Source organism: Dromiciops gliroides, chromosome 1, assembly GCF_019393635.1.
Source record: "Dromiciops gliroides isolate mDroGli1 chromosome 1, mDroGli1.pri, whole genome shotgun sequence".
NCBI classification, from domain to species: Eukaryota; Metazoa; Chordata; class Mammalia; order Microbiotheria; family Microbiotheriidae; genus Dromiciops; species Dromiciops gliroides.
In genome coordinates, this window is record NC_057861.1 from 2398252 (window position 1) to 2539541 (window position 141290).

The window sequence follows — 141290 nt, forward strand, 5'->3', positions numbered from 1 at the left end:
TCGAGGAAGCTCAGGATCCACGCCCCCCCCCCCCCGGGCCCTTCTGTCAGAATTGATTCACAGTACCCTTTTTTCTTTTCTTTTCTTTTCTTTTCTTTTCTTTTTTTTTTTTTGTGGGGCAATGAGGGTTAAGTGACTTGCCCAGCTAGTAAGTGTCAAGTGTCTGAGGCTGGCTTTGAAATCAGGTCCTACTGAATCCAAGGCCAGTGCTTTTACCCACTGCGCCACCTAGCTGCCCCTAAAGAACTGTGGATTCTTTTTTTTTTCCCCCCCAAAGTACACTTTTAAACCACTGACTCCCACCCACATCTTCTCTGCTTGGTCTGACCACAACGTCCCTCATCCTGCGTTTGTGTGCCGTTGATTTCCTGCACCCAAATGCAGGACTTTTGCATTTCTGCCTGTCACATGTAATCCGATCCCACCTGACCCACTGCTCCAGAGTCTGGCCAAGATCTTTTTGGATCTGGATTCTGTCCCCGGCAAAGAACAAAAGCAGAGTTCGGCAGAAACAAACCTGTTCATCGGAGAGAGGAGGGAAAGGACCAAAGACTCTGGGCATGTACGTGACTGGAACGGATGACCTGTTGGAAGTGGTTGCGGCACGTGGCGATCGGGACAAGATGCTGCCCCCTGTGGAAGGGGGGTGTTCTCGTCTATAGGTCCCCCTCTTCCTTCTCTTCTGCCTTGCGTCTGTGACAGACAACCACTTGAGTGAGCATTTGGTGGCCTGAAAGAGGGGCCCAGAGCTGATCTTCAGCCCTGGGACCCCCGAGCCTTATAGATCCCCCCGAGTCTCAGGGTTGGAAGGGAACTCTACCTGAAGACTTCCTGCACCCAAGACAAGCCATTCCAAACTCGGAATCGCTGCTGCTGTGAGAGTTCATCCTTACGCTGTGTCGATTTCGCCTTAGAAACGTCTGCCCTGAGAGCAAAGCCCTCCCCCATTATTCACCATGTCCCCCAGGTGCCCCGAAGGACCACAGACTCTCAGCTTGGAAGGGACCTTGCAGGTTCCGGTCTGGCCTGGCCTTCACCAGGTGCTGGGCCTCTGCTCTTGCCTGGGAATCCACAACCGCCTAAGAAGAGCCTTTTCCTTTGGGGGCAGCCCGGAGAGGTTTTCCCTTTCATCAAGGACTGATTCATCTGCTTTGCTATGGCTTTTGCCCACTGCCCTTAGTTTTTGTCACAAGGATTCATCTCTGGGAGCAGCTAGGTGGCACAGTGGATAGAGCACCAGCCCTGGATTCAGGAGGACCCGAGTTCAAATCCGGCCTCAGACACTTAACACTTACTAGCTGTGTGACCCTGGGCAAGTCACTTAACCCCAGGATTGCCTCACCAAAAAAACAAAAACAAAAACAAACAATGATTCATCTCTTTTCCACCTGACAGCCCTTCAAATATCTGAAGGGAGGGGGCAACTAGGTGGTACAGTAGATAAAGCACCAGCCCTGGATTCAGGAGGATCTGAGTTCAAATCCAGACTCAGATACTTGACACTTACTAGCTGTGTGACCCTGGGCAAGTCACTTAACCCTCATTGCCCTGCAAAACAAAACAAAACAAAACAAAACAAAACAAAACAAAACAAAACAAAACCAACAAATATCTGAAGGGGCATTTCATCCTCTGGGAGAAACTTGTGGTCTTTGGCACTCTGCAGAGCACTTGTCTAAATGATGTTTAGACAGGTCCTGCATTCAAGAGACTTGGGTTCAAATCTTGAAAGCCTCAGCTTGCTTACCTGGAACTCAAGACAACATGCTACCTGTGCAAGGGTTTTGATGAAACGCTTTTGAAAATCTCAAAGAGTGGCAGAAAAGTGAATTAGGCTGAACAGATGCTGAGGGAGGATCATCAATTTTATAACCCCGGGACTATGGAATAATGATTGAATAAAATGGGACTGCTTTTTCCAGGAGTTTGCCAATTTGGGATCAGGTTCTTCATCCCACCCATTCACCTGCATCATCAGTAATCAGCCGCTAAGCATCACCTCCTGCAGAGCCAGTGTACATTCCAGGTAGCAAGGTCTGCACCGGCCTCTGTTCCAGCCAGTATCCTTGCCCTGGCTCAGTGGTTATCTCTGGGGCAATCCTGCATGTTCTGACCCAACTCTCATCTTCCTCGTCACAGCTACGACTCCAAGCTGGGGCAGCTTTAAAAATTGTCCAGAGCAAGAATCCTAATTATGGCTCAAGGTGCTGCCTCTCAAAGAGCTATCCTTGTGATTTGTACAGGTCAGCACTCAGGTGCATGGCGTGTGTATGTGTGTGTGTGTTTTTACTCCAGAGTCAGGGCCCAATCAATCCAGAAGCATTACTATACACCAAGAATTGCACTAAATGCTGGGGAAACTACTCAATACATTCCAAGGCTCTAAATCACCTCCAGGAGCAGATACAAAATCCTGTTTATCAGTCCAAGTGCTTCAGAACCTGCCTTCTTCCTCCACCTCTCCAGTCTTCTCATCCCTAACACCCTACAACACAGTCTGCAAGTCAGTGACACCAGCCTCCTGACTGTTCCTTGACGACATACCCCATAACCTGACTCCATCAGCTGTCCTCCATCCCTGGCATGCTCTCCCGCATCATCTCCACCTCTTCTGTTCAGTCCCAGCTAAAACCCCGCCCTCTATGGGAAGCCTGTTTCAGTCACCCTTCATTACGTGGCCTTCCTTCCGTTTGTTATTTCTAATTCATCTTGTTTATGGTTTGTACCATTTTTCAAGTCGTCTCCCATTAGGCTGTGAACTCCTTCAGAGGTGGGACCGTCCTTTGCTCTTCTTTCTATCTCCATTACTAAAAACATGGCCTGACACACAGTAGGCACTTAATAAATGTTTATTGGTTGATAAGAAATAAGTTTTTGCTCTCAAGAAGCCCACATTCTGATGATGGAGATAGGTATGTTAATAGGTACATACAAGACTGATACAAAATGAATGGAAGACAACTGCAGGAGTCACTAGCAGCTGTTGGGGGTGGCAGGGATAGACTTCTTCATAGAATGATTTGAGCAGATCTGCGAGGAAACATGGGGTTCTAAGAGGCCAAGGTGAGGAGGGAGAGCGCTGTCGGGACAAAGGCCTGGAGACGGGAGACAGAGTATCCTCTGGAAGGAACAAGGATGGCTGGAGCACAGAGTGACGACTGGGAGCCAGGGTTTCCCATTCAGACTGGGAGGTGCTCCACAACTGATTCTTATGGGTTTGCTCAACTTCTACCAACAATCCAGACTTCTCGAAAGCCAGATGCAAAGTGAGTTCCTTTCATCCTGCTCTCCCACGTCCCAGCTCCAGCCTTCACTCTAGTGCCACGGGTCCTCCCTGGAACCACTCAGATGTAGAAAGTGTAGAAACACGGCAGCCCGCAGCATGGTTTGGGAAGCACTGACTGAGACAAGGACACAGAGGAGGAGAGGAACGCGACGTGGAGGGAAGGAGAACTCCGCATCTCTTACTCCCATATATGTGGGTGCCCCCTAAAGCAGAGGGTGTATGATTTTCAAAATAACAATCTGATGTGTGAAGGGTGAAATCCCTTCTCCAAGAGCACCTATACTGCAGGTGAGAGCTTCAACATGGGCTCTCTTCCCTGGGGATGAAGGTCTTGGCCCATCCTGTGGCAGCTATGGAGAGTCAGTGCACAGGGCACCGGGGACTTTGTGGAGTACAGATGGCCCGAGTTCAAATTTGACCTCACGTTGATTGAGTGACCCTGGATAAGTCACTTCTCTGCCTGCCTCAGCACCTGCCTTGCCAGGGCTGTTGTCATAAAGCACTTAGCACAGGGCTTCCAAACCCCACAGACTCAATAAATGCGGGTTGCTTTCTTGTCTACATCCTCCCATAAGCTCTCCCTCGGGAGTCTGCCCTCCTTGCTAAGAGGCTTCCTTCAGGGTCTCTGGCTTGACCAGGGTGGCCATGCGGTACACGGGACAAACACTAGCCTGATTATTCCTCCATCTTCCCAAGTGATGGGCCGAGCTTCTTTTGAGCTGCTTCTTGAGCACTGGGGGTCTCCGCTGGGGCCACCAGACATCTCTCCATCACCCTTGGGGGTGGGGGTGAGAAGGAAATTCACAATCTTCTTTCTTCAGACTGTGGTGCTCTGAGTCCCAGGACCAGGGCATCCCCAGAAGGAATCGGCATTAGATAGTTAGGGTTGGGATTTTTGGAGAATCAGGATCAGAGGCAACTGAAGTCCAAACCGTGATTTTTAAGACCAGTGTCCTCACCCACTTTCATTCCATTACATAGATTATTTCTTTGTTGAAATGTGTTACTGACACTTTTGCTGCATCACTGTCTCTTCCCAGCGATAGCCCTGGCCCCACAGGGCCTTCCTTTGTGACAGAGTAAACAAGAGTGACTAGAGTTTGATACAACAAAAAATGATGCAACACACATGCATATCCTCACACACACAACACACAAGCACACATACGTGCACACACACAACATACACCCAGCCCTCCCTGGTCTCGTCACACTGAGAAGGCTTCACTCCGGACCTGCCTCTCTTTCAAGAGAGCCCACTCTCACCATTGGTCCCCATGGGAGTCACAAGAGGCCACCATATTGCTCTCATTTCTAACGTCATTCAAGGTTTTCCTTTACGTTACTGTAGCCGTTGTTCTCCTGGGTTTGCTTTCTTCAAACAAGTATTCCCAGGTTCCACTGCACGCTTAAGAGTCATCATTTCTTATAGTGTGATCGTCTTCCACCACAATCGGTTCAGCCATCCCCCAACCAATGAGTGCCCACTGTTTTCAAGAGTTGGCTTCCACAAGAAGTGGCCAAACCCATATTTCTGTGTACGTGGAATCTTTCCTCTGTCTTGGACTTCCTTGGGGCCATACACCTAGTACCAGTACCTCTGATTCAGAGGGTATTTATGGTCTAGTAAATTTTCGAATATAGTTCTGAATTGTTTCCACAAGGGTTCAAACAATTCACAGCTCCACCTGGGGTCCATTAGCTATTTGTCCTACATTCTCAAAGGGGACCATGACAATAGGGTGATGTCATGACTTTCAGGGAACTGGATTTAAGTGAGGCAGGGCAGTGCAAGGTCACCAACCTCACTCTCTCGTCCAGAGCCATCTAGGTCCAGTGACAAGATATAGATCAGGACAACCAGAGATGGCCCTGGCTATTTTTAAGGCAATTGGAGTTAAGTGACTTGCCCAGGATCACACAGCTAGTAAGTGTCTGGTGAGATTTGAACTCAGGTCCTCCTGACTCCAGGGCCAGCGCTCTCTCCACTGCACCATCTACCATTAGCTACTGTGATGGGTAAAACTACATATAGTGTTACTAGCTTTGTGACCCTGGGCAAGTCACTTAACCCCCATTGCCCTGCAGAAAAAACAAAACAAAACAAAACAAAACAAACAAACAAACAACAAAAAAAACTACGTATAGGGTCTATGTTCTCTGATGTTCTACAGCCCCCGACAGGGAATCCTTGGAGTGACTTTTAGCCTCTGAAAAAGATCTCTGTTCTAGATTATATTTAATTCTTCTCATGATCTTTCACTAGTTTGGGTCCAGGATTTCAAATATAACCTGCTCAGAGATACACTATCAGACTCATTCTTGGAAAATCAATCAAACTAACAGTCCAGATTTATACAGCACCATGTGGCTTTCAAGGTATTTTCTATTGACAGGCATGGAATCACTAAGGGGATCCAGGAAGGGTCACAGTCCAACCTGTACCTCAACAGTAATCCATCCTCTTCTATAGCACCCTTAGCTTGCCCGGGATCACAACAAGTACTGAAGTCAGGATAAACACCCAGGTTTGCTGAGTCTGGACCCACTTTTTCCAGCACCCCAGACTTACAGTCTGAGGTATCCCTAGCTTAACGAAGTCATCAGTTTCCTTCTCTGTAAAAGGAAGGATTGGGATAGATGAGCTGGCTTCTTTCTCAGCTCTCCAGTTTATAATCCTGTGACCCTTATTCAGCAATCCAAGTCATCCATACAGAGTGAGTCGTAGGTTCACCAAAGTTGTGGGCCATTGCCACATTCCTATTCAAAGGCGACATAATGCTGACTGCTTCAAATTCTAGGGCACAGCCAAGTCCCTTCAATGAGACTGGCCAAACTCAGAAGTGTGGTTTAACAATCCAGACAGGACAAAAACAAAACCCAAGTGTCTGGAGAATATCTGGAGAGCTAATAGTCTTTTTTGATGCATTGAGAGAGGCTGCATAAAATCCCAAAGACAAGAGAATTCTGGGAGGGCTGTTTTGTCTAGAAGAGGCTAGCCACAACAATGAGGGGCTCTGAAATTATAACAGTAACTGACATCAATAAAAACCCTTTAGGGGCAGCTAGGTAGTGCAGTGGATAAAGCACCGGCCCTGGAGTCAGGAGGAGCTGAGTTCAAATCCAGTCTCAGACACTTAACACTTACTAGCTGTGTGACCCTGGGCAAGTCACTTAACCCCCATTGCCTCACCAAAAATTAAAAAAATAAAAAAAAAAAACCCTTTAAAGTTTGCAGAGCTCTTCAGGCTGATTAACTATCTCATCTAAACCATATAAGGGTTCTAATGATGCCACCTGAGGCACAGGTGAAGGAAATGAGGCTATTTAGTGGGGAGACAGGGGAGGGGTCTTGGAGGCATGAAAACTCTGTTTAAGTGTCTGAAGGGCTGTCACCAGATTAACCTTGTTCTGCTTGGCCCCAGTGTGGGGAAGTTGTACAGGGACAGAGCAACCACATGATGTAAGGCTCACGGACTAACAATGAGGGCATCCCAAAGGGATTCCTGTCTAGGAAGGGGGCGTGGGGGGATAAGATGTCAAAGTGAGTCGCCATCACTAGCAGTATTTCAGGAAGGCTAGAGAATAGTCCTTGGGGTTAGTGCTGGGGCAAGGGTCTTTCAGGTCCTTTCCAAACGTGAGATTCTACACTTGCAGGTAATTGCTAGGGACTCCTCTGTCCCATGACTAGCTGCAAGGAGCCCCACTGGGTCCCATCCCCCTAGAGCATCACGCGGGGGAGGGGCAGGGGGAGCCTGCAGTCAAGTTCCCCCACTCCTTCCCCATTCGGGGACCGGGTGCCATCACCTTGGGCGTAGATGTTTAATTTTTGCATCCTCTTCTTCAGATGGTCCAGCCTCTGCTGAAGCTCCAAGGTCCCCATGCTATTGTAGTAGTTGAGGTCTCCCTGGAGGGCTCGGAAGAACCTGCCCTGGGCCAGCATGGAGGAGAGGAAGGGATGAGCAGAGCACCAGCGCCCCCCTGCGGCAGGACCAGGAGCCGCCACCTGCCCGTCACCCGGGGAGACCTGGCCCAGGGAGGGGGCGGGTTCGGGGCTAATGATGGGGGTCGGGGAGCAGGGACCCCAGGGCCCCGACTCCCAGTCCTTGGGGCGCTGGGGGCGGGGAGGGCCGCCACCCCCCTTCTACCCCTTCCCCCGCCCCCTCGCGCCCACCGTGAGGAAGGAGATGAGACCGCGACCCTCGCGCTCCTCCTGCTTCCACTTGCGCACCACGCGCTCCCCCAGCGTCGGGTTTCGGTCCATGCTGCGGAAGAGGCGGCGCAGGGAGCGCTCGGTGTACGACACGGCCTGCCGCTCGAAGGCTTCCTCCGAGATGAGCTCGCAGAACGTGAAGTTCAGGGGGTGCTCCCAGTCGAACTCGTCCAAGACCTCCATCCCCGCCCTGCAGCGACACGCATGCGCGCCGCGGCCCGGGGCTCAGGGACGGGGCGGGGCCGAGGGGCGGGGCCGGCGCCCGGGCGCGGGGCGGGGCCGAGGGGCGGGGCCGGCGGCCAGGGACGGGGCGGAGGAAGAGGGCGCGGGGCGGACCCGGGGGGCGGGGGGTGGAGGGAGCAGGGGCGGGGCGGGTCCGAAGACCGGGGGCGGGGGCAGCAGGGGCAGGGCCGATCCCAGGGGAGGGGGCAGCAGCGAGAAAGGGCGGGGCAAGGGCGAGGGGGCGGTGGGCGCCGGGGGCGCGCCCAGGGGCGGGGGCAGCATGGAGAAGGGGCGGGACCGGCACGGGGTCACGGGCCGGAGCGGCACCGAGGGCCGGGGCGAGGGAGGCGGGGACGAGGTCGAGGAGGAGGTGGAGGGCGGCGGCGGCGGCGGCGGCGGCGGCTGCAGCAGCAGCGAGGCCGAGGACAGCGGGGCGGAGCGGGCCGGGGGCGGGGCCAGCAGGGCCGAGGAGGCGCGCAGCGAGTGCGGGAAGAAGGCCAGCAGCCCCGGGGACAGCGCCGAGGACGGCGAGGACGGCCGCAGCAGGGCCGGCGACGGGGCCCGGCGGCAGCGCGGGGACGGCGGGGGCGAGGGCAGCAGGGGCGGGGCCGCCATGAAGGGCGGGGGCAGCAGGGCCGAGGGGCGGCCGAACAGGCCCGAGGAGGAGAAGGCCGACGACAGGGCCAGCGAGGAGGGGGGCGAGCGGGGCGGGGCCGGCGAGGGGGGGCGGGGGCCGGGCGGGGCCGGGCCGAAGGACAGCGAGGAGGGGGACAGAGAGGCGGGGGCGAAAGTCACGGAGGAGGGGGACAGCGAGGAGGGGGCGAAGGTCACCGAGGAGGAGGACGGGCTGGCGGTGGTGGAGTCTGGGGCCGGCACCACGATCGTGGGGACCAAGGTCTGCGCGGAGGAACAGGACGAGAGGGGGGCGGGGCGCAGGGAGGGCGGGGGCGGGGCCGAGGTGAAGGGGGCCGGGGTGAAGGTCAGCGAGGAGGGGGACAGGGCGGCTGGGGCGAAGGACAGGGAGGAGGGGGACAGGGAGGCCGGGGCGAAGGTCAGCGTGGAGGGGGACAGGGCGGCTGGGGCGAAGGACAGGGAGGAGGGGGACAGCGAGGCTGGGGCGAAGGTCAGCGTGGAGGGGGACAGAGCGGCCGGAGAGAAGGTCAGCGTGGAGGGGGACAGGGTGGCCCGCGTGAAGGTCAGGGCCCGGGAGGACGAGTGCCGGGGGGCCGTGGAGGAGGGCACGAAAGCCAGGGTGGAGGGGGAAAAGGTGGCTGGGGTGAAGACTGGGGGGGGAGAGGGGGGGGGAGAGGGGGGACGAGGAGAAGCGAGAGAACCCCGGGGAGAGGGGGGAGGAGAGGGAGGGGGAAGGGAGCCCCTGCGGGGGGGGAGGAGGGAGGGAAGGGGAGGAAGGGCGGGGCCACCATGAGGAGGGACGGGAGGGGAGGAGGGGGCGGGGCTCTCTCCTCGCGGAGAGATCTGGAGGGAGGGGAAGGGGCGGGGCTTCTGGAGGGCGCTTCCTTCGTGGAGGGGGAGGGAGGAAGGGCGGGGTGGGTGTGAGGGGAGAGAGCTCGAGGGAGGACAGAGAAGGGGCGGGGCCTCTCCCCGGGAGGGGCGGGGCTCTTATGGAAGGGAGAGGGGCGGGGCCTTTCGAGAGGGAATGAGAGCGCAAGAGAACAGAGGAAGGGCGGGGCTTCTGGAGAGGGGCGGGGCCTCTCGAGGGGGGAGGGGCCTTTCTTATTCAAGGTTGGAGAGGAAAGGAGGGACGGGAGGGGGAGGAAGAAGCGAGGAGGAGGGAGGGACAGGGGGCGGGGCCCTTTCTCTCAAGCCCACACGCACCGGCTCAGGTGCTCAGAGCAGCCTGGGAGGCCTGTGTTTCCACGGAGACTGTCACGGCCTGAATCTCCACCTGGTCGGGACCCCAGAAGTGACCCTTGAGGCTCCGGCCAATCCGGCTCGAGTCCCTGCCCACGTGGTGGCGCGGACCCAATCAGAGCGCGGGGCGGGCACGAGACAATGCCTCCAGATCCGAGTCCGAGTTCTCTCCCCGCCCCTCCAAGGGGGGTCTGGGGGCGGGGCCTCGCCGCCAGGATCTTAGGAAGAGGAGGGGCGGGGCTCCCTGGGAGACTTGCAATTTAGGTCAATTCCATCCTCGGCCCTGTAGATATACGACCAAGCAGCTCCTGTGGGCGCACGGGGAAAGCCCGAGAGGGTGCTGGGGTCACGCCCTTATGGTGCTTACAGCTCATAGAGCCTAGATTGAGCTGGGAGTGACCCAAGCTGTCATTGTCAAATGAGCCAATGAGGGCTCACGGTACAGATGAAGAAACAGGTCCAGAGAAGGGAAGGGAGCTCAGGGTCACACACGTAATCAGTGGCAAAGCGGGGCCCACTCCGGGCCCCTTTCCTCATCTCTTCTGGTCTTCTGCTCCGGGGCCAGCCATGGATCCCTTCTCCCCGAGGCTGTGCCCACAATCATCCCTCCTCGGTCCCTCGCTCGCCACTGAGCCCTCTCTGATGCCAACAAATCAACCCAGTCTCTACCATCCTGGAAAAATCCATCTCCGCTGGCTCCCTGAAGCGCCTTCCCGCTGAGCTCACCTTCCAGCAGGGTGTATGGACGCCGTTGTCTTCTTGTGGTTAGATTGGGGGCTCCCCTTGCACAACCAAATTCCTCCATTTCTCTCACACTCACTTCTCAACATCTTGAAATGATTGTTCTGAAACTGCTCTGTCCAAAGTGACCAGTGGTCTCCCAACTGCCAAATCTAATGGGCTTTTCTCATTCCTCAGAAGTCTTGACCTCTCTACAGTCTTCTGTGGATCCCTCCCTGCATACACCGTGGATCCCTCTCTCCTCCATCCTCTTTTCTCGCTAGGCTTTTGTGACACCACGGTCTCCTGATTCTCTTCCTACCTGTCTGTGACCACTCCTTTCTATCCACCTGAAGGCTCCTAGTCTGGCCATTCAGCAGAGTTATATCCACCAACCATGCAGTGGGAGACGGGGCTCCATCTTGGGCTCTCTCCTCTGTCCCTTAGTGGCCCATGGCTTCAAAATCAATAGGCATGCAACATTTCTTAAGAGCCTACTTTGTGCAGAGCACTGCGTGTAAATCCTCTCTACCCTGATGATGCACAGATCTATGGTTAGCTTCTCTCCTGAGCTCTCTTACCTAATCACCAACAGCCTCTTGGATAGTTTGGACTGAAAACCTATAGGTATCTCCCTCTCTCTTCATCCAAAAGAGAGCTAATCAGATTCTCCCCCCCCCCATGTCCACTTTTCTTCAGAACTTCGATTTTCTGCCCATCATCTTTTCAGCCATATAGGTCACTCACTATTACCAAGTCTAAATGACTTTATCTACACTTTTTGCACATTCCTCTCCCTTTCAGTTACACAGGAAGGCCTAGTGAGTTTGAAGAGTGTGAGAAAGGGGAGCCTGGCATGCTCTGATTAGAGGTCAGGCTCCTAGTATCTTCCTTCTCTTCATTTCCAGTTTATGCTGTGATGTAGCTGTTTGTTGTCTCCCCTTTAGACTGGGGAGCTCCTCCAGAGCAAAGATTACCTTGAGCTTTTCTTTGTATTCTTTATCTAGTGGAGTGCCTGGCACATAGTAGGTCCCTGATATTTATTGACTAACTGACTTGACTGCCTGCCTGGGTATGGAGCTGAGAGTGATTTTATTGGATAAGGGACTCCCACCAATGGTTATGGACCCCAAATAAACAATAATGACCACATGGTCACCCAAAAAACTATAAGAGACTTAAGCATCTGAGGCATGCCTCCTGCTTGGCGGTGGACCAAAGTTGCAAAATGAGCTATTCCTTTTCAGTCATAGCCAGCATGTGATTTCTTTTGTTTGACTAAACTTATTGATCACAAGGGAACATTTGGGCGAGGGGAGAGGTGGTCACTAGCAGAGTGATTAGAGATGAAAAAAAAAAGACTTAACGAAATATTTTAAAACACCCAGAAACAAAATCAGAAGTCAACTCCCATGCTAAATTTAAGATATGGGTGTTGTAGACAATAGAGATTTCACAGTTCTGTTATGGGAATTTTCTATTTCCTTTTATTCTTCCTGCATTTTAGGGGGGTTAATATTCATCTCACCAGTCCCATGGGATATAAAACTTTACTTAGAGTGTTAGGCATTCTTTAGATAAAAAGCCAGAAGAATCTCAACTGTCCCCGACTCTTTGGAGACATTTAAATCCTCTTCAATCAGTTATTTGTGAAATCTCTAAATGTAGTTTAACCTATAACGTGCCTCAGTCTCCCTATAGGCTTTGTTTGATGAGGCTTGTTTCCTTAGGGTATAGATGAGATTATGACTGCTTGACTAAGTTTGTTCAGCTATTATGACATTGGAGGAAGTATGGGATCATGGTTCTAGCTTCCCTTTAACTTGTATGACCTAAGAGGAACGGACGGACCAGACCGAAGACTGCACTGTGGAAAAGGATTATTTTGCTGTTGACTCTGACGGGATTTTCCCCAGAAGAGACCTCATCAGAGTGCTCAGGATTGTTTCCGATTTCTTGGAGACCTGAACCTGTGCTTGTGCACGATAATAAAATCTGGGTGATTTCTGCCAGTGGGGAATGCGCATCTGGCAGCCGATAGTTACCCTCCACATGAACTCAGAAAGGAGCTATTTCTCCCATCACAGTTTCATAGACAATCCTCTTCCTGTCTTCCTGTTGCATAGGGAAATGTTCATGTTTGTTAGTATCTTTAAAGTTTACAATAAGAAAAAGATAATTGGGAGAGGAAGGGAGGGAGTAGACTTGACCAGAGGCTCCCAAATGTTCTTGACTCATGGCACCCTTGGTGTCGAAGTAATTTTTTTCACTGACCCCTACGCTAGATGAAATACTTCTTGAGGATTTCAATATCCCTAGTTGCTCCTGGCCACAGCCAGAGGACCAGAAAGCTCAACGATCTCTAAAATCTAAAATCCTTTCTGGCTCTGTGGTTCCTGTGCTTCTGTGAGACTTCAGGGCCAGGAATGGGGGTGGGAGGATGTCCGGGTGGAGCCTGAGGGACACTGAGCCTGTTGAGGGGACACACAATTGTCCAGTTTCATTGGTGTATAGAGGCAGAACAGCAAATGTCAGCAGGTAGAGGGCCCTGAATGCCAAACAGAATTTTACTCAGGAGCCACTGAAGACCCCCAGAGCCACACAGGTACCCCATCCGAGGGCAGAGGGAAGTCCAGGGCACGCCCAGTCCCAACCAGCACAATTCCTATAGGGCCTATGCAAAGAGGTAATTTGCCAGTGGCTAACTTATTTGCTTAAGCAGTCTTGACATGCATCATGATCATGCTTTTTTCTCGGGCTGTTATTCTAGGTTTCACTTCCTAATTCTACCTTTAACTTCTCTGAACCCAGATAAAATGTTTTGGGATGTTCTGAAGTTGCCCTGAGAACAGCAGAAGCAAATCTAGCCAGACTCGAATCAAGTAGGTGCCTGTGTCCAGACAGATCTTTCAGTCGGATTCAGTCAGTTGCCACAAGCCTCCCCAGTACCTAGAATTCCCTCCCTCCCACGTCTCTCTCAAGGCTTGGCTCAGAAGCCACGCCCTCTGCGTAGCCATCTCCCATCCTCTACTGGGAAGTTCCTCTCCCTCCTCAATTTCCCTTGTGCTATGGTTTTTGGTGGATCAGTTGTAGTTAAGGCCCCCACACCGACATTGACTCCAAGCTCCTTAAAGGCAGCCAGGTGGTCTTACAGGAAGTGGGTTGCTAGGAACCCACAAAGAGCCTAAAGCCTTAAGGGAAATGCAGTCCTTTCCATCATAGGTGCCCCAATGACATCTATAGAAGTTCATGTACTGGACCACAAAGAAGATACAGGTAAAAACAGGTGAAGAGAGACTATTCTGTTACAGATTTGTGGATGATGAAGCAATAAAATGTGAAATAAATAATGATACAGTGAATCAAATGGTCTTAGAGAAAAGGCCCAAGTAGAAACTAAAAAAAAAAAAAGCTATTAAATAATCATATAAATGATCGAGTGACTTCCGTCAAAGAGACACCAGTGTTGCTCATATGATAGGACCTGGGGTTGGGGGAAGGGACTGGGTTTTCCCCTGAGGAATCCAAGTCAGGGCTCAGGCCCAGGTGAAGTCCTGGTCCCAGTGAATATCTAGAAAAGACAAGGTGTGGAGGAGGGAATTTCCAAAAGTGCCCAGATGTGCAGGACTCGACTGCCTGGGAATGAGGACCTAGCCTATGCCTGGGAATGAGCTCCAGGTCCTACAAGGGAAGGAGTATTTTCACTAATATTACTGCTAGGAGATGCATCAGAGCTTCCTTTCACTTCCTACTAAGCGACTGTGGTTTTAGATTTCAGGAAAACCCCTTAACCAAAAAGCGTCACAACAGTTTTCTTCAGGGCGACAAAGAGAAAGAAGTTCGGATTAAATTAGGCAATTTAGCTTGGAAAGGGCTCTGGATTTGGATGAGGATGAGGATGAGTAAATCACTTCATCTTTCTGGATCTCAGTTCCAGCATCTGCAAAAGCTGATTGATTCAAAATAGAAAAAGCAAACCAAGAGCAGAGAGGAGCTTAAGGAAGTTGAAATTTTTAAAAGGCGAGAGAAAGGACAATGATTGAAGCTGAGAGCTGGTTACTGAAAGGCTAACAACATTCATAAACAATGAGTAGTCTCATCAAGAAAAGAAGAGAACAAACCCCAATGACGAAACCTAGAAAAGATAAAAAAGAAATCACCATGGGGGAAGGGGGAGAGAAGAAAGGAAAATTATCAGAGATTACTAGCAACAGAGTAGAGAGCTAGAAAGCTGGTCATGGGTTCAAATCCTCTCAGCAATGCTTACTAGTTATGTGTGTCTGAAAATCTGGGTTAGGAAATCCCATTTCGAACATATACTGAGCATCAATGTGACCCCATTGGGTAAGTCATTAAATCTTCCTGAGCCTCAACTTCCTTTTCTCTAAAATCTGCCTCAAATATCTATATACCCCCCAAAAACTGAGAACTCAAAAGAAAGAATAAAAAAGCTACATTAACGGAATACCAAATAGATGTTGTAAATAATACCTTCTCGGGAGAGAAAATGAAATTAGCAAAAAAAGAATTACAAAAGGAAAAATCCTGTTTCAGATGTGCTTATAAAAGCATTTTTTCAAACTTGTAAAGAACAATACATAGACTATACAAATTAGGATCAAAAATTGAGAAAGAGCTGTTCAATACATAGCAGAAAACAAAAGAAAACCAACAAGGTATATATATATATTTTTTAAAAGGCTGGGCAGATTTGAAAATGATGTATAGTCAATGATCCAAAAAAATTCCAAAGGACTCAAGATGGAAAATGCTCTCCACACCCAGAAAAAAGAACTGTGGGATCTGAATGCAGATTGAGCTATATTGTTTCTACTTTTTTGTTGTTGTCTTTTTCTTTTTTTAGTTCCCTCCCCTTTTGTTCTGATTCTTTTTTCACAAAATAACTAGTGCAGAAATAGTTTAGCGTGATTCTATATATATATATATAAAACCTAGATCAGATTGTTTTCTGTCTTGGGGAGGGGGTAGGGGAGGGAGGGAGGGAGAAAAATATGGAACTCAAAATGTTATAAAAACAAATGTTGAATTATGTGTTGATCAACTGTGATAGACTTGATTCTTCTCAACAATACAATGGTACAAGATAGTTCCAAAGGACTCATGATGGAAAAGGCTCTCCAAATCGAGAAAGAAAAAAAAAGAACTGTGGAATATGGATGCAGATTGAACCATACTATTTTGTTTTTGGTGCTGTTTTTCTTTTTTGAGGTTTTTCCTTTTTGCTCTGATTCTTCTCTATATAACATGACTAATGCAGAAATATATTTAATGTTATTGTACATATATAACCTATATCAGATTACTTGCTGTCTTGGGGAGGGGGCAAGGGAGGGGAGGGAGGGAAATTTGAAACTAGAAATCTTATAAAAACAAATGTTGAAAACTATCTCTACATGTAACTGGAAAATAATAAGATACCTTTATAATTTAAAAAACATGTTGAAACTATCTTTACATGTAACTGGAAATAATAAAAGACTTAAAGTTAAAAATAAGAAAATAATGTATAGTATTTATTATATAGGTTTTCATGAAATGGAAATTTGTTGTTGATATTGAATCCTCTCCTATGTTCCGCTTTGTACATGGCAATGAGTTTTTTCCTTTTCTCATTTTGTATTTAAGGCTAAAATAAATTTTAAAATTTACAAAAACAAAAAATAAACGTTTACACTGTTTTTTAAAAAAAGGAAAGATTAATGACATTCACAGCTAAACATTTATTATAAATGTGTTAAGTGGAGCGGCTAGGTGGCAGAGTGGATAAATCACCAGCCCTGCATTCAGGAGGACCTGAATTCAAATCCAGCTTCAGACACTTGGCACTTCCTAGCTGTGTGACCCTGGGCAAGTCACTTAACCCTCATCCCCCCCCCCCCCAATGTTAAGCACTAGGGATGCAAAGAAAGGCAAAAGACAATCCCTGCCTTCAGGGATCTCCCAGTCTAACAGGGTAGGCAACAAGACATCTACCTGAAATAATCCACCAAGGGGAAGTCGCTAGCATCAAGAAAAATCAAGAAAGACTTTTTGTAGAAAGTGGAATTTTAGCTTGGATCTGAAGGAATTCCAAGAAGGCAAGAAATGAAATACCAATAGAGTTCCAGGGAGGGAGGACAACTGGTGAAAATTCAGAGTTCAAGGAGGCTGTTGTTACTGGATTATGTGAAGTTATCACTAATATATGTTACTAGGTTATGTGAAGGAGGGGAAAAAGTCTACTTATATCTGGGAAGATTAAAGAACAAAAGTATAAGAAGAAAAAGAAAACTACAAACTATGTCAGTTAAAAAACCTGAAATAAAATCCTGGCCAAAAAAAAAAAAGACTGAAGCAATTTATCCCCAAAATCATTCACTATGATCAGTTTGGAATTCTATTAGGATTCAAAATTAGGAAAACAATGAAATTAATCATAATGGAAATAAAAAACAAGGGGGCAGCTAGGTGGCACAGTGGATAAAGCACCAGCCCTTGATTCAGGAGAACCTGAGTTCAAATCCAGCCTCAGACACTTGACACTAGCTGTGTGACCCTGGGCAAGTCACTTAACCCCCATTGCCCCCGGGAAAAAAAAAAGAAATAAAAAACATCTCAAACAACAATTGCTGCAATCGAAAGAGGAAATGCCTTTGAGAGTACAAAATGAATTTATGATAAAAACCTTCAAGTATAGGCACAGAGGTATTTTTAATCTCTTTTAAAAATATCTCTCTAAAACCAAAATCCAGCATTCTATGCAATGGAGAAATACAACAAGCTTTTCTAATAAATACAGAAGTAAAGCAAGGAAGACTCCTTTCCCCACTATTATTTTATATGGTTCTAGAAGCGATAGAAATAGCAATAAAAGAAAGAAATTAAAGGCATAACAAGAGGCAAAAAGGAAACAAAAGTGTCCCTACTTATTGTTGACAGGATGGTTTGCTTACAAATTAAGCAATCCTAAATTAATCTGAATCCTGAGGAATTAGCAAAATCATAATAATAACCTCAGTGGAAGTTGCAGGTAACAAAATAAACTCACAAAAATCAACACTGTATCTGCATAATAATAACAAAACCCATGAGGCAATAATGGAAAAATAAAATAAAAATAACTACAAAATGTATAAAATTCGTGAGAGTCAATCTAGACACACTTAAAGTCGGCATGAAGGGAGGGGCGGGGACTGTCCAGTGAGGACCCCTGCCAGGGTTTGTCCTTCCTTATGAGTCATACACAGCACACACCACAGTCTCTGCCTGATTCCAACCCAACGCTTTGATGCTCGATGAGATAACTGGCCATGAATTACCGTGGAGGGGGTGAATCTGGGTGTGCTGTGAATTTCTGTTTGTGGAGTTGAAAAGATTGAGGATTCTGGGGCAGCTAGGTAGCGCAGTGGATAGAGCACCAGCCCTGGATTCAGGAGGACCTGAGTTCAAATCCAACCTCAGACACTTGACACCTACTAGCTGTGTGACCCTGGGCAAGTCACTTAACCCCAATTGCCTCAAAAACAACAAAAAATGAAATGAAATTTTGAAAAATTGAGGGTTCTGAAGGTGTGGAGGCAGAATTGAGTTCCCTCCTTTAGTCTTCTTGTATGTTTTCCTTTTCGGTGGCTAAAGTAGTGGTTGATGAGTCAGCATCAGTGTGGCAGGAGGTCTCCAGGACAGTGCCTCAGGGCTCTGCACTTGGAGCTTTTTTCTTTACCATTTTTATCAATACCTTGGACTAATGCAAAGATCACATGCTCATCAAAGATGACCCAGAGTGAGAGGGACAGCTAATGTGGGATATAAAGGAGTCAGCATCTAGAAGGATCTTGACAGGCTACAGCAGGGACCTGAATTTAGTAACACTATGGATAAAAATAACTAGCATTTACCTCTTCAAGGTTTCTTTTATTCTTTAAGGTTCAAAAAAAACCCTTTTTAGGTGTCATTTGATACAACAACCCTTTGAGGGAGGTGCTATTATCCCCATTTTTACAGATGAGTAAACTGAGGCTGAGAGAAATTAAGTGACTTGCCCAGGGTCATACAGCTGAGTAAGTGTCTAAGGCAGGATTTGAGCTAGGATCCAATATTCTAATCATAGCGTCCTCCAGGTGAAATTCAACAGGAAGAAATGTAAAGTCTTGTACTTGGGTACCCAAAAAAATCAACTTCATCAGTATAAGATGGGGGATTTATGGTTTAAAAGTTTTCTAGGCAAGGGCAGCTAGGTGGTGCAGTGGATAGAGCACCGGCCCTGGATTCAGGAGTACCTGAGTTCAAATCCCGCCTCAGACACTTGACACTTACTAGCTGTGTGAGCCTGGGCAAGTCACTTAACCCCAATTGCCTCACCCCAAAAAAAAAAAAAAGTTTTCTAGTCTTTCAGTGAACTTGTGTAGGCTCAATATAAGTCAGTAGAACAATTGAAAAATAAATAATAAAACAATGAGATCTCTAGCTCCATTAAGAAGATCCTAGATTCCAGGACCAGGGAGGAAACAATCTCACTGCTAGCTTCATCAGATCAGGAATGGAGATTTGTGTTTGGTTCTAGGCATCACCATTTAAAAAGACATTGATAAGCCTGGACATGTCAAGAGGAGAGCAACCAGGAAGCTGAAGGGCCCTGAGACCATGTTGTATGAGAATCGGTTATAGGACCTGGCCGAGTTTAGCTTAGAGAAGAGAAAATGGGAGGTGTGGACATGAGGGCTATCTTTCTTGAAACACTGTCATTTTGAAGTGACTTGTTTTGTTTAGCCCGGAGACATAAGCAGGAAGAATGGGGAGATAATGGCTAAGAGGCACATTCAGGTTCAAAGTCAGAAAAAAGCAATTGGAGCTACCCCAAAGGGGGGTGGCTAGATGGAGCCATAGTACACAGAGTGCTGGACTCATTTTCCTGAGTTCAAATCCAGCCTCTGACACCTACTAGCTGTTTGACCTTCGGCAAGTCATTTAACCCTGCCTGCCTCAGTTTCCTCATCTGTCAAATGAGCTGGAGAAGGAAATGGCAAACCCCTCCACTATCTTTTCCAAGAAAGCCCCAAATGGGGTCAATGGAGAGTCAGACACAACTGAAAATTGATTGAACAAAGGGAAATGAGTTGCCTTGAAAGGGTGGCTGGTTCCTCTTTTTTGGAAGTCTTCAAACAAAGGCTGAGAAATAATTTATCAGGTGTATTATGGACGAGATTCCTTTCATGCAGTTATTGGATGAGATGCTCCCCGAAGTAGCCTTCAGTTCTAAAATTTTGTGATTTTACACCATTGTTGTTGTTCAGTTGTTTCAGTTCTGTCTGACTCTTCATGACCCGATTTACAAACAGGGCGAAGTGACTTGCCCAGGGTCACACAGCTAGTAACTGTCTGAGGCCACATTTGAACTAAGGAAGATCTTCCCGATTCCAGGTTCTGTGCTCTATCCACTGCAGTGTCACCTAGCTGTCCATATTTGACAGTAAATTCAAAATGGATACATGACCTAAACGAAACAATGCATCTCAATAACCTAATTTTCAGTAACCCCCCAGACAAATTACTTTGGAAAGAATTCCCTTTTTAATAGAGACTGCTAGGGAAACTGAAAAGCAAACTGTTAAAAATTAAGCTAATATCAGCATCTTATACCATGTTCCATAAATAAAAAATGGATATATAACCTGAATATTAAAGATCATACCATCAAAAAATTAGAAGGGAAACAGATCAAACACCTTTCACTGCTATAGGTAGAAGATAAATTTTTAATCAAAAAAGGGATAAAAGCAACTACAAAAGATAAATAGATCATTTCAATTTCCAGATTAAAGGCATTATTTATCAAAAGCCCCAAACCCTAGAATTAGATAAAATTATAGTAAAAAGTCACGTAGAAAAGTGGGAAGACAAGAATGTCAAATAAAATGAATAAAGAAGATTGGCTGAAATAGCTGAGCACAATGACAACTATAATTATTTTTTAAAATAATATTTAAATTAAAATATTCTTAAATCAAATATACTTAATCATTTACAATGGTAATTGATTAGATGTAATTATATAAATATAATTTAATTACAATCATATACAATTCAATTAAAATTTTATATCATATTACATCATATTATGTCTTATATGTAATTAATTTTTAAAATAAGATTAAAATTAATTTTAAAAATACTTTTCTGTTGTGGAAAAAGAAAAGAGAAATCAACGAATGGAAAAGAAAACCCAGCAAGAGAACAAGATAATCAAACAAAGAATGTCTGTAAAATACTCTCATATTAATGTCAGTAACTGTTGTTAGGTAAAAATGTAGTGTCTGTTAAATTTGTGCTTAAAAAACACTGGGAAGTAGAATTCATAACTCAATATAACACTGATCTTGTAGATGGCTAATGAAATAATTTAGTGTTGATCCACACCTCACAATAAACTTGATTGGTCCAATTTAAATAGAAAACTCAAGAACTTTTCTATTTTTTAAACTAGACCAAAGAGTTCTGATGATTACTGCATTGTGGTATAGTTTGAGGAGGTGTCTTTCTGAAGTTAGCTAGGTGGTGCAGTGGATAAAGCACTGGCCCTGGATTCAGGAGGACCTGAGTTCAAATCTGACCTCAGACACTTGATACTTAATGGTTGTGTGACCCTGGGCAAGTCACTTAATCCTCATTGCCCCACAAAAAAAAAAGAGATTGTTTTTCTTCTCATTTATTTTCAGCATTTGCCTTGAGATCCATGATCATCTGTTCTGCTGGGTGAATGTTACCTTTTTCTAGCTTTATAAAATAATCCATTGGTTGTTTGATTGGTATGGCATTGAATAAGCAAATTAATTTAGTATTTAGTATTGTCATTTGTATTATATTTTCAAGGCTCAACTGCTTAGGTGGGTTTGTCTTTATTTCCATAAAGAACATTTTGTATTTGTGTTCATGTAATCTCTGTGTAAACATTGGCAAGTGAACTCAAATATTTGATATTTGATTCTATAGTTATTTTTAATGAAATTTCTCTTTCTATATCTTCTTGCTGTATTTGGTTGGTAGCATACAACAAGGCTGATGATTGATGTGGGTTTATATATATTCTGTGACTTTGCCGAAGCTATCAGTCACTTCAATTAATTTTTAACTGAAAGTCATATGATCAGCAAAAAGGGATAATTCTGTTTCCTCTTCACCTGTGCTTATTCTCTTGATTTCTTTCCCTGTGTCATTGCTCTCCTTGCATTTCTAGCACCATAGCAAATAATAGTGGCGATTCTTGACAGATAGACTCGAGGTCAGATGCAAACGAACATTTATGGATGTGGCCAGTGTGGGAATTTATTTTGCTTGACTGTGCAGATTTTTTACAAGGGGTTTGTTTTTCTTTCTATTTCAGTTGAGAGGGAGGAGGATAAGAGGTAGAGAAGAGTTAAGGACTATCCCCCGCCTCCCCGCCCCAGCAAGAAAGAAAAGAGTCATTGAAACATTACATTTAAATTCACAGAAGAGGATGACAGGCCAAAAACAGTCAGAGGCAAGTGGGACAACTTTAAAAAATCAAATGAGAGAATACTTATAAAGTGCTTTGCAAACTTTAAAGCACTATATGTTAGCTCATTACTATTATTATTTATAACAATTCTAAATGTATAACAAATATCATTATAAATTATTTTAAACACTATTGTAAAATATTTAGCTTTTATCAATTATATCATAGACTTTATTTTAAAATGCTATTTGATAAACGACGTATCAAAAACATAATTTATTCTAGGTATAAATTCTGACTGTATTATATATTTCAAAGGAAAGTAAGGTGTACATAAAAAATTCGTTATTTTATATACAATCCTATTTTTCTGTTCTTTTATGTTTATGGAGAGGCTCATATTTGTTAAGTTCAGAATAAAAATTAAATTAGAAAATGTGTAGTGGTGATAATGGACATACTTGTTTTATCTCCTGATCTTACTGGAAAATATCTAGTGATTTCTTTATCTACTTTGTCCCTTCCTTGTGTGTGTGTGTGTGTGGGGGGGGTTAAGACTGTATTTGTATCATAAAATGAATTTGGTAGAATTCCTTTTACCCCCTTATTTTTGAAAACAGTTTAGTAGTACAAATTCGTTGTAGTTTTGGAATGAACTGTTCTTTGGTAAACTTCATTGAAAATCCTACTGCTTCTATGATTTTTTTCCCCTTTAGGATTTCATTTATCATTTATTCAATTTCTTTTTCTTTTATTGTTACCAAAATTCTCTATTTCTTCTTCATTTAATCTGAGTATTTCATATCTTTGTAAATATTCATCCATTTAACTTAAATGATCAATCGTGTTGGCATAGACTTAGACAACATTTTTTTCTAATTGGGTCTTTTATTTCCCCTTCATTTATTGTTAATTCTCCTTTTTCATTTTTATATTGGTCATTTGTTGTTTTTAATTTTGTTTTGTTTTTTTTTAATCCTGAACGTAAATCCATAAACAATGAGCATTTCGATATACACGGCAGAAGACCAAAAGGTGATTACAAATAAAACCGTGTATCTCCATTTCATACTTCTTGTTTTATTTCTGAAGTACACAAGACATTCCACACATCACTTCCAACACTATCTTGCTTGTTTCTGTTTCCTCCTGGACTTCCTTCTCAAAACTCTTTTCTGGGCATTAAAAACAATCCCTTCCCCCCCCCCTCCCCCCATGGTCCTCTTTTTCGGTATCATCTTTGGAAACCGTCGCTCTCTTCCTAACACCTTCCCTCCTCCCCACCCCCCACCCCCAACACACTTTAAAAATGGAGGGGGGGGGATATAAAAATAAAAAACAAAGCCTGGGGACAAATGAACAGAGTTGAGCACAAGGAATCCACCCAAGTGGCCAGCCCAGAAATGTTTGTCTTTCTCCTTGAATCCGGGGTTGGGGCGGGGGTGGGGGGCCGGGGACTTGCTTCGTCATATGAACTCCGGAGTTAATGGCTGCTCGCTGCTTTGCTCACTGATCCTAAGGCTTTCAAAGTGGTTTTTCCTTTACGAGTGCATTGTCAGGATAGATTGTCCTCCTGGTTCTGCCGGCTTCCCTCGGCTTCCCTTTTCATCGGTTCATACTTCCCAGGAGTCTCTGAAATCGTCTCTTTTGTCATTTCTCAAGGCACAAACAATACTGCTCCTTTGAGTTGGGACGTCCCACTTTGTTCAGCCATTCCCCAGGGACAGGCACCCACCCTTAGATTCTAATTCTTTGGGTCAAAGCCCCCCCCCCCCAGTTTCTTTTAACTCTCACCTTCAAGATCAGTGAGTGTCTTTAGCTTTGGACTCGTCTCTACCTCTCAATTACCCCCTCCCTATTTAGGCTTCTTTTTCTTTTAAGTTTGTTTCGTTTTTGCATCAAACTCTTGGGGTCCTTATCTGCTCAACTGCTCTGGCAATTTCAGATAAGAAGGAGAGGTTCCTCCCAAGCCTGCTTCCCCTCCTCTCCTTACATGTCTGGACCCTTTCCTCCAATCATTTGACCCCCTTTCTTCCTCCTCTTCACCATTGTGTCTTTACCAGTCTTTTCCTTCTGTCTTTTAATGCCACGAAGAGAGTAAAAGCCATTTCCAGTTCCTCGGTTGATCCTATTTAATTTTCTCTGGGATTCTGCACCTTAGATTTTTAACGGGCCAATGGTCTCTCCTCCCCGTTAGGATGTCAATACTTGTTTAAAATTGTTCTTACATGTAATTAGGGAAAATAAAACACTAAATAAAATTTTAAAAGAAAAAGTATGTCAACACTCGAAGTATGCTTGTTTATTGTGAGAGTTTTGTTTTGGGGTTTTAAAACTTATTCTATGGGAGAAGGCAGTGTCTGTCAGGAAGCATTTATTAAGCACCTAGTACGCGTCAGGCACTGTGTTACGTATTGGGGATACAAAGAAAGGCAAAAGACAGTCCCTGCTGAGGAGTGACAATCCAGTGAGGGAGATAGCATACAAATAACTATGTAAGGACAGACAGGATATGAGCAGGAGCATCGGACATCATTGCTGTAGTCATTAGAATTCAGAAAGATTGGGAAAGGCTACTTGCAAAAGGTGAGACTTTAGTTGAGAACCCCCCACCCCCACCCCACTCAGTCCAGAGATGGAGTGTTTTGTGTAAAGAATAACAAAGGTCAGTGACTGGGAGGGAGAGGATGTTAGGGGGAGTCTGGCATGAGAAGACTGGCTTCTGAAGGGCTTTGAATGCCAAACAGAACCTTTTGTAGGTGCTTGTAGAGACAATATGGAGCCACTGGAGTTTACTGAGCAGGGGGTGACATAATTGTACCTACACTTTAGGAAAATCCCTTTGATGACTGAATGGAGAATGGATTTGAGGAGGGAGAGGCTCAAGTCAGGCAGACCCCCCAGGGTGAGGAGATGAGTGGCTGCACCAGGGTGGGGGCAGGATCAGAACAATGGAGGAGGCAAAAAGGGTAATCTATCAATAGTAGTTATCAATAGTACCTAAAAGGGGTTAACAGCCAAACCTAAGACCAGAGCTCTAATTTAGATCTGAGCTCCGAGAGGGGCTATAACGTACAGACCCCAGCTCAGAAAGGGATTCATGGATAACTTGAGCCTTCACTACAAGTCAGGGCGTAGGCTCTTGTTACCCACATTAATCACCACTCATAACAAGAACATAAAGAGGCAGGTCACCTTAACTATAACAAAAACACAGAGACAGGCAATAGAAATTCTACTTCATAAATGTTAAACTAGGCCTGAGAATGGGCACTCTGACCTTGGCAAATTAATCATGAGGCATCCCAAAAGAATTACAAGACTGGGTGACTCAGTTTCCCAAGTTTTATTGCAATACTATGAGTGACCACAGGGAGAACACTATGGAGGGGTCTCTCCAATAGGGAAAGGAAAGACAGTTATATTTATAGTATGGATAAATGGATTATCAGTCTCATTATAGTAATCTCCACCCTAGGGAGGTACAGGGGAGGGCTTCTCCTAATTTGGACTTCCTGGGGTCCTAAGCCAATCCCCAAGGTGGGCACCTTTTTCTGTGGAGGTGCGTTTTGGGATTTACATGTTACAAGGTGATCTGGGGACAAATTTGGCCCTTTCTGCTCATGTTACCTCAACTTGCCAAGGTCAGAGTGCCCATTCTCAGGCCTAGTTTAAGATTTATCAATTAGAATTTCTATCACCTGTCTCTATAGCCTGGCACCATATTGGATGTAGGGGGAGGGAGGAGAGATAGTGAAGGAAGCCGGATGCCTGCTAGGTTGGGAGTCTGGGGCACTCTGGACCCTTGAGGGCGGTGCTTTAGAAAAGAACATTTTAAAAACCTAAAAAGAAAGGGGGAGGGGAGAATAACAAATACATATAAAGAACATAAACATTTCCTTCCCGCTGGTCAAAAGGGTTTGCCTTTTCTAGTCCCTGTAGGTTTGGGGTAGACAAAGCAGAAGCACAATGAGCTGGTCCCCAGTTGAAAAGGAGGGGAAGGGATGGCTCTGGGGGGCAGAAAGCACCACCACGTGGTCCACAGAGCAAAGGCTTGTCTTTTCCATCTTTGTATTTTTCCCAGGTCCTGTGTATGGCAGGGAGATCCGGCCTGGCTCCCCAGGACTCAGAGATGAGCACCCATCCCACAAAGGCCCTGGTGTATGGGAGCAGACCAACAAGGAACTCTGAAGAAGATTGGGAGTCCAGGGTGTCCCTAAGGATATAGATTCCGGGAGGAGTTGCCTCTGTGGTGGAGGCTGAGGGTGGAAGGACAGTCAGTCTGGGGTTCTGCTGGTGTCCCCAAAATGGCCTGTTCTCCTGCAAGGCCCACTTCCTGTATGCAGATGTTGGAAGCCATGGAAAGGGTGCCCCTTGAACTGGGGGTGGAGGGAAACAGATTCTAAGGGGCAGAAATGAGAAGAGTAATTTCCAGTTGAAGCCCAAATAAAAAATGATTTTATTCTAATTAGACTGTGTGTGAGTTGTGATTCTTCACAGAGGAATACCTAAGGACCCCCCACCACTTATTTCCTCCAGACACAGGCATGAAGGAGAGCCCTGCAAAGAGCTAGAGCCAGAGATGGCCTGTTGGGTACCAGATTGGGGATGGGGCAGATTCAAGAATCTCCCAAGTCCCTTTTGGCTCTGAAGACAGAGTACTCTGGGTGTGTTCAGCCTGTTACCCAGAAAGAACCCAGACCTGTGGTCTTGGAGATGAACTAGGGCCCCTGAGACCTGGGGAGGGCCCAGGAAGGGGTGGGCAGGGAGGGCTTGCTCCTTGGATCAGCTAGAGCCAGGGAGTAAAGGAAGGAAATGGAGAGTTTGTGGCAAGAGCCCCTTCCCCAGAGAACAAAGTCTGGGTCGGCTCTGACCTTTCACTAACCCTCTCTAAACCTGGCACTTCCCTCCAATTTTCTAATTTGACCTGCCGAAGGCATGGGCAGAGGAGTGCCCCCCACCCAAGGGTCCAATTCCTGCAGGGGCCATTGAGAAGGGGCTGGACCTGAAGGTAGCTTCTTCCCCTTAGCCTGGAAGCAAGTAGTACAGAGAGAGAAGAGAGAATGGAACAAGAGACAGCCCGAGGTGCAGAGACGAAGAGGAGACTTATGGGGAACCCCGGGAGAGTACGGACTGGCTTCGGTCCTTCTTTGGATCCGGTGCCCAGCACACAGTAGGCGCTTAATAAATGCTAGCTGACTGACTAAAGAGAAGACACACATGCACGGAGAACCATACAGTGATACTGAGAGACAGAGATACACACAGCACAAGAGAGACAAAGACAAACAGAGGAAGAAAGAAGAAAGGGAGGGGGAGGGAGGGAGAGAGGGAGGGGAGAGGAGGAGGGAAGGAGAGAGAGAGAGGGAGAGGGAGAGGGAGAGGGAGGGGGGAGAGAGAGAGAGAGAGAGAGAGAGAGAGAGAGAGAGAGAGAGAGAGAGAGAGAGAGAGAGAGAGAGAGAGAGAGAGGACAAAAACAGACCCGAAGGAGAGACACTGGGGGAGGGGAAGGGCGGAAAGAGATTTATGGACCGGGAAAGTGCGTGGGTAGGTGGGTGTGGGGGAAGGGGCCGCCCCATCCCTTCCTCCGGCTCTCGCTTCCCCCCTCCTCCTCCCCCTTCCCTGCATTCCTGGGGCGGGGGGCTGACTCGGCCTCCCCCACGCCCCCTCCCCCCCCTCCGGCTGACACCTAATGCTTTCCTTTCGGCCCAGCGAGCGCCCCGCGGGGCCAGCCCGGGCCCGGAACAAAGCGATCGTTTCCGCCCCGAAGGCCAGGAATGTGACGGATTCCCCAGCTCCCGCCCTGCTGGCCCCCAGACTGGGGCAGCTGCGGTGGAGCGGAGTCTGGGGGCCGTGGGGTCCCACAGTTCCCCTGGACTTCTCTCCCATACACTCGCAGAAGTACCCGAAAGTCAGCCCTCCCCAAGCAGAACTATCCGCGTTCTGCCAGAAGGAGCGCCGCCCCCATCCCCTTCACCCTTCTTCCCATGGGCACACCCGCAGACGCACCCCAATCCTACGATGTTCAAGGCCCAAAGCTATTCACAGTCATTGTGCACACGCACTCCTGGGCCTCCGCCCGTGGCACCCACTGGGGGGGGGGTCTGTTGAAAATTTCCCAACACGGAACTTTCTCTGGGCAGGTCCCTGCCCTCCTCCCCCCTCCAAAGGGGCGCTCGTCAGGTTTGCTGGCCTCTCCTGGGTTCCTGGTTCTGGTGGTCCTGCCCGGAGTGAAGAAGGCCCCCATGAGCCCGCCTGCCAGGGCTTCACACCGGGGGGGGGGGTATTTCCTGGAGAAGAGCCCCCCCCAGTCCATTAATTTCGAAAACTTTTAAGTAAGTGTTGACTGTGTATTCAGGGATTACTGAGAAGGAAAAAGAAAAGACAGGAAGTCCCGTGATCTGGAACTGGAGGCCAGCTGGTCCGAGCATGGTATCTGCCTGGCCCAGGGTCCTCTTTATCCTTTCATCTTTTCTTGAAGATGACCAGTGAGGGAGGACCCCACTGCCTTCGTGGCCTTGGACAAGTCACTTCCACCCCCGGGTCTCAGTTCTCTGCCCCGTCATGTGAAGGGAGTGGACTTCATCCATTTGGCCCAGAGACATCTTCCAGCCCTGGGTCTGTGATCTCAGGAGCTAGCTCTCCAAGCAACCCCTTCTGCTGACTCCCACGGAGAAGCGAAGTGATCCTGGACTGGGCTGGTGAGAAATCTGAGCTCATGGTGGGGTGGGCTGGGGAGGGAGTTTGGCCCCAGAGCTGGGCATTGGCCCAGCGGGCATCAGGGGGCCCTAACTGGCCACCCCTCCAGCCTTGTGGCTTCCTTCCCAGCCCCAGCAGCCTCCCCATGCCCACATTCCTTCTCTCCAGGCAGCCTTGTCCCCTCATGCCTGGAAATGGCTCCTTTCTCATTCCCACCTGTCAAAAATCCTTCTTTTTCTCCGAGGCTCATCTAGGGGGCCCCCTCTCCTTCATTCCCGCTCCTTTCTGCCCCCACCCCCCCAAGCTAAAACTGAAACTGATCTCCCTCTGCTCAAACTTTTGGTGGGTCGTTTGTCTGGGAGGATTCTTCCTCTGCCCCACCCCCCTGCCATAGATTACACTTATCTGCGTGCATGGCACACTAACCCCCCACCCCCCACTCCAGGGCCAGCGAGGAGGACCAGGTCCGTCTTTTTTCAGCTTTGCACAGAGCCAGTTACGTGCAAATATTTCAAGGGATCTGTGCTCTCATAGATGCTCATTCCAGCGGCGCAGACCCACCCCCACGAAGCATTTCTCCTCTTGTGCTCTGCTGGTCCATCTGGGCCCATAAATCCTCCCCCCAAGGCACCCCAGGCCCTCTCCTTCAGGACTGTTGTGCCAATGGGCGCTTCCCCCCTGCTTGTTGCACTGAGTGACTACAACAGATGGAGATGGGGAAGGGAGGGGGTGCATTCCAGGTCTGGGAGTTCGGAGGACCCCAATCAGGGAGGGAAAATGGAGGAAAGAGGCCAGGACGATCTTGGCCGAAGTACAGAATCAGAGGGCTGGTCTCTGCGGTGGGAGTGCTAAGAAATAAGGCTGGCTTGGGAGTCTCGAGGACACATCTCATTTAGTCCAAATAATTTCATCCTATGTAGGAGAGAGTTGAGCCCAAATAGGGGAAGGAATTGACCCACAGTCCCCCAGTATGGCAAAATACACGGCAGAAGTCAGGATCTGGATTCAAATCCTGCCTATTTACTGCCACTCTTGTTTGAATTGGATTGAATTCCTCCTTCTGTCCCATGCCATAGAAACCTCACTCCGGACTTCTCTCCATAGAAGCACCCTCTGCACCCTCTCCCTCTGATTGGCCGGTTCTTCCCAGGACTTCCATTTCAGGATGCTCAGGTCAGCCTTGTCTCTTTCCTCCCCAGGCTGCACCATCGTGGCCGCTACCTTCCTCACCCTGAGCCCCTTTCAGATTTCTTCCCCAACTAATGAGCTCCATGAGGTCGGGAACCGTCTTTTGCCTTTTGTATTCCTAGTGTTTGGCACAGTGCCTGCCGCATCGCGGACGCTTAATAAATGCTTCTTGATTTGACTAGAATTGCTTCTGTGATGTGGGCCTCAGTTTCTTCATCTGTAAAAGCCACTCCCCCAGCGCAGAAACTCTCCTCCGATGGCCCCTAAGGCCCCATACAGCCCTAGGATCCTAAGCGGCCCAACAGGGTAGGGAACCAGGATTCGAACCCAGGGCTTTGGGCTGGGTGATCCGAAGGGAGAGCACGCCAAGAAGAAAAGGCGGGCAAAGTTTTTTAAAAATTGTGAATGGGAGGGCGGGGCTTGAGGAGTTCATTGTTAAAAGCGAGCGGCCCGTGACGCGCCGTTCGGGCCAGCCAATCAGAGCCGGGCTCCCGTTTTAAAATCTCCGGCCCCGCAGCCAGTGGCGAGGCGGGCGGCCGGGACTAGCGCAGGCGGCGGCCAATGGGTGCGCCGCTATGCTAACGAGGGCCGGGAGCGGGGCCAGCCGTCAAAGATGGAGCCCGCGCGGCGGCGGCGGTGGCGGCGGGAGCGGCGGCGAGAGCCACGGCGAGAGCCACGAGGTCGCGCGCGGCCTCTCCCACGCCCGGCCCGACCCACGCGCGGCTCCCGGAACCCGAGCCCGAGCCGCGCCCCCGGGGCGGGTCCCGCTCCGCTCCTGCGGCGGCGTGAGTAGCGTGGGAAGGAGGGGGGGGCGGGGATTTAAACGGGGCGGGGCGGGGGCGGCCCACGCGCGGCGGCCCCCGGGCTGGCCCCTCCCCGGCACGGGCACGGACGGGCGTGCCACGCGCAGAACCGAGATAGCCGTCCCGGCCCGAGGTTCCCCGACGTGCAGGTTCTGGGGGCCCCCTGGGGTTCGAGAGAGCTGGGGGGGGGCGTGGGGAGGGGGCCTTCGGGAGGGGGGACAGAACGTCCTGACCCAAAGTTGTAAGAAGAGGGAGGGGTGGGGTCGCAGAAAATGGGGGGTTCGAGGGGAGTGGAGAGCAGGGCCGGGGGCGGGGGGCTGCTCACTTCGGGGGAACTGTGGCCCGGAGCTGCTGGGGGGCAGTTGGGGAGGGGGAGGGGGCTGCGGTATGAAGGGACCCCTTGGGGCAGGAGGTGATAAACAGGTGGGGGGGGAGAGTGGGACGGGGGGAGGACTAAGTGGGGAGGATGAGTGGGAGGGGTCGGGGGACGGGACCGAGAGTGGAGCAGGGAGGAGCTGGGGGGGAAACCAAGAGTCTGGAGGAGTGGGGAGGGGGCACCAAGAGTAAGGAGGAGGGGGAGGACTAAAAAGGGGGGGCAGTGGTTTAAGAGAATGGGGGTGGAGAACAGGCTTGGCCCTGGACGACTGAGAAAGGTTGGGGCTGGGGGGGCTTGGGAATCCCGGGGTAGAAGTGGGCAGGGAGGCAGAGAGGAAGGCTGGGTAGCGGCCCATCTGATGGTTCTCAGGAGAAATGGGAGAGGGGGCCGAGGGCGGGGATGGGGGGGAGGTCCAAGAGTTTAGTTGGGAGGAGTAAGGAGAATGGGGTGGGGGGGTGAAGTCTGGGCCCCTGGGGGGCTGTAGGGGAGCTGAGCCAAAACCCAACTGTTGTGCCCACTAAGTCGTCTCCTTTCTCCCCCTGTGCAGGATGGGCCAGCCTGGCCTAGCTGTGGGAGAGGGGCCAACTCTCCTAGAACCGCTCCCCCAGGCAGAGCTGCCTGCCACCCTTGGGGCACAGGGGTCCCTGGGCAGGACGCCGCTGCTGGTGGCCAGGGCCCTTTTCTTGTTGCCCTGCTGAGCCAGTGAGGGAGCAGTGCAATGGTAAAAGGGCATTGGCCGCCAGGACAGGCCTCGAGAGACAGCTCGGCAGGCTGGCCCTGAGGCCGCAGGGCTGCAGGCTCCCCTGTTCTGCTGCTCCGTGCACCCTCACCCCCTTTGTGGTCTGCAGAGATTCTCCTCCAGGCCGGGCCCCCCAGAAAAAACCAAAAACAAAAGACACTTCTCCCTGGCTGGTTCTGCCCTGGTCATCCGGAGCTCAGACATTTTTCCCTATAGGGGCCCCTCATGCTGGGGCGTGGACCAGTCCAGCCCCCCCCCCCTGCCAGCTGGAACCTCTGACCTCCACTTAGGGCTCAGGATCGAAGCCCTGGGGCCCCAATGGACCTTAGAGGTCATCTACTCTGACCCCTTCCTTTCCCTGTCGGCCTGGATCTGCCCCGCCCCCTCCCAGTGTGGCCTAATGGGCCTGGGCTGCCCAGACTTGGGGGGGCTGGGCGCCACTGCCCAAGGGCCTGTCTCAATAGGGTCTCCTTCCCTGGGCCTCAGGTCACATCCTTCTTCAGCCTTGCCCCAGAGATCTAAGGTATCCTCACAGCAAGCCCCCTAAAGGAGGCAGCCCAAAGCCTCCTACTGGGTTCTGGGGGGGATCTTCATCGTGGGAGCTCCCGTTTTACAGATGAGGAGGGTGGAGGCCCAGAGAGGTAAGGCCCACTCCTGTCCCAAGCTTTGCTCCTCCAGACAAGTCCTGGCCCCCCCCCCATTTGGGGCCTGGCCCCCCCCCTGCCCTCTAGGGGTGTTGTTGCTCCTCTCTGGGTGACCTCAGTCTTCTCTTGAAAATGGGAATAATCTTGTAAACCGCCCCCCTCCTTCTCTGGGTCCTGCTGGAGTGCTGGATGGGAGGTGATTGTTATTGTTGATTCCTGAAAGACCCCTTGAGGCTCCACCCTGACCCCAACTTCACTGCCAGGCCTAAGCCGGCTGGGACTCTGGGCCCCCACGACCTACATCCGAGGAAACTGAGGCTGGGGAAGGAGCTGCCTGAGGTCATCCAGTCAGAGCCAGAGCCTTCCACCCAGCTCAACTTTATCTGTGTGTGCTGGGCCCCCAGACAGCTGGGGTGGGGGAAGGGCCGCTGCTGACATTCCCCAAATGCCTGGGGGCCCCTCCCGCTCCTGTCCCGGCCTGTGGAGCCAGCCTGGCCCTTCCCCCTGGCTCGGCCCCAGTCTGGGGCTGGGGGGGAGGGGCTGGCAGGGTCTGCCCGAAGCTCTTTCCCCTTTGCCCTGCTGTCTGCCATCTAGCAGTGCAATTGTGAAAGGGCATTGGTCAGGCCTCCCTTGGATCCGGAACAGTGTGATGGAGGGGGAACAGGGCCCAGGGCGCCCAGAGAAGGAAAGCCCCTGCTGTTGGAAGGGAGGAGTGGGGACGGGAACGTCATGTTCCAGCAGCCCCTGCTATGTGCCAGGCTCTCGGCTAATGACTGGGGGTGCACAGAGCGCTGGAAACCCCAAGTTCCAGTGCGGCCTTGGGCTCCTGGGCTGTATCATGGGAATTGGTTCAGGATACCTGTATGGTGCTTGCAGAGCCAGTGGGAATTTAATTCTCTTCCCCTAGAAAGGCTCTTTTTTTTTTTTTTTAAGTGAGGCAGTTGGGGTTAAGTGACTTGCCCAGGGTCACACAGCTATAAGTGTTAAGTGCCTGAGGCCTGATTTGAACTCAGGTACTCCTGAATCCAGGGCCGGTGCTCTATCCACTGTGCCACTTAGCTGCCCCCCTAGAAGGGCTCTTGATGGGAGGGAACTGGCAGAGTTTTAGAGGCTTGGTGACCAGATGGGGAAGAAATGAGGCAGGAAGAGGGGAGGAGCACAAGTGTGTCAGGCTGGGCTGCACCCCCGGGGGTGTTCTTCCGTAACCCTCTCTTCTGGAAGGACACCAGGCCCTCTGCTCTCCAGCCAGGTCTCCAGAGGATTGGCTCCTGCCTGCCCCAGCCTGCTAACAGCAGCAGCCGACCTCTCTGCCGGCATCTCCAGCATCTGGTAGGGCCTAATAAATGTCATGAAGGGTAAGAGCTTATCTAGCCTGGCCGATCTTATTTCTCTCTGGCCCGAGCAGGATCCCAGAATTCAGCTTGGGCCTGAACTGGGGCAGGGAGAAGTTCCTTGGTGGCCATCTGCCCTTGGTGCGCTACTGCACAAGCGGAGAGCCCCCTGCCCACACACCCAAGCTGGCTTTGACATCAGATGTACAATTGTGGGGAATGGGAACCTCCCCACAGCCTGGCACTACTGGTGACAGGTGTGAAGCTCCCCCTTCCAGGTAATTCCCACCCACTGAGGACCAAGCTGGACAAATGACCCCTCTGGGTCTGGGGAGACACCCCCTGGTGGACAAGCTCTTAGTGTTTGAGGTCTCATTTCTGTGTCCTCAGCAGGGCTGGGAGCCCCCCCAAGACAGGCAAGTCACTCTCCCCAAGCTGTGCAACCGTAGGCAAGCTCCTTGCCCCCTCTGAGCCCACTGAGGGAATTAAGTGTCTTGGCCAGGGTGAGGTCACTTAGTTACTAGAAGCATCTGAGGTTTGAACTTGGCTCTGCCTCCCCTGCACTGTCCACAGTATCTGGGGGGACTGGGACCAGAGGGGACCCTCCTGAGCCTGTTTCCCCACACAACCTCCCTTCCACCTGAAGGTTGGAGCTCTCTTCCAGGGCAGGAGATCCAGCCTGGGGGGGGGGGGGGCCTTGTTTGTGTGAGGCCCTCTCCCCACACACCCCTCAGGTGCTTAGTGCTGGCATCTCACATGCACTGCGGACATTTCTGTGCAGGGCCCAGGGTGGGGGAGCTGGGCAGGCAGAAGTTAAATGACTTACTCAGGATCACAGGACTGAGAAGAATCTGACTTGAAAATGCCCCCGTTAGCTTCCCTGTTATGTAGAGGTCACCCTGGATTTCTCTCTTACCACCCCCATATCCAATCTTGTCAGCTCATCTACATCTCCCCAATACTCCCCCTCCTCTCCTCTGACCCTGCCCCCGCCCCGTTGCATGGCCTCAGCCCCTCACTCCCAGACAACTGCAGTGGCCTCAAGTCTCTCCCTATTCTGGTCCCAAGCCCTAAAGGTCTGATGGGCTGTGGCAGCCCAGTGGCTCCCGGTGACCTGGGGGGGGGGGTGCGTGTGTGAGTGCGTGCTGCCGCTGGCAGTTCCTCCTCATTCCCACCTACCTTCCCTCACTTCCCCTTCTTGGGCCCCCCTTAATCTTAGTGCCCCTCCCCATAATCTTGCAGACACCCGGGCTGTGGGGACGCATCTCCCCCATCAGACTGGGGGCTCCTAGCAGGCAGGCCCTGTCTTGGCCTCAGCAGGCTCTTAACAAGTATTTCTTGCTGGTGGGGCCCTCCCCAAGCTGAGCCCGATCCGGGGCCTCCCCTGGCAGCCATCAGCAACCCTGGGCACCGTCAAACAAGCCTTTTATTCATCACCCATCACTGACAAGTCCACCTGGGGAGGGGCATCCGGAACCGCTCACAGCTCGTCGTGTAGGGAAGGCTCCGTGGGGCTGGGCTTGATGAAGACGCCCTCCATGGCTTTCCAGGAATTGTGTTGGTTGGGACTGGGCATGCCGTGGACCTCCCTCTGCCCTCGGATGGGGTGCCCATACTGCTCCCCCGTGACCGACAGGTAGACGTGGGTGCCTGCGTGCTGGAAGCGCACGGCTTCCTCCCGATGCCAGTAGGCCCCATTGCACTGCACCAGCCACACGTCCAGCTGGTCTCCCTCGCCACCATCTCCGAAGGCACTCACCTCCTGGGAGCAAAGGACAATGGGATTTGAGTCCTCCCCCCATTTCAGAGCTGCCAACGGAGGCAAGTGGAAAGCTTGCCCATTGTGGAAGAACTAAGATTCGACCCTATACCCTCTGAGACCAACCCTAGCAGTCAGTGGCACTCTGGTTCTTCCCACGCTTGTGGCTGAAGGGCTGGGCAGGAATGACCCCGTTCTCTGCCTAGGTAGACTGAGTCTCCCCGTGTCCGCCTGAGGCAGGAAGCGCTATTCCCAGTGCTGAGGAATGACTGAGTGGCACACACAGAGTTCCTGAAGACCCCCCCCCCCCAACCCAGCACTGCAGCCTGCCTCCAAAATAGCTGTGAATGGGCCTCCTTCATGCCAGATGGAGCTGGGCAGAGTGGGTGGCCCCTTCTAACCCAACGTGGGGATAGGAGTAAATGGGAGGGGGCGTCCAACTTTGCAGGGCCCTCCCCTGAGGGCCTCCTGGGGACCCGACCTGCCTCGGCTGCGTTTTGATGTGGGGGTGGCCACATTTGAGCCCCGCCTTGGACCCCTGTGCTGGGCCATCCTAATCGAACTCATAAAGATGCTCGTCGTCAAGGTGATCATCCGGGGTTCCCACCCCGGGTACCAGGGAGCTCACTAGAGCCCAGAGACCCCGAGGGCTGGGAAGCCCCGGGGGTTACCGCCGAGCCCCGCCCCCCCTACTCGCGGGTTCCGTTCCGGGTCCTCCCAGCCTGGAGGGGCTTGGGGGGGGGGCGCAGCCCGGCCTCACTCACCTGGTTGTTGGAGAGGGGGGAGGGGAAGTGGTGGGTGTGGAGGTTCTTGCCCGTGTTCACGTGGGTGAGCCGCACCGCCTGCCCACAGCGCACGGGCACCCCTCGAGGGCACTCGCCCTCCGCCCCACCTCGAACCCTCCAATAGCTGTTGGCATCCTCCGAGCCCTCGACCCCGGTCACCGACTGCTGCCCGCTCCCTGCAGGGCCAGGAAGGGGGGGGTCACTCTGGGCTAGGGGCGAGGCCGCCGCCGGGCACCCCCTTCTCCCCCCCTCCCCATCTCCTTTGGCCCCTGGTCTTCCCTCGGCCTCACTTCTCCAGCCCCACCCCTCCCCGTGCCATCCCACTGCCTCCTCCCTCCATCCCTCTGTCCCCTCCATCCTCCCCTCCACCCCTGCATCCCTTTGTCCCCTCCTGGCATCTCTGCCATGCCGCCCCCTCCTCCTCCCCGACCCCCCGTTCCTGCACCCCTCCCCCATCTGGCGCGCACCGGAGCCGTATTTGACGTCATGCGAGTGCAGCCGGACGCCGTGGCGCGTGTTGAGCAGCTTCAGCACCGACCCGCAGGTCACAGGCCCGGTCCCGAGCTCGCCCCCAGCTTCGACCCGGGCCGCCAGCAGCAGCAGCACCGGCAGCAACAGCGGCCGCGGCCCCGGCCTCCACATCCCCCCGACCCACTCCCGCCAGGCCCGGGGCCGCTTCCGCCTGGGAGCCGCCTCCAATCCCCCGCCGACAGCGCCGGCCCCCGCAGCCAATGATCGCTCCGCGTCGCTCGGCACCCGCCTCTTCATTGGTCGCTGCCCAGAGAGGACCCGCCCTCGTCGTCAAGGGCAGCGGCGCCCGGCTAGGGTCTGTGGAGCCGGGGCTGAAGACACGACGGAGGCTGCGATTGGGCCACGAGCTCAGACTCTTAGCCAATAGGCGTGAAGGAAGGCGTGAGCCGACCAATGAATATGAAGATGGTGGACCCGGCCTCGCCCGCGAATGGGGTGGGAAAAGCTGCGGAGAAATGAGGGGCAGCGGAGAGGGCGGGGCGCCGGGCTCGCGAGGTCACGTGATCATCCCATCCAGCTGTGCCTAATGTGGGCAGTTAGAGGATGTACCCAAGGTGGGCGCCAGGAGCAAGGGGTTCAAGTCCAGCTCCTTTGGTGACCCGGGGCTGATCTTGCTTCAGCTCCTCAACCCCCTGGGCAATCCTCCAAAATGGGGACTCTTGACTTGGGCCCCGTACACCTGTTGTTTTTATATCTATGTCTATATATCATCTATATCTATCATCCATCCATCCATCTATCTATCTATCCGTCTGTCTAGCAACTCCCTATTCATCTATCCATCCTTTTATATCTATATATCTATATATATCCATCTGTCTTCTATTTCTGTCTCCATCATCTGTCTGTCTGTCTGTCTGTCTGTCTCTCTACTGGTACTTTGGTACCAGATGGTTAATTGGTTCCAGAAGGCCTGAGTGGCAAAAACAAGAAGCACCAAATGATTTTTTCCCTATAAATTGAAAGAATCCATTTCTGAATCCCAGAAATTTCACATTTTACTTGGCAATTTATAAATTGATCGATTTTTTCCCTTTTTATTTTTAAAAAGTAACAAAAGTCAATTTTTTACTTTACTTTTTAAATCATAAAAGTATTTTATTATTTTCCAGTTACAGTAAAGAGAGTTTTCAACATTTGTTGTGTATGTATACACAATTATAAATAAAAGTTTGAACATTGCATTTCAGTGTAATTGGTGTCCTTTATCATCCTCTACATTTTATTTTACACATTGTAAAACATGATTCTGAGAAGGGGACCACAGGATCCACCTCAATGCTGGTGGTGAACCTCCCAGCATCCTAAAGGACTCTCTAAAGACAGGGAAAAATCAGTCTCTGCCTTCCACTGGGGAGACAGCATATAAGCTGATGACAAACTGGAGATAACCAGCCGAGGGCAGGCACCAGCATTGACATGAATGGGGAAAGGCTGTTCCCTGCAGTTGGGCTTTTAGCTGGGACTTGAAGAAAGGCAGAGAAGTTGAGAGCTTGGAGAATGATGAGGGAGAATTTCCAGGCCTGTGATTCAGCCACCACAAAGCCATGGTGTCTGGAGTATTGGGAGAAGTCCGTTCGGAGGAGCACCAAGGCTCTGACATGACCAACATTGGGATTTCCTGAGGCCTAACAAAAGGCCTTGAAGCAGCTCCTGGGAAGGCTGGTGGTGTCAAAGGGGAAAAAAGTAATACTAATATTGTACCTTGATATTTAGGCTTTTTAGTATAGCATTAATTTATATCGAAGTCGTTTCTCGTTTGGAGAAAGAGCTGTCCAATTAGCATAGTCCCCTCTACCCTCTGATATGAGTTCTGTGTCCTGAGATGATTTGAAGAAACATTTATAGGATTCATGAAAAAGGAAAAGATAATATGTTAAAATATAGTTTGGGGGTAACTTTCCAGAATAGTTAACACTCAGTTCCTTCTTAGATCACTCTTCAAAAAGACTGAAAAGTATTCCTTCTTGTGATCAATATCCTAAATTTTAATGCAAAAGAAAACACTGCTAGGTATGGTACCAGTGGCTTCGAGTGAAGAGTCAAAGATCTTATCTACACAAAAGTTAAGACCAGCGTTTACCATTATTCCATTTCCCTAAGGAAGGTCTTTACTACTGTTCTATTCATCTCTTTCAGTGGAAGAGTATGGGAAGGGTTTTATTCTGGAGAAATATGATTTCTTATATTTCTAGTGTAACCAGGGTCCAAAGCTGGTTTATATAAGATTCTCATCATTGACGGATATTGATTGATTGATGCTTCGTGCCTTAAAGAGGGTGACAAGAGAGATCTTTGGTCTTCTGTCTTACAGCTTTGAGAGAAAAGAATTCTAGAGGCTCTTCAGGTTGAGATCCTTGAAGTGAGAGAGACTTTGTGTACAAGTTGACCCATGGAGGAGCAGGGAGAAGGAGCTTACCACACTAGCTACTTGGGAGACTTTCTAGGACTTGATCTCCATTGAAATGAGACGTCTTGCTTCCCAATAGGAGAACTCATTCATTCTGTGAATTGTTTGGTAAAGTCTCATCTGTATAACATCTATGATGCTTGCTCTGCTTAGATAAATAGGTTTATTTGCTATTCACTATGTGTAGTCTTTATGGAACTGACATTTGATGGGAATTTCCTTGGATATATGTCTTGGGACGCTACTTTCCCATGAAAGAGATAGTTATCAGAGGTACAACTTGAACCCCCAAACATTCTTTCCTCCAAACTGACAACACTTAGCTGTGGAAGGTGGGGGTAGATAGGTAGAATTCTCTCTGAGGAGAGCAGAGTGGCCAGTTTTATGGCACCAAAATCCTATTTGCCTTCCTCTTTAGAATCAAAAGTCTCTCTTGGAGAGGGCTGGATAGTGGAGATTCTAGAGGTATCTATTCATATCTTCTTGTGAGTCACATCTAGACACACCCATGTGAATACACATAACTTTCATTGGCCACACACACACACACACACACACACACACCATATTCTATAGAAATTAATAAGGATGCTTCCACAATGTATTATTTGAGTACATTAGATCTTTACCCTCCCTGAGATATAAAGAAGGTAGGGCTTCCCCCTCCCCGGCCCCAGTATCCTCGATCTCCTTTCCAATAGCCAGGGACCTGTACTCTCCAGGAAGTTCTGGAAGGTAGAGGCAGGAAGGTGACCCCATGGCCTCTAGAGTTGAAGGAAAGGCAGAGCCCTCATGGCCTGGGCTAGGAGCCCATTTCTCCACAAACATCCAGGCAGGCGCTTGAATCTCCACTGGACAGAGAATCATTGATAGGGTCAAGCCAGGTAGAGGGGGCACGATCTGTGACAAAGGCCTTTGGTGGCAAGGGCTCCCTGTTCCTCCAAACCACTGAATAGTTGAGACAACTGAGAACCCAGTGTATGTGTTGGGGTGGGGGGATTGAGACACGGGGAGGGAGGCCAGGAAAAGAAGCAGCCTTCCTTACCCAAGTAAAATGACCTGCCTAAGGTCTCCAATGGATCTGTTGATCTTACTGATAAGGACTTTTCCCCCATTGGTGCTGATCTCAACCCATCCTCTGCTTTTCATGCTGTGCAACTTTTGTCTATGTCTTCCCATAATTTTTCCACAGGGGGTCCACCCCATTGGGTTCAAACCTTTTGCTGGATCATTTAATATGTGCAGACGAATGAAGTACTGTGTTGCTCCACATGTAAGCCTCTGTTCTGGCTACATGATTGTCTACCATTAATTTCCAATCACCATTTCCCAGGTGACATCTTTTGTGCACTTTTATTAGACAGAAAACCTCATTAGTAATCTTCTACAGCCTGTGTGCATTCACCCTTCATCTCTCCTACGTCCTTTGATTCTTGGGAGACTGTCACAGCAGTTTTTCCCACCTCTGTGTTAGCCCTCCTGGGAGAACATTGATAGTTTTTAGGTTTCCAAGAACAGTTTGGGATCTCCGGGAAGCCTGCGCTGCTTCCCACGTTCAATTCAATTCTCTGAGCTTGATAACTCCCAAGAAAATGTTAGCTTCCTGAAGGGAGGGGCCATAGTTTTTGCCTTTATTTTTAGCTGCAATACTTAGGACAGTCTGGCATGCAGCAGGTGCTTAATAAATGCTTGTTTTAGATCGAGCCCAATTCATTGTTCATCTGGTACCAAAAATACTTTTGCGTGGACTCCGTGGCCTGCTGATCAATCGATCGATCAGTAAGCATTTATCAAGCACTTACTATGTGCTAGGTGCCAGGGATAGTAAAAATACAATGAAGAAAACACTCCTCACAAGGAGCTGACATTTAAATTGAGAAGACGACTAGGATCTGTCTGTATCTCTGTGTTGTGTATATGTGTATGCACATATATACATATGTGATGCATACATAGCTATATGTTTATGTGGTTTGAAAGGGAAGGTGCTCAGAGCTGGAAAAGTTGACAGAAAGTGATGCTTAAGTTACGTCTTGAAGACTTTCAGCTCCTTGTGGGAAGCGACTGTCTTTTGTATTTGCATGCCCAGAACTTCGCCTGTCACCTGGCACATAGCAGACATTTAATAAGTGTTTATTGAAAGAATGGATGGATGGATGGATGACTGAGTGAATGAATGAAGACTCAAACAGTTGTCTTGTTGAGTCCAGGCTTCTGGAGGGGACCCAGATAGCAAAAATGATAGGTGACATTTCTATAGCCATCTAAAGTTTACAAAGCCTATGCCACGTCTTCTCACTTCATTCTCACAAGAGCCCTATGAGATGTACTTTCATCCCCATTTTGCAGAGGAAGAAACAGCTCACCAAGGTAAGTGACTTGCCCAGGGTCACACAGCATCTGAGACATCAATGAGCTTGGGTTTGCTCTCTTTCCACGTCACATCCATCACTGCTGACCTCACCCACTCCACCTGTCCTGAGCCCCCATCTTCAGGCAATGGCTGACATAGAATTCCTGCCAGGCCTTGTCCTCTAAGGGTGGGGTCAGAGCCAATCCACTTGGAAGGGCCTGGGCTCTAGGGAAGAAACTTGGAATTTGTGCAGATCAGAAGAGGGAGACTGAAGCTTGGAAGGGGAGTGGGGCACGTCTACCGTGTCCCATAGGTAGTAAGAGGCAGAGCTGGGATCCCAACCCCACAGAGAGTTGAGGAGAGTTTTTGTGTCCCCTCCAGAACCTTGCAGAGTACCTGGCACACGTAACCACCTTGAGGGCAAGGACCATTAAAAAAACTTATTCTATCCCAAGCCTAACGCAATACACATAGTAAGCACTTTGCACATGCTTGTCGATTGACTGACTGACTGACAAATCCGATACTCTTTCCAAGGTACCAGAGCTGAAGCAGAAGAAGGCAGTAAGGAGCAGGGCAGTAACCTAAAATAACTGATTTATTAGGCACAGCGGGGTGGGGCAGGGACAGCGCAGAAGGCCTTTCTTTCTGCAGGCAGGGATTCCTAGGACATTTCTTCCGCTTCCTCTTCAGAGGCCTCATCGGTTTCCTTGTACTCTGCACTGTCCTCCTGTTCGACATACTCAGTATCTTCTGTCACAGTGGGCTCAAACTCTTCATAGAACCCTATGGCCTCCTCCTTAATCTCAACTTTGTCCTCATGCCCATCCTTATCTCTAGTTTCCTCCTCTTCCTCCTCCTCCTCCTCCTCTTCCTCTTCCTCGTGCTCCTCCTCATCTTCTTCATCTTCTTCCTTCTCCTCCTCCTCCTCCTCCTCCTCATCTTCATCCTCCTCTTCCTCTTCATCCTCCTCCTCCTCCTCTTCCTCCTCGAAATCGGCCTCTGAGAGTCTAGAGGCTTTTGAAGATGTTTTCTTGGAATAGTCCAGAGAGAGGTCCTTGGACAAGTTGGTCTTGGACTCCCGGCTTTGGCTGTCTGAGGTAGGGAGGAAGGAGGACACGCTCGTGGTGGGAAAGGAGGCCCTGGGCGACCCGTCCGGCTGCATGGAAGGCTGAGAAGACCGGGCAGACGGCCTGTGCAAGGGCCAAGAGAAGTGACAGTGGAAGGGTTTGAGGGAAGACTTGGTGGATGTCCGAGGGGAGTGCCGGCTGGAGGAAGAAGAGGTGGTGGTGGTGGTGGGAGTGCCCGCTTTCTTCTGGAAGGGTGCCAAGAGGGACGCCTGCTCGGCCTTCTCCAGCTTGTCCAGCATGCAGGGCCAGTTGATCTGGGAGGCGAGGCAGATGTCCGGGCCCTTGATTTTCTTGTAGCCGAGGATGAGATCCATGAGGGTGTCGGTGACGGAGAAGGAGATGAAGCCGAGCTTTTCTGCCAGGCCCTTCTCGTAGTTGTACTTGTAGAGGAGGAGCTTGATGGCTTGGTCCATGAGGAACTGAATCATATACTCCTTCTTGGGGTTGAGGAGTGAGAAGTGAGACATGAGGGACTTGTGAGACTTGGAAGAGATCTCAGAGGGCAGTTTCTTGAGGGTCCTGCTCAACTTCTGGTACCTGACCTAGGCAGCAGCCCGGGGAGGAAAAGGAGATCTGTTACGCCAGGGAGACTACAACCAGCCAGGTGCCAGTCCCATCCATCACTGCTGCTGCACTTATCACACCCATTGATCCTGCAACACCCATCAAATTAGATATCTAAGTGTTCAGCACCTTGCTCACCCCTGACACACTTAACACTCCTGCTGTAGCCATTGCTGCTGTCACACCCAACACCCCCCTCGTCTCTCTCACTGCCACACCTGGCACATCACTCTCATCCAGCCCACCACTCCTATGAGACACACTCCAGTCACCATCACTCCTAGCACACTTGTTACCTGTCACTCCCAATACATCTGTCACACCAATCACTCGAAAAACATGCTACCCATCATCCCTTTCAGGCCCTTCACTCAATCCTGGGTGTCACATTTTAATAACGAGCGTGGTCAGCTAGAGAACATGCAGAGGTGACAGCAGGATGGTTAAAGGTCTTCAGTTCATGCCACAGGAGGATTGATGGAAGTAACCTTGGAGAAGACTGGGGAGGGATAATTGTCTTCAAGTGTGTGGAGAAGAGAATGGATCTGTTCTCCTTGGCCCCAAAGGGCAGATCCAGGAGCCAGAGGGGGAAGGTGCAGAGAGACCCATTGAGGTTAACAATGAGAACTGTTCCAATGTGACCAGGCTGCCTCTACCATCCTAGTGGCACCCACCTCCCAGCATTGTAAGAGTCAGATACCATCTTTATAAAGTGTTTAGTGTGGTACCTGGCACGTAGAACAGAGTAGGCAATGAATCCTTTCTTCTTTCCTTACTACATTTGTTCCCTCCCTCCCCCCTTCCTTCTTTTTCTCCTTTCCTCTCTCCCTCTTCCTCCATCCCTCCCTCTAATGGTGGAGAACCTGTAGCAGCCCTTGTTGGGGATGTTTGTCTATATGGCCTTCCAACCCTGAGATTCAGGGATCCCAGGATTGCATGGGTCACTCCTGTCACAAACACTGCCATTCCATTCACCAGACCCATCACTCCCAACAAAATGAACATGCCTGTGATACAATCATTCTTGTTATACTCAACAGAACCAATACGCACTGGGCACAACCACACTCTCATATTCCTGAGCATGGCCCAAGGGGCAACCACCTGTGTGCTCTGGCCTCCAGTGGACCAATGTCCAGGGTCTAGTAAGTGTGTCAGGAGGACTGTCCAGAGGTTATAGAACATCGGGATCCCAGTTCTCTAAATTTCGGTGTCCTCTGGGGGCAGAAGTGCTTGATGTACTTAGAAGGGCACTTTCCTGAGGGGTCCTGACTTCACTCCCCCCCAAACCCTGAGGTACTGGAGAGAGGAGAGCTCCACTTATCACCCCAAGGGACCTGAGACTCTTTCCCCTTATTCAGTCAGGGGGTTCTGCCCAGAGCCTTCATGGACTCCTCAAGGAGAGCCCCAAGGAACTTCCCAGAGGCACAGCAGACCACTCCTGTCAGCCTCCCTGATGAGTCCCCTTCACCTCCAAAGCCCACCTGAACTTCAGAGCTGATCAAGAGAGCATACACATCCCCTCTCCCCTCTCAGCTTCCCCTAATCCCGGCCACCCAGAAGCCCCAAAGGCCTTGGTTCCAAGCCAGCTAGGGAGAGGTGGGGAAGCAGGGGATGGGCCAAACACGGCCTTCAGGGCCTGGAATGGAAATCTTTGAAAGATTAAAGTCTTTAAAAAGTTGCTTTGTTGGGGCAGCTAGGTGGCGCAGTGGATGGAGCACCGGCCCTGGATTCAGGAGGACCTGAGTTCAAATCCGGCCTCAGACACTTAACACTTACTAGCTGTGTGGCCCTGGGCAAGTCACTTAACCCCAACTGCCTCGCCAAAAAAAAAAAAAAAAAGAATATTAAAAAAAAAAAGTTGCTTAAAAAAACTGTGACCAAAAAAAGCCTTTATTGGTGTTTGTGAACTGTCCAGGTGGAGGTGGGGGGCATGGTCTCCCACCCCTACCTTCTCCTCCCAGGCTGGATGTATCAGCAGTCCTCCTTATAGGAGTCCTGAGAGGGGATGGGGAGGAGAGATGGGGCTGTGGCCTAGGGGACTCTAGGGATCTCACTTTCTCTGCCTGCCCTCCTCCCCTCAGCAGACTGGGTTAAAGACAGAAAATGAGACACAGAGATTAGGGTGGGGGAGCAGCCAGAGACGGGGAGGAAAGGAAGAAGTCACCTTAAGCAAAGGCTATGGGTGTCCATAGCAAAGTTTGTTTTGCCCCTTTCTTCGCAGGAAGAAGTCAGGTTGAGGAGCGGTGGAAGGACAAAGCTGTGGCTGGGGGGAAGGAGGCTGGGCCCTCCTTCCAGGCCATCCCTCCCTCCCCGCCCCCCTCCAGCCTCCTAAGCCTCACCAGGTGCGGATACCTGTCTCATACTCTCAGAATCCTTCCTGACTCTGGCTTTGACGTGAGACAGTACTCTGGCCTCCTGAACCTGGGCCTTAGCCTCTGCCAGAGCTCTGGCTTCGGCCTGGGCTTTTTCTCTGCGCCGCCGAGCTGAAGCAGTGTTGGGGAGGGTCAGGGACAACGTGTTCCGCTGCTCTTTCTTGGGTGGCGGGCCCTTGCCCGTTTTGCTGTCGTCTTTGGAAGAAGAGTCTGGGAGGTACCACACGGCCTTGTGGGTGATGTGCTCCCACAGCTTGGCATTGGGATCCCCAAGCTCCTCCTCCTCCTCTTCCTCCTCCTCCTCCCCCTCTTCCTCCTCAAACCCCTCCTCCCCAGCTTCGGTCTCTGGCTGCGGCACGGGGAAGAGGGGGGCACCGTCTTGGCGCCGGGCGAGGCTCAGTTTGATCACAGCCTGGGTCACCACATCCTGCAGGGCTGGGAAGAGTCGGTGCTCCGCCAGGAAGTCTAGGGTGTGGAAGGGCTCCTTTTCGGAGCAGTAGGTGGGCAGCTCTAAGGAAGAGGATGATGTTGAGCTGAGAGAGCCCAACAGCAGCTCCACGAGCTCCTTTTCAAACTCCTCTTTGATGAAGGACAGCTCGCGCTCCATGCAGCTGGGCGTTTCCACGGGGCAGCTGGGCGTTTCCACGGGGCAGCTGGCCTCCGTCTGGATGCTCTTCTCCTTGGCACTGGTGTGGCACACAGGGATGTGCCTCAGGGAGCTGGGCCCTTCTGTCTGGGAGGCCTTGCTGGCCATGCAGGGGAGCGATGGAGGGCTGGGAATGGAAGATGGGCTGGGCAACCGGACTGGGCTGGGCATCTGGGTCGAGCTGGGCATCTGGGTCGAGCTGGGCATCTGGGTCGAGCTGGGCATCTGGGTCGAGCTAGGCATCTGGGTCGAGCTGGGCATCTGGGTCGGGCTGGGCTTCCAGGCAGGGCTGCATGTGCCCAGTGGGCTGGAAGCCTTGGTCCTGCTGACCTTCTCTAATGCATTGAAGATCTCCAGGAGGCTGGGCATCTCAGAAGACTTTTTCCGAACGGGCTCCAAGAGCTTGGTCAGCCACGCCAGCTTCTGTTCCTTAGACAAGACCAGGTCCAGCGGGTTCAAGGACCTCTTCCAGAGGAAGAAGTCTTTGTGAGAAGACCTGGGGTCTTTGCATTTCTGCAAGGGAAGGGGGACAAAGATGAGGCCCAATTCAGCCTTCTGCTCCCCTCCTCCCATACCGCCCCAAGCTAACAAGCCCCGGCCTATGGACTAAATGCTCTTTGGCTTTGAGGAAGGACCTCCCTGCCATTTCTCACCACCCCTGTGTTCTGGTTTGAGGTGGGGGGCCAGGAGACTGGGCTCTGCCCAGCTTCCTCCCTCAAGTCACCCCACCAGGGGCCATTGCTGGGCAGTACCTTCCGGAGAATATGCCGCAAGTCTCTTTCTAGTTCAAACTTCTCTCGGATGGGTGGGAGGTGGGAGACAGGACGAGGATCAAAGCGGGAGGCCTTGCGGCCCATCCACGGGGGATTCAGGAAGATGCCACCCAGGCTGCCACGGCCGTGACCACCAGCAGGGCTTCTGCAATCGTCTTGGCTGTAGTAAAAATTGGAGTCAGAGCTGGAGCTGGATGGGTAGTTATTGGGGAAGCCGGGGTAAAAGCAAGGGCGGCCCTTGCGGAGCCTGCGGGCAGCTTCCAGCTCCTCTCTCCACTCCTTCTTCCGGCTGGGCCCCTTCGCCACCTCGATCAGGGGCACGCCAGCCTCTGTCCGTAGTTGGGTCATTTTCCGGGAGGCCTCATCCACTACCAGCTGGAGGCTGTCTAGCACAGGGCCCGTGGCCAAGAAGTCCAAGAATTCAGAGAAGGGTTCAGCCTTGGGGGGCTTCTTGTGACCGTGGGGCCGAGGAGGCATGGGAATGTGGAAAGGACAGGGGGGCCTCGGGGGGCCATGCAGAGGGCCATGCACGGGGCCATGCACTTTGTAAAATCGTCCCATCTCGGGACACACCGGCCTCTTGTGTACCTGAAACTAAAATCAATGGGGACCGTTATTGAGAGGTCGGGAGAGGGGGTTCCTCCAAGGAAGGAAAAAGCCCCCAAGGGTTCTTGACCTGCACGGGAAAGGCTCTTAGGAACTCTGAGTCCTCCATTCCAGACAACTCTCTGAGATGAAAAGTTCTGACCTGTGTTATTAATGGCAGTGTCTCCAGCAGGAGCTCCTGGGTGCCAGGCACTGCAACTAGCAGAACAAAAGCAAACCAGTTCCTCTCCTCAAGGAACTTACATTCTATCGGGAGAAGATACTCAATAATTCTCCAAAGATGAATTAAATACCTCCTGTGAGTGGGCATCTTACTACATGCTGGGGATAGGAAGGAAGAAAGAAGGAAGGAGGGAAGGAAGGGAGGAAGAAAAGGAAGGAATGAAGAAAGGAAGGGAGGGAGGGAAGGATGAAGGAAGAAAAGAAAGGAAAGGAAGAAGCAGGGAATGAAAGAAGGGAGGAAGGAAAGAAGAGAGGAAGGAAGGGATAAATGAAGGAATAAAAGAAGGAAGGGAGGGAGGGAAGGAAGAAATGAAGGAAAGGGAGGGAAGGAGGGAAGAAAGGAAAGAAGGGAAGGAAGGGAAGAAGGAAGGAATGGAAGGAGAGAGGAAAGGAAAGAGGAAAGATCAAAGGAGGGAAAGAATGAAGGGAAGAAGGAAGGAAAGAAGCAAGGCAAACAAGGAAGGAAGGCAGAGAGGAGGGAGGGAGAGAATAAAGGAAGAAGGAAGGGAGAAAAGAAGGGGGAGGGAGGGAGGAAGGAAGGAATGAAAGAAGGAAGAGGGAAAGGAGGAAGGAGGAGAGGGAGGAGGCAAGGTAAGAAGGATTTATTAATTGCTTACTATAAGCCAGTCACAGTGCTAACCACTGAGCCAGAGCCCAGGCTCTTGGATGGGGATGTTAGATGCCCCAGGTCCTCCAGAACCCAAGATAGCACCATCCTCTTCTGAAAAGGGTCATCCAAAGCTCAGAACAAAGCGTTGCCCGTGTGGGGATTCCCATGTCTAATTCTAACTTCTAGAATTCAATCACAAAGGAAAAAACCTCAGTAGAATCCAAGGAGCCACTGCAGGTTTCTAGGGAGGAGGTCTGGATGGGTGTTTGGGCAAGCACATGAGTGGAGTGTGCTGATGGGATCCCACATGCCGGTCCATCCATAGGCACACAGCAATGAATGCCCAGATTGCTGGCAGGGTTAGGGCGCCACAAACATTCATGGGAATGCTTCCATGAGTACTGGGACCCTAGAACTGGGTACAGATGGGTTGCGACTCATTACTCCTTGTTTACAGTGAAAGCAGGGAACGTGCCTTAAGTCACACTGGGAAGGACTGGTTGGAACCCAAGTCTCCCGATTTCTAGGCCAATATACACCCAACTGATCCCAACGAGGCCACCAGGGCTTCTGTGTTTCTCGGACCCTCTTTGCTGGACATTTCCCCTCCCCATGGTGACTACTCAGAATGGGATTGGGAACCTCTCCCCAACCCTATTCCACTTAGCAGCCTGAGGCCTGTCATTCTGAAGAGCCAGCTTGGCCTCAAATCTTCATCTTTGCCCTTGCTTGGAGGAATGGTCTGGCCTGGGAACCAGGTGCAGTGAAGGAGATAATCGGTCTGAGGGAACCCCTACCTAGAAGGTAGCTCCAAAGTCCTTTTGCAAGCCAAGTTATAAGGATGAAGGGGCAGCTCGTCAAGGACAGGGGCTACTTTTTCCATTGAATTTTTCTATTCTCAGAACCCAACGCAATGTCCAGGACACAGCAGGGACAGACACCAGACATGTGATTTCTTTGGAATAGGGAATGCCCAGGTGAGGTGATTCCCACCACAAATGTTACTTGCAGGTCTTAGCTTCTCTACAGTCGATTTTCTTTTACAGGTGCCTGGAGAGGTTAAGTGATTTGCCCAGGGTCACACAGTCACATGAGTCAGATGTGGGACTTGGACCCAAGTCTTCCTGGTTTCCAGGTCGGTTTTCTACCCATCATCTCACAACAGGTGCTTAATAAATGCCTGAAGAGAACTGAATGGATTCGTCTGGTGATTTATTTGTATCTCCCAAAAGAATATAAGCTTCTTGAGGGCAGTTAATCTTTCTCATATTTGTTTTTACATCCTCGGCACCAAGTACATAGTATACGTTTAATTGAATTCTAGTGATAGCCATCAAGGAGCAACTGGGGTTTTTCCAAATGGCATTTCTTACGTAGAATTTTATGTCTATTATTTATTTCATTTGACCAATAGATTGTAAGCTTATTAAGGGCAGGGACTATTTTTCTTTTTTGTTATTGTATCCCAGAACTTCGGACAGCAACACACAGGTGCACACAGCCTAAGATATATGATTTCATCGGTTTAAGGAGCTCCTGTTGGAGAAATGTCAACTAATAATACAGATCAGTACAACTTCATCGTACCTTATCGTTTTAGAGGGTTGCCTAGACTGGAGCAGTGAGATCCAGTGTTGTCTAGGGTCACACAGCCACATCTATCAGAGGCTCCGAGGTCAGCATGCTGGGTGGGCTTTGCCATTCTCTCTAGCCAGCTTAAACAACTTTTGCCCATGGCTTGTGTCTCTCTACAACCCAAGAGGGAGAGCTAACGGGGTTCCTTACAGGTCAATCAATGCTTGCTTATTGCTTGATTCTCCCCTATGTCCCAAGAGCAAGAACTCATTGGGCTCCTGCTAAACAGATGATGAAACTGAGAGTTCAGAAAGGTGATTGACATGCCCCTATGGTCACCCAGACAACTGAGTGGGCAACAGAAGTGGGATCCCAACCCGGGTCTCTTGCCCGCAAATCCGGAGGTCTTTTCACTGAGCACCAACGGCCTTTCTCACCATGGGCTGGCCTTGGGGAAAACTGGGACTGGCTTTCGGAAGGGGCTGCTTGGGTTTAAAATCCAAGGCTCAGGCTTCCTAGTCCCAGCATGTGGCTACCTTGAGGGGCAGGCTGTTGATGATCAAATACTGTGGAATTAAATCTAGGGCATTCCCATGGTAGGAAGGAAGGTAAGGGGCCCCTTTGGAAGAGGAGAGAGAGAATGAGGGTGGAAAGCGACAGTTCAGCTGGGGAACTTGGGCTAAGGTCTATAGAAAAGCAAGAAAAGGCAGTCCTATGGAATTGGGTGGAGATTTGGGGATGGGAGAGATTTTAGGGCCCTGTGGGAGTGTGGGACAGAGCATGTAAGTCCAATGAAGCCTAGGGTACAGTGGGACGTGTGGGATGTGGCTAACTCTTGAAGAGCTTCTGATCAAGCTGGAGAACCATGACAAGGAGTGGCCCCTGGACTAAATTGTGAGGAATGAAGCCCTCTGTTCTATTAGATGAAGTGAGTTCTTTGGCGGGGGTGTGGGGGGGGGAGTCCTAGTGAAGGCATGGGGGAGGAGATTGAAGAGGCAGGGATTCCTGTGGAAGATGGTTGGTGGGGTTGTGAGGAGTGGGGGCTGAAAGGTGAGCTCTTGTGGACTGTGAGTTCAGTGGGTTAGGAATGAGCTGAGAACCTATGGCACCTGGGTTAGTTGAGGCTGGGTTCCGAGTGTGGAGGTGAAGATTATAGGTGCGAGCTGGGGGCTAGGATCTTGCTGGTGGAACGTTGGAGGACTACCTCAGAGGGACCTCTGCTTCCCAGGAAGAGCTCATCTTACCCTCGCAGGGCGCTGGGTGCCTTCATCGTCTGCCAAATAACCCGAATGGTGGCGGTGACTGCCCGCGGTCCCGTAGTAGATAGGGCCCAAGGCCTCGCTGCTGCGGGAGGCCTTGGATTCCAGGGGCGGGCCAATATTGGTGGTCGAGGCGGTCCGAGGGACGGAGGTCCGGGCGTCCTGGGAGATGTTGCTCAGAGAGGCGCGAGGGAGGGAGGTCCCGGAGCTGTGCCCATTGGAAGTCCGGGAGTCCTGGGAAATGTTGTTGTGGGAGGCCCGACGGATGGAGGTCCTGGAGTCCTGGCCGAGGGAACTCTGTGAGTGACGCTCGTCTAAGGTCAGAGAGTTTTGGCCGATGGAGGTCTGGGACTCTCCGGCCTCCGCGGACCTCAAGGTACTGCCGGCTACGGGTCGCGATTGCTGCCGATCGGTGCCTCTCTTGTGGGGCGCGGAGCTCTTCGAGGCCCGACGTTCGGGACTCTGTGGCTGGATCTCGGAGTCTCTCGAGGTCCGGCCTTCGGAACCCCGTGCGGACAGGTCCAGGAGGGAGCTCCGCAGGATGTCGGAGCTTTCCAAGGACTTCAGGAGAAAGTTCGGCGAGCTCTCCACCTGGGAAGTCCAGGACGTCTGGGCGAGGGAGCCCTGCGAAGTGCGGACTCGGGGGTCTTCCTGGCTCGAGCTCAGCTCGGTCTCCATCTGCCGTCTGGGCTCCGGCTCGGGCTCGCGGACGGTGCCCCTCCCGCTTCAGCTGGGGCTCCAGCTCCCGCTGGCCAAACGCGCCGGCGCTCCGGGCTAGGCTGGGCCGGCTAGCCCCGGCTCTTTCTCACGCTTTCTGGTTCTCTTCGCGCCCTCGCTTCGCCGCCCCACGCCCCGCACGGCCTCTACAGAGGCTCGGTCCGAGGCAGCTCGGAGCGAGCACCAGCAGCCGCTCGCAGATTCCACCAGCTGTGTGCCGCACAATGACGACGGCTCATTTGCATGCCGCTACGCGATTGGCTCGAGGGCATTCGGAGACGCTCCCTATTGGTCTCTGTTCTCGCGGCGGACAAAGGAGTCTTTGTTGCGAAAGCCCGAACGCGGCTCCTAGAGTAAGTGACCAGCAGGGCAGCTTTTACTTAATTACTGGCGGCCTGAGAATGGCAGTCGGGGGCGCGGGCTGGCGTGACCCCCCCAACTCAGTTCTCCCTTTTCCCGCCCTGCTGTCCAGCGCCCCCACTCCTCTGCCTTCGCAGGTGACCCCGCCCCCCGCTTCTCCTACCGCTCCCCTCCCCCCCTGTCCAGCAGGGTCCTCATCCCCCGCCCCGTCGGGCCCCCGCCCCTACAACCCCTCCTCCTGCTCTGTCTTCTCGAATTTCTACCTCTCCGGCTCATTCGATTCCACGGCGTCAATAGCTCCTCTATGCAGCAGAATTGCCTTCGATCTGTCTCACATCTCCCCACCGCATCTGTGTCCGTGCATGCATGCATGCACACGTGATTGAATGCACACGTGATTGAATGCAGGGAGGGGAAGCATTTTTGAAGCATTTGCTATGGGCCTGCCACCGCGCTAAAGGCCGGAAATACATTCTTTTTTTTTTTTTTAGTCAGGCAATTGGGGTTAAGTGACTTGCCCAGGGTCACACAGCTAGTAAGTGTTAAGTGTCTGAGGTCACATTTGAACTCACCTACTCCTGACTCCAGTGCTGGTGCTTTATCCACTGCGCCACCTAGCTGCCCCTAAGGCTGGAAACAGAAATACAAAAGACCTCAAGGTCTACATTCCGTGGCCAGGGTAGGAAGTATCTGGGGGAGTTACCAGGGTGGTGAACTTAGCCAGAGAGTAGTCAACAGTTATGCCCCTTACGGAAATGATTGACTTAATGACCGAGTCAGGAGCAAACGGTAAGACGGTTAGGTGAGATGTGAAGCATAGCTTTGGTCTGGGGCACGTTGGATATAACAGACCATTTGAGTTTGGACTCATTCACTCAATGAAAAGACCTTGGTCCCAAATTGGAAGCAATATAATTTTCATCTTATTTCTTCTAGGCCACGGATTCTTTTTTTTTAATCTTAAGAGTATTTTAATTTTTTCCCAGTTACATGTAAAGACAGTTTGCAATATTTTTTTCTTTTTTTTGCGGGGCAATGAGAGTTAAGTGACTTGCCCAGGGTCACACAGCTTGTAAGTGTCAAGTGTCTGAGGTCAGATTTGAACTCAGGACCTCCTGAATCCAGAGTCAGTGCTTTTCCCACTTCGCCACCTAGCTGCCCCCTTAACATTTGTTTTCATAGGATTTTTTGGTTCCAGATTTTTCTCCCACCCTCCCTTTTCTCCTCTTTCCCCCAAGATGGAAAGCAATCTGATATAGGTTATATATGTACAATGACATTAAACATATTTCTGCATTAGTCATATTGTGAAAGAAGCAGCAGAACACAAGGGGGAAACCTCATAAAAGAGGGGGAAAAACAGCCAAGAAGTAGGAACAGTCTGGTTCAATCTTCATTCAGAATCCACAACTCTTTTTTCTGAATGTGGAGAACATTTTCTATCATGAGTTCTTTGAAATTGTCTTGGATCATTGCACTGCTGAGAAGAGCCAAGTCTATCACAGTTGATCATCACACAGTGTTGCTGTTTCTCTGTACAATGTTCTCCTGGTTCTGCTAATTTCTCTCAGCATCTGTTCTTGCAAATCCTTCCAGGTTTCTCTGAAATCCTCCTCCTCATCATTTCTTTTTCTTTTTTTTTTTTTTAGTGAGGCAATGGGGGTTAAGTGACTTGCCCAGGGTCACACAGCTAGTAAGTGTTAAGTGTCTGAGGCCCGATTTGAACTCAGGTACTCCTGACTCCAGGGCCAGTGCTCTATCCACTGCGCCACCTAGCTGCCCCTTGCTCATCATTTCTTACAGCACAATAGTATTTCATTACATTCATATATCATAACTTGTTCAGCCATTCCCCAATTGATGGACATCCTCTTGATTTCCAATACTTGAGCTGCTATAGATATTTTTGCATATGTGTGTCCTTTTCCCTTTTTTATCCTTTGGAATATAGACCTAGTAGTGGTATTACTGGGTCAAAGGGTATGCACAGCCCCATAGTCCTTTGAGCATAGGCATGGATTCTTTTTTAAAAATAGTATTTTATTTTTTCAAATTACATGTAAAGACAATTTTTAACATTCATTTAAAAACTTTTTTGAGTCTCAAATTTTCTCCTTGCCTTCCCTCCCCTCCTCTCTCCCTAAAAAGGTAAGAATTTTAAATATGTTATAATATATACAATCAAGTAAAACATATTTCCATATTAATCATGTTGTGGGGAGAAAACAGACCAAAAGGGGAAAAAACATGAAAAAGGTAAAGAAAGCAAAAATAGTCTGCTTGGGTTTGCAATCAGACTCCAGTTCTTTCTCTGGGTGTGTATAGCATTTTTTTTTTTAGACTTTTTTTTTTTTTTTTGCAGGGTAATGAGGGTTAAGTGACTTGCCCAGGGTCACACAGCTAGTAAGTGTCAAGTGTCTGAGGCCGGATTTGAACTCAGGTCCTCCTGAATCCAGGGCCGGTGCTTTACCACTGCGCCATCTAGCTGCCCCCTGTATAGCATTTTTTATCATGAGTCCTTTGGTATCATCTTGGATCACTGTATTGCTGAGATGAGCTGTTATTCACTGTTGATTAGGCCATGGATTCTTAATCTGGGGCCCAGGAATTTGTTTTGTGTGTGCATACATACATACACACATGTGTGTATACATAGCTATAGGCACATACATGTATTGTGCAGCCACACATTTGTGTATATGTATACATATGAATACGTACATGTATGTATGCGCACACATTTTATATATGTATTAGGGACAGGTGTGAGTGGGTGCACTGTGTTGTTTCACCAATTTAGATTATGTGTGTCCACATAGATACATCTACCTAGCTGTGGCACCCAAGGAAGTAAGAATAGATATCTCTAGAGTCTCTTCCCCCATCTTTCTTCAAGGGAGAGTTTGATTCCTCCTAGGAGTGGAAGCAGGAAATTGGCACCAGAAGTTGCTACTCTGCTCTCCTCAGAGAGAGGGGGTACCAAGCTAAAATTGCACATATCTGCTTACTTAAATATTGTTAGTTTAAGAAATGGGATTTTGAAGTTCAAGCTGTGGGGGCAGCTAGGTGGCGCAGTGGATAAAGCACCGGCCCTGGATTCAGGAGGACCTGAGTTCAAATCCGGCCTCAGACACTTGACACCAGCTGTGTGACCCTGGGCAGGTCACTTAACCCCCATTGCCCCGCAAAATAAATAAAAATAAAAATAAAGTTCAAGCTGTGCCCCTGATTCTTATCCCTTTTTGGAGAAAGAGTATACATCCAAGGCTTGATCCCCTTCCTACCAGCAGCCAGTTCCACAATGAACACATATAGCAAACAGCAAATAAATGCATTTATCCAGACAGCAAACAGAAAGCAGAGAAACTATACATGAGAATATATACTGGACAGTACACGGAGTAAATGAGTTCTCTCTTTAGGAGTAAGATAATGCAGCTCAACCAAGCCAGGGAGTCTCAGATCTCACCCAAGGTGAAATACCTAGAAGTCCCTTGTCTATATATTACTCTATATTATAGCTTCAATACTATAGTAAGTCAGGTGTACAAGTACAACAGCTCTAGTATAAGGGATGGGGATGTGACTGAGGTGCCAGCTCCTCCACATGGTGGCTTCTTCCAAGAGTCTTTTTCTCTTCAGAGACCCAAAGAGAGTCTGGCCCAGTGAGACTTCTCTGTTGAAGCTGGAAGACAGACGACCAGGACCTCTTTCCTCTCAAGCTCTCACTAACTCTGCCCCACATAAAGGCAAAGAACATTGAATAATCAATTTTCACCAATGAGAAAAGCAGATAGCTGTTGAACCACCTGTTACATATGGAACTGCATTTCTATATAGTTGCTTTCCTTTGTGATTCTATGTGTTAAGCACTTTTTAAGTGCTTAACATGATTCTGAGAAGGGGTCTGAAGGCTCCAGCTGCCTGCATGCCAAAGGAGTCTATAACCCAAAAAAGATCAAAAACCCTTGCCCCAGTCTCTCAGATCTGGAAGGATGCTCCGAGGGCAGCCGCTAGTCCAACCTGACCCAGAAAGAGAATTTGATCTCTACTATCCCCATCATGAGGTGTCACTATTATAAGAATATGCCCCATTTCACTTTGGGACAGCTGTGAAGGTTCAGAAAACACTACACTGAATAGCAAGGACTATTCTTTTTCTTTTCCACCTGTAGCATACATTTTTCCCCCTTTTGTGGGGCAATGAGGGTTAAGTGATTTGCCCAGGGTCACACAGCTAGTAATGTCAAGTGTCTGAGGTCACATTTGAACTCAGGTCTTCCTGAATCCAGGGCCGGTGCTTTATCCACTGCGCCACCTAGCTGCCCCCTGTAGCATACTTTTATTTATTTTTTTTTTTGGTGAGGCAATTGGGGTTAAGTTTTTTGCCCATGGTCATACAGCTAGTAAGTGTCAAGTGTCTGAGGTTGGAATTGAACTCAGGTCCTCTTGAATTCAGGGCCGGCGCTTTATCCACTGCGCCACCTAGCTGCCCCTGTAGCATACATTTAATCAAAGTTTCCTGGATGGATTGATGGGCCAGTTGGTGAGAAGCAATTTCTCCCATTTACCTTTCAGAGTCTCTCTCTTTTAGGAAATAGACAGCAATAAGCCTTTATACAGTGCCTCCTATGTGCCAGGACTGTGCTAAACATTTTTTTACAAGTATCTCATTTAATCCTCACAACAATCCTACAAGGTAGGCACTATTATTATTCCCCTGAGGAAACTGAGGCAGACAGAGGCGAAGTGACTTACCTAGAGTCACGCAGCTTAGTAAGTATCTGAGACTGGATTTGAACTGAGGTCTTCCTGACTCTAGTCCCATTGTCCTAACCACTCCACCACCAGCTGCCTTGCAAATCTTCTAGCCTCTGCGGAGCTTCAGCTTTTGCTGAGTTCTCATTGGGACTTCCTCCTAATAATAGTTAAAGAAACACTGATAAGGTTTCTTATTTCCATGAGACCAAGGAATTCAGACTATATATATATGCACATATATAATGTATATGTATGCACGCATGCATACACGCACATGTAAATCCATAGTATACATATTTCTTTTTATTAGTTCTTTTTCTGGAGGCAGCTAGCATCTTCCTTCATAGATCCTTAGTCTCTCAAAGTTGTTCTTAAAACAATATTGCTGTTACTATATACAACATTCTCTTGGTCCTGTTCCTTTCTCTCTTCATTATGTCATACAAGTCTTTCTATGTTTTTCTAAAATCAACTAGCTCAGCATTTCCTACAGCACAGTAGTATTCCATCACAACCATATACTACAACTTGTTCAGCCATTCCCCAATTGATGGGCATCCCCACAATTTCCAATTCTTTGTCACCACAAAGAGAGCTCCTATACATATTTTAGAACATAGAGGTTCTTTTCCTTTTTCCTTGATCACCTTGGGAATCAGACCTAATAGTGGTATTGCTCGGTCAGAGGGTATAGGCAGTTTAAAAACTCTTTGGGCATAATTCCAGATTGCACTCCAAAATGGTTGGCCCAGTCTACACTTTCACCAGCTCCAGAGCATTTCAAAGTAGTATTGCTCTATAATGTTCTTATCATTGTACAAATTGTTCTCCCAGCTCTGCTCACTTCACTCTGCTTCATTTCCTAGAAGTATTCCTAGTTTTCTCTCAAACTGTCCATTTCATCATTTCTTATGGCACAATCAATTCCATTACATTCGTGTACCATAATTTGTTTAACTATACTTAAGCTGGAAGCTAGTCACGTAGTTTCCAGTTTTGAGCTACTATGAAAAGAGTTGCTGTAAATATGTTTGTATATATGGTTCCTTTTATGCTTTCTTTGATCTCTTTGGGATATAGGCCTAATCATGATATAGCTACGTCAAGGGATGCACATATTCTAGTAACCTTGGGGTTATAGTTCCAAATTTCTTTCCAGAATGTTTGTACCAATTCACAGCTCCACCAATGATGTCTGTTTTATTGTAGTTCCTCCAACTTTTGTGATTTTCCTCTTTTGTTATCTTTTTTAGTTCAGTGGATGTGAAGCAAACCCCCAAAGATCCTAATTACAAAGCTTTTATGCCCTAGTACATGACCAATTTTTGTAAATTTGCCATTATACCAGAGAAGCATGCTTTTCTTTTCCCATTTAGTAATTTCTTTTTGTTGTTGTTGTTGTTGTTTTTGGTTTTTTTGTGAGGCAATTGGGGTTAAGTGACTTGCCCAGAGTCACACAGATAGTAAGTGTCAAGTGTTGGAGACCGGATTTGAACCCAGGTCCTCCTGACTGCAGGGCCAGTGCTCTATCCACTGTGCCACCTAGCTGCCCCAAGTAATTTCTAGATAAATATCATCTCTAAGTATTCTAAATTTCTAACCAGGTCCTATTTTTTTTCTTTTCTTTTCTTTTCTTTTTTTTTTTGGTGGGGCAATGGGGCTAAGTGACTCGCCCAATGTCACACAACTAGTAAGTGTCAAGTGTCTGAACCCGGATTTGAACTCAGGTCCTCCTGAATCCAGGGCCAGTGCTTTATTCACTGCACCACCTAGCTGCCCCCCATAATTTTTTTTTTTGCTAGATGTTTCTATGTCTAGGTCTGAAAGGGGTATAGTAAGGTCTCCCACATTTATAGTTGCACTATCTCTTTCTCTAATTAGATTAACTTCATTTAAAGATTTAGTTATTGTGTTGATGTTGATTCATTATCTATGGTGCCTTTAAAGCATAATATAATTTTTTCTGCATTCATCTTTTTGTCATGTCCCCATCTAGCCTTATCTGAAATCATGATTACCACTTCATCTGAAGTATGAGTTTGCTCCTCTCTCTCATTTTAACTCCATGTGAATATTTGTGTTACAAGTGTATTTCTTTCTTTCTTTTTTTCTTTCTTTCTTTTTTGTTTTTTGGTGGGGCAATAAGGGTTAAGTGACTTGCCCAGGGTCACACAGCTAGTAAATGTCAAGTGTCTGAGGCTGGATTTGAACTCAGGTCCTTCTGAATCCAAGGCCAGTGCTTTATCCACTGCACCACCTAGCTGCCCCCACAAGTGTATTTCTTATAAACAACATATCATCAGGTTCTGTTTTCTAATCCATTTTGCTCTTTTTCTGTTTAAGGTTAAATTCATACTGTTTCCATTTAGGGTTATGGTTATTAAGTGTGGGCTTCTCTCCATATATCCCATGTAAGATATAAGCACTGACCTTTCCTTGTAACAGAGGTATCTGCCCATGTTCTGTTCCCCATCCTGAGGTCCCCATAAACTTTTCCAAAGTTTAACACTCAGTTTGGGTCTCACCTGAGTTGTGGAAGAGAAGTCCTCAAATTCCACTGGATTCTGATTGCTGCTCCAGGTAGATCTTGGTATTGCAAGGAACGTGCTTCTAAGATTTGACCATCTCACAGGAGCCTGTTCTAAACCTCACTCGTGTGACAGGGAGCCTCCTCTTATTCCTGCAGCCCTGTCAATGCTCAGCATTTGGGGAGCATTTCCCTTGGGCGGAGAGGCTTCTCTACCTTTAGATGCCTCGTTTCTCATTTCAGACTTTCCTCTGACCCTCCAGATCAGAGTCTGGTCACATGCTTCTTTTACTCATGTGGAGTCTGGACTCACAAAATTGAATCAACCATTGCGAATTTAATTGGAGCCTCACCCAATTGGGAGCTTGGCTTTAGACCTCACTGATCAGCAGCATTTGGCTTATGCTTCCACTTAGTTTCGCCCTTTCCTGCTGCCCTGGAGCCTCTGTTCTGGCTCAGCTGCACCCGTGTCAGTAGCTTGCCACCTTTTTGTCCAGATGGTCTGATACTCATTACAGTTCTTTATATCTGTAAGCACAAAACAAATCTCCGACACTTTAAAAGCCAAGTACAACGACCATCATCTCAATAATAATAGCTAGCAAAAATAAACAAACAAATAAATAAATAGCATTTTTATAGTCCTTTAAGGTGTGCAAAGCACTTCATGACAACCCTGTAAGGCAGGTCCTATTATTATCCCTGTTCTGAAAATGAGAAAACTGGAGCAGAGGTTAAGTGATTTGCCCAGGGTCACACAGTTAGTACAGTACTGCAGCAAGATTCTAACCCTGGTCTTCCCAACTCTAAGTCTCAAACTCCAGCTGCTGTGCTTCCTAGCTGACAACAACAAATAATAGATACATAATCATGAACAGAAATGGATAAACAGTCAGGTTCCTTAAGCCTAAAGAAGGCATCAGCAAAATCTGATAGCTCTTCCTTGAACCCCCTTCCCCCCCACACCCCAGTAATCACTCAAAAGATCCCTTAAATCTACTTTATTGGTGATAAAGTCTTTTGGACAGAAACCCGATTCCAAAGACACCATTTAATTGGGGAGGAAAAATCAGTGCCCTGAGTTTTAGGCACAAAGCTGCCAGAGACAAATTTCTAAAGATCTTAGTTGAGAGCTCCCCAAAGGGGAGAGGTTCCCCATGCCTTTGGGTTGCTTGTTTGGTTGTTTTTGGAGACTAGCGATCCCTGTCTTGTTTAGGCTGGAAGTGCCAATGGCCACTCAAAGATTCCAATGCTATCAGCACGGAAGTTTTGACATGTTCTGCTTCCTACCTGGGCCAGTTCTTCTCTCTTTGGGTGGTTTAGTGGCCCATCTACTCTCTAAGGGCTCACTATATGGGGGTTGGACTTGGTATGGACATCCTATTTATTGATGAAAGCTCCTACTGCCGCTCAGAAGGCCAGATGACTCAAGCTATCAGGCTCAGCCTTCTTTCCCCAGCACCGTGGACCACATAGAGGTGTGGGTCCCCACAGCCAGCTCCCTATGTTCTTGTAAACCTTTCCAACATAAGACATTTTCAAGGTACAATTTATTGTATTCCCAAACAAACAAACAAAAGGAATGCCACAATTAGTTAAAACATAGTTATAGAGCTCAATGAATAGTTTTGATTCACTAAACAGAACAATAGTGATTTAAAATGTTGGTACGATCCTGGAGAATCATTTTCCAAAATCATTTGATCTGGTCAGGGGGAGAAACAGGTAATAACCTTAATTAGATTATGATGTTCCTCAGACTAGACTAGGAAGTATCTGAAACAGTGGAACTAAATAACCCAGTGTTCAATAAACTAGAAAATATAAATTCCTCAGAAAAGAACTCTATTTGAAAAAAACAAACTACTGGGCAAATGAAAACAGTCTGGCAGAAATTGGGTTTGACTAACACTTTATATTGTAGTCTACAATAAATTCTAAATGGATACATGATTTTAATACTAAAGATCATACCTCCCCCCAAAAAATAGAAGAAAAAGAGATCATATACCACTCACAGCTATGAACAGGAGCTATATTCTTTTTTTTTTTTTTAGTGAGGCAATTGGGGTTAAGTGACTTGCCCAGGGTCACACAGCTAGTAAGTGTCAAGTGTCTGAGGCCAGATTTGAACTCAGGTCCTCCTGACTCCAGGGCCGGTGCTCTATCCACGGCACCACCTAGCCACCCCAGGAGCTATAGTCTTAATCAAACAAGGGATAGAGACAATTACAAAAGATAAAATAGTTTACTTTGATTACTTGAAACCGAAAGCTCCTGGATAGATAACATTAATACATCTTGGATAAGAAGGAAATGGTTTAATGGGGAGAAAATCTTTGCACCAAATTTCTCTGATGAGAGTTTGGCATCCAAAAAACACATAAACTATACACACACACACACAGAGTTTATATATGTATGTATACATACATATATATCCTTTATAAATATATATAAAATTAATAGCCATTTCCCAGTAATAAGTGGTCAAAGGATATGAACAAACAGCTCTCAAAAGAAAAACTGCAAATTATTAACAACCATATGAAGTGAAGAACCAAATCATTAAGAATTAGAGAAATGGGGGGCAGCTAGGTGGCGCAGTGGATAGAGCACCGGCCCTGGATTCAGGAGGACCTGAGTTCAAGTCTGACCTCAAACACATGACACTTACTAGCTGTGTGACCCTGGGCAAGTCACTTAACCCTCATTGCCCTGCAAAAAAAGAGAAAAGAATTAGAGAAATGCAAATCAAAAGAACTCTGAAGTTTAATTTCCAATCAGGTCCTGGTTAATGTGAATACTGAATCCCTCTGAAGTGGTCACATTATTTGAATTCACACTGCATATTTCCATTGGGCTAGCACCAAGGATTGTATTTTATGAAATGATTACTTCAAATATTGGGACTTAGCATATGTGTGACCACCTCGGGGTATTGCATATGTGCACTGAGTGGGACCCAGCTACATACTCTGCAAATTGTCAAAGATGACAAGTAAAAAAGAGTCAACGTTGGATGGGTTGTGAGAAGACCATCGTCACCGTTGCATGTTCGTGGAGCTATGAGTCAGTATGACCATTTTGGAAAGTAATTTGGAATTCTGCAAATAAAGTGACTGAAATATTTGTATTCTTTGACTTAGAGATTCCACTATATCCCAAGGAAGCTATTGATAAGTCCCAATATTGACTAATATATTTATAGTAGCATTTTTTCATGTATGACATAGGCTACAATGTCTATTTGCATGGGTCACTCCTTATTGGTGAAAATTGATTATTTAGCACTCCATGCCTGTGTGAATGGCAGAGTTGCTGAGAACTTGGGGGGAGAGAAATCCCTGGTCTTTTGCCTTCTCGTCTTAAGAAAGAAAACATAAAGTTCCAGATTCTCTTCAGATCCCCAAAGGGAAAGAAAGACTCTGGGATGACGCTAACACGTAAAGGAAGCAGCACCTTCATTGTGTCCCTTTCCCTAGCTTACTAAACTAGCAGCTTTGGGGATTTTCCCCTTTGGTGAAATCTAGGACTTTGTCTCCCTATGAAGCTGAGATATCCTGCTTTCAATGGAAGAACTCATTCACTCTGTATTGTCTGGTATAATCTCATAGGTATACTTTCTCTGATTCTATTTTTTTATTTTTTATTTTTCTCAATTACATGTAAAGATATTTTTTGAGTTCCAAATTTTTCTCCCACCCTCCCTTCCCTTCCCCCTCTCGAGGCCAGTAAGCATTTGATGTAGGTTATACATTACAATCATGTTAAAAATTTCCATATTAATCAGAAGAAAAGAAAAAACACAAGAAAGAATAAACAAGAACAATAACAAAAAAGCAACAAGAAAAGTCAAAATAGCATGCTTCAGTCTGCATTCAGATTCCATAGTTCTTTTTCTGAATGTGGAGAGCATTTTCCACCATGTCTTTTGGCATTGTCTTGGATCATTGTATTGCTGAGAAGAGTTAAGTCTATCACAATTGATCATCACAAAATGTTGTTGATACTGTATACAATGTTCTCTTGGTTCTGTTCATCTCACAGCATCCGATTCTATTTTGCTGTTGACTTGGATAAATGAACTTACTTGCTATGTGTGTTCATTGTGTAATTGGCATTTGATAGGGAGTCAAACCTTGGATACAGAGCTTGAGGTACTCCTTCCTCACTAAGGGATACTGATTAGGAGTTTAGCTTGAATCTAGACATTATTTCTCCTAGACTAACAATATTTAAAGAGGACAGATGGATAGATATGATTCTGACTTAGTGGAGAACAGAATGGTCAGCTTCTGGCCCCAACCTCCTGCTCCCCTCCTGGCAGGAATCAGTCTTCCTTGGGAAAGGGGGGGGAGGTGGAGAAGACTATAGAAAATCTAAGTATGTCTCTCTGCAAGTCACATCTAGATAGATCCACGTGGATACGTAGAACCTAAATGAGCAAAACATACCACATGCCTTACACAAAGAACAGGACCACGAAGGAGATGCCCACTGAGGAGTAGCTAAACAAACTGTAGTACATGAATGCAATGAAATATGACTGTGCTGTAAGAAAGGATGTATGTGATGGATACAGAGAAGCCTTGGAAGAGCTACATGAACTGATGTAGAGTGAAGTAAGCAAAGCCAAGAAAACAATATACACAGCGATGGCAACAATGTAAAAGGAAAAAGAATAACCACAAAAAGTGAGTGTTGCAAAATTACAATATATAAGTATGACTCCACAGAAGAGAAAGGAGAAGGCACACCTGCCTGAGCCCTTTGCAGAGGTGGGAGATGCCCCAGGCTTTTACCTTGCCCCAATTTTCAGAGTTTTTCATTGTATTGATCAGTTTTGCTTCTCTGTCTTTTTTCTGGTGTTTTACAATATTATTTGTGATATGAGATGGTTCTCATGGAAGGCAAAGAAGGTGATACTGGGGCAAATATTGGTGTTATAAAAAACAAAAGAATAATTAAAATATATTTGAAAAAGATCAAGGTGTTTCTACTCTGTTTTGTTACCACCCTAATTAATGCTTTTTTTTCCTTTTGAGTTTATAGAGTTACTTCTTTCACTTTGACCCTATTTCCTCTCAAAAAGTGGTTAAGCCTTTGGTAAGAGTGAATTAAAAAAAAAAAAAAAGGATTTCTAGACAGGGCATTATTTTGGAATTGATAGACGAAAAACTGCTAGAGTTTCTCAATCAGGTAAGACTGAGGACTTCAGACTCCCATATTGTCTTTGTTTTGTTTTGGTTTGGTTTTTTGCAGGGCAACGAGGGTTAAGTGACTTGCCCAGGGTCACACAATTAGTGTCAAGTATCTGAGGTCAAATTTGAACTCAGGTCCTCCTGAATCCAGGGCCAGTGCTTTATCCACTGTGCCACCTAGCTGCCCTCCATATTGTCTTAAAGGAGGAAGGCAGAGGGTCTCAGCATGCTTCCATAGCATGTCAGCTCCCTGAAGCCAGGGGTTATCTTACTGATTTATACTTGTATCCCTAGTTCTTTGCCTTTTACAAATGAGCAAACTGAAGCAAACTGGGACTTGCCCAGGGACACCTAGCTAGTGTCTGAGCCACAACTTGAACTCAGGAAGAAGAGTCTTCCTGACTCCAAGCCCTGCATTCTATGCACCATGGCACCACCTGGTGGCCCCTGATCAAAGAAGCTCTGGGTTCAAATCTACCTCTGACCCTTGCTCTCTGTGACTAGTTAGATCTCTCCACTCTCTAGTCTCAGTTTTCTGGCCTATAAAAAGAGAGGCTTGGACATGGCCTTCAAGGTTCCGTCCAGTTCCAGATTTGGGATCTCATCCCTCCATGAGACCATTCACACAATCATTTGCCCTTCTCTGTATGTCCTTAGCAAAATCTTTCCCAAAATGTGGTGCCTGCCCTGAAGTGAACTACCCAAGGTAGAGGACAGTGGTACTGCCCCCCTCTCATTCTTGGGAGCCTCTAAACAGAACCCCAGATCACATCAGCTCGCTGGGCTGTAATGGCAGCTAGGTTGTACAGTGGATAGAGCACAGTGACCAGGACTTGGGTTCAAATTCAGCCTCAGACACTTACTAGCTGTGTGCCCCTGGGTAAATCAGTTTCCCTCTGTTTGCCTCAATTTCCTCAAGTGTAAAATGAGGATAATAATAGCAGTCACATCACAGGGCTGTCGTGAGGATCAAATAAGGTGATATTTTTAAAATATATGGGATATGGGGGCAGCTAGGTGGCACAGTGGATAGAGCACCGGCCCTGGAGTCAGGAGGACCTGAGTTCAAATCTGACCTCAGACATTTAACACTTACTAGCTGTGTGACCCTGGGCAAGTTACTCAACCCCAATTGCCTCACCAAAAAAATGTGTGTGTGTGTGTGTGTGTGTGTGTGTGTGTGTGTGTGTGTATGGCCTTACTAAGTGACTGACAAATGCTTATTCTCTTCTCTTTCTACTTAGGTGACCCAACAATGGCCAAAGCTCTGCAGAGGTCAAGGAAGAGGAATGAGAAGAGGACATTTGAACTTTGCCTTTTTAGAGAGAGTTTCCATGCAATGAAGTTTGAGGGAGTCTGTTAATGCCATCTATATTAAAACTGCAGGAATCTGTGCTATTTGTCTGAATCCTTGAAGGAAAAAACCCAGCACTGGAATTGTCCCAGGGGTTGGGAGTACAGCCAAGGTCATAGGTGGGAACTAGGGCTGCAGAAGCAGAAAAGCAGGGAGTAGCCACTTTCACCTGGAAAATGAAAGGCAAAGAAAGGTGAGACTGGATGTTTTTAGGGGACAAACCCAGGCTTTGATTTCCCTCTAGCGGCCAGAAGGGGTATTACGGAAGGTAGAGGGATGATGGAGTCAGCCAGCCCAGTCCATGAAAACAACAAGCATTTGTTAAGTGCTTCCTCTGTGGCAGGCACTGTGCTAAACCCAGGTACACAAATAGCAGTTCCTGATCTTATGGATCTTACATTCTTTTTTAGAATTATATTTTATTTTTTCCAATTATATGTAAACTTTTTTTAAGGGGGCAGCTAGGTAGCACAGTGGATAAAGCACCAGCCCTGGATTCAGGAGGACCTGAGTTCAAATCTGACCTCAGACACTTGACACTAGCTATGTGACCCTGGGCAAGTCACTTAATCCTCATTGTCTCGCAAAAAAACCCCAAACAAAACAAACATGTAAACTTTTCTTAAGATTCATTTTTAGGGGCAGCTAGGTGGTGCAGTGGATAAAGCACTGGCCCTAGATTCAGGAGTACTTGAGTTCAAATCCGGCCTCAGACATTTGACACCTACTAGCTGTGTGACCCTGGGCAAGTCACTTAACCCCCATTGTCCTAAAAAAAAAAAGATTCCTTTTTTTAAATTTTGAGGTTCAAATTCTCTCCCTCCCTTTCCCCCTCCTTGAAAAGATAAGCAATCTGATATAGGTTATACACATACAGTCATGCAAAACATTTCCATATTAGCCATGTTGCAAAAGAAAACACAGACCAACCCCCCCCCCCCAAAAAACAACAATAAAGTTTAAAAAGTAGTCTGCTGGGGCAGCTAGGTGGCCCAGTGGATAAAGCACCAGCCCTGGATTCAGGAGGACCTGAGTTCAAATCCAGCCTCAGATACTTGATACTTACTAGCTGTGTGACCCTGGGCAAGTCACTTAACCCCCTTTGCCCCTCGGGGGAAAAAAAAGTAGTCTGCTTCTATCTGCATTCAGATTCCATCAGCTCTTTCTCTGAAGGTGGAGAGTATTTTTCATTGTGAGTCTTTTGGAATTGCCTTACATCATTGTATTGCTAATAAGAGCTAAGTCTATCACAGTTGATGATCATACAATGTCGCTCTTACTGTATACAACATTCTCCTGGTTCTGCTCCTCTCATTTTGTATCAGTTCTTGTAAAATTTTCCAGGCTTTTCTGAAATCATCCTACTTGTCCTTTCTAATAGCACAAAAGTATTCCATTACGTCCATATACCACAATGTGTTCAGCCATTCTCCAATTGATGGACATCCCTTCAATTTCCAATTCTTTGCCACCAAAAAAAAAAAAAGATCTGCTATAAATAAGTTTGTACATATGGGTCCTTTTCCTTTTTTAGATCCTACATTGTAATGGGAGAAGATAATGCATAAAAGAAAGTTACAAAGGGGAGAGCATGATGGGGATGGAAGTCTGAAGAGTGAGGAGCAGAGATAGAAAGGAACAAAGGAGTGACCACAGCTGGCCTGGGCCCTTCCTTCAAATGGAGGTTCTCAGAGGAACTGACCAATTAGAGGAAGGTGCCACAGGTGGAGGATTCTTTCCGAGTGAGAGGGTTACAGGGAACTTCCAGAGAGAGCCTTCATTTCCAAATTTTATGTAGACATAGCACTCCTCTCCACTCCTTACAGAACCCATCTACACAAATAATTCTTAATTCATGACTCATTCAAATAAAGTTGAGTGCATTGCCATTTTTCATAACAACAAAAGAATTTTAAACATCGAATCAGTCAACAAGTCTGTATTAGGGGCTTTCCATGTGCCAGGCTGTGGGATATGAATGTGAGGGACCTTTGGAGACAGCTCTTTGCAGGTGGAGAGTTTCCCAGGAGTCCCCTGGGAAATCCACAGACAGCATAGATTCTTCCTGACCTGGGAAGGATAATATAGAAAGAATCAGCTGAAAGGGCACAGCAGTGAGAGAGAACAGAAGAGTGAGTTCTTCCTCACAGGGAGTCTTTGAATGAAGTCCCACAGCAGTAATGGGGTGGCTGATTGTGGCAGCTGAGTCTGAGAGCGAGGAAAGGAGGGAGGGAGGGAGAGAGAGAGAGAGAGAAGAGAGGGAAAGAGAGAGGAAGAGAGTGTGTGTGTGAGAGGGGAAAGACAGACAGACAAAGAGAGAGATAGAGAGAGGGAGAGACATAGAGAGGAAGAGACAGAGAAAGAGAGAGACAGAGAGACCAAGGGAGTTGTTGAGCTGTTGCCACAGCCCCATCTAGGCATTGCACCTTTCCCTGTGTGGGAGAATATGCAGCAAACTGTCAACTATGCCAACCTTTCCCTCCATCTCTTCTCAGTCTGAATAGATGATTCAAAAATTTATGCTGTTCTCTAAAGCTACTTTTTAAAAAAATTTTCTTTTTTTATTGAATAGAATTTTATTTTCCAAAATATAGGTAAAAACAAATTTTAACATCAATTTAAAAAAAAAATTGTGTTCCAACTTCTCTTCCTCCTCCATTCCCACCCCCCCACCCACTAGAACTCGAGCATTTCAAAATAAGTTATACATGAGTAGTCATGGAAAACATTCCCACATTAGCTAGGTTGTGAGAGAAAACAGTCAAAAAACTCCCAAAACTTTAGACTGAGGAATTGTCAAAGAGAAAAAACCAATTTTTTTAAAAATGTGTTTCCAGGGGCAGCTAGGTGGTGCAGTGGACAGAGCACCAGCCCTGGAACCAGGAGCACCCGAGCCCAAATCCGGCCCCAGACACCCAACACTCACCAGCCGCGTGACCCCAGGCAAGCCACCCAACCCCAATTGCCTCACCAAAAAAAAAAAAAAGAAAGAAAAAGAAAAGAAAAGAAAAGAAATGTGTTTCCATCTATTTTCAGATACTATCACTTCTTTCTCTGTAGATGGGTTGCCATTTTCATAAGTCCTTCAGGGTTATATTGGACCATTGCCTTGCTGAAAATAACCAAATGGTTCCCAGCAGATCATCTTACACTATTGCTGTTATTTCGTATACAGTACATTTCACTCTGCTTCAGTTCATGTAGGTCTTTCCAGGTTTTTCTGATATATCCTGTCCATCATAACCGAAATAAAGTACCTTAAACTTGACAAAGAATTTTCTTCATATTAGCCCAGCAAAGTAGGTACCATATGTTTCACCATTATATTCAATCATCATAACTATTTCCTTCCATCCTATTCCCTTCCCATGATATTTACTCTATTTTCTATCTTCTTTTAAATTATTCCTCCCCCAAAGTGTTTTACTTCTGACTGTCCCCTCCCCTACTCTGCACTCCCTTTTTTTTCACCCTTCCTTCCTTACCCTCTTCCCCTCATACTTTCCTGTAGGGTTAAATAGATTACTCCTCCCAACTGGGTGTGAATGTTATTCCCTCCATGAGCCAACTCTGATGAGTTTAAGGTCTTTGAGCTAATTCTATGTTCCAAATTTTCTTCCTCCCTCTCTCCTCAATCCTCCCTATGAAATCAAGCAATTCAATATGTCATACTTGTGCCGTTATGCAGAACATCTTTACCTTCCTCGAAAGTATTTTGCTTTTTACTGCTCTCTCCCCCAATCTGCCCTTCCCTCCTTCCCCTCTCCCCCCCTTATCTCCCACCCCTCCTTCAGGGCAAAAATATATTACTATACCCACTTGAGTATGTATGTTAGTCCTTCTTTGAGTCAATTCTGATGATATTAAGGTTCACTCCCCAATTCCTTCCCCCTCTTCCCCTCCCCTCCATAAGCTTTTTTCTTGTTTCCTTCATGTGAACAACCTCTCCCCAGACCATCTCTCCCCTTCCCCCTCCCCCAGTCTATTTCTCCTACACCTCAACCCTATGTAAAGGTTGTCATTATGGGTTAGTTAGGTGACACAGTGGACAATGCACCAGCTCTGGACCCAGGAGGCCCCAAGCCCAAATCTGGCCCCAGACATAAGACACCCCACAAAGAACAAAACATAACATCCCTTCGTATTCAGTTCAGACCTGTGTCCTCTGTTAAATCCTTACTGAGATAGTTCTTATGAGTTTGAAGTATTATCTTCCCATGTAGGAATATAAATAGTTTGATCTTTTAATATCCCTCATGAAGTCTTTTTCCTGTTTATCTTTCTATGTTTCTCCAGGGTCTTGTATTTGAAAGTCAAATTTTCTATTCAGTTCAGGTCTTTTCATAACAAATGCCTGAAAGTCTTCTTTCTCCTTGAAGTTCCATGTTTGCCTCTGAAAGATGTTGCTTAGTTTTGTTGGGTACGTGATTTTTGGCTGTAGTCCCAGTTCCTTTGCACTCTGGAATATCATATTCCATGCCCTCCGGTCCTTTAATGTAGAAGCTGCTAGATCTTGCTTTATCCTTATTGGAGCTCCACAATATTTGAATTCCTTTTTTCTAGCTGCTTGCATTATTTTCTCCTTGACCTGGGAGTTCTGGAATTTGGCTATAATATTCCTGGAGGTTTTCCTTTTGGGATCTCTTTCAGGAGGTGATCGGTGGATTCTTTCAATTTCTATTTTAGCTTCTGCTTCTAGAAAATCAGGACAATTTTCCCTCACAATCTCTTGGAGGATGGTGTCTAAGCTCTTGTTTTGGTCATGGTTTTCAGGTAGTTCAATGATTTTCAAATTATCTCTCCTAGATTTATTTTCTAGGTCAGCTGTTTTTCCAAGGAGATATTTCACATTGCCCTCTATTTTTTCATTCAATTGGATTTGCTTTACTGTGTCTTGGTTTCTCATAAGCTCACTAGCTTCCATTTGTTCAATCCTAATTCTTAGGCAATTATTTTCAGCAGACAGTTTTTTATCTCCTTTTCCATTTGGCTTTTCAAACTGTTGACTTTTTTCTCATGACTCTCCTGCATCGCTCTCATTTCTCTTTCCATTCCTTCCTCTCTTTCTCTACATCTTCGTTCTATCTCTCCTACTTTCTCTTCAAAGTCCCTTTTGAGAGCTTCCATGGCCTGAGACCAGTTCATATTTTTCTTGGAAGCTTTGGATGTTGGAGCTTTGACCCTATTATTATCTTCTTCTTCTGAGGATGTATTGTGATCTACCTTTCCCCCAAAGAAGTTTTCAATGATCTTCTGCTTTCTCTGCCTACTCATCCTGGCTTACTATTTCTTGGCTTTTTACTCCTTCTTAAAGTGTAGCGCTCTTAAAGTGACACACTGTTCATGCTACAGCCTGGCCCAGGGGGTGATTGGGCTTCTCTAAAGCTACTTTTATAATTTTGGTTTAAAGAATTTTACCTTCTTTTGCTGGCCAGATAAATCTGAACAATCTAACTTCTCTTTATCTGTGTGTTGCCTTATTTGAGATGGCGAGGTATAGTCAGAAGCAACAGGGTTTGGGCATTTGTGTACAGACTTTAAAAAATAAAACAAACAAACAAACAAAAAACAACAGTTTTCCAGTTCTGTTCCTCTTTCCCAGCTTTCTCTGAGCTGGTTTCTGAACTAAAAGGTGGGAAATGATCTTATGATTTTGGATAAATTTCCCCAAAGATATAAAATGGATCTGAGGCTTACCTTCTGCCACTTAAGCTAAATTTTGTGTCTGGAACATGACTGGGCTATCAGGTCACATGGTCTCACTCATTCAATCTTCCCTTCCTCCTGCAACTCACGTCCAGAGAAAACACTATGCAGGGGTAGAGTCCTTTTTTGGCAACTAGGCAGTGGGAACTACCTGATTGGAAGAGAAAGTATATGGCTGAACCTGGCTGGCAATACCCCTATTCCAGGGGTGGGAGCCAAAGGGAGGGAGGATTTTTCTCCTTTCAGTACTATCTCAAGCCTATATGCAACAGGTATAGAAGGCTAAACAAGACTAGAGCCTTCTCTTAAGAAGTTTACATTCTGGGGCAGCTAGGTGGCATAGTGGATAAACACCAGCCCTGGATTCAGGAGAACCTGAGTTGAAATCCGGCCTCAGACACTTGACACTTACTAGCTGTGTGACCCTGGGCAAGTCACTTAACCCTCCCCCCCCCTGCAAAAAAAACCACAATGTCTCGACTCAAACTGCTCTTGGCAGGTTATCAATGGCCTCTTTTTTTTTTTTTTTTTTTTAGTGAGGCAATTGAGATTAAGTGACTTGCCCAGGGTCACACAGCTAGTAAGTGTCAAGTGTCTGAGGCCGGATTTGAACTCAGGTACTCCTGACTCCAGGGCCGGTGCTCTATCCACTGTGCCACCTAGCTGCCCCTCAATGGCCTCTTTATTGCCAAGAGTGACCCCTTCTCAGTCCTCATGCATCCTGAACACCCTTCCCTCCTGGATACTCCCTCCTCTGTCCTACTCTTGTGATTCCGCTCCATCCCTCCTAACTGGCTCCCTCTCTTTGCTGCTTCATTATTCACATCCCTCCCAACTGTGTGTCCCCCAAGGCTCTGTCCTCATATCCCTTTGCTCTCTCTCCACTCTCAGTGGCTTCATCAGGTTCTGTGGGTTTAACTAGATCACCTGTGTATGACTCAATGACTCCCAGGTCTATAATGGTGCCAGATTCCAATAGACTGCCCCCTCAATTTTTTGGGGGGGGTGGCAGGGCAATAAAGGTTAAGTGACTTGCCTAGGGCCACATAGCCAGCAAGTGTTAAGTGTCTGAGGCCGGACTTGAACTCAGGTCCTCCTGAATCCAGGGCCGGTGCTCTATCCACTGCGCCACCTAGCCGCCCTGTGCCCCCTGATCTTTAACCCTCCATCACCTATTGGACATCTCAAACTCATCATCTTCCCTCTCCCCAACTCTCTCCCTTTTCTAAACTTCCTCATTTTGGTGGAGGGCACCCAAAATTTATTTAGTTACTTCAACATTTTGCTGGGCTCCTCCCTCTCCCTCTCCCCACATAATCAATCAGTTGCCAAAACTTGGCTTTTCCCAGATCTCCCAACAAATATCCAGCTGTTTCTATTCCCATAACTAGCCACCACCTTAGATCAGGCCTCAGTTAAGTTCGAGGGCAGGTTATTGTCCCCCTGCCTCAAGTCTCTACTCACTCCCCACGGCAAAGTAATTTTTCTTTAAGCTCAGTTCTGATCACAGCCCTCCCCCTCAAACTCCAGTGGCTTCCTAGTCACTTTGGCCCCTTAACCTTAACTTGTGTTCTGGACCCCTTTGGCAAGAAGGCTGGGCCAGCCTCCTCTGAATTCCATTTTTTCAATGCTCAAAATCAAATACCTAAGATGGGAAAGAAAACCAATTATATTGAAACCGCTACTAATTTCCAAAACAAGTTCACAGACCTCAGGATAAGCGTCCTTGCTCCAGCATAAATAGAAACTCTTGGGATCATAGATTGAAGGCTAGAAAGAACCTTCCAGGGCATCTGGCCCAGTCCCCTCATTTGACTAAGGACCCGAGGTCCAGAGATGGTGACTTATGACAACTAGTCAGTGCCAAAGATGAAATCTGAACCCAGATCTTTATGACTCCAAATTCACCACACCCTACTACCTCCTCTTTTTGACCCAAGCTCTCTTTGTGTACTCTCCTCCTTCTCCCACAAGCTACAGTCCAGCCAAACTGATGTCCCTCTTCCTGCAGCTACCTAACCTTCATCTTCCATTACCATGCCTTTGTCCTGGCTATGTCCCCTTCCTGGGCTGCCCTCCCGCCTCACAGAATCCTTGTCTTCCTTCAAGATGCCTCCTTTTCCCACAAAGCCCTCCTGGTTCCCTCCCCTTCTGCTTTTCACTTTGTGTAAGAGGTGCACAGACTGTACCTGGGATGTTCTTGCAATGACCAGAGAAATCCAAAAAAGGCCTTCAGCACTTTAGGTGGTTCCCCCTGGGGCAACCTTTTTTTTTTTTGGGGGGGGGAATACCAGACTGGCATTGATTGGTTGGAACTAGCATCAGGGGAGGGGATGGGACCGTGGATCATTGTGAAAATTTTGAGGGTATTTTGCATTGATTCTGCACACAACATACATTTCTGTGTGTGTGTGTGTGTGTGTGTGTGGTCTCATTTTATTTTCCTTTTTGCATAGTAAGTGACTGGCTTTATTTGTTTGTTGTTTGTTTTTTTGTTTTGTGGGGCAATGAGGGTTAAGTGACTTGCCCAGAGTCACACAGCTAGTAAATGTCAAGTGTCTGAGGCTGGATTTCAACTCAGGTCTTTCTGACTCCAGGGCCAGTGCTCTGTCCACTGCGCCACCTAGCTGCCCCCTAAGTGACTGGCTTTATAAATGCTTGTTGATGGATTGATAACTTAGAGAGCTCTCTGGAATATGGAATGGAAGTGGTAGGTAGGCTTCATCTACCTTTTCTTGTGACATATAAAAAGTTTGAGAGACATAATTTCTGGGTAATTAATCATTGTATTAATTACAGCTAGCAGAAAAATTAATAAAAGGATGGTCATTTGACTGTCTCTTGTGAATCAAAGATGGATCATGGTGGCCTATTGATGATTATATGTCCTGGGAAAAGTGGGTGTCCCCAACAGATAGCGATTAACTCTGATTGGTTAACTGGTTAATTAAGAGAAAAAACCAAATATTATAATGAGAGGTGGACCTAGTCTCATGAGGGGCTGGGGTGACTTTGATTATGTCACTCTTACTTATCTCTTTCCAGACCACCCCCAGCCTCCTGAAATCTAGACAAAGAATCTACCTTTCACCCAAGCCTGAGTAGAAAGAACCCAATGGCCCAGAATTCACCTAGATTAAATTCTTTTTAATCAGAATGAATCCTCCCCACTTGCGTGGGGTCTGAACAAGGTGGAGGAAAAATTTCACTATCAGCAATGTCCTTCAGATGCTAGCGGAATAATCTACAAGATGATCAATGAGGAAATAGGAAGTTAAAACATTCTGGATCTCCCCAAGAGAAATTGGTTATTAATATAATAGAGAAATCCTAATTTCTCTCATGCCTTAATGGAAGTCTTTAAGTAGGTGCCTGGCTTAGCCCTGCCAAGGTGAGCTGGTTGATATGGTGGTCAGTCTTCGGCTCCACGGAGAATGTTCTCTTCCACCCTACCACTAAATTATGCACTTCAGGTCAAGGAAAATGTCTTACCTTAGCTTTGTATGCCTCTACCCCATCAAGCACAGTACTTAATTTGAAGAAATAATCATAACAACTCCCATTTCTATCATTCTTTTAAAAATTTATTTGTTTATTTATTTTGTGGGGTAATGAGGGTTAAGTGACTTGCCCAGGGTCACACAGCTATTAAGTGTCAAGTGTCTGAGGTCAGATTTGAACTCAGGTCCTCCTGAACCCAGGGCCAGTGCTTTATGCACTGTGCCACCTAGCTGCCCTCTCTCTCATTCTTTAAAGTCTATAAAGTGTTTTTTTTTTCCTCAGAACCTTGTATTTTACAGATAGGGAAATTAAGGCAAAGGTGAACTAGAAGTGTCTGAGCTAGCTTCCACGGTAAATTTTCTAGCAACTGGGTGATGCAGAGGATAGAATGTTAGAGTATAGTTAGGAAAACTTGAGTTCAAATCCTGCCTCAGGATTTACTTATTAGCTGTGTGGCCTTGGACATCTCAGCTCACCTCTAGTAGCCTCAGTTTCCTCATCTGTAAAAGGGGATAATAATAGCACCTACTCCACCGGTTTGTTGGGAGGACCAAGTGACACAACATGCACAAAAAGCATTTGGCAAACTTCTGTAAAGCGCTATATAAATGCTAGCTATTACTATTATAAATGTGAATTATTGTTCTATAAGCTACATAGTTATGTACTATACGAATTATTATTCGGACCCAAGAGCCGGTCTCAGTAAAACAGATAACAGCAGTACCTACCTCCCAGGGCTGTGGTGACGATCGAAGGAGATTATCGTTCAGCCCCTCCCACGTGGGGCTGCAGTGTACGGGCTTGGTCAGTTCGCCGGGAAGCACTTATTTATTTACACGGGCCAGGCTCTGGGATTTGAGCCAGGGATATACCAAGGGAGCCAAAGGACAGACCCCATCCTTGAGTAGCTCACAGTCTAACGGGGGAGACGCTAAGCAAAGAAATCTGTCCTAACAAATTTGCTCGTATGATGAAGAGGAAATAATCAAGAGAGGGAAGGCCCTGGCACGCAGGGTCGGAACAGGTTTTCTGTAGAAGGCAGGGTTTTAGTTGGGACTTGGAAGGAGGCGGAGATGAGGAGGGGACGTTCCAGGCGTGGGGGATGAGCCAGGGGAAAATGCCAGGGGTCGGGAGACGGTGTCTTGTTCCAGGAGCTTCCAAGAGGGAGCCCAGGGTGCTGAAGGCTTTAGACGCCAAACAGACTTTTGTATGTGAGCCTGGCGCGGAGAGGAGCCACGGGAGTTTACGAATGACCGTTTCTCTATTGAACCTCAGTGAATCTGTTGCACGCAGGAAGAATGTCGTGGTCAAGACCCTGGCTGGAGCGTCAGCGCTGACCCACGTGGACTGCATAAGGCGAGATCTGCGGAGTCTGAGGACGACAGCGGGGCAGGAGACCGAGGTCCGGGGCAGGCCTCCTCCCCTCTCCGGGCTCAGTTTCCTCCTCTGCAAAACGAGAGGACTGAGACCGCAGGATTCGTCCTACTCCCGTCCGGTCCCCTCATTTTATGACCTCGTGATCCAGGGCATACGTGCCCAGCTGCTAAGGCGCCAATGGCCAGCAGCTCCAAGTCCCTCATAGGACCCACGTTCCCTAGCCAGAAAGACCTCCTCCAGCTCCCACCTCGGCCCCGCCCCGCCTCCCACATAGGCCCCGCCCCACCATCCATCTCGGCCCCGCCCCCACATAGTCCCACCAGGCATCCCCTTGGCACTTCCCATCTTGGCTCCGCCCCCACCATGCTCCCACCCGCATCCCCTAGCACCTCCCACCTTGATCCTCCTCCACCTCCCTCCTCCCTGGCCCCGCCCCTTCCATAGTTCCACCCGGCATCCCCCAGGCTCCTCGCGCCTTGGCCCCGCCCCCACGATAGTCCCACCCTCATCCTCCTGGCTCCGCCCCCACCTGGCCTCTTTCTTCTCCGGAGACCAGGCAACCGTTTCCGTCTCGGGCGGCGCTGCCACCCAGGCTCAGACCTTCGTTGTCCTCCCTCCCCACCTTGGCCGTGGGCTCGGCCGTGGCCAGCCCAGTCCCTCCGGCCCGCCTGCCATGAACCGGCCCCGCGTGCAGCTCGTCGTCACCGGGGATGACTTCGGCTACTGCCCGAGGCGCGACCAGGGCATAGTGGAGGCCTTCCTGGCGGGGGCGCTGACCGGGGTCTCCCTCCTGGTCAATGGCGCGTCCGCGGACACCGCGGCCCAGCTGGCCCGCAGGTGGGGGGGGGGGCATGACCACCATCTGGATGGCGCCTGGATCAAGGGGAGGGAAGGGCCGCGGGGAGGGGACCCAGGTGTCTGGCCCGGGGTGGGGGGGGAGAACCCGGGCGGGGCTGGGCTGGGGGCCGGCCCGCCCAAGGTACCCCGAGCGTTTCGCTCCCCACAGGCACCGTATCCCCGCCGGCCTTCACGCCAACTTGAGCGAAGGGCGGCCCGTGAACCCCAACCTGGGCTCGGAGGCTTCCCTGATCGGGCCCGGTGGCTTCTTCTTGGGCAAGATGGGCTTCCGCAAGGCGCTGGCCGAGGGCCGGGTGGAGATGCCCCAGGTAAGGTCCGGACTCTAAGGGTGGGAGGAAAGGGGGAGGGAGGAGGAGATATGAGGCCCCGCCTCTGCCCCGCCCCCTCCCCATCCCAGCCAGCTCCTCCCCGTCCCAGCCCCGCTCTCCCCGCAGGTGCGGGAGGAGCTACTGGCGCAGTTCAGCCGCTTCCAGGACCTGCTGGGCCATGCGCCCGCCCACGTGGACGGCCACCAGCACGTGCACGTGCTCCCAGGTAGGGGTCCCGGGTGGGGTTACTCCGCAGAAGCGCGTGGGCCGGGGGTGGGAGTTGCCCTGGGTGGGCCCCTCCCAGGTGAGAGCGGGGGCGTGGCCTCCAGCCGACCCCGCCCCGTCCCCAGGTGTGCGCCAGGTGTTCGCTGAGGTGCTGCGGGAGCACGGGGTCCGCTACACCCGGGTGCCGGTAGAGCCCGGCCTGCGCAGCTGCGAGTGGCTGGAGCCCCAGCTGCGGACCTTCGCCCTGGCGGTGGAGGAGGATGCCCGGGCCGCGAAGGAGGCGTTCCAAGAGCTAGGCCTCAGGTAAGGTCCCTCCCACCTCCCCGGGCGCCAGCCTCAGTTTGCCCCCCCACACAGTCGGGGTTGGGACGGCCACTGATGGGATCTGCTGCTCCCACTGAGTGACCTGGGGCTCCCTGTCCTTCCCTGTAAGTTTAGAGATGGACTGAATGAAGGGTCTTCAAGGTTCCCTCCAGGTGTGGTCCCTTCCCCGGAGGGGGCAGGATGCAGGCCGAGCCATCTCCAAGGGATGGGCAGACGGGGACCAAAAAGTGAAAATGGCCGGCACCTCTGCGCTCCAGGAAGGGGCTTCTGGAGCCCAGCGGCTCTGCCCCCCACATCACCTCAGTACCTAGCTCAAAGCTGCCTTTGTTTTTGGACCTGTCTCCTCCCAAGGCCAAAGGTGGCCTAGTGCTTAGGGCGCTGGGTCTTACCATTCATCTGGTTCCAACACAGTGTCACAAACACAAGATTGGGAAAGGTAGAGTGGGGTCATTGTTGTTTGTCCTTCGTTGTGGAAGAGGACCATTACATGCAGTGCATTGGATTTGAGGGAGGCGTGTGCGTGTACACCCATGTACATGAATGGGCTGTAACCCTGATGTGACTTAGCCAACTTCCTCAGGAGTTGGGCGTCTTGGGCACCATTGAAAGGAAGCGTCCAGGACTTGGGCAGTGATGGCCCCACTGTACTCTGCTATAGCCAGGCCACACTTAGAGTCTTGCATGCCCTTGAGAAGGCTGTGGCTATGCTGGAGAAGAAAATGGCTAGGATTGTGGAGGGCTCAGAGACTTTGCCATCCAAGGATCGGTTGAAAGAGCTAAGGGTAGCCTAGAGAAGGCTTGGAAGGATGCAATGAAGGGCTGTCACGCAGAAGAGGACAGAGCCACGGATCTGGCCACAGAGACGGATTTTGGTGCACTTTAAGGAAATCTGTCCTAGCAATGAGCCCTATAGGAGGTGGTGGGCTCCTCGCTGGAGGTTTGCAGGCAAAAGCTGCCTATTTGTCAGGGATCCTGGGAGCTGCTGGCCCCCTAGGGACAAGGTCTCTTTCTCTACAGGTGGCCTGATGCATACATTGGCTTGAGCACTATGGGCAAAGACATGTCTGTGAGCAGAATCGAGGCTGCCATTGACCAGGCCGTGGAGAGCGTCCTGGGCCCAGAGGATATCCTGCAGGGAAGCCGAGCCATCACCCTGGAGCTCATGACCCACCCTGGGTACCCCAGTGTCTCACCCACCAGTGGCTGTGGGGAAGGGCCCGATGCCTTTTCCCAGTCCTGGGAGCGGCTGCATGAGTTGCAAACTCTGCTGGACCCTGCACTCCACAATTCCTACCAGCAGAGGAGCATCAAACTGTGTGCCTTTGAGGACTTATGAGGCTGGTGGTGAGGCCAGGCCCACCCTCTAAGCCAGGAGGAGCCTGCCTTTCAGCCCTGTCTCCATCACTTGCCCAATGGGAGATCCTGGACAAGTCAATTCTGTTTCCTTGGCTGGAAAATGAAGGACTCAGAGGAGGTGTCAAGTCCCATCTCCATTTGACATCCGCTGTTCTAACAGGCAGTCTGGCGTGGTGTTCAAAAGCACTGCCTCTAGAATCGGGGCCTGAATTAAAATCTCACCTGTGCCATTGGCTCTTCTTGTGACTGTGGGCAGATCCCTTTTGCTCCATGGGCCTCAATGTCCTCACCTGTAAAATGAGGTCCCTTCTAGCCTTAGATCTACAACCTCTCCATAAGACACTGGGGGCAGGAGAGAGCTTACACTTGGAACTTAGATGCCTGGCCCATAGCAAATCATTTCACTGATCTGCCTCAGGAAAATGGGGATAATAACCCCTACCTCTCAGAGTTGTTAGGAGGATCAAATGAGATAATATAAGTGTTACTCCCTTCCTGGTTTGCTAAGAAGGAAATGGCTCAGAGAGGGACCCTGTGTAAGGAGGATCAAGGGTTTGATGTGTGATCCTGGAGTTCGCAGGCTGCTACTAAGGGGAGAGGTGTGGTTACAGGGTCCTTCTGCATTTTAGCAGCTGAATGAGAGTGGAATGTACTTTTTTAAATTAAATTTTTTAACGAACAAAAATCGACTTACTTTTTCTCCCACTCTTCTCATGGCGGTTGGAGAGGGACCCAAATCTTTGTCACAAAAATGCATACTCAAGCAAAACAAATGCACCTATTTGCCAGTCCCCAAACATCTCTCCATCTCCTGAACCCTGAATGTCCCATCAGTGGGCAGAGAGATGCTGCTTCCTCAACCATCTGGAATGGGGGGGGTGGTCGAGAAGCTGCCTTGAAGGCAAAAGAGTGGAGAAGGCCTGAGAAAGGGCTGTGATAATAACAGCAGGGCCTAATGGCTGCAGTTTGATCACTGACCCAGATGTTTCTCAGGAGAATGAGCTAAATCCTTCCAAAATAAGGAGCCAGAGTGACTTGGGCAGTCACTGGGAATTTTAAACAGCCAGCCCATGAATCATTGGTCTGATGGAGGCAATTCTGAGCATTTTCTAGCCAAAGACTGGGGAGGCTTTGTTCTTATAAAGGCTGCTGAATCATTTAGGTGCTAGCGAAAAGAAGATGGACTCTTGTGAGAAATGATTATTAAATGATTATTAATAATATGGGGGGCACCCAGTGTTCTTCCCTTCTTAGTCCCTTCTCCTCCCCCCTCCCCACTTCAAAGTCCAGTTGTCTTCCTAAAGGAAGATTACATTGAATCTCTTCATCTGGGTCAAGCCCAACGCAAGCTTACAAAGAATCTTGAATGCAGACAGGTCCATTGATCTAGATAATGGATGGACTTTATCAAACCACACTTAGGTAGAAACTATTGTGCTCAGATCAGCTTGGGGGGCTGGGGGTGGGGTGGGGTATCTACACTCTTACCAAGTGTTTTTCTTGGTTTTTTCCTTACCAAGTTTTGAGGGACCTAAGTCACATATCCCCAGACTTCATTTTAATAGAATGCACCTCGAATCATGCCAATCAATTATATTTGATTGCTATGTGACAGACCTCCTACAGTTAGAAGGGGATTGTGAGGAAGTGAGGATGGGTCTCCTCTCAATCCGGACCTGTTTTAGGGAAAAGGTCTGCTTGTCTTCCTCACCCCCCCAAACAAAATCACATGATTCAGGGAAACCCTAGGCTTATTCAGATCTACTCCTGAGCTGTGTCCATGTAAGGGAGGAATTGAAAAATTGTCCCTGTATCACCATTGGCTAAGAAATACTGCGTTCCAATTAGCTAGTGTTTGCATGTAGACTGTAACCCTTGAGTAATCAGAATAATGGTGAAAAGGGGGAGGGATTAGGAGATTAAAAGGCCTGTGAGCCTCTATTTTGGTGGTCACTCCACAAGATGGAAAAGGGCTGTTGAGTACTTCCTGGGAGGTTATGTCAGCCTAGGGAAACTGAGGCAAAACCCTGGCTGTGGGCTGTTTTAGACAGCCAAGCTAGGCAGTTTAAGTCTGTAGGCTAAATGGTTTATAGGGGACTGCTGAACCCTGAATTAAAAAAGTCACCAAGGATGGTGCTGAAGGAACTGAGTAAGAGTGGCCTTATGGGAAATCCCTAGGGGACAGCCCCCTTCTAGGGAAGCAATCAGGAAAGAAATTGAACCCTGTTTGTACTGACAGTGAAAAAGAAACAGGATAAAATATTTTGGGATGAAATCAGAATGGAGGGCGCCATGTGTTCTAAAGCCTTCTCCTTCCCCCTTTTTGAGTGGCAGTTTCTGCTATGGGGGTGGGGGGGGCAGAGAGAAAGGACTGAGGAAGTTTCAAGGAGATAGAAATTCTCTGAGAGTGTGTCTCACGTGTGAATTGTGAAATTGTCTTATGTGATCAAGTTTCTGTAAAAAAAATTGTAAGTTTGTGCTTGGAATAGATTAAGGAAGTGGGAGAGGGACAGAAAGAAATTCGATGCTCTAGCATTGTTTTACAAACTAATTAGAAAACTTCGGATACATTAGTTATTAAGTTAAACCGACAAAAGAAAGGAAATCATCCAAAAAGGTTAGTGAATTTGATTTGGCCATCTAGTTAAGAAACTGGGGGGATTCATACAAACTAAAGTCAAGGAAAAAACGTGGAATGCTTGGAGTGGATGGTTCTTGGGTGAATTGGTACTGGAATGAAATTGTCCATTGAGCTTCTATGGGATATCAGGTGTGTTTAAATCAGTTCTGGTCTCAGTTTTGGGTGAAATTTATTCTTGTGACGCTCTATAGTTTTAAGCTGATTACCTCAAGTGATTTGTGATACATAGTGGAGAGGTGCCCAGCAGTTTTATCGTGCTAGACATATTGTCGGGATGTGGATGAATTTGATGGATTGTGGTAGTGGTTTTCTCTGAGAAAGACAGGGAAAGAGAGGGCAAGAGATACACCCATAGTGAGACAGACATGCAGGGAGAGTAATAAAGATTGAGTGATGGATCGTAGGCAAAGACGATTTGTGTTTGGAGCAATGTCGTTAACCTTTAAGGAATGGGAAAAGGTTGAATGGAGAGCATGAATCTGGGTGAACAGGCTGTGTGGGGAGACCTGAAGAAAATAAGCCAGATGAAGGGATTGCAAGAGTTGGACCCAAAGAGGGGGTGGATAACCAGGGAAGGAGAAGTGAATTTGAAGAGAGGCATGCATGTTGAGGCTAGCTGGCTGGAGAGAGTATGGATGGGTCTCTCAGGGATAAAGGCAGGGAGAAGTGATTGACTGGAGTCTGTTGATGGAAAAGTTTGTTTTCGAGAAGCAGGAAGGCAAAATCCAGCTGTTTGCCGTTTGGCACCTTCAGGGGAAGAGGAGAGTGGGAGAAAAGGGACAGGGCATGGAGTCAGAGATATGGGAATGGGCAGAATGTCACAGTGGGAGGGTATGGCTTTCAAAACATGAGGTGGTGGACAAGGTGAGTGGTGGTCAGTCTATGGGGGGGGGGGGGCTGGTAAAACCAGATCGGGATATTCAAGACCAGGGCAGTAATGAAGCTAATGAAGAACCTATAGTAGACTAGTGGGATTTGAATAAAATTGTTATGCCAATTGCCGCCTCCATTCCTGACCTTGTCAATGTGGACCAGGCAACCCAGGATTTAGGGTTAACCCTGGGGGGGGGGGGCGGAATGGGATTGTCAATTTTTGCCAAAGCATTCTCCAGTGCAGAGGCTTTTACCTGAGTTCATCATACCTTAGTCTGGTCCCACTTTTCGAAGGCCATATTGACAATGTACTGCTGACTAGGCTGGATGTGGCTACCATGGTGACAGAGGTCCTAGACTGAATGGTGGCTCATCCAAGACACAAGGGGTAGATCAACCCTTAGAAAATTCGGAGTCTGGTGCTTTCAGCTAAATTTTGGGGATGCACTGAATCGTAAGAACCCAGATGATTCCAGATTTAGTGTTACTGATAATTTGCTCTTCAAAGACTCAAGAAGCAGCCCTGAGGCTAACTGAACTCATATTCCTCACTTGAGTACTTCAATGGCCTACTTACCACATTATTGACAAGTCTGCCTCTTTCATACAGCCTTAGAAGACGGAATAGGGGTTCCCCAGCAGTGTCTCTCCCTGAATCCCCTCATGATCCCGTGGAAGCCCATATTTCTAGAGGTTTCTGTCCATACAGACCTGGGTGGAGCCTTTGGTTAGCAACAAAGGGAACCTACTTGGGGCCTACCAAACAAAGGGACTGCTGAGTTATCATATTATTACAACCCTGACATTTGCACAGGGCCCTCATTACTGGAAGAGGGGAGCAGGGAAGACTGTTCAGGAGACCAAGTCACACAAAATTACTTTGTATTTGACAGGAATGGTGTGTCTGCCTCAGTTGGCAGGATACATTATTCAAATCCTGGGGGCTTCTCTCCCCATCTCCACCATTCCTTCCTTTTTCCTGCTGAGTTAACAGTTAACCAGTAGAGCATGTTTCTCTCAGATAAGAACTATGTAATCCAAACCCTAAAAACTTATTCCCTAAAAACTATTTCCCTTCATTTTCCCTCCTGAGTGAACAAAGGTTTTCTAAAGTTGGAGAACAGGGGGCAGCTAGGTGGCACAGTGGATAAAGCACAGGCCCTGGATTCAGGAGGACCTGAGTTCAAATCTGGCCTCAAACACTTGACACTTACTAGTTGTGTGACCCTGGGCAAGTCACTTAACCCCCATTGCCCGCCCCTCCTCCCCCAAAAGGAAAGAAACAAGTATATGATAAAGTTGGAGAACAAAGGATCGTAAAATCTCAGGGTCTAGTGCTCCCATGGGGTGGGGGCAGCAGTGATGCCACATCTTTGGGTGGGTGGGGGTCTACATGTTTAGAAGTGTCCTGAAGAATGTGAACCCAGATGGGAGAGGGGCCTTGTGTTAGATCTAGGATAAAAGGGACAGTTTGACTGGGACAAACTGCAGCACATGTTTCAGGGTGTCTGCCCATTTTTGCAAGACCGAGAATAAATGGCCTTCCTGCTTTGCACCAGACCAGGGGTCCTGCCTCAGTTTACCTGTTTCTGACAGTATTTATTTTATGAATGAGTGGCCCCAAACCCCTCAGAGCTTGGGGACAAAATCTCTGAAAAGCTCAGCAATTTGGTTCCAGGGTGGCCTTGCCCAGTGGACTTAACTCATCTCCCCACTTACATGGGAGAGTGAAAGAGACTTGGTATTTGAAAACTGGGGAAATGTGAACCTGAGAGCTATTTGGTATTCTTGGTTTGCAGTCTAGACTTTAGAGACTGAAAGCAGAGAATTACACAAAATGCTCACTATAAACTTGTTTAAGATCTTCAGTCAGCAGCGAGGCCAGCAGCAGACAGAGAAAAGGGGAGGTTAGTTTCTTGGCTAAGCGAGGGTCTTCTGGTTTCTCTGGGCTTCGTGCTGAGAAAGCATGGTCGTATTCACTCTTCCTTTGAGAAAAGGGTAGTCAAGGATTTCGGCCAAGTCGGAAGCGGGAGGCAGCAAAGCCCCCTGCCCAGACAGCAGCACTCGGCGGAGAGTATGAAATGATCCTCTTCTTCTATGCTCTGGACACGGGCTCCCTCCATGGGTGGGCCCAGGCAGCACCCCAACCACGTGTTCCTTATATTCCTGTTCTTCTCACTGATGCTGTATTTGTTGGAAATGGATCCATTAGGTCATGATAATGACCTAAGGTATTAGTTATATCCCACTGGGGGCAGCTAGGTGGTGCAGTGGATAAAGCACTGGTCCTGGAGTCGGGAGGACCTGAGTTCAAAGCTGACCTCAGATACTTGACACTTGCTGTGTGACCCTGGGCAAGTTACTTAACCCTTATTGCCCCACAAAAACAAAACAAAACAAATAGTTATATCCCAGTTATGGAATTTACCCACAGTACTTTGAACCAGAGGTAATTGTTCCCTAGAGTCCCCACCCTACCAGTTAGGGGTGCCCTTAAGCATTTATACTCATGTGTATCTGTTTCCCCAAACTTCCATTTCCTACTAAAGGCAGAAAGTTTCTTTTTTGGGTCTATCTCCAGTGAACAGCACACAGTAGGTGCTTAGCAAATGCTTCTAGTACAGTGGCTCCTCCACACCATCTCTGCTGACCTGTCCTTTCCAAGGACAAACCTAAGAACCTGGACATGAATGAACGTAGCCGTCCCTCTAAAGTTAACTCGGGGCCGCCCAGGACAAGGGGATTGCATACCTGGCCAAAGAAATCCCACAGCTTGCTGTTTGAAAAAAATATTTTATTGATGACTTTCCTTTTTACATGAGTCATTGCTGTGTATACAGGGCAACCCCTGCCTGTTCCCCCAACAACCTCTCATGATAAAGAACAAGAACCACATAGATGGTGACCTTGCATAAGGTCCACAATGGCTGCCCAAACCTATTCCCTCTGACAGGAGGGCTCAGGGCCTCAGCCTCCTCCTTCTGTCCTTTTCATTAATGTTTGCCATAGTCACGGAGTACATTGTTCTTTTGTTTCGGCATCAGTCCAACAAATCTTCTCCCCCTACTCTGCATCCCTTCAATTCTTCATTTCTTCTTTTTGCACAATAAAATTCCATTACATTCACAAACCAACTACGGACCCCTTTCCCCCATTTTGTTTCCAGTTCTTTGCTATCACAAAAAATATGCTGCTATAGATATTTTGGTATAATTTGCCTGTTTGTTTCTGTCTTTGGTCTCCTTGGGGTGAACCCAGTGGAGGACTCCTGGGTCAAAGGATATGAATGGTGGGACTGATTCATAGCATTACCAAATATATTTGTGTGCTCATCTTCCTACAGTTATTCCAACACTGAATCTTACATCTCATTAAGGAGACTATCATCAATGTCAGAACGAAGTTCTCATCAGTGGAAAAACAAAAATTTTGTTCCTCTTATGTGAAGGGAATTTGACTGTGATCCAGGGCAATGCTTGGGCACACCTTCTATGCAAGTGTTTGAAAGGCTGGCCTTTAGAACAGGGACTAGACTTGTTATGTTTGACCCAAAGGAGGGGGTGACACAATTAAGAGGAACAGACAAAGGGGCAGCTAGGTGGCGCAGTGGATAGAGCACCGGCCCTGGAGTCAGGAGGACCTGAGTTCAAATCCGGTCTCAGACACTTGACACTTACTAGCTGTGTGACCCTGGGCAAGTCACTTAACCTTTTCAGCAAGGCAATGGTCCAACATAACCCTGAAGGACTTATGAAAATGGCAACCCATCTACAGAGAAAGAAGTGATAGTATCTGGAAATAGATGGAAACACATTTTTTTTCTTTTTTTGGTGAGGCAATTGGGGTTGGGTGGCTCGCCCAGGGTCACGCGGCTGGTGAGTGTTGGGTGTCTGAGGCTGGATTTGGGCTCGAGTGCTCCTGGTTCCAGGGCCGGTGCTCTGTCCACTGTGCCACCTAGATGCCCCTGGAAACACATTAAAAAAATTTTTTTTCTCTTTGACAATTCCTCAGTCTGAAGTTTTGGGAGTTTTTTGACTGTTTTCTCTCACAACCTAGCTAATGTGGGAATGTTTTCCATGACTACTCATGTATAACTTATTTTGAAATGCTTGAGTTCTAGTGGGTGGGGGGGTGGGAATGGAGGAGGAAGAGAAGTTGGAACACAATTAAAAAAAATTGATGTTAAAATTTGTTTTTACATATATTTTGGAAAATAAAATTCTATTCAATAAAAAAAATTAAATTAAAAAAAAGAAGGCACTTAACCCCAATTGCCACACCAAAAAAAAGGGGGGGGATTATTTTTAGCTCATACTCATGAACTTTCTTCATGATATCATCACCTGCCTCACATTTCACAGAAAAACTTATTACATCTTAACAGAGAAGCTTTCCAGGAATGAAAAGGGAAACACCTTCATCCAACCTAGAAATTCCTGTTCTCTCTAGCTACTAGGCTTGCTTTTTTTTTCTTATTTTTTTGGTGAGGCAACTGGGGTTAAGTGACTTGCCCAGGGTCACACAGCTAGTATATGTCAAATGTCTGAGGCCGGATTTGAACTCAGGTCCTCCTGACTCCAGGGCTGGTGCTCTATCCACTGTGCCACCTAGCTGCCCCTAGACTTGCTTTTAAAAGATAGTTTTGTTCTCCTTTAGCAAAACAAATCCCCAACAGTCCCTTCTCCCTTTTTACAACTACAAAAAGGCATAGTTAAGTATAGCAAAGCAACCAAGTGACTGTCTAGCAAAGTATGTGTCACTCACTATTCCACCACCTCTCAGCACCTGTCTCTGGGCGTTAGTGGAGTTGAGGATTAAATCGTTCTCTTGGACTTGTCTCCTTCTCTCTGCAGACTGGACCAAAGTCTTCTCCCGAATCTCTGAATTCTTAAGGTTTGCCATTTCTTTGGCACAATAATCCACGTTATCCATTATTAGACCACAGGGATTTCAGCCATTTCTGAATTGATGGGCCCTTGTGGCATTTCCAAATTCTGCTGCTGAAACCCTCATCTGTGTGCCCTGCTCTGATGCCACTGGGGCAGAGGTACAGTTTGCTAACAGGGACTTTCTCATCTCAACACGTCCAACGCCTGGCAGGTGATTCTGCGCCTACTGAGGGCTTGACTTGAAGAAAGCCTTCCCTGCCTTCCGAAGCCTTGGCCCATTCCGAGCGGCTTTCATCAAGAGAAGCAGATTCAATAAGAACCAAGTGGTCCTGGTTTGGGTCATCAGTCTCCCCACGGCCCTTCTCCGGCTCACAAGTGCTTATGTGAAAGGGTGAGCCTCCTACTGCTGCGTCTCCGCTCCCATGGACATCAGACCCCCTCATTTCTGAGCCATGACAACGGCCTCGGAGCCAGCTTCCCACTCCAAATCTCTCAACAGCCCATCAGAATCTTCTTCCTAAGACCTTGTTGTTCCATCCTTTCATTGGTCCCAGTGTCCCAAAAATGAAGTCTCTACTTTCTGATGGGACATGGTTCTAAATGCCTTTCCAGCATGGCCAAACCCATTCACAGCTCCACTAACATGACCTCCCCCCCCCCCCCCCCCCCCCCGGCCCCTCCAACTTTCACTTCCTTTTGTCATCTTTGCCGCTTTGCTAGGTAGGACACTCCAAGGTTCTTTAATTCGCTTGTCTCTAAATACTTGTGAGTAGGCATTTGGCGTGTTGCTTCTATGGCTGTTGATAATGTGGATATCTTTTGAGAACAATCGGCTGAACTTTAAGAATGCAAAGACATTTGGGAATTAAGGAGAGACTTTCATTTCATCTATTGATGACAGACTAGCTAGGGCAGGTAGACAGAGGAACATGTTGTAGCCTCAGGCACGCAGAGGACGGGACAGGGTGCCCTGTAACAAAATTATGGATGGGATAGCCTGCCTCCTCTCCCTCATCCTTCTGGAGGCTGTCTTCCCAGGAGACCCTCACACCTGCCGACTCCTCCCTCTGGGAGGGACCAGATTGTCTGACTAGTTCAGGGAAACCGTCCCACTGGAGAAGTTCATGGGACCCTTGCCACATAGAACCTGACCAGTGGTTGTCCTGGAGAAGACTCCCAGAATGGTCCACAGCTCTGAGTCGCCAGGCTGTCCCCTACCTGCCAGCTCGGAGTTCTGGGCCTGTAGACTTTCTTAGCTGTAAGGGACCTAATGTGGCTCGATCACTTCACGCCAGAAGGGAGTCCTGGCAGAACAGTGGCTGTGAGTGGAAGGTTCTGGGAGCCCGTTTTGTGCGGGTGACATGACCTTCACTCAGTAAGTCAAAAGTCTTCTGGGCCTGTTTCCTTGGAAGTGAACTGAGGGAAGGGCTCAGAGGAGGTGACTTCAAGGCCTTGGTCCTCTGATCCTAGGCCCAGTGTCTGGAGGACTCTTGGGATCTGTCCCAGGTAACTTCCAAGGTGCAGAAAGGCATACTTCATAGGCACGCGAGGAAAGAGGGAGAGTGGAAATGAAAGGATGTGAGTTCAGATCAGCTTTCACTCTCTGGATGGGACCTTTGTCAAGACCCTTCCCTCTCTGGACCTATTTCTTCATCTGTAAAATGAAAGGACTGGACCAGATGCACCCTAAGGTTCCCTTCGGCCCCTGAGGGACAGGGCCTGCTTTTTCTTATACAAAGGAAAGTAGCTGCCTCAATTGGAAAAACATCTAGTCCTTTGCAGACTAGATTTCTGCTTATTTCCCAATCTCTCTCCTCCCCTTTGGCCATGGTCCTCTCTTGAAATACAGAACAAGAGGGTTGGGGGAAGGTCAGTGCATCGGCCCGACAGTGGGCACAGGGGCCCACACCCACATTTGCCCCGGTGGGCTCAGTGCCTGCTCGGACCCCCTTCCTGCTCTCTCCGTGATCCTGCCATCTGTTCCTTCTGCTCCATCTCTGTCAATGGTGTCACCTGTGTCCCAGGAGCAGACAGTAACTGTCTTCTTTGATGGCCCTCCCTCTGTCTCACTCTCCAAGGTCTTCCAGGTACCAAACCCTGGGACTGGCTCCTGCACCTACAGTCTGCTTACAATGTGGTTCTGTCCTATGCCTCCTATGGATGGATGTCCATCCAGAAGTTAGCACGGTGCTCCGCGCAGGCAACCTGAATGGGCTCTAGAACCGAGAGCAGAGTTCACCACACGAAGGTCCCAGAAGCTGGATCCCAGCCAAGGAAGGGTCTGACTCAAACACTCGGTTATTCAATGGCATTGAAATTAACACCTGTGAGCAACTGCAGGGTTCAATTAAACACGACCCTGAGAGAAAGCAGCCTCTTAGCTTACACAACAGATCTTCACTTCTGCCTTTGGATTAATGGTCGTACATGCCAGAGCACATGCCATGGTGTGTGATGTCTACACGGAACCTGGCTTGGTGAAAGGTAAGGAACAAGGTTCCTCACACCCACGGTCATTTATAGTCAGTCAGTGAAATTAAAATGCACATCTTACAACTGTTTGCTCGATTCTTGCAACGGACATTCCTGTACCTTGACATCACGTCCAGAGGGCCGAGTGTCCTTTTCCCCGTGATTTTCAGTGCTGTTAACTAGACAGCCCGGTTGTCCCTCCTTGGGTGAGAGTAAGCCCTTCCTTATCACCCTAATCACTGTGGACTGATGACCTTTTGTTCAGCCTAGATCTAGACATTAGGTAAGTGTTGAGAAATGTGCCCTCCCACAGTGGTGAGCGTAAGGACGATCTGGCACAGAGAGAAGAGACCCTGTGAAAACCCTTACAATTCTGGGACCTGTTGTTGCTGTGGGGAAGTGGGTAATACCAGGGTGGATGCCATCCTACATGCCAAGCTCTGTCGAGGACCCAGAACCAAGGTCACTGGTCTCTCCCTGAGCTCAACCAGTCGTTAGGATCCCAAGACCTCGAGCTGAAAGGAACCTCACAGGGCATCTACTCTTCATCTGACAGATGAAATCAGCAGACCTTGGATTTGGTCCCAGGTCCCAAGTCAGGATTCTTTCTTTGAATTACACATTGCAGCAGTCAGAAACCTTGGAAAGCTGTGTACCCAACTCTGCCCCCTGCTCCACCACATGTGTTTAAAGGGCTGGTTTTCTCAAAGCTGCCAAAACCTTTAAGATGAACTGACTTCTGGGCAGCTAAGCAGTGTAGTGGATAAAGCACCTGCCCTGGAGTCAGGAGTACCTGAGGTCAAATCCAGCCTCAGACACTCGACACTTACTAGCTGTGTGACCCTGGGCAAGTCACTTAACCCTCATTGCCCCGCCCAAAAAAAAAAAAAGTCATCAAGGTGAACTGACTCCTGCCACAGGTTAAAGGCCTTTGCTGTGTGCAGAGCCTCAAGCCAAAGGACCAGAAGGCAGCAGGACTCCAGGTCAGAAGCCGGGGTGGCTGCCCTGCCAACCATGGAGGGACAAGATTTATCCTACCTGGGGGACATCACAGAGCCCATGGCTGGACAGGTCACGTGTCCTCACACAGCAATTGGGATGAGTGCAAAGGGTGATGGTGTGGTCTGTTCAGAGACCCAAAACTTACTTCTTCTAGGCTCCGCCGGATGTCTGACGACAAAAAGTCAGGCCACAAAACCTTTGAGAGCATTTTTATTTAGGGTAGCAGAATGGGATTGCAGAACCTCAGTAAGTCTACACCACAACGAGGTGGGCAGGGGGGGGGGGAGAGAAGAGTGCGCTGTAGTCTGGGGAAAGGAAGGGAGGCTGAGAATTCAGCACATGGTCAGGAGGGAAGTCCTGAGTGATCCAAGGACAGCCAGCGCCTCCTCACCCCCCCCACCATACACAGCGATTTGGTTCTCGCTATGGCAGCAGCTCTCCCCCCATCCCTCACCCCTCATCAGCTCTTTACAGAAAAGCCGCAGCTTCGGAGGCAAACAACAGAACCCACTGCTCTACATCTGTTGCCCAGCCGCCGGCCCAGAACAGCATCGAGGGAGCTCCCACCCACACCTTCCCAGTGCCCGGCTGCAGAGGTTCCCTCTCAATGGCATGAACCTGAGAGGCTGACAATCAGAAATGTCTAAGTACTATGAGAGATAAGCAAGTGTTATCGAAAGAGGAAAGGACCATACAGTGTCAAAGAATGGCAAACATTTCCTGCTCAGAGGCAGTAACAGGACAAACAGTGGCTTCATCTAGGTAGGAGTCTGATGCAGAACACACTTTTGTTCGACAGAATTTGGCATTTTATTACAAATCCAAAGAAGGAGGGAAACAAAGTCCGTACCAATTTTCAGCAAATGAAGAGACAGTGGTGGTTGTGTTGATGGTGTGTGCTCCTTCGCCCTCCGAAAACACGGCCGACCCCAAATGCAGTCGTGCACCCCATTTCCTGGGGAGGGCTGAAGAAGCAGGGGATATTTACAGGCCAGCAGCGTGGTCACTGACTGACAAATGAACACTTCATAAACCTCCCACTTTTGCACAGACAAAAAGCAGAGTAACCTACAGGTCTCAATGCCCCGGGGGGTGGGGGGGTGGGGGGGATGTGAAGCTCTTGAATCATCCCTTCTTCTGTGGCCTAGTCCTTCTCAGCAACCAGGCTAAAAGGTTAGGCTAAAGGTTTGAGATCATTTGGGACAAGATTTAAAAAACGGAGAAAAAGGAGTCAATCTCACATCACCAGAATCACCACAGCAAATATCTGGGTTGCAACAATGGATATTGTCTAGGATCTCACTTATTTATTGGGGGGTGGGGGGGGGTGTGATTTATTTTTAAGAGACAGCAACACATTTTAATCCTTTTAATTCCATATGATTGCAAATCTATAATCACTTTTTATTTCTACCAAAAAAAAAAAAGCAGTCAAAATACTTATAATATTAAAAAAGCAAACCAAACCAAACCCAAACGACCATCCTTAAAGGGCGGGCAGCAAAAGACCTTCCAACCTGAAGGTGGGCTTCTTCACCGGGGCTGCCTCAGAGGGAGGGGCAATGCCTTGCTTCCGCCAAAGTGGTCAATGCAGAGAGAAGCCACCCTGGTCCAGAGAGGTTCTTCCAAGTGATTCTAAGAAGGGACTGGGGTGGGGAGGAAGGGGGATGAGCCTGAGCCGGACCAGTGCCACCTCCAGGTGTTACAAGCCCAATCCCCAACGCAAATCTCCTTTTCTAAGCCAGTCAAAGAATTCAATATTGGGGGAAGGGGGGACTTTGCAAGTCAGCTTTCCATTGTCATCTCCCAGGGGCGTTAGTGTGCGTTTTACCATGAGAAGAGGGGATAAAGGACCCAGCCGAGGCCATTGCAAAAGCTGCTTCCAGCCTGGCCGCTGTCGGGAGGCCCACGGGCACCAGCGCAGTGCGAGCAGCCTGCGCGGGGCAGCTCTGGAGCCAGGCTGGATTTCAATCACACACACAAGCAGACAATCGGGGGTTTGCCATTTAATCGACATCATTTGGATAACATCAGCCAGATTTACACAACAGCCAGGCTCCTTCCTCATCACAGACTTCACCCTTGGCTCGGGCCTCATTTGGGTTTCTCAGATGTTACAAACTCACAACCCGCATCTCAAAGCACAGGGCCCGGGAGGGGAAAGCAATGGGACTGCTGGATTTTACGCTATTTTCTTTCAGGGCTTGGGGGTAGGGGGGAAGGAAGAGGTTGAATAGGGGGTTCCAAGGCATTGTTCCAGGGAAAGGGAGTGCGATTAAAATGAATGCAATAAAATAATCCCTACAGAGGGGAAGGGAGGGGCGAGGAGTGGGCACCGCTCACTAACTTTCTGTTTTAAACCTGAAGAGCGACTGAAGATTTGGGCTGGAGTTGGGCAAGAAAAGAACACAGCGTCCTTGAAGGTAGATTGAAGCAGTGATTTTTAAACAAAGAAATCAGAACTAGAACATCGTAAATTTTTAATCCTTTCTTTACAGGTTTACCTAAACCACTTCTGATTAAGAAAACGGTAGGAAGTTAGTAACTGCCACAAGTTAACGCCAGGAGGTGGCCCCTGTCAATTTCCCAAAGAGTCCTGGTTGCGGGTGTTGGAAATGCACTGCTCCAGATCTCCGCTCGCCCTGCTTGGAAGCAATCCTGGAAGATTTAGTCCACGGGCCGCTTTTCCCCATATTTCTTTGTAAACTCTTCAGCGTTCTTACAGAATTTTTTACGGTCCTTAGAGTACTCTTCAGCTAGGTCAGCCCGAAGGGGGTGTTCAGGCTGGGGGTCGTTCACCAGTGCTATGAGGGACTGGATGACTGCCAAGAAAAGGACAAGGCCTGTCAGTGGTTAGAACATCTGCCCTCCCGTCGCTCACCTGGCCGAGCCGCTACAAGGAGCCTGGGGCTCAGACCACCAAAAATCCCACTGACTAGAGAAGTGGGAAGGGGACAGCCCCACCCCCACCTTCAGAGTCAGGAAGCTGATCACCAGAAGCGGGTGGCCAAGCTCCTCGGTCTAGTCGGGATGCAAACTTCTACAAAGAATCACAGAACCACAGCCCGTTGGCAGGAGAAGGGACCTCGGCATTAAGTATGACGTTCATATAGCACAGGATCGGGGACTTGGAGCTCATCGATTCCCAACCAACCCCCTCTTCTTAAAGATGAAGACACTGAGGCCAGAGAGACTGAATGACTTGCCCACCGTCCTCCAGGGGGGAAGCAGCAGGGTCAGGATTTGAAATCAGGTTCCACACTCAACTACCCACTCCAAAATCCCATGATCCTCCCTTTTACAAAGAAAGGTCCAGCAGGGGCGGGAGGGCCCACCTTCCAGGCTCCAGGCCAGTGCCTGGTCCGCCCCCGAGCCATCAACACCGCTGCTAGTCACCTCAAATGCTGTGAGCCGTCACAATGTCTGCTGAGGGGGCCTACAGGGGCTCTGCTTCATTTGCAAGTCTATTTTAGTCTCCTCAGATGAGGGACAATGACGCCCAATGCCAGCAGGGACCCCATTTCACGGGGAGCTGAAGTGGTAAAGGGGTCCTCAGGTCCATCCTGCGACATCAGCTAAAGGAACAGGGCAGAATAAGATTCGACAACCATTAAGCACCTATTTCGGAGAGAAGCCTACACTGGGTGCTGGGGAACCGAGGAAGGAACATGACACAGTTCTTGCTCTCAAGGGTTAAGTCTTGCACCTCAATAACTACAGATAGAATGGGATGAAGGACCTGGGGTGGGGGGAGATGTAAAAATATTGAGACCTGAGATATCAGAGAAAGCATCTGTGCCTTGCAATCTGAAGGAAGAGATGGGTTTAGAGAGACAATGTGCTAAGGGAATCCTAATACTGACTGTCAGAGTCTGGCCAAAACATCACCCAGGACCAGAGCAGGGAAGGCCTTAAATGGAAAGTGAAAATGAACTACAGCGGGAGCCCCGGAAGCCCACGGACATAAGGGAAAGACCAAAAGGACCGGGCGGCTGACGTGGGGACACCGGGAGGCAACAGGCAGAGAGAAGTCTGGGAGCAGGGCAGGGCGTTTGAAGATGAGGCCAAATCCCACCTTGGATGGCGTCTGAAACACAGCCCAGCAGAGATCCCCAATGGAGAGCTGGGTGAGGGTCCCATAGAGATGGCGACTGGAGCAAGATGAGAGTCCTGTGCACAGAGGTGCAGTGACAGAAGCTGCCAAGGCAAGGTGTTGGGAAGAGGAGGAAAAACCTAAGCCAAAGACAAAGGGGGGAGAAGGGATGGGGTGACTACATTCAGCAGTCAAAGGAGAGAGAACTGGGAGGAAGCCAAGGGCAAGAAAAAGAAAAGACGGTGTGGTTTGGCAATAAAGATGTCACCGGTGACCTTGGGAAGCCAAGCTTCATTAGCGACAAAGGAGGGCTCCGTGAAAGAGGAAATGGTGAGGAAGCAGAAAGACTAGGTCTCAGCTCCCCCTGGAGTGGGCGTTGGAGAGATCTGAGTTCAGATCTGCCTCTGTCTAATGTCGCGCATGCTCTCCACCTCAGTTTCCTCATTTGAGAAATCTTTGCCACTTTTTCTAAGACATATGGCGGGGCAGGATCAAGGAAAGGCTTCTTCAGGAAGACCTTCAGTTAAGACTTGTGCACTGACACTGACAGGATGAGACTGAGGATGAAGGTCTAAGGTCCTGGGGGGTTCACCTCCAAGCGCTGGAACTCACATGACAAGGACAGCAGGAGACCCAGAAACCAAACGAATCAAGGGAAAAGGTGAGTGAATCATTCAACAAAGGGTGGACCCCAGTGCTGAGAGGGAAGTGAGGCTGGAAGAGGAGGGATGACCTGGAGGAGGGCTGGGAAGCTACAAGAAAGAACAAAACTCAAAATAACGCCAGTGCGCAGGAAAGCCAAGTGCTGGGCAAAGAGGCGGGGCAGGGGAGACACTTGGGCCTGGACGCCAGCCCAGCTGGGGCATGTTGGTTCCAAGAGATGAGGGGTCATGCCTCCTGATGACATCACCCCCAGAAACAGTACAGAAACAACTTGGAGTCAGGAGTCACGGGACTGAAACCTACCTCTCACACTTACTGGTTAGTTGTGCAAGCATCGATATCCCATTCAACCTCTCTGGACCTCAGTTTTCAGAACCCTTGCAGGTCCTCAAGTCAAGCCCCACTGGAACAAGAATCCCCATCTACCGTCCCTTGGCAAGGGGCTATTCAGCATCTGCCTGAAGACCTCCAGTAAGGAAGGTATCCACTACCTCCCCTTCCATCAAGCTCCAACAAACCCCTGCCGCTGCCCTCTAGAAGATGGGCATAACGCTGCCAGCAGGGGGTGAACTGGAAAGCAGAAAGTCGTGCACCTGGGACATAAAAAGTGGCCTCTGCTGGGACCACCCTTGAGGGTCTTCGGTGCGTCTCTCTGGGCACCCTCAGATGCCAGAGCTGCACGATGCCTCTCTGGCTAAGGCCTGAGCCCAGAAGAGTCTCCCCTGTCCTGAATACTCGGCTTTTCTGCCTCAGCTCACAAGACGCCTCAAGCAGAGCCACCATCTGGCTGGGCCTGAGATGCCAAGGGTGGGCCCTGCTGTTTAACCCAGTGCCATCTGTCCTGCCCTAGACAGGTGTGTGCACCCTGGCACCCCTGCTAAAGCTGGGCTAGCTTTGGGAACAAGCTTCTAGGAGCCCCCCGCTTTACCGCTTCCTACAGGTCTGGGCCCTGGGGCACCAGTAGGCCGAGCCCCAGTTCTTCCTACTCACTGAATCCTTCCCCCTACCTCTACGGCCTGTTACGAGCTCAGAGGAGCTAACAAATACGTGGCAGGCCTGCCCTGGCAAAGATGGGTGCCGCTCCAGGCCAGAGTGCGCAGAGCTGCAGGAGGCTTCCGTTTCAGCCTGGCCCCAGCACTAGCCAGGCCCTTCTCTTCTCCTACAATGCAGAGTGCATCATGTGCCCCACTGAGCCCATAGGGCTGGTGTAAAGCGGGCAGCGTAACAGAAAGGGGTGTGAAGGGGGAGACATTAAAGAAAGGCACTCGGCCTTGGTCCTGAGCACCAGCATCACTACCGAAGCTGATCCCGAGGGCATCGTGCAGACCGTCCCTTGGCACCAGTGAGCTAAACTCACAGCCTGTCTACAGTTCAGGGAGCAAACCAGCACTGGTCCACCCCTCGGGGCCCTGCTGCGGTCAGGAGAGTATTGAGTGGTACGGTGGCAGCGGCAGCGGCTCAGGCCGGTGTGCCCAACCTCGAGAGACCGGGCATTGGCTGCCGGCTGCTGCCAGCAGAAGGCTTTGCCAAAAGGCCAGGAACCACAGCTATTCAAAAAGCTGTAGAGGGCACGGCACCGGTGTCAGAAGCATGAGAACCGGGGCCGAGAGATCCCCCAGAGATCCTTGGAGCAGTGCTGCTGTGAAGGAAACAAGTGTCTACACACAGCAAGGGGGAAAGAGGCTGGTAGGAAAACCAGCCCAAACAAGGAAGGACTCTGGGAGGCCTCCCACTTCATGAACTCAGGAGAGGGGTTTGGCTCTGCCTGAGGTCACGTGGCCAGTAAAGGGTGGGGCCAGCTTTCAAAGGCAGACAGTGCCAGTCAGTGACCCTGTCTGGGTCTCCAACAAGACCCTCAGCCATCATCCATCAACTCACCCTTTTGGGTTTGGAAGGAGCTGACAGAACACACCACCCTGCCACTGAAAGCCAAGGACACCCCACCCCAGACTGTCCGGTGGAGGTCAGTCACCTTCTCAGAGAAAACAAAGAACCCCAAAGCCTGGAGACTGCTGGGAATATTCCAACAAAGTCATCACGATGGCCCAAACCTGGCTTCCTTTCCCTGAAGCCCCTGACACGTGGGGTCAGCATGAACGCCCGGGAGGATGAAGACTGGGAGAGGGGCTTGGCCACTGGGGCTCTGGAGCACTGTCAGCAAAGTTGGGTGGCAGGGGAAAAGTCCCCTCGTGAGAGGAGGAAGGAGGGCAGGCAGCTTCCCGGGCACCGAATAACTGGCCAGCAGCGACTCCCCTCTCATGGCTACTCCAGCACGTGCGCTTGGCTCTCAGCTCTCTCCGCCCGCTTCCACCCATGCAAGCAACTGCCCTGCCTGCTCTCTGGCCTGCACCACCGTGCAACAACCTTCCTAAAGAAGTTAGGGTTGATCCAGAACCTTGGTGGCTCCCCATCTCCCTCATCTATGCTCACTGACTGACAAGCGAGGCTGTGTCCAGCCGACGCTCACTTCCTCACTGACATTCGGTCCCTGCTTGTGCTGTGAACGCTCTGCAAACACGCCGGCCAGCCTCTCCCCGCTACAACGGGCACCTCCTATCCCTCCCAACCCTGGGCAGTCTCCATCTGACCTCCTCATGCCACCAAAGTACCCCAGCCCATTGCCATGGCCAGCAGCCTCTTCTCCATCCTCATTGTCCTTGAGCTCTCTGCAACCTCTGACACACTTCAGCACTGCCTCCTTCTTGATTCTTTCTTCTGCTTTTCAGGGCCTGTCTGACCCCGACTCCTCCCTAGGTCATGCCCTCTCACCCCAGGGGGATCCCAGGGCTCTGTCCTGGGCCCATCGGCTCCCATGATTCCAATGATCATGTTTATGCTGTCAAAGCCATTTGTCCGGCCCTAACCTCTTCACTCTCATCTCCAGGTCGATGTCCTGGAGACATCTTGAACCAAAATGCCCAACTTCACGATTCCCCTGGCCTTCTTCCCAGCCTCCCTCCTACTTTCCAGGGCAGTATGTGCTTCCAGTGACCCATGCTTGTCCCCAACTCCTCCCCATCACAAACCACATGCCACCAGTTGTCAGCTCCTGTCACTTCCCCCTGCATATCTCCTGGCCCACTTTCGGTCATCCTCAAGTTAGCTGTCAAAGTGATCTTACTGTCACCGCCTACTCAGTCAACTCCAATGGCTCCCTCGTGCCCCTCAGGTGAAATACCAAATGCTCTCCCGGGAGTGCAGAGCCCTTCCCGAGCCCCCTCCTCCCTTTGCTGGCCTCTTAATAGCGCGATCCTTCCTAGGTACCTGTGACCCAGTGGCGCTGGCCTCCACCCTCCATGTCCCCCTCCTGGCTTCTGAATGCACCGTGTGCGTTTCTTGTTCGGACAGGGAGGTCAGCGTGCTGTCGTCCCCCTGACTGGGAGCCCCCGGGCCACAGAAGCTGCTTTTGGCTTCTTTCCATCCCAAGGACTTGGTCCAGTGCCCGGTGCAGAGCAGGTGCTTCCTAAGCCCATGCCAACTGACTGCTATGTGAATGATGTATCGCGGGGCCCTGTGGGACGCCACTATCTACTCACTACGAGAGTCTGCATCCCAGCGAGGCTGGTTTCCTCAGCCTGGCTCCCACAGCCGCCTAAAGGCCACGGCTTTTGTCAGAGCCCTTCCACCCAACAGTGGCACAGTTATCCGTCTGTGTACATCTCTGCTTCCTCCGTAAGGGGAGGGAGGCCACATCTGTTCATAGCTGTCTCCTGGGCACCAGGAACTGTGTTTGGCACAAAGGGCAAAGAGCATAAATGTTCCTTTAAGAATGGATAGAGGGGGCGGCTAGGTGGCGCAGTGGATAGAGCACCGGCCCTGGAGTCAGGAGGACCTGAGTTCAAATCCGGCCTCAGACACTTAACACTTACTAGCTGTGTGACCCTGGGCAAGTCACTTAACCCCAATTGCCTCACTTAAAAAAAAAAAAAAGAATGGATAGAAGAAAATGGGCACGTTTGGTCTAGAGAGGGGTCAGGGCCAAGGCCACGACTTCCTCCATTTTCTGAGTACCCCAGAGGGGGAACCTAGGGCCAACTCACAGGGGAGGCAGATTCTGACTCAACACCGAGTCCCCGTCTCTGCTGAATCCTCTGTCTGGCCCCAGGAGGGCTGGGACCACGGGACAGTTTTAGTTTTCTCTCACTGTCTGCCGAGCACAGTGATGATTACATCACAGAATACAATCTATAATTTTGTCGATGTTCAGTCGTTTTTCAGTGGAGTCTGACTCTCCATGACCCCATTTGGGGTTTTCTTGGCAAAGAGCCTGGAGTGCTCTGCCATTTCCTTCTCCAGCTCATCTGACAGATGAGGGAACTGAGGCAAACAGGGTGAAGTGACTTGCCCATGGCCACCCAGCTGGTAAGTGACTGAGCCCTTCTCACCTGCTACGTCAGAACACTACGGTAAGTCAGTGCTTGTGACCTCCCTACGGTCAGCACTTCCTCCCTGCACCAAAGCTGTGGTCACCCTCTCTGCCAGCTGCCGAGGCCAGCAGCACCTGGAGAGCTTCCCTGACCACTGAAGTCTCCATTTAAGTCACTGAAACTGAACCGGGGCCTGATTTCCCTTCAGCCTGGGAGGCCCTCCCAGAACTTATGCCCCAGCAGAGGCTTTGAGGTGAGAAGGTTCCCTCTGTCCCCCACCTCTCCCCAACCCCGGGGGCAGCAAACAGTAACTTTCTAGAGCACTGTCCTTCTGATCTCTAACTTTCCAAGGCCTGGGGCTCAAGCTTGAGCATATCTGTATTCCTAAAGAGAACAAGGCTCCAAAGGAGATCCCATATTGGAGACAGACACTGCCCCCAGCCCTTCTCTAATCCCACCAGGTCCCTCTCCATAGCTGCTCATCCTCAGCCTCACTGGGATGAGGAGAGAAAGCTCGGGGTTCATAGGAGAGCGTGTTCGCAGAGCAAGGGAGCCAGAAAAGCCCTTTTCCTCATCTGGTCCCGGCACCTCCTTTGCCAGGAGCAAGCATGAAGAACATGCCCCAAGTGGTCGCTGGGAATAAGCCCCAGAATGAAGAAGAAGGCAGCCTGGGGCCCGCCCTCACAACCCCAGCCCACCCCCAACACAAACAGCCAGGATTAAAGATGAGGAATCGGGGAGGGGGTGGCCTGCCTCAGCTGTGAGAACCATGAGAAAGTCACAGGCCCTCTCTGGCCTTCCCCAGCCTCATCTGGGAGGTGGGGATCATCCACTGGCACTACCCCCTCTCCCCAAGAGTCTCGGGTCACTGTATCACTGTTAACGCTGAAGGTCACAAGGCCAATCAAGAACAAAGCCTGGCCCTGAACCTGAGTTTCCCAACGTTTAGTCAGATCCCCTTCCAGGCAAGGGGGAGGAAGACATATCTCGGAGGGAGGGGCAGCTAGATGGTGAGGTGGATAAAGCAGGGGCCCTGGATTCAGGAGGACCCAAGTTCAAATCTGGACTCAGATACTTGACATTTACTAGCTGTGTGACCCCGGGCAAGTCATTTAACCCTCATTGCCCTGCAAAAAAACCAAAACCAAAAAAAAAACCCAACCCCACCACCACCCAAAAAAAGAAGAAGAAGAAGAAGGGTAAGGATTTTGGGTTGTTCGGGCCTTGGCTCAGACTGACCACTGGGTTAAACAGATGCTGGAGCCAGTCTTCAGGCCCCTGACTGCACAAGCCCAGGGCACCAAGCCTGACAGGCTGGAGGAGAGAGCTTGGCCAGTGTCTGAAAACAAAAGCTAAGCTGCTTCATGGCCCAGCAGGGAGCTCAGGCTGCTGGCCCTCATCTCACAGGGTGCTCCCAATGTTACTTCAAATAACATGAGCCCCAAAGAAAAGTCCAGCTCAAACGCTGATGATGTACTACACCGAGGGTAGAGATGGACACTTGGCATCACTTCCTGGCTTCCCACCAGCATCTGGCCTCTCTCCTTTGCTTCTCACTTCCATTCCCCTTCACTTTCCTAGGTCTAGACCAGACATGTCAAATGAGCTGGCTGCAAACTCCCCAGTATGGTGTAACCAGACTAAGATGTAATTAAGAGATGTCTAACAAGATAAATAAACATAGATAATGCTAATTTGTGGTTTTCTAAGTCAACATGTGGCAGCAGGGAGCTCTTGCTACTGGAGTCTGACCCCACTGGTCTAGACCATTCAACTCTTGCCCAGATAATCAGGTGCCCAGAGTGGACAAACGGCACTTTCAGGGGACACCACGATCCTGGGATGGTCAGCCCAAGGATTTTCCCAGAGCCACTCTTACCTTGGTCAGTTTTGGTTGCTGGCTTCCAGTTTTCAGCACTAATGACTGGCAGACAGACCTGCCCTTTTTCATCGATGTTAGGGTGGTAAATCTTTGTTTTAAATGTGATCTTAGGTGGTTTGAATGGATACTCTGCTGGGAAGTTGATTTCGATTCTGAAGGCTCCCTTGTCATATGGAGGGTTGTCCTATGAAGAGAGACAGAGAGAGAATGAAGGAATGAGCTAGAGTTCATAGAAGTAACTCAACCACATTAACAGCTAACGAAGTAAATCTACATCTAATGCCAAACTTCCATCGACGAAGCCGAAAACGAAGCAGTATCAGGGCTATGGAAGCAAGGCCTGTGTTTGAGCCAAAGCGTGAGGCGTGCCAACTCTCTCCAGAAGGTGTGCGGCCCCCGAGGGCAGAGGCTGCAAACAGGCCCATCAAACACTGCTCAAAGTTTGCAGGGCTAGCCCAGATCCCAGCAGCTCCCATGGCTGCAGACCTCTGGGGTTTGCCAAGAGCTTTTGGATGACCACCCAAGATCCCAAGATCGCAGGGCCAAGACTTCCTTACCAGTCCCACCTGCATCACTCTTGGTGGCTGTGCCCTGTGTCATGAATGGAGATCAATGTGATCTTTGGTGGTCAAAAGGAGGACTAGGAAAGTGAGGCACCAAGAGTGGGAATGACCCATACCCCTTACACGGCCACTGAACAGTAGAGCCACCACCTGATCCCCAGCCTTCTTCAAGGACGCCATCTTCCTGCACATGTGCACTGGCGCCTTGGGGAAAGTGGGATCCAGGGATGGGCTCTAATGTCACCTGGGCAAAAACCTCCCAGACAGAACGAGATCAGTATGCCCAAGAGCCCGATAGCAACCCAAGCGGCACACACTGGAGCCGTCACCCTGCTGTTCCCAACATACTTCTGCACCCCCTGAGCCACTCTTCACTTCTCCTTCAGGCCCATGGGTTAGATGCCAGCTGCCTCCTTTAGGCATCCACCATCCCACCCCTCCCATCTGGGAGGGTCTCCTCTCAGGGATCAAAGCAATTGAAGGAAGAACCCCAAGCCCAAGTGTCTGGAGGGCCAGCCTGTGGCCTGTGGGCTCCTTCATTCTGCTTGGCTCCAGAGGACAGAACCAGTAATGACAACTAGGAATGGCTGAACCAACCGGAGAATACAGTGGCAGATGGGGACCATGATGGGGAAAAACAGCAGCACACCAGCAAAATGATGGAAAAAAGGTTAGCCACAAGTCTTTAGGTAGTGGTAACAGAGACAGGAGGAAAGACGCAGAAAGGAACAATTCACACACACATCAGGAAGGCTCTGCAGGCCAGAGGCCTCCGCCTGTAACACCCCTCCTAACACACAGCGAAGGGACCCATGTTTGGACGGGGCCAGTGTGTGAACTCTACTATTCCATTTTTCCTGTTTCTCAGGATTTTAATTGGGGGTGAGGAGATGTTACCAAAGGTCATGCCAAAAGAAGACACTGTCAGAGAGACCGCAACAAAGAAACAGAGGGAGCCACTGTTCTGAAGGGGACACAAACAGGACAGTTTTGAAAATAACATGTGGGATCTAAATGCTTTTTTTTTTTTTTAAAGTGAGGCAATTGGGGTTAAGTGACTTGTCCGGGGTCACACAGCTAGTAAGTGTTAAGTGTCTGAGGCCGGATTTGAACTCAGGTACTCCTGACTCCAGGGCTGGTGCTCTATCCACTGTGCTACCTAGCTGCCCCTAAATGCTTTTTTTCAAAAGGCAATGGCTTGAGGTGGAAGCACAATACTCTTTTTGAGCTGCTCCCTGCACAGATGTATTCTTTTCAAGTCTCTGTGACTATGACTCCTCTATTAAGGGAGTTTACAATAAATCATGATACAGCTCATCAATGGCTCGCCTGACTGGACAGCTCTGCCTCTGACACCCACTCCCTCTGGGACTCTGCCCAGAGCCCTGGTCTTCTCCAGGCCCAGGATGCTCCTCTGAACCAGGCAGCTCTTCTATCCTCGGTTCAAAGCAGTAAGCTGGTCTACGGCCATACCACCCTGAATGCGCCCAATTTCGTCTGATCTCGGAAGCTAAGCAGGGTTGGGCCTGGTTAGTACTTGGATGGGAGACCACCTGGGAATACCGGGTGCTGTAGGCTTAAAAAAAAAAAAAAAAAGCAGTAAGCTGGGCACAGGGTTTAAAAAGGACGGCACCCTTTTTGTACAAATGGAAGCAATGCATCCAAAATTAGAAGGGAGGCAGAAAGCTGGGAAACAATTTTTGTGGCCAGTACTTCTGATAAAGGCCTCATCTCTAAAATATAGAGGGAACTAAATCAAATTTATAAGAACCCAAGTCATTCCCCAATTGAGAAATGGTCAAGGGATCTGAACAGGCAGTTTTCTGATAAAGAAACCAAAGCTATCTATTCCCATATAAAAAAATGCTCTAAATCTCTAATGATTAGAGAGATGCAAATGAAAACAACTCTGAGGCACTACCTGGCACCTATCAGATTGGCTAAAATGACAAAAAAGGAAAATAATAAATGTTGGAGAAGCTGTGAGAAAATTGGAACACTAATGCATTGTTGGTGGAGCTGTGAACTGATCCAACCATTCTGGAGAGCAATTTGGAATTATGCCCAAAGGGCGATAAAGCTGTGCATACCCTTTGACCCAGCAATACCACTTTTGGGTCTTTTCCCCAAAGAAATCATGGAAAGGGGAAAGGGACCCACATGTACAAAAATACTTATAGCTGCTCTTTACATGGTGGCAAGGAATTGGAAGTTGAGGGGGTGCCCATCCATTGGGGAATGGCTGGACAAGTTGTGGTATATGAATATAATGGAATACTATTGTGCTGTAAGAAATGATGAGCAGGAGGAGTTCAGAGAAACCTGGAGGGTCTTGCATGGGCTGATGATGAGTGAGATGAGCAGAACCAGAAGAACATCGTACACAGTATCATCAACATTGAGTGTTGATCTACTGTGATGGACTAGATTCTTCTCACCAGTGCAATGGTACAGAAGAGTTCCAGGGAACTCATGATGGAAGAGGATCTCCAAATCCAAGAAAAAAAAAAAGAACTGCGGAGTATAGATGCTAAATGAACCATACTATTTCTTTTGGTTTTGGTGCTGTTGTTTTTTCTATTTTGAGGTTTTTCATCAGTGCTCTGATTCTTCTCTTATAACATGACTAAAGCAGAAATGTTTAATGTTATTATGTGCATATATAAAATCTATATCAGATTACCAGCTCACTAGGGGAGGGGGGAGGGAGGGGACGGAGGGAGAAAAATCTGAAATTGGAAAGTCTGTATAAACAAAAATTGAGAACTATCTTTACGTGTAACGGGAAAAAAAATAAAATACTTTATTAATTTAAAAAAAAAAAGAACTGCACCCTACAACAAGTTCAGAATCTGATATGGGAAGGAGAACGTGGTGCAGAGGACTGGGCTCTGTACTCTGAGTCAAGAAGGCTGAGTTCCGATCCTGCTTCAGTTACTTAAGAGCTGGGTGACTCTGGGCCCTCTAAGCCTCGGTTTCCTCCTCTGTAAAATGAGGGAGTTCTACTCAATGAACTGGAGTCATCATTTCCATTTCTAATCTGTGATACTATGTTTCCAGTAAGATGTCACAACAAATGACTTTAAGAAAGCAGGCCTCAAACTTTCAAGTATCAGGAGAGCTTTACACCCTTTTCTTTTCTTTTTTTTTTTTAGTGAGGCAATTGGGGTTAAGTGACTTGCCCAGGGTCACACAGCTAGTAAGTGTTAAGTGTCTGAGGCCGGATTTGAACTCAGGTACTCCTGACTCCAGGGCTGGTGCTCTATCCACTGCGCCACCTAGCCGCCCCGCTTTACACTCTTAACAAGGACTGTGGGCCCCCAACTCCAAAGAGCTTCTGGGTGGGTTTCTACTTTACCAAATAATGAATTAGAAATTAAAATGTCTTAGTATTGGGGGCGGCTAGATAGCACAGTGGATGGAGCACCGGCCCTGGATTCAGGAGTACCTGAGTTCAAATCTGGCCTCAGACACTTGACACTAGCTGTGTGACCCTGGGCAAGTCACTTAACCCCCATTGCCCCGCAAAAAACCAAACAAACAAACAAAATGTCTTAGTATTGTCATGAAAATAGTTGTGATCCCTTGAAGCGGTCTAGGGGACTGCCAGCCCTTTGAGGGCACCCACGCCTGGAACATCAAGCATTAGGGGAGGGCCAGGACTAACAGAAGGGGACCAGGATGTTCCAGGGACTCACTTCATGTACACAGCAGGGCTGACTGTATGGCACCAACTAACTAGTGCTGCTCCAATAACTGCATCCTTAATGTCACATGGCAAGAGTAAAGCAAAGGGCACCTTCAGGAAGGCTGCTGGGAATTCCACCGGCAAAGAGAGGCCACGAGGCCACTCCCCAGGCAGTGGCCTGACCAAAGGAACAAAGGCAAGAGAGTGGTGACTAACTAGCTTGAGTCTAGTAGGAGAGGTGGCCAGCCCAGTGAGGGGGGCTGAGGTTCAGAGAACGTGTGTCCCCTGAAGGGGAAGGCTGGGGAAGACATGATCAAGGGACTCAAATGTGGCAAACCGTGTCAGCAGAGCACGGGGAGCTCCATGGAAGCTAAGCATGGCTCAGTGAAAGGAAGAACCTCCTTCTACCCAATCAGCTGTCCAGCAGGGCTGCCCTGCAAGAGAGCGAGGGAGCCACTGCGGGGCGGGAGATGTGTGCTGGCTAGCCAAATGACTGCTAAGGCCCCCCAGGTGTGAGAGCTCCTGCCAGCAGCACTTCCAGCCTGCCTGAGCTGAGGCCTCTTCTGAATTTGAGAGTGTGACGCAGAATGATGAGCTTCTAAAACTCTGCACCTCAAATCCTGGCAGGTGTTTTACCCAGTTGGACCTGTCTGCTTCCCTGTCTGACCTTTGAGGAAGAAGACTCTGACCCCAGGCAGGCCCCCACCACAGCCCACCCTCTGGGCTTTGGCTTCACCAGGTGTCAAGTGAGGGCCTTCCTGCCCAGCCCCTGGTAGTGCCAGAGCACAGGGGAGCCACTGGGCGCTGCTGTGACCACCACCAGGGGGCAGCCTCTTGTTGTCTTTTCCTTTCACCACAAAGGAACTTGACCATTGCTGGCTCTTCCAAGGGTCTCGGGGCAGTCTCCCTCACCCACCAGTCTAACTGAAGGGCTGGTAGGCCATGCCGCTGCTGCGCCCCGTCAGGCCTTTTCCTTGGCCCCGTGTTTTCTCCCTGAGAGAAGCCTTTGTGTGGATGCTGCTGATTGCCTGCCCAGTACCAGGCCCAGAACAGACACGCAATGAGCACATTTTCACGCCTTCCCTGCAAAGTCCCCACGCAAAGACCCAGGACAAGCCCTTTTCTCAGGCACCAGGCTGGCAGCAGATCTCCTACCCGAATCTTCTCTGATACCGCCTCCCTTCCTGGCCACTGCCAAGGGCCTGGGAGCTTTGACTGGAAGGAAGCAGCACAGGGCAGGCAGGGCCCACCTCCCTCCAATCAGCTTCCCTGCACTTTGTACCAACACCACTGCAGCCTCCCCAGACTTGGCTGAGCAGCACCTGACAGAGCTGTGGGCGGTGCCAGGAACACCCCCCCATGCCACTGGGACTAAGTGGAGGAGGACTTGAGCATCACTTTCTCCCCAAACTCCCACTGAAGGAGGCCAGTCCCAAGCCCGTCATGGCTTCATTTTTCCCCAGCTGCACTCCCCTGGCCTTTTCTACCAGGCCCTGGCTCACCAGCCACCTTCCCTTCTCAGGCCCCTACTCCTCAGCTTCCTTCTGTGTCATCTTCCTCCATTAGACTGTAAGCTCCTTGAAGACAGGGCTTCCCCCCCCCCATTTCTGTCTCCAGCACTCAGCATACTTAACACAGTAAGCACTTCAACATTTACAGACTGGCTTCCCTTAAAATTCTACCAATGTATCATTGCTACATTTGGGCTAATCAGCACCCTGGGGTGGGGGCGCCCTGGGTTGTTTGACATTGTTGTCAATGACTTGGAAAAGGGATGGATTGTTTACCGCAGGGTTAAAGCAAAGCAGAGTGGCAGAGTCGAGATGGCTGAGGGGCTGAGTCTCTCTGATGAGCTCTCCCAACCCAACCCTCAAAATTAGAACTTAAGCCATGGGCTACAGTCCCAATGTGGGAGTCCTGAAAAAGTTGGCAACAATAGGATGTAGACTTTTTTTTTTCATGTGTACCCTTTTTATATACCTATATACCTGGGGTCAGGGAGTGGGAAAAGTTTAAGAAGTCCTGCTCTAAACAACTTTTTAAAAACACCACAAGTCAGATTCTGAGAGGGACAACAGTAACAACAGGTCACAGCATTTCCTTTTTCCAGCCTAGAACAGCTTAGCAGACTGCCAGAGGGCTGCCTGCTGCACCAGCTGCTGGGCCTGAAGGCAGAGGCTGCTACAACAGCAGCAATCAGGGCATGACCAGCCCTCAGTGCCTAAGGAGGGTGAGGGGGCTAAATACGTGGTCAGAAGGATCTCTGTACCAGCAATGAGGGGGTAGAACCAGTGCCATTTGGTAGTACTCAGGGTGAAGAGGAGCAATTGCAGTCTGTGGTCAGAAGGGAGCAGAGGCCCTCCCTGGGCACGGGCCAGAGCACAGGGCAGGAAGACAGTGACCACCCTTCTTGGAATCATTCCACCCTGGGAGTAACAAAGACCTTTAAGCTTCCAGATCTAGCCATCTCTCTCCCAGAGGTAAACAGACTCTAACTCCAACATAAAATCCAAAGTCAAGAAATAAGCTGGAAAAAGGAAGAACAACAAAAAAGAACCTGACCATAAAGAGCTTCGGCGGAGACAAGGAAACTCAGGACACAAACTAAAAAACAAAAACAAAAACCAGTGACTTAAAAACTTGACCTGACAAAGCCTCAAAGAAAAATGGAGATTGGACACAAACCCAAATTCCTAGAAGAGTTATTGAGATTAAAAAGAAAAGCAATAAATGAATGGATGAAAATCAAAGAGGAAAAACTAGGAAAATAAAAGAGCGCAATGCAAGATAATTACAAAGAGAATTAACATTTATGACACAAATATGGTGTTGATACCAAAACCAGGCAGAGCCAAAAGAGAGAAAGAAAATTATAATAGACCAATTTCCTTAATGAATATTGATGCAAAAATCTTAAAGAAGACATTAGCAAGGAGATTATATCAAATGATCACCAAGATAATACACTATGACCAGGTGGGATTTATACCAGGAAGGCAGGGCTGGTTCAACATTAGGAAAACTATTAACATAATCAACCACATCAATAAGAAAACTAACCAAAATCATAAGATTATTTCAATAGATACAGAGAAAACCCATTCCTAATAAAAACACGACAGAGCTTAGGAATAGGTGGTGCTTTCCTTAAATTACTTGAAATAAGTAACAACTTTAGAAAAGTTGAAGGATATAAAATAAACCCACATAAATCATCAGCATTTCTATACATGACCAACAAAGTCTAGTAGCAAGAGATAAAAAGAGAAATTCCATTTAAAGTAACAGTAGACAATATAAAATACTTGGGAGTCTACCTGCCAATACAAACCCAGGAACTCTATGAACACGATTACAAAACACTTTTCACACAAATCAAATCAGGTCTAAATAACTAGAAAAATATCAATTGCTCATGGATAGGTTGAATGAATATAATAAAAATGACAATTCTACCTAAATTAATTTACCTATCCAGTGCCATACCAATCAGACTACCTAAAAATTATTTTACAGAGCTAGAATAATAACAAAATTCATCTGAGGAAAAAAAAGGTCAAGAATATCAAGGGAAATAATGAAAAAAAAAAATGCACAGGAAGGTGGGCTAGCTGTACCAAATCTGAAGCTTTACTATAAAGCAGCAGTCATCAGAACTATCTGGTACTGGCTAAGATATAGAGTGGAGGATCAATGGAATAGGCTAGGCACAGGAGACACAGTAGTAAATGACTATAGTAATCTACTGTTTGATAAACCCAAAGACTCCAGCTTCTGGGATAGGAACTCAGTATTTGACAAAAACTGCTGGGAAAACTGGAAGAGAGTATGGCAGAAATTAGGCATAGACCAACATCTTACACTTTATACTAAAATAAGGTCAAAATGGGTACATGATTTAGACATAAAAGGTGATACCATAGGTAAATTAGGAGAGGAAGGAATAGTCTACCTCTCAGATCTTTGGAAAGGAGAACAGTTTATGACCAAACAAGAGATAGAGAATATTATGAAATGCAAAATGGATGGTTTTGATTACATTAAATTAAAAAGTTCTTGTACTAACAGAAGCAATGCAGCCAAAATTAGAAGGGATGCAGAAAACTGGGAAACAATTTTTATAGCCAGTACCTCTGATAAAGGCCTCATTTCTAAAATATATCAGGAATTAAATCAAATTTATAAGAATCCAAGTCATTCCCCAATTGAGAAATGGACAAAGGATATGAACAGGCAGTTTTCTGATGAAGAAATCAAAGTTATCTATTGACATATGAAAAAATGCTCTAAATCACTATTGATTAGAGAGATGCAAATTAAAACTACTCTGAGGAGTTGTGAAAAGGACCCACATATGTATAGCTGCTCTTTTTGTGGAGGCAAGGAATTGGAAATTGAGGGGTTGCCAATCAACTGGGGAATGGCTGAACAAGTTGTGGTATATGAATGTAATGGAATTCTATTGTGCTGTAAGAAACGATGAGCAGGAGGAGGTCAGAGAAACCTGGAAGGACTTGCATGAACTGATGAGTGAGATAACCAGAACCAGGAAAATTAACAGCTTGGTAAAAGAGATCAAATAACTCCCTAAAGAAAATAACTTCTTAAAAATCAGAATTGATCAAATGGAAGGTAATGACTCCATGAGACATTATGAAATAATTAAACAAAGTGAAAAGACTGAAAAAAAATGTGCACTCTCACATCAGAAAAACAACTGATCTGAAAAAGATTGAGTAGAGCTAATTTAAGAATTATTGGATTGGGGCAGCTAGGTGGCACAGTGGATAAAGCACCAGCCCTGGATTCAGGAGGACCTGAGTTCAAATCTGGCCTCAGACACTTGACACTTACTAGCTGTGTGACCCTGGGCAAGTCACTTAACCCCCATTGCCCCGTAAAAAAAAAAAAATAGCCTTGACAGCAATCTTATTTCAAGCATTTATAAAAGAAAACACCAATCCTGGCCACCTCTACTTCTAGACAGGACCCTCTTAATCACTGCTCTTTGTTACTTCACTCAAGCTGTTTGCTAACTGTGCAGTGGCAGTGACGGTGACAAAGAGGAGTGGGTTTGGGGGAAAAGACACCTAAAAATACATGATACAGACCCTGCCATCCTCTCGAGCTGTGTTGTCCTATAACCCTTTCCCCCCTTTCAGCTAAATTCCCAGAGGAAGCTGTCTGCATCTGCCGATCCCAACCTGGGCACTCTGGTTCCCCCAACTTCCTCACACAATTAAAACTGCTCTCTCCAAAGTTCCCAAAGGTCCCTTCAATGCCCTACCTGACAGTCTTTCTTCAGTCCTCATTCTGTTCGAAACCATTGGCTGCCCTTTTCCTCCTGGCTGACTACTCCCTGTCCATCCCCACTGCTGGTTCTTCACTCACATGCTTCCTCTCACTGGGGAAAGTTCCTGGAGACGTTCCTGAGCCATCTTCTCTCTCTCACTTGGTGACCTCATCGACTCCAGTGGGTCTAATTATTACCACTCTATATACTCAGCTCCAATGTTTCCACTGAGTATCAAGGCCATGTCATTAACTGCACACCACAAAGACATTAAACCCAGAGATAGATACCACCTCAAAGAGACCAAAGAAAGAGGAAAAAGATGTGGATATACAAAAATACTGACAGCAGCTCTGTGGCAAGGATGGATAACTGGAACCTGAGAGGATGTCCATCATCTGGGGAATGGTTGAACAAGCGATGGTACATGAATGTGATGGAGCTCTACTGAGCTGTAAGAAATGATGAAGCCAAAAAGGACAAGTGGAGATTTATATGAATGAATGCAGAATGAACCTGGGGCACAATTTATACAATAACAACAATAATATAAAGACAAACAACTCTGGAAGATTTTGGAACTCTGATCAACGAGCAATCGCATTTCCAGAGGATTCATGATGAAACATGCTACTCAACTCCTAACAGAGAATTAATGGAGAAAATAATAGCGCCTGCCTCCCAGGGCTGCCGAGGATCAAATGAGACCATGACTGTAAAGCATTCGGTGCAGTGCTTGGTACATGACAAACACTATGTAAATGGTGCTATTTTGGTTGTCTGACCCTTCATGACTCCATTGGGGATTTTCTTGGCAGAGATACTGGAGTGGTTTGCCATTTGCCATTGCCTTCTCCAGCTCATTTACCCAGGGTCACCTAGCTCGTAGGTGTCTGAGGCTGGATTTGAACTGAGGTCCTCCTGACTCCAAACCTGGCACTCTATCCACGGTGCTACCCAGCTACCCTTATAAATCTTAGCTTTTATTACCATTGTTCTTATACATGGCCAACACAGGAATTTATTTTCCTTGACTCTACATGATTGAAATGGGGGTTTTATTATTTTCTTGCTTTCTCAATTGGAGGGAGATCTTTATTGGAAAAAAAGTTTTCATTAATCATGAAAGGGAATGTTTCAGAGAAACCTGAGATGAATTGTATTAACTGATGCAGTGAAGTAAGCAGAATAACACTGTAAAAGGAAAAAACTTTGAAAGACTTCAGAACATTGATCAATGGGAGTGATCAATCTCAATTCCAGATAACTGAAGAAAAAGAACACTGCCTACCCTTAGAGAGGCAGTGAATTCAAGATGTAAAACAAGACATACATTTTTGGATAGGGTCAATATGATCATTTTTTTCCCTACTTGAAATATAATTTATTACAAGGGTTTATTTTTTCAACTGGAGAATTGGGGTTGAAGGGAGAGAAAAAAAATTAATTGAAAAGAAAATACAATTAAAAAATAACAAATGCCTCCCTTCTCTGGATCCAATGATCTCTTAGGTCTCTTCCAAATTAAAGAATCTATGTTGGGGCAGCTAGGTGACGCAGTGGAGAGAGCACCGGCCCTGGATTCAGAAGGACTTCAGTTCAAATCCGGCCTCAGACACTTAACACTTACTAGCTGTGTGACCCTGGGCAAGTCACTTAACCCCAATTGCCTCACACACCCCCCCCCCCAAAAAAAGAATCTATGTTTCTGGGAAGAATTCAATTCCAAGATACACATGCTGAACACTAATTCCATCATTCAATGCCCAGGTGCTGGGCTTCAGTTCTTTAAGGGAGTTAGAAATGTACACCATGAAGAAAACGAGCAGACAGAATTGTGAAAGTGGAATATAACTGCTCTAGACAAAAAACTCTTGGTGCAGCCTGGGTGACAAGGGTGAAGGAGCATGTCAAGGAAAGCTTCATGGAGGAAACGTCATTTGACTTGGGCTTCAAAGCCGGCAAGAATTGAAATAAATCAAACTTGAGAGAAAAGATCATTCCAGGCAGACCAAACATGTGCGTCTAAGTCAAGTTCAGATCAAGAGGGTGGGGTGTTCCTGGGGAGCAACAAAGCCATCCAGGCTGGCCAGAAACGGCTCACTGACCGCAAGCTCTTGCTCTTCTATGATTCTCCCTGCCAGCATACACACTGAAGCCAAGACCACATTAATGACTGAGGAATGCCCCGGGCCTTGCTGATGAAGCCTGACCTGGGCAAGGAGGCAGAATTCACTAGAATCCCTCCGAAGTGGCGATACATTTTTCTCCCCAAGGGGATAACCTAAGCCAGGGAGGGCTGCTTAAACTTTCTCCACTTGCAACCCCTTTTCACCAAAGAAATGTTACGCGGCCCCAAGTACATGGGTATATAAGATAGGGATACATAATAATCCTTTGCTGCTGCTAAATTTTTCAGGACCCCCACATTCAGCTACATGACCCCATATGGGGCCGCAACTCAGTTTAAGAAGCTAGGTCCTGGGGCAGCTAGGTGGCGCAGTGGATAGAGCACCGGCCCTGGAGTCAGGAGGACCTGAGTTCAAATCCAGCCTCAGACACTTAACACTTACTAGCTGTGTGACCCTGGGCAAGTCACTTAACCTCCATTGCCTCACTAAAAAAAAAAAAAAAGCTGGGTCCTAAAACACATACTGTACTGAACAGAACTGTTCTGTCTTTGCTGTTACAAGCAAGGATTTCCAGGGAGAGCATCAGGGATCACCTGAGTTCTATGTCTCCTTCTATTAGTAATCAGCTGGATGACTGTGATCTAGTTGTTTCAATTTCCCACCCACAGGAAGGGGAAGAGGGGGCAAAGGGCTACTGTTTGGGGTAGCAGAGAATGTGCCAGCGTGAAGAGAGAACTCAGTGGAGACTCATCAGAGCGCAAACCCTCTAAAAGCAGGAGAGTGAGGGACCACATTTTCCTCTAAGTAATGGGTACTTCCAGAAAGTGCACTGGGTGACTTAAAGGATAATGCCCTATGATGCATTTGGAAGGATCATGAATAGACCATTTTCTTTTGTTTTGTTTTGGGTTTTTTTGTGAGGCAATTGGGGTTAAGTGACTTGCCCAGGGTCACACAGCCAGTGTTAAGTGTCTGAGCCTGGATTTGAACTCAGGTCCTCCTGACTCCAGAGCTGGTGCTCTATCCGCTGCGCCATCTAGCTGCCCCGAAGAGACTATTTTCAATGGAGCCAAAGGCTGGTGTTGGGAACTAGTGACAGAGAAGGCCTAGGTTGGGAGCCACATGGGGATCTGCCCAGAAGACACAGGGAGCTATTGAAGGGGTCTGAGCACACCATCCCAGCAAGGGTGCACAGCACTGCTTCCCCTTCAGACAGCACACAACTGCTGCTTCCCTGCCCACCCCTTGCTGCCCCTTGTGCTGCTTCAGGCCCTAGTGAGCTCAGAGAGTGTTCTCCCAGAGGGGCTGGATAGCCACATCCTCTGGATGTTTATAGAGAACATTCCTGGTAGTAGAGGCTGGACTTGACTGGAGGACCCTTCTAACTTTGAGCCAATAACTGTAAAAGGGATGAACAGGAGGCAGAGCCTGATGAGAATGTTATGAGAATGGTTTAGCCAGGTCTGATTTAGCGAGGAAACAATAAGGCTGGAAAGAGACAAGGAATATTTCATGTTAAGATGAAAATCTGATCTCATTTCAGCACCAGTTATTGGTCCATTTCTCCAGCAAAACATAAAAAAAAGAACAGGGATAAAATTTTAACTGAAGAGGTTTTTTTTGTTTTTGTTTTTTTTAGTGAGGCAATTGGGGTTAAGTGACTAGCCCTGGGTCAACACAGCTAGTAAGTGTGTGTTAAGTGTCTGAGGTCGGATTTGAACTCAGGTACTCCTGACTCCAGGGCCGGTGCTCTATTCACTGTGCCACCTAGCTGCCCCCCTTAACTAAAGTTTTAAAGAGCCTGGGGCAGTTGTAGGAAGACTACAAAGGTTTCAAATACTAGGAAAGAATACGAGAATTATGAAGTTAATATTAATCAAGGTCAAATGCCGGTTCCTATTCTATAACTGTGTCAGTGCCAGAGAAAAGTCACGTGTATAGAGAAAGCAGCTCTGCTGGGAAAGGTGGAAAATGTAAGAGATCCTTCCACAAAGCAATGATCTCACCAATGTGGGGACTCTGCTCTGTCTGACAGTTCAGAGAAGCCTCCTCCGTGCCTACTTTTCTGGCAGGACTGTCATTAAACATGAATTAAGTGGGGGCAGCTAGATGGCGCAGTGGATAGAGCACTGGCCCTGGAGTAAGGAGTACCTGAGTTCAAATCCAGCCTCAGACACTTAACACTTACTAGCTGTGTGACCCTGGGCAAGTCACTTAACCCCAATTGCCTCACTAAAAAAAAAAAAAACATGAATTAAGTGCTACTGCTATGCCAGGCTCCGTGCCAGAGGCTGAGGAGGCAAAGGCTAGATGGGCCTTGCTCAAGAAGCTCACATTCCATCAGGGAAGGTCACACACATAAGTTGATAAGGAATACATACAAGTAAAGTCAAGGTGAGGTCAGAGGGACTTACTTCATCAGGAAAGGCTCAGACATTTGACCCAGCAATACCACGACCAGGTCTGTATCCCAAAGAGATCATAGATAAGGGAAAATGACTTCCATGTACAAAAATATTTATAGCAGCTCTTTTTGTGGGGGCAAAATCAAGCTGTGGTTTATGAATGTAATGGAATACAAAACGATGCACAGGGGCAGCTAGGTGGTGCAGTAGATAGAGCACTGGCCCTGGAGTCAGGAGGACCTGAGTTCAAATCTGACCTCAGACACTTAACACTTACTAGCTGTATGACCCTAGTCAAGTCCCTTAACCCCAATTGCCTCACCCCCCCCCCCAAAAAAGATGCACAAGCAGATTTCAGAAAAACCTGGAAAGACTTAGGTGGACTGATAACTGAGTGAAGTGACCAGAACCAGAACACTGTACACAGTAACAGCAACACTGTGCGATGATCAGCAGTGACACACTTAACTCTTCACAACAATACAATGATCCAAGACAACTCCAAATGATCCATGCTGGAAAATACTCTCCACATCCAGAAAAAAGAACTGTGAAGTCTGAATGCAGATCAAGGCATACTATTTTCACTTTTTTTGTTGGGTTTTTTTTTTGTTTCTTCTTTCTTGTGGTTTTCCCCTTTTGTTCTGATTCTTCTCTCACAACATGACTAATGTGGAAATATGTTTAACATGACTGTAATGTATAACCTCTATCAGATTGCTGGCTGGCTTTGGGAGAGATGTAGAAGAAAAATTTGGGACTCAAAATCTTACAAAAGTGGAGGCTGAAAACTATCTTTACATGTAATTGGAAAAAAAAAATACTATTTTTTTTAAAAGGGAAAGGCTTGGAAAGAAGGTGGGGCTCCCTCCAGCTGGGCAGATCCTGAAGGAAACAGGCTATTCCCTGGCCTGAGCTAAAGGCCTGCCTCAGTTATCTGTCTCCCTGCTAATACCCCTTATGAAGCGCCTCCTCTACCATCATAGGAGGGCTGAAGGAAAAAAAAGCACTTTCTAAATCTTAAAGCGCTCAATAAACATGAGCTACTCTAGCACTGCCACCTTGTGACAGCAAAAGCAGGTCTGAAGGGTCCCCAAAGCCACAGCAGCAAAGCACAAAGCTGGCTGGGCCTGCCCCCAGAGGGAGCAGGCTGGCTTAGTTTAGAGTCATGCCCAGGCTGGCTGCAGGAAAACCAAGAGCCCAGAGCCAGAGTGGCAAGGTCAGCACTGATGGGTGGCCAAAGTACGCCCTCCGGTCAAACAGGAATTCTTCAGGTATGGCTGCCCACAGGAATAGACCTATCTTCTGCCCAAGGCTGAGTGAGCCCCAGCTCCTGCAGGGAAAGCCCACCCCATTATCTCTGCAGCTTCGCTTTTATATCAGGCAGCCACCTCATATCAGGTCTCAGCACGAGAGCTGGGAGAGTCCGGAGGGTGGCCACTAAGAGCAGGCCCGTGGTTCCTGGTTCTGACCTTGCCATGGAAGCCTGCTATATATACCCAGCGAGCTATGGCCCAGGTACTTCGCTGATCTTCCAAAGCAATCAAGGAGAAGAACTGCCAGAGACCAGACCCAGGTCTTACTGCTGGGTTATCTGCTAGACTTTCAGTTTTGTTTTTTCCCCAATGCGGGATGCAGCGACATGTACTACGGTGACAATAACACTTTGGAAAGCCCGAGATGCCACACACCTGTGTGCTCCCATGTCTGTCACAGGCCACAAGTGGGGAAACGTGGCCTCAGACACTCCTTAATCCTGTGAGCCGAGTGAGAAGTCACATGGCCTCTCAGCTTCCTCTTCTCTAAAAAGGGGATAACGGCAGTGCCCACCTCCCCAGCCTGTCGTGAGGATCAAACAAGTGAACAGAGTGCTCCGCACAGCCATAATTCCAAGCACGTTTATAGAGATTAAATGGCACGTTCATGTGAAAATCTACAATAGTACCTATACTCCTAATAGCGCTGTTATTTAGACCACCATCTACTCTGGTTTTTTTACCCTAAAGCTAATTTGTGACTTGACCAAATTGCTAAAAACTTTCTGTAGAGCAGTTGCCTTGTCTGTAAAATGGGGTAATACTGCTTGTTCTGTCTACTCTGCAGGGGTATTGTGAGGAAAGCATTTTGTGCATGGTGATTATTTCAGAAAACATCAAGAGAGGAGACAGGAATGGCTTGGGGCGATAATGTAGACAGGAGGGCAATCTCGGTGTCTTGATTTCTAGAGGAGAGGCCTCCCCCATTTGCCAGTGCCTCTGAAGCCAGACTCTGACCCCATGTGAGCCCAGCAAAAGAAAGTGAGTGTCAAGTTTCAATAGGTGTGGAGGACACTGCCCACACCCAGGGGCCTCAAGTCCTACAGAGGGAGAGCCTGCTTGTGTCCCAGTCCCTTTTTCCCCCCTTAAAATGAGGGTGCTTGGGGCAGCTAGGTGGTACAGTGGATAGAGCACCGACCCTGGAGTCAGGAGTACCTGGGTTCAAATCTGGCCTCAGACACTTAACACTTACTAGCTGTGTGACCCTGGGCAAGTCACTTAACCCCAATCATGTAATCATACTTCTGCATTAGTCATGTTGTAAAATGTAACAATTAGAATGCCGCCACCTGCTGGAGACTTACTGTAGGAAAGCTCCGCCATGAGGAGAAGGCGTCTGAGGGCAAGCCATGCGGCTTTTCTTTGGTGTCAGGAAGTGACGTTTGCTTGTGGAAGGAAGAGGGGGCGAATGGTCGTCAATAAATTATAAACTTTAACAAGAGTTTAGACTTTTAAGCATTTATTAAGGAGAATAAGAATTTGGTGAAGAGAGAAAGGCTTAGATTCATCTATCTATCCAAGGGAGAGCGCATTTTTAGCTCCACTCTCTACCAGAGTCCTCAGGAAAGAGCGAGAGAACCAGCCTCGCCCCCTCTTCCTCCCACAAGCAAAAGTCACTTCCTGATGCCAAAGAAAAGCCGCATGGCTTGCCCTCAGAGGCCTTCTCCTCATGGCGGAGCTTTCCTACAGTAAGTCTCCAGCAGGTGGCATCATTCCAATCGTCACAGAAAGAAGAATCAGAACAAAAGGGAAAAGTCAACAAAATAAAACAACACATTCTCTTGATCCACATTCGGATTCCACAGTTCTTTTTTCTGGGTGGAGAGAGCATTTTCCCCCATGAGTTCTTTAGAATTATCTTAGATCATTGTATTGCTGAGAAGAGCTAACATTGTTGATACTGTGTACAATACTCTCCTGGTTCTGCTCACTTCACTCAGCATCAGTTCATGTAAGTTCAGGTTTTTCTGAAATCTGCCTGCTCGTCATTTCTTTTTTTTTTTTTTTTTTTTTTTGCGGGGCAGTGGGGGTTAAGTGACTTGCCCACGGTCACACAGCTAGTAAGTGTCAAGTGTCTGAGGCCGGATTTGAACTCAGGAACTCCTGAATCCAGGGCCGGTGCTTTATCCACTGCGCCACCTAGCCGCCCCCTGCTCGTCATTTCTTACAGCACAATAGTATGCCATGACATTCACATACCACAGCTTGTTCTTCAGCCATTCCCCAACTGATGGGCATCGTCTCGATTTCCAATCTTTGCCACCACAAAGAGAGCAGCTATAAATATTTTTGTACATGGAGGTCCTTTTCCCTTTTTTAATGATCTCTTTTGGATGCAGATCTGGTAGAAGTATTGCTGGGTCAAAGGGTATGCAAAGTTTTATAGCCCTTTGGGTATAGTTCCAAATTGTTCTCCAGAATGGCTGGATCAAACAATGCATTCAATATTCTCAGATCTTCTCCACCACTTATCATTTCCCTTTTCTGTCATATTACAGCTCTGACATGTCTGAGACCACATTGGAATTGAGGTCTTCCTGACTCTACGTCTGGCACTCTACCCACTACGTGATTGACTTGCCCAAAGTGGGATCCTAATAGACAAGTTCATGACAAATGAGCAGTGTAATGTAGGAGTCAAAAAATGCTAATAAGCTGTTGGGCTGCTCGGCGTCCACTCTATTCTTGCCCAGTTTCCACTATTCTCTGCCCTCAGCAGACGACCCAGGACCAGAGCAAGGAGTGAGTGGGCGAGTGTGCACGCGAGTGTGTGTGTGTGTGTGTGTGTGTGTGTGTGTGTGTAAAAGGGAGACAGACAGACAGACAGAGAGCCAAGGAGGGAGCGAGAGGAGCCCACTATTTCCAACCAAGATGAGGAAGGATCTGGAGTCCATATTGGGGGGATTAGGTGAAGGCACCAGACATGTTTAGGCTGGAGAAGAAACACTGGCCTTCAAATATGGGTAGGACTGTCATGTGGCATGATCCAGAATGCCTGAAGCAGTGGGGCTCATTTAAACTGGACACCAGGAAAGCCTTCCTAACAAGTACCACCCCAAAGGGAGACCTGCCTACAGAGGCTTCAAGCAGAGGCTGGGTGGGCACTTGTCAGACACGTCCTGGCATGTAAGTGTGTACATGTGGATGTTTTTTGGAGAGATTGTGTTGTGAGTTTGAGAGCTCACTCCTTTAAGTGTGTATAAATGGGTTCAGTGATTGAAGCGCACAACAGACACAAACTAACCAGCATGTTTTCGTGCCTACACTGAAAGGCTGTTGGGGCAGGGGGTGGGGTGGGGTGCAGGGACCTTCCTTGTGGTTGGTAAAGTTCTTTTATTCCTGGATAGCTGTGAGGGCACAGGTGACCCGCCTTCCTGCCAAAGCCACCTTGGGAATTCAACATGTGGAACACAGTGATCTCCAGAATCAGAAATGTAATGAGTATCCAAGAGAAAACTGACAGCCTAGGTCACAAGAGCTGGTTGGGCCAGAGACCTGGCTCACCATTTATCCGCGTGAGCTCTCGTGAGGCATGTCACCTCTTGTCCTCAGCTCCTTCATCCGGGCTCTCCCATTCCCAACATGCTGTGCATGTCAGTGCCAACCCACTCTAGGGGTGTCCCTTCCCTGCTCAAAAAGATTAAACGCCTACAGCAGGAGGAAGGTCTTACTCTTTCTGGTGGGATGGTCCCTTCTGACAATCCAGTGAAGCCTAGACATCGGGACAATGTGGCTGCTGCTTTTAATTCAGAAGGGAAAGAGGTCAGGGAAAAATAACAATCCATTCTTTTGCCATCCAAGCATCCAGACCCTGCTGAAGCCTCTTCACTCCCAAAAGGCTTAGAAGCCTCCGTCCAGGCGTGCCTTGGACTGATGCTCTCACCACTTATGTTGTCCCCTTTCTCTCCACGAGGCACCAAATCAGAATCCTGCCATGGCCTCGTACTCCTCTCCTCCAATGAATCTCCACTGAAGAGGGATGCAGGCTCTACACGGCAATCCTTCCTTTCCTTTAAGGGCATGCCCAAGTGCCGCCTTTTTTCGGCCACGAGGTGTCTTTTCCACATCCGTCCTTCCCCAAATCTTCCTCTTACGCCTGGATCGTTTGAGACTCTGGGTACATCTCACTGTCTGAGTTGTTACTTGAGGGTGAGGAAGTCTTTCTCTTCTTTGTATTCTGAGCACCAGCACACAGTAGGTCCTTTGTATCACTGCACAGAATCTGCACTGTGCAGATGCTTAATGTTTGCTGCACCAACGAAAGAGCAGTGATGCCGTTGTACGAGAAAGCTGTCACGTACAACACAATCGTCAGCAGAGTGGCTGTCCACTCGCCAGGGAACTGGGCCGAGCCTCGGGAGGTAGTGTGTGAAGGATCCAGGGAAGCAGGAGCTGAAAGGGGGCAAGACGTAAGCCTGGCCTCTAGATGCAGGAGCCTCCAGCCCTGTAGTGCAGGTAGGCAGCTTCACCTCCATTTCTGGTTTCTTCTCCAGCTTTCACACTTTGTCCAAGTAAAAGCTGGTCACTAAAATTCAAGGAGTCTTCAAAGAGGAAGATTCGTAAATTCAGAAAGAGATGTTCTTGTTTTTGCCAACATTTTCTTTGTCTTCTCGCAAGGACAACTGTCCCCAAAATGAATGGGCTGCCCTGAAAGGGAGTGAGCTTCCTGTCACTGGATGTTTTCAAAGGAAAACTGATCACCACATGTCAGGAATATTAGTGATGGAGACCAGAGGAAGCAGTATTACAACAGCAGTATCTTCACCCAGGTGTGTGCGGGTGCACATGCACACACACTCTTTACAAGAAATACAACCAGCCAGGTCCCCAGCCAGGCTGCAAAGATTCCAGGCCGGCCCAAGCAGACATGGTCCTAGGCCATGGTCACAGAGGCAATCCCGGAAGCCAGGGCTGATTCCAGGCTGGCAACCTCACCCTCTCTATCGGGCTGCTCCTCATTGCTATTTACCCAAAGTATTGGAGCTGGCAGAAGACTCCCCACACACCCAGCCCAATTCCTTCATTTCTTTTTTTTTTTAAACAGAAAATACAACTGAGGCCAACAGGAAGGAAGGAACTCCCCGAGCTTGTAGGGGCGGAGCCAGTATTTGAACCTAGCTAGGGCTTCTGTCTCTCCCCCGCAATCAATACTGCCATGGATGTGTTACAATGAGGGCAGGGGGAGCAGGAAGGGAAAGGAAGGAAGGAAGAATAAAAAGAAAGCCAGAAAAGAGCCGTGCCCACCCCGTGGAAGCAGGCAGGGTAAAACCAAAGGTTTCACAGGGCTCAGAGTGGGAAGAGACTCAGCAGCAACCACCCAATCCCACCCCCCAGGGCCCCACTGTGAGATGAGGAAAGGTGTGCCTGGCCCAACACCACAGGGGTGGAGAGAAGCAAAGGCCGGGCAGTGTCGGGTCCAGTTCCCCTGGAGAGGCTGAAGGAGGGGGAGCCAGTCAGAGTCCAGGGCTGAGCTGTGGCAAGAACACGCCAGTGCCTTAAAGAGGCAGTCTCATACTCACAGGAACGATGAGCCCTTGCCAAGTCAATAAATTAGCTTCATCAACCTGGATGTTACGGAAGTTTTTCATCCCACACTTGCGGATTTCTTCCAGCTCCTGTGGACCAATAAGAAAAAAATACACGTAAGGCCAATAAAAACGCCCTGCATTTCAGCCCCTCACCCTGTAGCCACTGCTACTGAGGGTGGGGACCCGGGCTCCCTGGGAGAGAGAAAGAGATGAATAAACATGGGACAGGCTCAGCAGAGAAAACATTAGAATGCAATAACCCATCTGATGAGCAAGGCAGAGATAGGGAAGATCACTTCTGACTTGGCTGAGGTTGCCCACAGAGATGGATGGAGGTGTGTGAGACATTCTGTAAAGAGATGCCACGAAAGGGTACTGCAGGGATAGCAGCCAGTGTGAGCCAAAGCAAGGAGCTGGAAGATCATGGGCATGTTGGCAATCACCACATGTGGCTGGAATGAAAGACACCCAAGAGGCCAGCACATAAAACCCGGTTGGTTTAGAGCCAGAGGATGGCAAGCCTTTGCAGATCAAAATCCTCCTCTGAGCCTCAAGATGGAACACCACCAGCCCAACTTTGACACCAGGCAGAAGAGAAACCAGTGACAGAGTCTGCTCCTTTCCCCCAGAAGTGTAACAAATGGCCTCACAATATTTATTCCAATAACTTGAAAACCTTCTCTGGATAGAGCTGGTAAGAAGAATTTGCATTTATATAGCACCTACTATATGCCAGCCGAAGTGCTTTGCAAATATTATCTCACTCCATCTCCCAACCCTGAGTTAATGCTATCAACCCCATTTTAAAGAATAAGGAGGGGCAGCTAGGTGGCTCAGTGGATAGAGCACCACAGCCCTGGAGTCAGGAGGACCTGAGTTCAAATCCAGCCTCAGACACTTAACACTTACTAGCTGTGTGACCCTGGGCAAGTCACTTGACCCCAATTGCCTCACTAAAAAAAAAAAAAAAGGGTCATGCAGCTAGTGTCTGGGGCTGGATTTGAATTGAAGTCTTCTTGACCCCAGGCTCGATGCTCTAGCCCCCTCCCCCCATAATAAAGTCCCACTATTTCTAGGTTAACTGGGGGTCTAGATACTCAATCTGCAAAGTAGAGAGTCCTACCTATCCCGTTAACAGGGGTAGAAAAGAATCAAACCAGATGTTTACTACGAGTACAGACAAGCCAGTAGCGGGATGGCCACAAGACTGGCCTGGAACCAAAGTGACCAGACTCCCTGAGCCTGTCTCCTCACAGGCTGGGGCTCCCTGATCTAATGGGCGGGTATGTGCAAGTTCATGGCAGGCCACAGCTTCATCTTTGAGCCTCAGTCTCCCCACCTGCCAAGGACACCACCTGTCCTGTGTGTGCAGGCCTGCATACACCCCAGGTCTAATGGGGGTGAAATGCTTAGCAAACCTTCGTTTGGGAGGTAAATGCATTCTCATTATTGTAACCATGAAAGACAACTCAAACACACCCAAATCGGAATTTTTCAGAACCCTTAATGTGAGCTGATACTCAGCGCGCTTCTTTTCTGGTTCTTTCTGCCGTCCTAGTCCGGGGCTGCAGACACTCCCCAATCTGCTGTTTCTGCCCCCCAAACTGCTGCTCCTCCCAACTTGGGCATGTGTCTGTGTTCCTAGCCCCGATTTCCAGGTCAGAAGCTGGAGTGTGCTGGGAATGCCCCAGCAGGGAAGGGGACGACATTCTTCCCAGGGGCCCAATGAGCTTTCTCTTGGATGTTCCTGGAGGCCTCGCCCAGTCATTCCCAGCAGCTTCTGCCCCACCTCTAGCTTCTCTCTGGCTGCAGAGACTTGCACCATCAGCCCTGTCCTTCCCTCCTCCTCCTTTCTGCCCAGCCTTCTTTAGGAGGCCTGCCCTTCTCTCTGACCACACACAGAAGGCCGGTCCCTCGTCTGGCTTCCAGCCCCACCGGCCGCACCGCTGCCTGCCTGAGTTAGCGTCCCATCACTTTTCTCCTCACACACCCAGGGCTCCCAAGGACCCAGGCATGCGGAGACCTCCAAGCCTAGCTCCGCATACCTTTCCAGCCTTCTCATGCCAAACCTACCTTCTGGCCAAAATGGGCCGGGCCCTGAACTTAGTGTTCGACCATCCCATACCCTGTGCCCAGGGGGCCTCGAGTGCCACCTGCAGAGCTCCCTCCCTCAAGAAGAGCCTTCTCCTCATTCGTCTCCTGGCCTGGTGCCAGAATCGTGTTTGTAATGACTCACCTGCTTGTGTACCACTGTCCTGTATGTGCAGGCACTTTTTTTCCTCTACAATCAACTCCCCATAAAGATTAGGCAGCCTAATTGCAGAAGTTCATTTGTAAATCACTGATCTGGAAAGCCGAAAACAATTTTCTCTGTATAAATGATGATATAAAGAGCGGTCAGGTACCCAGGATTCCTGACAAAAGTAGGATTTTGTCATGATCTAGCAGAAAACTTACAATTCCATGAAAACCAGCAGAAACCCGTGTATCTTTGGTCTTCCCATTGCTCCTAAGCAGCCAAGTAGCTTCCCTACAACCCCTGCCCAGGCCTCTTGTCTTAGCCAATCTGCATTTCAGCCTCTGCTTTGAGTCTTCATTTATCTCCTGAAGGAACTAGAACCCAGGGCTCCTGACACCCAGGGCTCCTGACTCCCAGTGCCCATCCAAGCCATACAAATATATTCACGATTACATGCCTGCCACATGAAATCATTGAAACCAGCGTCTATGGCAACTAAAATTGTTTTAAATGAGAGAAAAAAAAATTTTAATGAATGTTAAAAATTGTTTTTGCAGGGCAGCTTGGTGACTCAGGGAATGGAGCACCAGCCCTAGATTCAGGAGGACCTGAGTTCAAATCCAGTCTCAGACATTTAACACTTACTAGCTGTGTGACCCTGGGCAAGTCACTTAACCCCAATTACCTCACACACCAAAAAAAATTGTTTTTACATGTAACTGGGGGGGGGGGGTTTAAATTAAAATATACTAGACTTTTTCTAAATGAGAGAAAAACAACAACAGATAAAGCAGAACTCCAGGTAGTCCAATCCATGTCAGAAAAAGAACCCCCACTACCAAATACTATATAAATTTATAATAAAAGAAAATTTTAAATGTCTCTTCAAATGGTCAAAGCACGATGCTAAGAGATTAGAAGATGGGAAGGAGGTGGAAAGAGCCTTGCTCTGCTCTCAGGGAGGCTAAACTATCAAGAATCAGATTACCATGTAATCAAATATATTTTTAATCCCTTATGATCCATGGTGAATCTGCCCCCCACCTCCTGATTTCCTCTGGTGTGCTTAGCAGATGTGCATCTTCTAAATACTCATCTAAGCCAACTAAAAAAACTAGGTGACTGGACACACGTTGGGGGACGGTGTGGGTAGGAGTGACGGGCCGGAGAGGCCTGCTGGCCTTAAACAAAGAGCACAGAGGGGAGTCCTGGGAGGGCAAGGTTGAGTTTCATTTCAGACAAAACGAGCAACAGCAGAATAGGCAGCCGGCAAGGTAAGATTGGTGCTTAGGAAAGGGGTCAGGGGCAGAGACAAAGATGTGGGAGGCCAGCAGAAGCCACTGCTGGGGAAGCAGAAAGGATGCTGAAGGGAAATGGAGGCAACACTGCCCCCAAACCTGGGAGCTGCTGCTGCTCCCTGGGCTGTGACATTTCCAAAGCGGGCTGTCAAATAAGATGCCTGAAGAGGCTCTCTACTCCAAGCTGGAAGGAACCTTAAAGATCATTCAGCCTTTGCTATGTAGATGAACCGACAGAATGGGAGCGACTTTCCCAGGACACTAGGCCAGCAGGCTCCCAGCAGGCCAAGGGTGAGCAGCAGAGAAGCCCCTGAGGTCAGCAGGCATTACAACTCGAGGGCCAGCTTGGGACCATCCCCATCTTTACTGTCTGACTCTCACACAGCACAGCAAGCTGGCCATATCAGCCCTAACACATGACTAAGGGGATGGGGTGGGGGGTGGGGGGGGGGGGGGAGGAATGCCTTTCCATGGCAATATTTTTTTTTTTTAAGTGAGGCAACTGGGGTTAAGTGACTTGCCCAGGGTCACACAGCTAATAAGTGTGTGTTAAGTGTCTGAGGCCAGATTTGAACTCAGGTACTCCTGACTCCAGGGCCGGTGCTCTATCCACTGCGCCACCTAGCTGCCCCCATGGCAATACTTCTAAGGAAGGGAAGGGGCCAGCACTGATCCAGTGCCTTACTAATGCTTTGGATAAATTCAGTCTCATCTGGTCCTCCCAACAACCCTAGAAAACAGGTGATAGTATCCCCACATTATAGATGAGGGAACTGTTACTTAACCAAGATTAAGGAACCTGACCAGGGTGAAACAATGAGAAAGAAAGTCAGGTCTTCCTGACTCCAGACCCAGCATCCTCATCACTGTGGGGAGAGCTGCCTCTTCAAGGACTGCATTCTTTGTTCAGGGCCATCACCTTCACCCAAAATGCTAAGAGAAAGAGTTTCCCTTAAAAGGGGAATATAAAACAGCTGCAGGTTTCTATAGCACTTTAAAGTTTTAAAAGCACTTTCATATTTATTATCCAGACCCCTTTTACAGATGAAGAAACTGAGGAACAAGAGTGATATTCCTGGCATTCAGTTGGTACTTAATAAATGTGTGTTGACTGATTTGTCCTAAGGAAGGAGAGGAGCCAGAAACAATATGGGTCTGTAGCTACATCATCTGAAAAGGAGAGGAGAGGCCTTGAAACCAGGATGTCTTGGGGATGGCCTGTCTCTAATATACACTAGCTGTGTGACCCTGGGCAAGTCCCACCCTCTCTAAATTGCTAATCTGCATGGGGAGGGAGATCCCCCCTCCAACCAATAAAGTCTCAGGTCCGACTCTCCCTATTCCAGAAAAACTCTGGAAAGTAGAAAATCCGCAGAAGCTTTGCCCCTTTACTATCTATTACAATGAACTTATATTTAATAAACATCTATCATTGATGGAAGAGATTGCTCTGCAGTAGCCAGCCTTAGACACTAGCTGTGTGGCCCTGGGCAAGTCACTTAACCTCTCTTTGGCTATGGAATAACTGCATCCACCCCCTGGGCATGTTGTGAGGATCAGCTAAGGTAATATCTGGAAAGCTCTTCATGTGGCTCAAAGTTCAAAACATGGATTATATACTCCTCAAAGCACAAGGACGAGGAGTCGCCTCAAAATCCAGTCATTCAACACCCTATAGTAAACATCTGTTAAGGCTGGGCCGGGCACTGGAGCTCAGTGGGCATCACCTCCAGGATCACATCTGAAATCCTCTCTAGCGCCAGGTCCCTTCCTTCCTCTCCACCCTTCCTCCCCCGACATCCTCTGCAATCTCGGGACAGGGGCCTCCTTACAAAGGCCCCTCCACCGCCCACATGGGGGTGTTGTTTCTGGCTGGCCCCACACCTGGGCTTCTCTCCCTTCAAGGTAAGGCCCCACATTTATCTTCATCCTTTCTTCTGAAATCCCAATTTATCCCGTCTTTATCTGGTTTGCCTGTTTTCCCGCCCATTACACTGGGAGTTCCTTGGAGAAGGGACTGTGGGTTTCGCCTCTCCCACTATCCCTCCCGCACAGCATGCAGTGTCTGGCCTGCAGTAAGGCCCCAATATGTAAACGAGGGGGTTGGACGAGAAGACCTGCAAGGCCCTTGGTGCCCTCTCCATCTCTGGTCCTGCAGTACCAGGCAATGGCCCACCCATCATTCAAACACCCGAAGCCCACTTGGTTTCCCTCCCGGAGCAGCTGTAACTCAAGCCTCCCAGAAGTGCCAGCTGACCAGACCGGGCCCTCCTTCCAACCCTTGATTTAGAGCTCAACAAAGCAAGGCTCAGGGGGCTGAGATAATTCCGGATTCGCAGAAGCCCCTAAGGGACTTGCCCAAGGAACCAAGGCCTCCAGATCGTGGATCTTTCTTTCCAGGGGCCCATGCTGAGCAGGAACCCAAGTGCTCAGAGATGAGCAGGGCAGGGCAGGGCAGCAACGTGCCCAGAGAATTCATCGCAGCAGGCAAGAAGAGAATCACCTGGGGACTATGGGAGCTTGGGCTGGCTGACCTGCCAAAGGGGACCAGTCCGCCCTGACCTCCACAACTGCCCAGCACTTCCTGCCAAGTTTTGGCACTGACAGCTGCTTTGTAGGCCTTCACCCCAACCCCCAAGCCATAGCAGGCCTCAATCAGAGCAGGCATCGGAGCTACAGAGACAGAAGTGGAGTGAATGGTTCCTGCCCTCATTGGCATATAAATACCTATGTTCCAGCCTAGGCCAGGCCAGGGAGACAGCAGGGGTGGAACAGGTGTTTATCTGACACAGCTACAAGTTTGGGGAGGCTGGCAGGCGCAGCCGGGGGGACTGAGAAAGGCTTCAAGGAGAAGGGAAGGCTGGAGCTGAGGCCTGAAGTAAAGCGGCCAAGGCAGAGGGGAAGCAGACAAGAAGAGGGACTGACCCACATCGTGCATGCAGAGTAATGTGTAATACAGCTGGGGCAGGGGAGGGAAGGGCCACAAATGCCCAAGACATTTAGAATGGATCCCTGACGTCCAGGAAGCCAAGGGAGCTTGCTGAGGACAGAGCTGACACACTGCTCTGCTGGGCTCTTCAGGAAAATCACTGGTCGCTGTGAAGACGTGTGGCCGACCCACAGACAGCAACACTTCTAATGCCTTCTCACCAAAGCCCACCAAAAAGTGAAACCCTGCTGGGCACGGATGTGATCTGATTGAGAACCCAGAAGACGGAATGGACAATCGGGGCAGGGGGACAGCCCACCCCACAGTGACAAACCACTTCCCCCACAATCTCCTTTGAGGGCCCTCCCAACAATGCAGAGTCTCTAGGGAGAGCAAGCTTTATTTGACAGAGAGGGAAACTTGGGCCGAGAGGGGAAGTTCAAGCCAATGAAAAGACATCCAGGGTTGGGAGGAAACTTCTTGATCTCGGGGTTAGCTGTCCTTCATCTTAAGAGAAAGCTGAGGCCCAAAAGTGAGTGTCACATGAACATAAGTGGAAGGAACTAATTAGCCCGGAGAGAAGATGGCAGGTAGGACCAGAGGAATCAGAGGCATCCTCAGGTATCTGAAAGGTCATCTTGTGAGAGGGAGAGCGAGAGAGAACCATGTTCTGTCTGGCCGAGAAGCAGAACAAGAAGCAACAGATGGATGCTGCTAAAAGACAAATCTAGACTTAATTTAAGGGAAAACTTATTAACCAAGAGAGCCACCCCAAAGGGCAGGGAGAGTGGAGCTCTTCCGAGGAAGCCACCACCAGCATGCTCCCGCCCTGGACCGCTGGTCCTCCTAACACTTGTCCCTGTGCCATCTCTCCCTGGCTCTGTCACCTTCTCTCCTGTACTCCCAACAGCGCCCCCCCCCCATTCAGACTCTCATCATCTCTTACCTGCCCCTCCCAAGGCTCTCCTCTTTCTAAGTGAGCTTCTGCAGAGCTGCCAATAGGCTTTCCCCAAAGTCCAGGTGCAGCCGGGTCACCCTGACTCAATGAGCCCCATTTCATTGTCAGGTCATAATGAGAACATACACGATTTAGTTTAGTATTGGAGGCACACAATTTAGAAACAAGCGCATATACACACACTGGGAAAGGTAATGCTCAAATTGTTTGTACTATTGAGGTTTACCATCCAATGAGAGATCCTGGTCCAGACCAAGCCCTTTATGCCACATGAGGACAGTGGGAGTGAAGAGAAGTCTACAGAGGGATTCAAAGGCCAGGCCCTCGGCCTCTGGGTCCAGCACTCTGACAACAGCCTACGTCAGAAGTACCCAGAAAGAGAGCTGATCGGGAAGGAGGATCTGGGCAAGGCAGAACAGCTGAGCAATCCCTGAAGGCCTCTGCCTATTTCAAAAGAACCAGGGAAAAAACAGACAACTTTACATCTGGAACCCCAAAACTGCTTGGTTAAGACCCAAGGCAGCTGCTCTAACAGTCCCTATAGCCTTGGGCCTAGAAAGAAGAGCTGAGCTCAAATCTGGCCTCAGACATGGACTAGCTGTGTGACCCTGGGCAACTCACTTCACCCTGTTTGCCTCCATTTCCTCATCTGTAAATGGGATGATAATAACAGCATGTAGCTAAGGGGGATCAAATGAAATAATACTTACAAAGCACTTCACACTGGGCCTGGCGAATAGTAGACACCATATAAATTCTCAACCCCCACCCCAGGACACCTGCCCTTCAAGTCCCTCTCTCCAGACCAGAAGCACCCCCCCCAGAATTCCTTAAGCACCTTCCTCTTTCCAGCCCTTCGACCATCCCTGGAATGGATGAGGGCTGTGGGTGGTCAGGTTTCAGAGATTGAGACTGAAGGGGGATCCATTTATAAGAGACCTGAAGCTCACCCCAAAGGACAGTGGTAAAGATGGGTAGATAGAGGCAGGGAGGAGCACACGTGGAGAGGGGGTGGGGAAAGTGTCTGCTTATGGAAAAGGTTACTGATGAGAAGGAGGCAGCCTGGAGGATGAAGCTGGCCCTGGGGAACCCAGAAGAAACAGAGCTAAGCAACGACAGAAGCTGGTGGGCCCAATGAGAAGCAGAGCATGCCCCCACTTCTAACACTCCGGGCCCCTGCTGCATTTCCCTAGGCCAGAGGTCTGGAGCTGAGGGCAGCCTGCTCACAGAGAAAGCAGAACCCAGCAGACAGCCTTTCCCCAAAGCTGTCAGTGCCCTAAGCAATGTGCTAACAACGGGGCTGACGAGGTGCCCGGTGCCAACCTTGTCATGTTGGACTCAGTGGGATTTCCTAGAGATTCCACAGATTTCGAGTTGGGAGGGGCCCAAGAGGCCCTGCAGCCCAACCCCCTCACTTTAGAGATGAGGAAACCCCCCCCTCGGAAGGGATGTCTTCTTGACCAAGGTCACAAAACAAGAGATGCAGGCCCAGGCCCTGGCCCCAGCCCCAGCCCCCCCGGCCCCCCAGCCCCGGCCCCCCGGCCCCCCGGCCCCTCGGCCTCTCGGCCCCGGCCCTGGCAAAGCTTGTGAAACACAAAAGATGATTGCTAAAATGAATGCAGGACAGCTTAGTTCCTTCTGCTGCTTAAGGAGAGGAAGTACAAGGGGAGGTTCTAGTTCTCTGACACGACACTAAGAGAAGATCCCACCAATGCCTCTTTCCTCATGTGACTTCCCTGTCCAAATGACTTTAATGACATTCAAGGCCCTCCTCAGTTTGGACCCAAGCCACAAAAGGCTCCTCCCACCAAACTGTGCCCCCACCCCCATCTATCAGAAGTAAAGCCCAGAATCCTCCCTCTCAAAGTGCCCATTCAACAGCACCCATGAGTAACCGTGTGACGGTTACAGGGACAAACAAAACAAACAGTCCCTACCCTCAAGAAGCTGCCATTCCACTGAGACGAAAAGAAGCCTCTTTGTGGAGAGACAGAGAAAGAGCAACGGGAGTTCTTGTCATTCAATCATTTTTCAGTGGTGTCCAATTCTTCAGTGACTCCATTTGGGGTTTCCCTGGCAGACCCACTGGAGTGGTTTGCCATTTCTCCTCCAGTTCATTTACAGATGAGAAAACTGAGGCAAATGGGGTGAAGTGACTTACCCAGGGTCACACAGCTAGTGAGTATCTGAGGACAATTTGAACTCAGGAAGATGTGTCTTCCTGACTCAGGCCTGGCACTCTATCCACTGAGGCACCACCCAGCTGCCAAGTTCTTAGCTCAGGCTTAACTTGAGGAGTTCAGGGACAGATTTCAGGGGTTCCATGAATCTTTTAAAAAAAATTTTTGATAACTTTATTCCACAGAATTAGTTTACTTTGTAATCCCATGTATTTTTTTTTTTAGTGAGGCAATTGGGGTTAAGTGACTTGCCTAGGGTCACACAGCTAGTAAGTGTTAAGTGTCTGAGGCCGGATTTGAACTCATGTACTCCTGACTCCAGGGCCGGTGCTCTATCCACTGCGCCATCTAGCTGCCCCAATCCCATGTATTTTTATTTGATCCATTTGGAAACATTATCCTGAGGAACAAATCCCTAGGTTTTGCTGGATTCGGGGGGTGGGCACATGACATGGAACCCCTGTTCCTGGAGACCTGGAAAGGCCTCTCACACTAAAGGGCACAAGAAGTACCCAGTGGGCACTCAGAGAGTACTGGGGGGAAGGAGCATTTCTGAGACACCCACTAGGCACTAGGTACCAGGCACCAGGCACCAGGCACCAGGCACTAGGCACAGTGCGAAGTGCTTCAAGCACATCACCTCATTTCATCCAGGCAGTAACAGAAACAATGCTCCCAAGCTGGCAGGACCTCAGAGCCACACAGGACAATCTGACCCAGAATCCCTCCAACCCTCCCCTCACTGAGAAAGAAGCCACCCACTCTGTGTCTGAGTTTTTCCATCTATCAAATTCAAGTCTGGCCCTCTACAACTCCCACCTCTGAGAGCACTTTATACCTCACAAAGGCCTTTCTTCACAACCCTTTGAGGTCAATAATCCATTTAACAGTTGAAAAAGCTGAGACTTGGGGAGGAGTGGCTTGCTCCAGGTTACAGACCTAACCAACTGTTAAGAGGCAGAATTTGAACCCTGGTTTTCAGAAGCCCAGTCCACTTCAATAATAAGTTTAAACTGACATTCAATTTTAGGCTTGCTTACCTACAGAACTAATAGTGTCCCCATTTTTTTAGAGGGAAACTGAGGTGCAAAGAAGTGAAAGTGACCAGTCCAGTCACACAGCTCTTTGCTGAGCTGAGACTCAGACACTAAGCTTGGGCAGAGCTGTATTCACTAACCACCCAGCCTCCTCCTGCACACCTTTAGCACGATGTATATGAACGTGGCTGTCTAGCGGTAGCATTTATTGGAACTTCTCAACTATGTCTAACTTCCGTCCCAAAATAAATTAAAAGCTTCCCCAAGCCAGGGCCTGCACCTGATGCTCCTGTCTGCATTATCATTGATTTTTTTTTTTTTTTAGTGAGGCAATTGGGGTTAAGTGACTTGCCCAGGGTCACACAGCTAGTAAGTGTTAAGTGTCTGAGGCCAGATTTGAACTCTGGTACTTCTGACTCCAGGACCTGTACTCTATCCACTGTGCCATCTAGCTGCCCCTCCTGTCTGCATTATAAAACAGAACACCCACGTGACAAATGTTTGGTAACTGGCCACCACCAAGAACTCCATGGCAGGACTGACCTTTTCCTCCCCAAGGTCAAAGTGAGCTTTCCTACAGAAGGGGGCTCCTTCAATCCAGATGGCCAAGAGCGATCCAAGAATGATCCGCTGATCCCATTTCCATTCTGACTGCCTCGGTTTCTTCATCTGTAAAATGGGGATCATACTGGCACCTCCCTCCCAGGAGTGTTGTGAGGACCAAAGGGGATAATGACTGTGAAGCACTTTAGCCCAGCACCTGGTGCATGCTGAGTGCTGTAGCAATGCCAGGAGCCAAAGAGGGACAAAAAGAAGGAAGGTCGTGCAGCACAGGGGAGGAAGGCTCAGGAACCAGAAGGCGTCGCCCTGACCTGGACGAGGCCCCTGACTCCTCTCAGCCTGTTTGCTCATCTGTAAAATGAGTACATCTCCTGAAACTGCTCACCTGCTTCAGAGAGTCACAGAACAGTCTGCCAAGCAGCACGAAGCACACAATGCACATGTCTGCCTCAAATGCTAGGGCTTCCCTATTATCTCTAGGCTTTAACCCTAATAAACACCTGTCACAGCCTAGCCCCAACCTACTTTTCCACTTTGATTCTGTTCGATTAGATGGCTTAATTGTCCTCAAACATGATACCATGCCCAATTCCCCACCTCCATGCCTTTGCCCTGGCACTCTGATGCCTGGAATGCCCTTCCTCCTCACCTCTATCTATTGCTTCTCTTTTATATAAGCCTATACGAGCATGTGCCCTCTCCCCTGGTTACACTGCAAGCTCCAAAGGCCAGGGACCTGCTCCCTTGTCTATTTCCCTGGTACACAGCAGGTGCCTGGTACACAGTAGGTGCCTGACAAAGACTTAATTGATGTAAAAAGCACTACAGAAATGCTGGCTGGTGAACGATCACCTACAGGCCGCCACATTTTCCTTGGCAAGACCCCAAGCCGGCAGGAGCACAGATCCACCAGGAAAAACTGCAGGGAAGGGCAGACTCACTTCCTCAAGTGGACTGCAGAGAACTTCCCTTCCAAACCATTCAGACTCAGTTCAAATCCAACCTTGTGCAGGAGGCTTTTCCCAGGCCCTTCCCTCCCTCGGCTCCCTACCACGAGGACTTTCCTCCTGACAGCATTACACAGAGATGCATTTAGCACACTGTCTCCAGATCGGCCCGAGCAGCATTGTTCTTGTCTCTCCAGCGCTTAGAACAGTGCCTGGCAGACAGAAAATGCTCAATAAATGCTGGGCAACTTACTCTTGAGCGGCCTGGAAATCTGCAGTGAAGTCTGGGAAATCAAAGGAAAGAAAGGTGACAGAGCCCAAGCTTCCAGCCATACAAGTCTGTCCTCTCCTCTGAGGCCACAGACTAAGGAAATAGGTCTCTTCCTCCAACAGTCAATAAAGCTGTATTAAGTCCTGTGCTAGGTTTGGGGGGCACAGAGACCAAAATGACACTGCAGCTTGCTTCTCACAGTGGGAAAGCTACATAAAGGGCAATGCTGGAAGCCAAGTGGAAGGAGGGAAGGCGTGTGGTGCTTAAGCTGAGGCTGAAAGAAGGGAGCAGAGGGAGGAGGAGGAGCAGAGGGATTTCCAGGCATGGGCAAGAGCCAATGAAAAGGCAGGCCCAGGACAGAGGGAGTGTTTTCTGGGAGGTCCAGCAAGGTCACTGGGCTGACCAAAAGAGTGACAGAGGTGGCAGGGAGGTAGAACCAAACGGAAAACCAGGGACAGTGGAAAGGGTGCTGGCAGGAGACCAGGGGAACAGGCCTTCTGGTTCGGCCATGGAGGGTGGCCGGGGACAGTCACTTCCAACCTCTGAACCTCAAGGTTTCCTCTCACTGCAACATCCACAAACTCTGAAGCCAATGGGTGAACACAGCCAAGAACTACAGGAAGGCATCGAGGTATGGTGGGAGAAGAATGGAACCTGGGGAAAGTGGACTGATTCTCACTGAGCCCTAACAAGAACAAAGATCACAGTCGTCCAGGCAGTCAGCTCTCTGCCGCTGAGCTGAGTAGAGGCTGTGACACTGCCAGGAGCAACTCACACCAATGAAATCAATTAAAGCTGAGGTGCAACTGTCCCCCCTCCCCCCAGCATAAATATTTATTTTTGTAGAAGCTGGTCTGGGAGCTGGGTACCCTGGGCTCTGGTACCATGGGACTCTGCCCAAGTGAGTTAACTTCCTCATCTATCAAAATCAAGGCGGAGGCTGGGCTAGATCCAAAATTCTATCATTTGAATAAGAAGATTAACCACAAGCATTTTTCTAGCACCTCAAGTTTAGAAAGTGCTCTTCAGAAACAGCTAACAGATGTACCACTGGCTTATTTCATAAATGAGCAAAATGGCACCTAGCAGAGCTGGATGTGGGCAGCCGGGTGGCACCCAGATAGAGGGCCAGGTCTGGAGTAAGAAGACTCATCTTCCCGAGTTCAATTCAGCCTCAGACATTTACTAGCTGTGTGACACTGGGCAAGTCACTTTACCCTGTTTGCCTCAGTTTCCTCATCAGAAAAATGAGCTGGAGAAGGAAATGGCAAAAACCACTCCAGGAACTCTGCCAAGAAAACCCCAAATGGGTCATGACGAGTGAGACAAGACTGAAAACTGACTGAACGACAAGAAAAATCCAAGCTGGGAGCCTGTACCCAAGTCTCCTGAGCATACAACGAGAGGCTGGACAAGAGGACCCCAAAGCTGGGACTGGACTTCTCTGATTTCAGTCAGCTTGTCCCACTATGCCAGCTGTCGGCCTTTCACCCTTGCCCAGGTTCACCCTCCCCTAAAACAAGGTCACTGCCGAGAGTTGAATAAACACCTTGAGAACAAGGTGGAATCATTCCACTTTAGGGGGCTTCAGCACTGCAATGGGAAACCTACAGACCTGCCCACCTCACACAGCTGTCCAAGAAAAGGATCTGGTCAACTCTGACATACTGTCCGAACGCTAGGACTGGACTCAGGCAACACTTATTAGGAAGTGCTTACAATGCAAGCAGTCGGGCTAGGGACTGGGGAGACAAAGCCAAAAAAAGAAACAGTTTTTGCTCTCAAAGACCTTACATTCTATGGAAATTATTCATAAAGGCATTATTTCTTTTAGGTTGTTAATCTAATAGCTGACACTTATAGAGAGCCCTAGGTGAACAAGGGGCTTCACTGACACTGCCTTTTTGCAAGCATGGGCTATGAGACCCATTTGACAAAAAAGGAATCTTAGGGAGAGATTAGCTTTAAGGTTTGCAAAGCATTTTACAAATGTTATGTCATTTAAACATCATAACAACCCTGTGAGATAGGTGCTATTATTACCCTTATTTTACAGATGAGGAAACTGAGGCAAACAGAGGTGAAGTGACTTGCCCAGGGTCACCTGGCTTGCGTTTTAGGCTGATTGGAAGTCCTTGACTCCAGGCCCAGCCCACTGCTCTTCTCACAGCACCATCAGCTTCCCTAAGCCCAAGTCCAGCACTTACTGCATCTCCTCTCCAGCCAATACAGCGCTGCTCCTCTTCAATTAAGGCCAGAGTCATAATCAAACATCCTAGTTCATAAGAAACAAACGCTTCCCAACCTTTAATCACACCAAACAGAAAGAGAAATTAACTTTCAATTGACCCCATGCACCAACCCCAACTCCCAAAATGCTGACCCGACTGCTTTCATTGGGAGAGCTGACACAGATTTCAGAGCAGGGGAATCCAAGCTTCTTGCAGCAGTTGGCAAAGGAGGATGTTTTTCATTCGAGTAGCTACCTCAACACGAGAAAATGTACAGCAATGGGGTGTACATTTATTTAGCCCACCCGCAAGCACACATTACAAAAATGTCAATGTAATTGCAAGGAAATGTGGAAAAACTGAGATGAAAGATGGAAAGATCAGGAGAAAGAAAACTGCACACACACACACACACACACACACACACACCCCTCCTGACTACACACAAGTGCATGTGCTTAAAGAAAGAAAATGGCCAAAGTTGTGCAGTGTCAGCCGGACTGGGGCACAGATCAAAAGGATTTCTTGCGGGGGGGCAGCTAGGTGGTGCAGTGGATAGAGCACCAGCCCTGGATTCAGGAGGACCTGAGTTCAAATATGGCCTTAGACACTTGACACTTAGCTGTGTGACCCTGGGCAAGTCACTTAACCCTCATTACCCCGCAAAAAAAAAAAGGATTTCTTGCTTGTCTGTTCATTTCAGTCTAATTGGCTAAGTGCTACATATTAATGTAACCTTTTTTTTTTTAAAGTGAGGCAATGGGGGTTAAGTGACTTGCCCAGGGTCACACCGCTAATAAGTGTTAAGTGTCTAAAGCCGGATTTGAACTCAGGTACTCCTGACTCCAGGGCTGGTGCTTTATCCACTTTACCAACTAGCTGCCCCTTAATGTAAACTTTTAGCCCACGTTTTCTATCTTTTTTGACTGTCTTTGTTAACAGTTAAATTTACTGGGGTTGGGTTTTTTAAGGGCAGCCCAGGTAAAGATGACCAAGTATGAAGTCTAAAGTGGACCCAGCAGGAGACTTGTCCAAGGACCAGATCCTCAGAGGATTAGTCACCAGGTCACTGATGTATTTTGGAATTCCTAAAAGACACCTAACCCTATCGATGTAACCCTGGACCCCAAAGCACTGGGGTGAGAAGTCTTTAACACAGTGACATACCAGGGAATACCAGCTCTTAAGGAGAGACCAGACCTCCCTGAACTGGGGGGAAACCCCTCAATGAATACCAGTTTCATGCACAAATATCAAAAATTCCTGTCCCAGCCACAGAAAACCTGCCAAGTAACAACACTGCCTCTGATGAGCTGGGAGTGACCTCAATGTTCAACAATGAAGGAATGGTTCAATAAATCTTGTGGTGCATAAACATGATGAAATGAGAGGTATGAGGACCAGAAAATCTTGAGCACTATTTTCAAGAGAATGCAAACTGGAAAGAAGCAGAACAGAACACAAACACTAAAGACTTCAATATTAAGAACAGTCTGCATATAGATTTTAGTCACTGAAATTAAATGATTCAAATGAGAAAACTTGCTAAGCAAGTTTAACTGTTTTGATGGATGCTTTAAGTTTTTAATAAACCATTAAGAAAAAGTCAGATCAGAATTCCTTCACTGGTATAACAGATAAAATGCTGACTTGGGGTTAAGAAAGCCTGGCTTCGAATCCTGTTTCAAACACCTAATAGCTATGTAGCCCTAGACAACCTCTCTGAACCTCCAGTTTTCTGATCTGTAAAATGGGGGTGATAATAATAGCACCTATCTCCCAGGGATGTTGTAAAGATCAAATGAGATATTATAAAGCACTTTCCAAAACTTTATGTGCAACATAAATGTTAGCAATTACAATGATTATGATTGTCAATTACCTGGATTTACAAAAACAAAAATAAAAACAGAACTAACCATTATTAAGGTACAATACTAGTACTACAATTAAATTCAGTTGTACAATTAAGTCCCAACTCTATGCAAGTCCCTGAAGTAGGTAAGAGGTGAGAGGGCTGGGGCAACTGAAGACAAAAGACCATCCGTCGCCCTCTCAGAGAGCTTCCAATCTAGGAAGAGGAACGAGACAGGCACACTAAGATTCTACAAGGTAAAGAGTAAAGGGGCACGGGATCCAGTGTGTGAGAGTTCACAAAAATGAGGAATCTTGGAAAGACGCCTGGACCTGTCAGTCCATGTGGGCCTTGAAGGATGGATAATAACCCAGCAGAAGATTCACTAAGCACTTTCCTCCCAACAGCCTGGTCAAACAGAGAGGGCGAGCCCCCCTTTCAAACAAAGAAGGCTAGTTTCAGGTACGATGACTCGTTGATGGCCACACCACCAGAAGGTCTAGAACCCAAGCTCTACCTACCTCCAAGTCTAGTTCTTTTTCAACTGGCAAAGCTGTGGGCAGCCAGCAACCCACTCGACTGGGTAAAAGCACAGAATACGAGGAGGAGAGCAACACTGGCTGAGGCTGCACTTGGAGATCAGCAAGTGCCCACCTAAGGTGAGCTTTATTCTTTGGGCAAGGAAGAGTTGCTTTGACAGAGTAGCACAGTTGGTCATTCACTGCTCTGGGGGCAAAATGAGTTAGGAATGGGGAAAGAAGATGAAGGCAAGGAGTTCAGTTAAAAAGCCATTGAAAAAAATGTAAAAAACGGAAAACAAAGTAAGTGCCCATCCACTGGGGAATGGCTGAAAAAACCTTCGTATATTAATGCAATGAAATCATACTGCATAAGAAAAAATTATTACAGGGGCAGCTAGGTGGCTCAGTGGATAGAGCACCTGCCCTGGAGTCAGGAGGACCTAAGTTCAAATCTGAACTCTGATATTTGACACTTACTGGCTGTGTGACCCTGGGCAAGTCACTTAACCCCAATTGCCTCACAAAAAAAAAAAAGAAAAAGAAACAATGATTACAAAGAAATAAAAAATATATAGAAGGGGGCAGCTAGGTGGCACAGTGGATAAGGTGCCAGCCTTGGGTTCAGGAGGGCCTGAGTTCAAACCCTGCTTCAGACACTTATTAGCTGTGTGACCCTGGGCAAGTCACTTCACCCCCATTGCCCTGCCCCCA

General features: G+C 48.6%; 5 protein-coding genes and 1 non-coding gene across 9 annotated transcripts in view; 2 read left to right on the forward strand and 4 right to left on the reverse strand.

Moving 5' to 3' along the window:
• Positions 1 to 7714, reverse strand: part of LOC122734314 — a 10933-nt gene extending 3219 nt beyond the window's left edge. For both annotated transcript variants that reach the window (XM_043975056.1, XM_043975047.1), the window contains exons 1-3: positions 7461 to 7714; positions 7094 to 7217; positions 518 to 693 (exon numbers count right to left, since the gene is read on the reverse strand). In XM_043975056.1, the coding sequence (XP_043830991.1) occupies positions 518 to 693; positions 7094 to 7217; positions 7461 to 7682 (522 nt within the window). In that variant the 5' untranslated portion in view covers positions 7683 to 7714. The remainder of the gene's footprint in view (positions 1 to 517; positions 694 to 7093; positions 7218 to 7460) is intronic.
• Positions 7715 to 34974: 27260 nt separating this feature from the next.
• On the reverse strand, positions 34975 to 36878 carry SDF2L1 (stromal cell derived factor 2 like 1). Its single transcript, XM_044002693.1, has 3 exons — positions 36578 to 36878; positions 36090 to 36286; positions 34975 to 35328 (listed from the first exon to the last, which is right to left on the reverse strand). Exons 1-3 carry the CDS (start codon positions 36876 to 36878, stop codon positions 35047 to 35049), a joined length of 780 nt encoding a protein of 259 aa, XP_043858628.1. The 3' UTR covers positions 34975 to 35046.
• Positions 36879 to 68036: 31158 nt separating this feature from the next.
• On the reverse strand, positions 68037 to 78685 carry LOC122737177. The gene is made up of 8 exons (XM_043979648.1): positions 78634 to 78685; positions 78421 to 78491; positions 78033 to 78309; positions 77658 to 77854; positions 77204 to 77500; positions 76026 to 76743; positions 71785 to 71944; positions 68037 to 68157 (listed from the first exon to the last, which is right to left on the reverse strand). The coding sequence occupies exons 1-6, from the start codon at positions 78683 to 78685 to the stop codon at positions 76207 to 76209; spliced, it is 1431 nt and encodes a 476-aa protein (XP_043835583.1). The 3' UTR covers positions 68037 to 68157; positions 71785 to 71944; positions 76026 to 76206.
• On the forward strand, positions 77348 to 80418 carry YDJC (YdjC chitooligosaccharide deacetylase homolog). Of its 3 annotated transcripts, none has more exons than XM_043975496.1 (5): positions 77348 to 77511; positions 77681 to 77840; positions 77967 to 78066; positions 78191 to 78368; positions 79407 to 80418. In XM_043975496.1, exons 1-5 carry the CDS (start codon positions 77348 to 77350, stop codon positions 79723 to 79725), a joined length of 921 nt encoding a protein of 306 aa, XP_043831431.1. In that variant the 3' UTR covers positions 79726 to 80418. The 3 variants fall into 3 exon arrangements, with proteins under 3 accessions (XP_043831431.1, XP_043831432.1, XP_043831433.1); XM_043975497.1 differs by lacking the exon at positions 79407 to 80418 and adding an exon at positions 78504 to 79391; XM_043975498.1 differs by lacking the exon at positions 79407 to 80418 and adding an exon at positions 78499 to 78644.
• A 13197-nt stretch (positions 80419 to 93615) lies between these two features.
• UBE2L3 (ubiquitin conjugating enzyme E2 L3) overlaps positions 93616 to 141290 on the reverse strand; it is a 50928-nt gene continuing 3253 nt past the window's right edge. Inside the window, exons 2-4 of the mRNA XM_043969514.1 lie at positions 123544 to 123639; positions 102625 to 102811; positions 93616 to 94444 (exon numbers count right to left, since the gene is read on the reverse strand). Of these exons, the coding sequence (XP_043825449.1) occupies positions 94290 to 94444; positions 102625 to 102811; positions 123544 to 123639 (438 nt within the window). The 3' untranslated portion in view covers positions 93616 to 94289. The remainder of the gene's footprint in view (positions 94445 to 102624; positions 102812 to 123543; positions 123640 to 141290) is intronic.
• Positions 104650 to 104768, forward strand: LOC122737408. Its single transcript, XR_006354248.1, has one exon. It is a non-coding gene; the product is annotated as a 5S ribosomal RNA (ribosomal RNA).

What these genes read in the sequence shown, in the direction of transcription:
- SDF2L1 (XM_044002693.1), bottom strand. Translation starts at nt 36,878, where the DNA reads ATGAAGAGGCGGGTGCCGAGCGACGCGGAGCGATCATTGGCTGCGGGG. An exon ending in TGACGTCAAATACGGCTCCG is followed by an intron (nt 36,287 to 36,577) that starts GTGCGCGCCAGA and finishes CTGGCCCTGCAG; the next exon opens with GGAGCGGGCAGCAGTCGGTG. An exon ending in CCCCCCTCTCCAACAACCAG is followed by an intron (nt 35,329 to 36,089) that starts GTGAGTGAGGCC and finishes CTTTGCTCCCAG; the next exon opens with GAGGTGAGTGCCTTCGGAGA.
- YDJC (XM_043975496.1), top strand. Translation starts at nt 77,348, where the DNA reads ATGAACCGGCCCCGCGTGCAGCTCGTCGTCACCGGGGATGACTTCGGC. An exon ending in GCGGCCCAGCTGGCCCGCAG is followed by an intron (nt 77,512 to 77,680) that starts GTGGGGGGGGGG and finishes CGCTCCCCACAG; the next exon opens with GCACCGTATCCCCGCCGGCC. An exon ending in GCACGTGCACGTGCTCCCAG is followed by an intron (nt 78,067 to 78,190) that starts GTAGGGGTCCCG and finishes CCCCGTCCCCAG; the next exon opens with GTGTGCGCCAGGTGTTCGCT.
- LOC122737177 (XM_043979648.1), bottom strand. Translation starts at nt 78,685, where the DNA reads ATGTGGGGGGCAGAGCCGCTGGGCTCCAGAAGCCCCTTCCTGGAGCGC. An exon ending in CCCCTTCCTGGAGCGCAGAG is followed by an intron (nt 78,492 to 78,633) that starts GTGCCGGCCATT and finishes CTAAACTTACAG; the next exon opens with GGAAGGACAGGGAGCCCCAG. An exon ending in TGGCCGTCCCAACCCCGACT is followed by an intron (nt 78,310 to 78,420) that starts GTGTGGGGGGGC and finishes CTCCACCGCCAG; the next exon opens with GGCGAAGGTCCGCAGCTGGG.